At 42.7% G+C, this 140614-nt stretch overlaps 13 protein-coding genes across 17 annotated transcripts in view; 8 read left to right on the forward strand and 5 right to left on the reverse strand.

Moving 5' to 3' along the window:
• Positions 1 to 1295: 1295 nt before the first annotated feature.
• On the forward strand, positions 1296 to 7321 carry chadla (chondroadherin-like a; the record flags this gene model as incomplete). Its single annotated transcript, XM_083931213.1, has 10 exons — positions 1296 to 1454; positions 1838 to 2032; positions 2689 to 2844; positions 2997 to 3142; positions 3987 to 4225; positions 4326 to 4597; positions 5419 to 5755; positions 5858 to 6210; positions 6573 to 6739; positions 7024 to 7321. 10 exons carry the CDS (start codon positions 1296 to 1298, stop codon positions 7319 to 7321), a joined length of 2322 nt encoding a protein of 773 aa, XP_083787339.1.
• A 677-nt stretch (positions 7322 to 7998) lies between these two features.
• Positions 7999 to 10278, forward strand: rbx1 (ring-box 1, E3 ubiquitin protein ligase; the record flags this gene model as incomplete). Of its 2 annotated transcripts, XM_083930930.1 has the most annotated exons (5): positions 7999 to 8118; positions 8950 to 9028; positions 9200 to 9270; positions 9843 to 9928; positions 10117 to 10278. In XM_083930930.1, exons 1-5 carry the CDS (start codon positions 8041 to 8043, stop codon positions 10127 to 10129), a joined length of 327 nt encoding a protein of 108 aa, XP_083787056.1. In that variant the 5' UTR covers positions 7999 to 8040. The 2 variants fall into 2 exon arrangements, with proteins under 2 accessions (XP_083787056.1, XP_083787057.1); XM_083930931.1 differs by lacking the exon at positions 10117 to 10278 and having other exon boundaries at positions 9843 to 9932.
• Positions 10279 to 12130: 1852 nt separating this feature from the next.
• Positions 12131 to 20959, reverse strand: st13 (ST13 Hsp70 interacting protein). The gene is made up of 13 exons (XM_083931496.1): positions 20817 to 20959; positions 20264 to 20403; positions 19692 to 19740; positions 19498 to 19585; positions 18331 to 18404; positions 18095 to 18161; positions 17911 to 17995; positions 16214 to 16324; positions 15496 to 15598; positions 15158 to 15274; positions 14577 to 14616; positions 14111 to 14199; positions 12131 to 12824 (listed from the first exon to the last, which is right to left on the reverse strand). The coding sequence occupies exons 2-13, from the start codon at positions 20371 to 20373 to the stop codon at positions 12690 to 12692; spliced, it is 1068 nt and encodes a 355-aa protein (XP_083787622.1). The 5' UTR covers positions 20374 to 20403; positions 20817 to 20959; the 3' UTR covers positions 12131 to 12689.
• Positions 20960 to 22784: 1825 nt separating this feature from the next.
• On the forward strand, positions 22785 to 34863 carry xpnpep3 (X-prolyl aminopeptidase 3, mitochondrial). The gene is made up of 12 exons (XM_083931058.1): positions 22785 to 22921; positions 23023 to 23142; positions 24266 to 24388; positions 24695 to 24882; positions 25121 to 25340; positions 27051 to 27235; positions 27946 to 28008; positions 29358 to 29471; positions 30263 to 30348; positions 30659 to 30842; positions 32002 to 32122; positions 32320 to 34863. The coding sequence occupies exons 2-12, from the start codon at positions 23073 to 23075 to the stop codon at positions 32484 to 32486; spliced, it is 1521 nt and encodes a 506-aa protein (XP_083787184.1). The 5' UTR covers positions 22785 to 22921; positions 23023 to 23072; the 3' UTR covers positions 32487 to 34863.
• Positions 34864 to 36117: 1254 nt separating this feature from the next.
• Positions 36118 to 71822, forward strand: ep300b (EP300 lysine acetyltransferase b). Of its 2 annotated transcripts, none has more exons than XM_083931131.1 (30): positions 36118 to 38158; positions 40323 to 40933; positions 42872 to 43048; positions 45141 to 45444; positions 45938 to 46051; positions 46282 to 46515; positions 47091 to 47196; positions 47318 to 47446; positions 48530 to 48647; positions 48781 to 48964; positions 49248 to 49325; positions 49682 to 49761; positions 50064 to 50216; positions 50722 to 51588; positions 52058 to 52300; positions 52467 to 52671; positions 53511 to 53662; positions 56034 to 56273; positions 57204 to 57292; positions 58318 to 58398; positions 59465 to 59521; positions 59903 to 59980; positions 60481 to 60548; positions 62013 to 62163; positions 64648 to 64908; positions 65069 to 65234; positions 65817 to 65984; positions 66082 to 66243; positions 66455 to 66736; positions 67946 to 71822. In XM_083931131.1, exons 1-30 carry the CDS (start codon positions 38065 to 38067, stop codon positions 71366 to 71368), a joined length of 9075 nt encoding a protein of 3024 aa, XP_083787257.1. In that variant the 5' UTR covers positions 36118 to 38064; the 3' UTR covers positions 71369 to 71822. The 2 variants fall into 2 exon arrangements, with proteins under 2 accessions (XP_083787257.1, XP_083787258.1); XM_083931132.1 differs by having other exon boundaries at positions 53511 to 53629.
• Positions 71823 to 73920: 2098 nt separating this feature from the next.
• Positions 73921 to 80559, reverse strand: cbx7a (chromobox homolog 7a). Of its 2 annotated transcripts, none has more exons than XM_083930858.1 (6): positions 80285 to 80559; positions 79064 to 79107; positions 78840 to 78899; positions 78635 to 78701; positions 77742 to 78057; positions 73921 to 77652 (listed from the first exon to the last, which is right to left on the reverse strand). In XM_083930858.1, the coding sequence occupies exons 1-6, from the start codon at positions 80354 to 80356 to the stop codon at positions 77090 to 77092; spliced, it is 1122 nt and encodes a 373-aa protein (XP_083786984.1). In that variant the 5' UTR covers positions 80357 to 80559; the 3' UTR covers positions 73921 to 77089. The 2 variants fall into 2 exon arrangements, with proteins under 2 accessions (XP_083786984.1, XP_083786983.1); XM_083930857.1 differs by having other exon boundaries at positions 78840 to 78905.
• An 8668-nt stretch (positions 80560 to 89227) lies between these two features.
• On the reverse strand, positions 89228 to 103021 carry top3a (DNA topoisomerase III alpha). Its single transcript, XM_083930840.1, has 19 exons — positions 102699 to 103021; positions 101758 to 101817; positions 101578 to 101651; positions 101409 to 101484; positions 101118 to 101226; positions 100640 to 100783; positions 99960 to 100130; positions 99758 to 99858; positions 98428 to 98502; positions 98150 to 98232; positions 97793 to 98003; positions 97393 to 97578; positions 97007 to 97136; positions 95315 to 95428; positions 94539 to 94704; positions 94300 to 94446; positions 94027 to 94149; positions 90633 to 91360; positions 89228 to 89410 (listed from the first exon to the last, which is right to left on the reverse strand). The coding sequence occupies exons 1-19, from the start codon at positions 102927 to 102929 to the stop codon at positions 89247 to 89249; spliced, it is 3093 nt and encodes a 1030-aa protein (XP_083786966.1). The 5' UTR covers positions 102930 to 103021; the 3' UTR covers positions 89228 to 89246.
• A 1813-nt stretch (positions 103022 to 104834) lies between these two features.
• Positions 104835 to 111033, forward strand: smcr8a (Smith-Magenis syndrome chromosome region, candidate 8a). The gene is made up of 3 exons (XM_083930907.1): positions 104835 to 105820; positions 106806 to 108560; positions 109918 to 111033. Exons 1-3 carry the CDS (start codon positions 105219 to 105221, stop codon positions 110375 to 110377), a joined length of 2817 nt encoding a protein of 938 aa, XP_083787033.1. The 5' UTR covers positions 104835 to 105218; the 3' UTR covers positions 110378 to 111033.
• A 2587-nt stretch (positions 111034 to 113620) lies between these two features.
• Positions 113621 to 116988, reverse strand: bud31 (BUD31 homolog). The gene is made up of 4 exons (XM_083931683.1): positions 116824 to 116988; positions 115663 to 115785; positions 115149 to 115315; positions 113621 to 114187 (listed from the first exon to the last, which is right to left on the reverse strand). The coding sequence occupies exons 1-4, from the start codon at positions 116915 to 116917 to the stop codon at positions 114137 to 114139; spliced, it is 435 nt and encodes a 144-aa protein (XP_083787809.1). The 5' UTR covers positions 116918 to 116988; the 3' UTR covers positions 113621 to 114136.
• Positions 116989 to 118594: 1606 nt separating this feature from the next.
• On the forward strand, positions 118595 to 122773 carry pdap1b (pdgfa associated protein 1b; the record flags this gene model as incomplete). Of its 2 annotated transcripts, XM_083931992.1 has the most annotated exons (6): positions 118595 to 118710; positions 119603 to 119694; positions 120100 to 120204; positions 120412 to 120533; positions 121259 to 121410; positions 122314 to 122773. In XM_083931992.1, 6 exons carry the CDS (start codon positions 118698 to 118700, stop codon positions 122364 to 122366), a joined length of 537 nt encoding a protein of 178 aa, XP_083788118.1. In that variant the 3' UTR covers positions 122367 to 122773. The 2 variants fall into 2 exon arrangements, with proteins under 2 accessions (XP_083788118.1, XP_083788117.1); XM_083931991.1 differs by lacking the exon at positions 118595 to 118710 and having other exon boundaries at positions 119578 to 119694.
• A 3163-nt stretch (positions 122774 to 125936) lies between these two features.
• On the forward strand, positions 125937 to 132465 carry shmt1 (serine hydroxymethyltransferase 1 (soluble)). Its single transcript, XM_083931990.1, has 12 exons — positions 125937 to 126039; positions 127523 to 127640; positions 127830 to 127975; positions 128099 to 128214; positions 128620 to 128780; positions 129708 to 129789; positions 129969 to 130181; positions 130305 to 130418; positions 130523 to 130645; positions 130838 to 130954; positions 131069 to 131179; positions 131791 to 132465. The coding sequence occupies exons 2-12, from the start codon at positions 127548 to 127550 to the stop codon at positions 131961 to 131963; spliced, it is 1449 nt and encodes a 482-aa protein (XP_083788116.1). The 5' UTR covers positions 125937 to 126039; positions 127523 to 127547; the 3' UTR covers positions 131964 to 132465.
• A 2543-nt stretch (positions 132466 to 135008) lies between these two features.
• cpsf4 (cleavage and polyadenylation specific factor 4) lies at positions 135009 to 140170 on the forward strand. Its single transcript, XM_083931135.1, has 8 exons — positions 135009 to 135359; positions 135485 to 135535; positions 137076 to 137228; positions 137341 to 137436; positions 137587 to 137680; positions 137937 to 138009; positions 138579 to 138740; positions 139628 to 140170. The coding sequence occupies exons 1-8, from the start codon at positions 135257 to 135259 to the stop codon at positions 139694 to 139696; spliced, it is 801 nt and encodes a 266-aa protein (XP_083787261.1). The 5' UTR covers positions 135009 to 135256; the 3' UTR covers positions 139697 to 140170.
• A 427-nt stretch (positions 140171 to 140597) lies between these two features.
• The window catches only part of atp5mf (ATP synthase membrane subunit f), a 3323-nt gene continuing 3306 nt past the window's right edge, over positions 140598 to 140614 (reverse strand). Inside the window, exon 4 of the mRNA XM_083930559.1 lies at positions 140598 to 140614. This exon is cut by the window's right edge and continues 138 nt beyond it. The gene's annotated coding sequence lies outside the window, so the exon portion shown is untranslated.

A 140614-nucleotide genomic window follows, 5' to 3' on the forward strand; every position in this document is an offset into this window, starting at 1 on the left:
TCCAGATATTCTCTATGGGGTTTAGATCTGGACTCTGGGCTGAACATTTCACCGTTTCAGTATTCTTAGCTTCAAGGAACTGCTTAACCCGTTTTGCAGTGTGACAGGGGGCATTGTCTTGTATGAAAATTTCAGCTGATGGGAGACAATTTCAGTGGATGGATTGCATGTTGCTGAAGGAGGTTCACATAATAATTAGCATTCCCCCTGCCATGTAGCTGTACAAGAGGCCCAACTCCTGCTGCAGAAAACATCCCCCAAACCATGACACGTCCTCCTCCAATTTAACTGACTTCTTTACACTCTTTAAGGTTCAGTCTTTCCCCAGTCCTACGCCGAACATAATGTTTCCCATCAGACACAAATAAACTGAGCGTCCTCTTATCACTGAAGTCACTCTGGACCAGTTCTCCTCTGTCCACACAACATGCTCCTCAGCAAAGGCAAGTCTCGCCTTTTTATTCTTTCTGCTGATGAGAGGTTTGGTCACTGCAGAGTGGATTTTCAGTCCAGATTGTTTTAAATGATGAGACACTGTGCAGAGACAGATCCTTGCCCTGTTCAGCACTGAAACAACTCCAGCTGCAGTGTTGAACTGATTCGCCATTGAGAGTCTTCACATAATCCTGTCCTCTCGTGCACTTGTTTTACGTGGATGACCGACTTTTTTGAGGGACTTAAGTGAATCTGTGTCTGTGTAAAGTTTCAATATTCTTGAAATCACAGATGCCCAACCTCTCTCTGATGGCTGAGAGGGTCATCCCTTTGGCTTTCATCTGGACAACCTGTTGTCTCAGGGTTTCAGTCACCTTAGAGCAGCTCCCCATCTTGCAAAGGAACCAGGAGAGCCGCCAGATGTGTCCAATTAAGTAAATTGCTTTTATTGAAGTGCCGTGGTTATTAAAAAAAAGAAAACATGGTAGCACAGCAGTGATATAGCCACAGCTGATATTCTATCAAATTCTGAACAATAGAAAATAACAATATTTCAAAATAAATCATTATTTATAAAAGTATTAATCAGTTGTTCTCTCCACTGTATTTGACAAACAACAAAGTATTCTGAATCCCAAAATAGTTTAGAAATAAGAAAACTACATGAGCAGTGTTCAGATATATTCAATGTGTTGCAATGGAGAAAAAAACGTAAAATAACATCATCATCCCAAGTAGCGGTCTGAACAGTTAAGCCTGTGTTATATACAGTATTTTGTTTATCACACACAGAATAGTGAAGAGTTTTGACAGCAGTTTTGACTTCTTTATCGTATCACTAACACCTTTTTCTTGCACAGATGCTTTCCTTCTCTGCTGCGGCCTTCATGGTGGTTTTAGCGCTGAGTTCACACGTTGAAGCAGGCAAATGTCCCAGAGCGTGCAGCTGTAACAGCACCAAACTCACGGTCACCTGCGTGGGCAAGAACTTAACGGAGATTCCCCCGACTATTAATGAGGTGAGGCATTCAAATGTAAAGTGTAATGCCTCCACTTTCACACATGGCGGCTGGGGACTGTTTGATGTATTTCGGGTGTTTCCTACATTTGAATGAGCCTTTGAATCCATAAAAGTTACAGGCCAAATGAAAAGCACAAACTAAATGAATGATTGGACTTCAAATCAGTAGGGAGGTGATAACAAAAGTGAGGTAGCAATGAGTTATTTCTGGGTGGTAACTTTAATTTTATCACTGAAATGTATTAGTAATAGTCATTTCTGGTGACAGTAATATTATTGCTGTTATGCGTTACTGGTCACTAGAAAAATTCCAGTCCTTTCCTTTAGTTGTGTCACCTCTGCCTCAGATGCATCCTCTGTTCTGGTTTATCGCTCTCACAGATTACACTGAAGCTGGACCTGAGGAACAACAACCTGCAGGAGCTGACCAGGGGGGCGTTCATCCTCACCCCCTACCTCACCCACCTCAACCTGCAGCGCTGCAACATTATCAAGGTGATGGAGGGCGCTTTCCGGACCATGGGCCGCCTGGTCTCCTTAAACCTGGCCTACAACAAAATTGACATCCTTTATCAGGTAAGAGGAGAGGGCAGAACTACAACACCGTAGAGACAGAGTTGATATTTTGCACAGTTCAGTTGAAACATTTTGGAGAAATGACATTAGTGATAGACCTATATTCCATTTTAAGATAATCAGCATCGACCGGTGTCTGCACATCTGCAGGCAGGCATGTCAATGTGGCTGCTGTGGAATAAAGTCAGCGCTCCCCCTTGGGTTAATTTCGACACAGATCTCAGGGGGTCATCCCTATGTACCCATCCCTGGGCCCTATGTTCCCTGCTCGGGGAACATAGTTACGGTCCTGATGTCAGCATCACTGTAGCTACCAGCTAAACTAGCTCACAGGGCTAGAGAAACTATAATATAGGTGTCGCAGGGCCCCCACTCCAACTGCCAATGACTGAAACATTCATCACATTTGTTAGTTCAGACGGTTGTTGGACCGTAAGCAAGTTTAACTGTGAAGAACGGAATTTTTTAAGCCTGATCCCCGCTACACATGTAACATTTCAGTATTGCATCTTGCACGGATGCTACACTATCACAGTGAAGAAATCTCATATAAACACCTATACTACAATCCGCCTCTGTTAGTTCCATGTTCTCCAGGACTCATTTTCTCTTTCCCTCCCTCCTTCTCTCTCCCTCCTACCTCTGTCCCGCTGTAGGAGTCCTTTGACGGCCTCTCCTCCCTGAAGGAGCTGCACCTGGACCATAACCGTGTGGAGGAGATCCAGCCCGGAGCCTTCACGCAGCTCGGTTTCCTCAACATGTTGGCCCTGACGCACAACCAGCTGGTTTACATCCCCAACATGGCCTTCCAGGTACTCAGACTTACAGCATTATAGATTTTTTTCTATCATCACAAACTGATACAAATGCATAAAAGCTGCTGCACACACATGATGTTCACACACCCCACAATGAATGACTGTTTTGTGATTTTGAACACCCAGAAATCTCACTCCTCTTCCAGGGCCTGCACAACATCAAGTGGCTCCGTCTGAGCCATAACTCCCTGAACAACTTGGCCCCTGAGGCCTTCGCTGGACTGTTCGCCCTGAGCCGCCTCAGCCTGGACCACAATGAGCTGCAGTTCTTCCCCACTCAGACCATGACCAGGTGGGACCATCTGAATGGCATTATACAAGTGTTATTTTAATGTCCTAATGGAAAACAATGCTTATGACTTCTGTTCACTATGGCAACAAATGCAGTTTTGCTAATTAGGGGCAAAATATTATTGTGAAAGAAACGTGACTGTCTTATCACTGACCAGTACAAGACCTAGAGTATCTATATACAGTATATACACAGGTATGTATATATATAAATAAGAATGAGGGATCCCTCCTTTGTTGCTCGTTTTGACTTTTCTCCATTTTTCCCGATAAAAATCTTTAAGTTGTGTTTTCCTCAAACAAAGGAAAACCCAACATACCACTCTGTTAAATTAAATTGATTTTATTTTGCCTAAATCAGTGCAATATAATTTTTAGCTACTCTAGCGTCATACCTGTAGGGATGTCAATGGTCCAACACTTTAGTCCAGACTGAAACTTTGTCCAGGCATTCGTCCCCAGAGGATTAAGACTACTGATTCCCATAGACGTTTCTTTCACTGCCAGCATGGGGTTGACACTTTTGGTTTTCAGCCACAACTATTGGATGGATTTCCTTGAAATATGGCAGAAGACATTTCAGTTTATAATGTGATTTAGGGCTGAATACAGTATAAATTACCACAAACGAATTGCCTTGATACAGTATATGCCAGTCTTTGAAAACACACAATTTTATATTTGTTTTTGTTTCTTTTGCTGTTTTCAGTTTTTCTTATCAGCTATACAGTAAAAAAAAACAAACATACATTCTTGGGAGGCAACATAAGGGAGAAATTGCAATGAAATATCAAACCACAGTAAATTTGTCTAAGGTTGTTTGTCTCATTCGTCTCCTTGTAAAGATTGCCTGAGGTCACGCGCCTGGATATGAGCCACAACCCCATGACCTACCTCGGGGAAGAATCCGTCTCCATGGCGAAGCTCACACACCTCTACCTCGGCCACATGTCCCTTCAAGACCTGTCGGATCAGGCTTTGTCCAGCGCCCCCCTCCTCTCCCATTTGGACCTCAGCCACAATCAGCTTCGTTACCTGGAGCCCCTCTCAGGCCCCAGGGAGCTGGCCAGCCTCAACCTGACCGGTACAGCTGATATTTTGATGGACACAGATTTAGAAATGGAGGATCATACCATATTATGTCCTCTTTTATACATCCTGATCGTTATACATTTTTCTTAAAGGCAACCCAGTGTACTGTAACTGCTACATGCGGCCCCTGAGGGAGTGGGCAGGTGTTGGTGGCGTGAAGCTGCTGGGAGCCTGCGCCGGACCACCTCACCTATCAGATGAGCCGCTGCAGGCGGTGGCTCCTCTGGCTCTGCGCTGCCGCAGCAGGGGGGAGATGCTAAAACACGAGTTTGAGGAGAGTGATGAGAGCACAGGGAGCACCCCGCCCACAGCCAAGCCCATGCAGAAAGTCAAGTGTCCTGTTAACTGTGACTGTGATGTGAGTATTTTACACTTCACATCCATCATTAGCAGCTTTGCCCCCACCACAGTGACATCCTGGTTGATCCAATACGGAAGGATTAGTTTGCACAACCAAGCTGTTTTTCACAGCATCATTAAACCTGTTTAAGGCCTGTTTCAAAACACATTCTAGTCTGTATGTTTAGATGGTATGTTTAACACTTTGGAGGGTGAATTTTTCTTGTACCAGGCTAGTTTTTATTTTATCTGAGGTTAAAGTTTATGAATAATTAGGGGCGTGGTCTCTTCAGTGACAGTTAGCTTCTGGCCCTCACTTCTCCTCGGAGGCTAGTTGTCAGGATTATCACGCTAAGTCCGTCATCTCGACCTGGACTGCAGTCATTCGTTTGGTGTGGTTCCTATGAGTGACAAGATGGTTTTCCCTTCGATCAACTGTACAAACAGATGGTTTAGGAACACCCCGTGTTAGCATTATCTCTGTTATTCTAATTAAATAGCCGCACACACACAGAGGCAAGTATGATTGGATCAAGTTGAGAGAACGGGCCCCAGCGGAGAGGCTGAGTCCATTTTTTATACAGTCTATGATGTCTGGATGACTTATTTGATGTATGTAAGTGCCGAAAAAGACCATGGGGTGATTTTGCGTCGGAATAACCCTTTAAGTGTGTTAATGGCAAAGAGAGTAGACGTGGGGGTAGGGGTAGACGCGTTTGTTCAAGACATGTAATTGTATTTCTTTGTGTTCCTCTGTTGTGTTGTAGAACAATAATAAGAACGTTGGTTAAAGAAATCCCAATAAGATGTGTTGTTTATAATATTCTGATTTTCAACCCTCCCCAGATTGAAGCCCAGCACGCCACATGTGAGGGTCGGGGACACAGCAAAGTCCCGCGAGGCTTCCCCACCAAGACGCAGCTGCTCGACCTCCGCGGCAACCACTTCCACTACCTTTCCGCCAACAGCTTCCCGGGCACCAGCCAAGTTGTTTCTCTTCACCTGGAGCTCTGCAAAATCCGTGAAATAGAAGCCGGGGCCTTTCGGGGAATGAAAAATCTGTTTTATTTGTATCTTTCTGACAATGATCTCACATCCTTGGATCCCGGAGCCTTCGCGGGAGCCCCCGATCTCACCTACCTTCACCTGGAAGGGAACCGGCTGGTACAGTTCCCAGGATCAGGTGAGTGGTTAGTCAAGTCAGTTACAAGAATTTACATGGCATACATATGTGTAATATGACACAAAAAAAACTATTTTCCATCTTTTTGTGTCTCTCCTGTAGCTCTGGCAGTCTTATCAAGTCTGTTTGTGTTGCACCTGGAACGAAATGCCATCTCCAAACTGGAGCCCACTGGTTTGCTGTCCTCAGTAACCCCTAAACTCAGGGAACTTTACTTGACCAATAACACCATAACTGCTATTGCCAGCGGTGCTCTGAACTCCGCTTACCTAGGGACACTTCACCTGGATTCAAATCACCTGACAGAGATGCCTACTCATGCTCTGTCTGCGGCCTCTAACCTGGAGGAGCTCAACCTGTCTCAGAACTCAATTCCCTGGGTGGGACCAAAGGCTTTCCAGCCCATATCCCAAAGTCTGAAGAGGCTTTACATGGATCAGATGGGTGTGAAGAAGGTATGAGAGACTGTCACGTATCTTCAGTGTCCTGTGCATCACAAACTATCTGTTTTTTGGGGGTTTTTTTTAAACCTTATTATTACTTGTAGAAATATGTGGAGGTTGTGACTGTGGTCTCACCAACAAGTTGCTGAAAGGAGTCTTTGATGTAAGGAGTGTATGCTTATTGCCTTTATACCAGGATAGGAAGTGGGACTCCAAGTCTGAGCCTCATACTCATGTGCCTCAAACGTAACAGATTTAAAGGCCTTAACTAGCTTTTTATGGAACAAGAGTCACCACTAAGACATTGTTTTGAAGTAAAGTTAGTTACTGAGACCTGAACATCTTTTGTAGACTAAACTTGTATCACCGTTCAGATGTCCAGGGACGCTCTGGCAGGGCTGGGCCCAAGCCTGAAGGCTCTGACTGTGAGAGGAAACCAGCTGGAGGATCTTCCCGACCTGAGCCCACTCACTGGCCTGGAGGTGGTCGACCTGCAGGACAACCCCCTGCTGTGTGACTGTACTTTAATGCCCCTACGCAGGTCAGTGCACAGTTTCCCTGGATATAGAAATGTGCAAATAATATCACGTTTTCCAGACATTTCCCCTTTAAGAATAACTTTAGCTGCTGTAAGCAAATTACTTTAAGTATGAATGAGCGTTTATAATTGTTATTATGGCAGCAGGACGGCACAGTGAAAAGAGGAAAATGTGAGCGAGGCTACAAGGATGAAGGAAGCAAAGTAATCAATCCAATAAACTGTTATTAAAAGTGACACTATTGACAATAATTATTTGACCTTCTCTGTCTCCCTCTGTCTCTCAGATGGATAGAAAATGTAAGTTTGGAGGTGATCGCCACCTGTGGTCACCCACCTGAGCTCAAAGGTCAGAAGGTCAGGGACGTACATGTGTTCGCGTCCTGCCCAGAAAGCAGCTCTCCTCCAGATGTGAAGGTTGCTGTGGCCCCCAGACCTGCAAAAGTGAAGAAACCCAAAGCCAGCCTCTCTAAGGCCCCTGGAGTCAAAGCCAGGCCTGTGAAGCCCAAAGCTAAACTAACCAAGAATAAGCCTCAGAGGAAACCTATGGCGCCAAAAGTGCCAAAGAACAAGAAGACACTGTAATAAGTGAATAAGTGTGAAGATGTTATTTTTTAAATTATTATTAAAGCGCTTAAGATTACAACTCTGTGTGGAATTTACGTGCACTATTTGTTATCCGTGCATAATTAACACAGCAAACACAAAACAGGATAATTAAAATAAATGTAAAGACAGAAGCAACCTCGTACCCAGCCTAATGGCTTCCACACCCTGAAGAAGACAGTGATGTGGTTGGTTTGATAGATGCAGCACATAACCACTTCAACACAGTCAAGACTGTCCCATCTAATTCAGACTTACATTTCAAAAACACTACAGTGACAACAATTTTATGTAAAACTAAGTGATGATGTTGCTCTATAATGACATCTGCATTAGACGCACCATTCAGCTCTGACATAAGTAAGTCATACGATGTATAAATGCCTATATAAACCTCACGATATACATCATTACGTAAGGGTTCCATGGTGTAATGGTTAGCACTCTGGACTCTGAATCCAGCGATCCGAGTTCAAATCTCGGTGGAACCTGTCTTTTCAGTTATTAATGGAAATAGGAACGAAATATTTATTTTAAGCCACATATTATAGTCAGCTCCTCTCTAGAATCACTACACCACGACACAAACGAGCACAATCCCGAATTAAGACACCAGTAATACACTGACGGAAATGGCTGTGTTTCTTCCGGGTAATCTCTGCTGGTGACACCGGCACGCTCTTACTTCTCCTTTCAAGATGGCAGCAGCTATGGATGTAGATACGCCCAGCGGCACAAACAGTGGAGCCAGCAAGAAGCGATTTGAAGTAAAGAAGGTATGAGTGCATAAAATAACTCAGTGTTGCGGTGTAAACAAAGTGTACAATCTGCCAGCCACCACGAATGACCTTCAGCTCCGCTCACTTCCACCATCGAGCGAGTTTATCTGCCGTTAGCATTCTAGCGCTAACTCACTCGAGCCTACCGTTAACTGTAGCTAGTTAGCTTATAGCCGTTGGCCTGCCTCAAACAGCATGAATGTGCACTTCGCTTTTCGGGAATAGCTATAAATTAAATCAAGAGCCTATTAAAGTGATGTGCTGAAGATCACCGACCCTCATTACGCTGTAATCATTAACAGAAAAGAAGGCTTTTCTGTTCAACCTTAACATGAAACCGTCGTAACATTAATAAACAAAGCTAATAACTCTGCGAGCTAAGTTAGCTTCACGTTGCTAAGCGGAATTAACGGAGATTCATAGCCCCCGCAAAGAGTCAAAACATGAAGTTACCACACGTTTATGATCCACTTCAAATGTAACATCCACTATATGGTCAACCTAAAACAGTGTATGGTTTATTAAACCTACAAGGACAACCTTTTATTAAGATTAAGTAAGTAAAAGACCCAAACTGTGTTTTTTTTAAACTCCCAAGTAAAACCTTTACATTATGGTACAAGAGCCTGCGCGCTGCTGCTCACTTCCTGTTTCTATATTGTATGCTGTGTTGCCAAAATAAGTAAAGAACATTTTCAAATGTTTTTAATCTAAAGTATTAAACAACAAAGTGTTCCGTGAAGCTGTTATCAAATCTCTGTGTCAACAAGACGAGCTGCAGTGAACCTGTCGGTCACATGTTTGTGTGTTATTCTGATTTCCCTCCAGTGGAATGCTGTGGCACTGTGGGCCTGGGACATTGTGGTGGACAACTGTGCTATCTGTCGGAACCACATCATGGATCTCTGTGAGTTCACCTTTGATACGGACTATGAATAATAAATAACCGGGTCAGGAGCAGCTGGGAAAGTGAACATCCACAACAAGTTTTTAGGCTCTAAAATGACATACATCAGACATGTCAGCCTGTTTTGTGAAATTGTTTTGTTGACACATTTCTCCCTCCCTCCCTCATCAGGTATAGAGTGTCAGGCCAACCAAGCTTCTGCAACCTCTGAGGAGTGCACGGTAGCCTGGGGTGTCTGCAACGTGAGTTTCCATACTCGCATTCAGCATATGTCACTGATCACGTCGATAACTGCTTTTCTTCAAGTGCTAAATGTTTCCCAGTGACGGCTTTTTCGCAAGGTCTCTGTTGTATCCCAGGTTACATGGTCATCAGGGCTAAAGTCCTGTAGTGGGAACTAGTCCTAAGATGAGCAGCCAATCGGAATAATTTCAATGTGCTAAGCTGCCAATTCAACATGCTCAAACAGCCCAAAAGCAATTGACCGCCACTTGGTCCTAACAGTGCTGGACACACCGGATGAAACGGTGGTAGATGCTCATTGCATAAACTTATTCAGGCTGATTCTCATCTGGCTAATTTTGTTTTAAAAATATAGTTTAAACAGTTAGCTGATTGATTGATCTCCTATGGTTACTAACATTACTGATTCTGAAAATAATTACCAAATGATGTAAGCTTGCATGACTTGTCGGTTATTTTTACAGAATTTTAACATTTATTTTGACCCTTTGCCCTATCGTGTTTCTTTGAAGCTGTACAGTGCACATATATTCATGTGTATTTCTGCTCTGTTGGCTTTTCTCTTCCCCAGCATGCCTTCCATTTTCACTGTATTTCCCGCTGGCTGAAAACCAGACAGGTGTGCCCTCTGGACAACAGGGAGTGGGAGTTTCAGAAGTGAGTATTCAGTACTTTCAAGTAGATTCAAGTGTAACACAGATGTTGGGCTTCGGGGAGGTGTCTGTGGATTATTGTAACAGTGCATTGAATCTTACTTTGGCTGCTCATTCATTGAACGCAGAATATTTCTTGAATTGAATATCTGTATTGACAGTACATCCTTTTCTTCTGTCATGTTTTTACAGATACGGACACTAGCTGTAGAAATCCTCACCTTTTTCTTGGTTACTACAAGCATCATCCTTTTTGCTTCTCTGTTCCCTCCCGCCTGTATGCCTAGTTGTTATTTTACACCCATGTTTTTGTTTTGGTGTGTTGCAAGTACATAAATAAACGGAAATGTCACAAAAAAAATCTTGTTTTACTGGGTTAGGATTATTCGGTGTGCTGGTTTGTGAAGCAGGAAAGTCATCTGATAAAAATAACATGGTTCAACATTCGCTTTGGTAGTTAAACTACATTTTAGTGGACAAAAAGCTGTCCTCAGTGACAGGAATTTGCTCCGTCAGTCAGCTTTGATGCAGTGATCGAGGGCTCCACGAGAGCCAGGACGGACCACATGTTATCAGGAGTAATCCTCTGGCTGAATGACAGATGCCCTGTGGGGATTAAGTGGCCTGGTGACCCACTCTTCCCTCTGGGCCTGAATTATACTGCAGCTCCTGTAGGGACTCGCTTGTTTTCAGACATTTTATTGAGCCAATGATTGGGAGAAAGTTTAAGTTGCATTAGAGCCAAGCAGAAATTCACACATTTGAGAACATTTGGCAGCTTTGCTTCATAAATGAAAAGCACAATCAGCTTTCCAAAACTGTATTTTACTCTCTACGTATACTCTCAATAGGTGCAACCTTCTGCCAACAAGAATTTAAGAGTCGTATCAGTGGAAGTATTTCAAATTCAGCCATTGTGCCTGCAGACCACCTTTACACTGCGCCCCAGAACATGCAACCACCTGGTTCAATTCCACCCGTTCTATCAGTACGAGAAAGTTTCTTTACATGAGAATATGTGAGAGGTTGAAACATAGAAAATAGAATGAGAATAGAACAGACATTAAACAGTTTGTCCTGGTCATTTGAGTCTTTTTTCGTCACTTACATACATCAAATAAGCCATTGACACAGTTTTTTCCGTGTTGCAACTAATGACGGAGAAATCCCGGAGAGTCGCTAACAGCCAGACGTGGCTAACACTGATTAGCTCAGGGCAGCACAGTAAAGGCATTAAAACGTCTTTTTTAACCACTAATACAGCTCAAAATAACACCAAACCTCTGCAGTAGCATGGTAAGAGTCCCTACACATAAAACAAAGCACCAATGGGCTCCTTCCTTTTCGACTGCATTTGGTAATCAACTTTAATGGACTTAACTATTAGAGGAGCTGGTACAGGGGCCATTAGGGTAAGCCTTTAAAAACACTTTTAATAAACTGGGTTCTCTATCTTGTTTTATGTGTAAGGACTCTTCTTATGGTACTGCAGAGGTTATTGTTATCATGATCAGTATTAGTGGTTAAAAAATACTTTTTAATGCCTTTACCGTACTGCCCTGAGCTAATCACTGTTAGCCACGGCCGACTGTTTATGCATGCAAAAAACTGTCTGGATGGCTTATTTGATTTATACAAGTGCCAAAAAAGACCATGGGATGATTTAACAACGGAATTACATTTTAAGAGAAAATGGCGATTGTTGAAGAACTTGGTTTTGGCCTCTCATTTAATGAATAGAATTTGATGACTTACCAATAGAAATATAAAGCAATCAACTCATTTGTCCAAAACCTCATCTCAGTGAATCTACAACTTGCTCGAGTCAGTTTATACGGACGTTAGCCCACTAGAGGTCAGTTCTGTGAAATGGAACATAAAAATGGCATCTGCTCTGACGTCTTACAATGGTTATTTGAATGGAAACGTCCGTTCTACAGGTCGAAACGCAATGATGCATCAATTTATACTAAATACACCAACTTAACTATGAATCAGCATACAAGATGCTGCTTGTAAAAATGTTTAACATGTTGAAAAGGAACTCATTGAATTTTCTGAATCACTTTTCTCAGTTTAACAATGAGAAACGGCAGTAAATATTTAGTGTTTGTGTACGTCCGTGTGAAATCAAAGTCTGGTTTGTACAAGATGCAATGAAGAACGAAACCAAGAACAACTGAACTAGAAAAGAATGTCAAACCTGTTTTGCAGTAACAGAGGTTTTATTATTGTGAATCATTATTTTTCCAACAGGGTCAGACATCAAGATCAGTGATTTTTTTTTTTTGCATTTATAATAAACAGACCTGATAACAAAAAGTGCCAACAGTTGAGTGTGAGAGTTCGGCTCTGTTTGGAGAAAGGAAAGACCGGTAGCTAAACCTTTAGCACGTATTAAATGGCTGTAAAAATATTTGAGAGCTGTTTTCTTAATGCACAAGCTCCCGGTTAATCTTTTCCAGATACAGGTTAAGAAATGTCAACCTGTGGTTAAGTAAAGCCCCTGCTGAGACGAGTCAGGAGAGGTTGTCAGACCTGACTCCTAACCATCCAGTTGCTTAGATGGGACGTTGCTAAATGCTAACAGGCCGATTAAGAACATTTAAAAAGTTGCCCCACCTTCTCTACATGATACCAATTAACCCATCACCCGCTCCCCTGCTTGATCTGCACACAGTGGAATAAATGTTGAAAAGCGTTGTGGCTCTCCAGATTGTTTCACCACGTACCCTCTCCACCTCTCATCTCTGGTCCTTTTCCATCTATGGCTGTGGTGACGCTCCGAATTTGGAGCTCAGCTTGGTGACAAGGGCCATGATTTTGGGGTTGTTCTGGTACTTGGAGATGTTGGCCGGGTTCTGTGCCACATCCTGGAAGGCAGTCATCACCTCGGGGTCCTGGAATGCAAACAGAGTCACTTTTATTCACAAAGTGCATTTTAAAATTAGTTTTAAAGGCCACTTTTCCAAGTTATTTTCCTGGGATGTACGGCTGAAGGTTACATTTCTTTTTTTTTTTTTTAATTGAAAATCTTTTACATGCCACGAAGGGCGCACTTACACTGTCCATTAGTACTGTGAAAAGCACGCTTCACGGCTAAAGTCTAGTTGGTTTGACCAGTGGGAGTACAAGTGTTCCACATTGAAAGAGATGGGCTTTTGTAAAGCACAGGTGCACATGTACGACCATCGACGGTGGTCCGGAAGTCTATTTATATGCGACTGTTCCCCGTGACGGACATTTAAAAAGATGCCGCCAAACGATTCGTGGTGGTCTGAGGTGGAGCGTTTACTGCAGATTTGGTCGGATGAGAATATTCAAAAACAGATCAGCGGATCACCTGGGCAAAGCGTGAGTCTTAAGCTACGCTTTCAATAACTGCTGCTGCAACACAGCAAACTCTTCAGAGCACTCTTCTGTCTGTCTCTCGTTACTCAACAAATCATCTTGCAAGATTTCAGACAAGACTTTTCCGGCTGTAGAACAAAAAAAGTGACTATTTCAAAAGAGTATCATGACTTTCTATAGGCACTGTATATTGGCGGTACTCAACTGCCCTTATATTGGGCTTTCACTCAATACTGGACCAGTGTCACCTGACTTTGAGGACATGAACAGCAGCCACGTCTTGTTAGTCGGGTTGAGTCGCAGTAACAGAAAAGAGTTTGCCTCCAATGGTGCCGTTCTGTGTGGACAGGAGCTTCCCTCTGTAGCTTTTTAATCTCTTTGAGTGAACAACAGGATAATGCTTTTGAGCCCATCTCTATGTGGCACTGCCAACAGCTCAAATGCATATTTTCGGGTGTGTGGAGTTAAAACAAGTCCCTCCCCTGGACATCCTCCTACTCTTGTGTAAGCGGGGATGATTATTTCTGATTTGTTGTCGTGCCTGCTTCTGAGCTCTCGGAAAAACCCACCGTAGCGACCTGTTACATGTGGAAATAAGTGAGCGGATATATGAGAATGAGTTTCCATTCTTTATGCTAAGGCAAACTAACAGGCGATAGCTTCATATCTACCATACAGACTCCAGAGCGGCATCCATCTTCTCATCTAACTCTTGGCAAGAAAACAAATGGGCGTATTCCCCAAAATGTCGACCTGTTCCTTTAATATCCGTGTAACCTGAGTCATGGGACATATCGCTGGAAGTGGAGGATTAATGTTGAGCGGTTAAAGGCACCTTCATGGCATTGAGCAGCTCAGGATCCTTCAGGAGTTCACCGAGACCAGGCATGCCAGCCGGTGCTCCGCCTGGGAATCCAGCAGGACCTGCAGAAAAACAAGATTCATTATCAGCAGCAAGACTCGCATCTGTTGGATAAATCCACAATGAACCCCCAACGGCACAGAGAAATGCTTTGGAATATTGCCGGGATGAGCTGTTAATATGATACTCAGGTGAAACTAAGGAAGGCTACAAACAAATTACTCAAAACAGATATCAATCTGTAATTCTCGACTCTCGAAAAATCACCCCTTGTTCTGATCTTACAGCATACAATACTGTGTAGCGGATAAATAAAACAATCAAAGTGTGTATTATGAATTATTAACCACATGGGTATTATCTTCTTATTCTCTGCTCCTACAATGACAGTTGTGGAATTCATCTCATGCACTGAACGGGCTTGTGTCCACTCTCCTACCTGGGAAGAATCCTCCTTCGGACTGTCGTGCTTCCTCCTCCTGTTGAAAGACAAACGAATGGGATGAGTTTATCAGTGTCGCACGCAATCGAGACTTGTAGGTGGTTGGAAGCGTCCGGTCGTAGCTAAGCGACCGTAAATAGACACGTGTTGAACCGGTGTGCAGACTTGTGAGAGAGATGCAGCGTATTTGAAGTGTTTGGAGGGTGGTGTCTTTTACAACCAAAAACACAGAGGAGCAAAAGTGTGAGAAATGGATTCAACGGTGTCATTTTCTGCTCTAATGTAAGCTGCAAACGTTAGTATGTCTGTAACCAACCGTTACTTCAAAGGAGCATTTCATACTACATTATTTTGTGGGGTTACAGGTTTTGTATAAGCTCAACAGGCACAGCACCAGTTACTAAGAGGGGCTTAGCGAACGTCGGCTGTGCCTTTGAGCTATAGAAGTGCACCAGCAGTGAAGTGTGCGACTGCTCTGGAACAACTTCAGTATGTTACAGTTGACTGTGTAGGGAGACTAGTTCAACTTAACAACTTACTATACAAGTCTAAAATTGGAAATCCCCAGAGCATCTCACCTTCTGAGCCCGTGCATGCTCCTCCCTGGCTTTCTTCACCCGCTCTTGTTTCTCCATGACGTCCTTCTCTTCCTTCTTGCGCTGGTATTTGCGTCTGTGCTCCACGATTTTCTTAGCCTGAAGAACAAAAAAGGGAAACATGACAAGAGTGACGAACCACAATCCCACAGCTTGGAGCAGCAGCTTTGTCCAATGTCTGGAGCCCTACTCTGATCAAAACACAAATAATGTGTGCAAGCCCCTGTTCCATGGCACATTAACGTACATATGTGCATTAAAGTTACTAAAAACAAGTTTAAAACAGTGGCTTCTATTCCCTCTTTTCACCAGCATTTTACCTTAGGCTGGACGTCCTTCAGCATTGCACTGGCGTCCTCGTCATAGTCCAGTTTACAGGCTGTGGCCAGGTCCCTGGCTGCCTCCTCCCAGTGGCCCAGCAGCCTTCACACACACAAACACACACACACACACACACACACACACAATAGTACCATCAGATCACTAACCTGAGGGCCAAAAAAACGTCATGAATTGACTAACAATCAAGGGCTTTATTAGTTTACCCACCCACCCTCAAACATTCAGACTGTCAGACTGGCTGGGTTGTAGATATGTGTTGGGGCGGTCACTGTCTGAGAATCTGATCTTACAGCTTTGACACATTTAGGATCTCGCTCTAAAAACAGCCTTTGGTGGACGTGTCTCATGGTACAAGCTAGGCCAACCATTTTAATTTGACTATCAAAGATTATCAAATCATCGCAACTGTCGAATTTCATCTGGGAAAACTCAAAACAGCACAGTGAATAGGGGCCTTAACCCTCTGTTTAAGATATTCCAACATTACACATATTCGTGTCATAGTACCCCAGTAAAGATCTGGTGTAGGGTGTTGACACTGAGATAAATATCAAGTTTCTATGAACAGGGCATTAACTACACACTAAATGTTTCTGACTTTATTGAGAGCTGACATAATAACAAATACCAGTTACCAAACAAGATGAAGTGTGTCATATTGTTGAGTGTTTGGTCATGCTGGGCATCCAAACGTACCTGTGAGCTTTTCCCCTCCACTTGTAAGGCTGTGCAGAGTCTGGGTTGATGCTGATGGCTCTGTCACAGTCTCTTATGGCTGCGTTGGGTTTCTGCATCTGGATGAAGACACTGACACAAAGAGGACAACTGATTACGCTCAGTCGTTCATGACAGACACTAACCCCTTTCATGCAGAGATTCTGCAACAGCGCCGCAATGAAGGAATTCTTGCAATGCCGGCTTTTTGTTCATTGACACAGAAGTAAAGGCGTTGTAATGACGCCCCAGTTGGGATTCTGCAGAGAACATCTGTATTCTGTAAGTAAAAGAGGCCTTGGCGTTTATTGTGTGCGTGCAAATCGCAAACCACCAAGTTTATACCTTATGGTAGCACAGCTGTCAGTAGAGAGAAGGCCAGAGATGGACTGCAGCGCTGCAAAAAGACTCCCTTTCTTAAAGTGAAAATTGTAAGTAAAATCACCCCAGGCTCTTTTCAGGCAAATACACATATCAAATAAGGCATCGAGACAATTTTTTTTCGTGCAAGAACAACTAATGGATGAATTCGGGACAGTCCCAAAAGGAAGGAGCCCATTGATGATTTATTCCAGCGAAACACGTAAACCATGTGATTTTATAGTTAAGTGAAATGTAAGTTAATAATAGATGGTAAAAGGTTTACACACATTTTTCCCTGCAGCATCGAAACGTTACGCGAGTGGTCAGGGTCGTGTGTTGCCGGAAGACGCACAGTGAGTGCAGGCACGGGTAAAGATGACTCACCTGCAACTTGAAGTGAAGAGAGACAGAATGGTTCGTGTTTGTATCTTTCCTGGCTGCGGAACAAAAATGAAAGCTAACAACCAGAAACTTTTCATAGGCTGCCACTGCGGTACGATGACCGTGCTCTGATAAACCAGTGGCTTATTGTTTTGAATCTGGACATTGAGACGCGCATCGAGACGGTTATGCAGAGGGATCACCGCGTCTGCAGCAAACATTTGGAAAAGGACGACTTTATAATTTCTAGGAGAGCTTCTGACCCAAAGAAGCCGTGCTTGAAGAAGAATGCAGGAGTGCAGCAACTGACTACAGATAGACTGGAGGATATTTCACCAAACTGCCACAAACCACAAAGTTTACGTGTTTTGCTGGAATAAATCATCAATGGGCATTGCATTTGTAATCGACTTGAATGGACTTTACTCTGAGAGGAGCTGGTACTGGTCAAGTAGGTAAGTCTTTCATAACACTATCCCCAAAGCAATTTTAGTCAAAAGCAACTGTCAGCAGCATAAACTCAGTCAGTTACAACATTGCCAAGCACGTTGCCAATATCCTCGCACCACTGGTGGGCAACACCCCACACCACATACAAAACTCCATAGACTTTGTGAACAAAGTCCGAGACTTATAAATGGATCCAGATGAAACCATGGTATCCTACGATGTGACTTCCTTGTTCACCTGTATTCCAACCGTGGAGGCTCTGGCCACAGTAAGAGAGCGGCTCACGCAGGACAACTCCTTACACAACCGAACAAATTTCAAACCAGACCTCATTTGCCAACTTCTGGATTTGTGCCTGAACACCACATATTTACGGTTTAATGGCATTTTTTTACAGACAGAAAAGCAGCTGTGCAATGGGTTCACCAGTGTCCCCTATTGTGGTAAATCTTTACACGGAGGAGGTAGAGGGAGAGGATTCTCACCTTGCCCTCTTGGCGTACATGATGGCTACGCAGGGGTTCAGCTTGATGGCTTCAGTAAAAAGATCCAAAGCTTTCTGCAGATTGCCTATAAGAAAAACAAATTAAACAGGTATTCATCTTTCCATTAACCTAATTAATAGAGAAGCTGTGTCTGCATTCACTTTCCCAGTAGAATTCAACCTACCTTCTCCAAGAGCATCAATGGCCGCTATCTTCTTCTCATTGGCCTGGTCCATCATCTCCTCTGTAACCTGAGGACACGTGGAGACACAGAGGTTCAATCTAATCCAGTCTAGAGTGGTCAAAGCTTAGTTCATATTTTCCAGGCCTTGAATCTCCTTTAATATCTGGGAGAATGGGGTTTGAATGTGAGTAGATGTATGCATGATTAAAGGGGTTTAGAAAAACTTAACATTTTACCTCAGTGTTTTCAAAATCTCCCATCTCCTGTGGTTCATCGGTGTCTGGATCAATCACTCCCTCGTTGTCCATTTCTGAAAAAGATCCAACATTTGGGACTCTCAAAAAATATGAATTACTTTGAAGGCCTGAGTTACTGTACTCTTCGCAGCAATAAGGATGTATCATGAACAATGTCTCCCATCCCCTCCCTGAAACCCTGGACAAGCTTCAGAGCAGCTTCAGCAGCAGACTCATTCAACCCCGCTGCTTAAAGAACGGCACAGGAAATCATTCCTACTTGCTGCCATCAGACTTTACAACGCTGCACAACAACACTGAGCGACGCTCAGGGAATAAACTCACACTACTCAAAGTGACCTATCACTGAAATGCACCTTTCTCTCTCTTGCACATTAAAATCCACATAGCATATTGTAATATAGTGTTTATCTGCGATACTGTACTTTTATTTTATTGTTGTTCATATTTTGTATTTTATATTTTATCTTATTGTTGGTACTCCTGATTGCTCTGTGCCGCTGCTACGATGACCTAATTTCCCCTCGGGGATGAATAAAGTTATCTATCTATCTATCTATCTATAGGTTATAAGGAAGGTACATAATGGCAACAAATTCGCTAAGATTTTGTGAAATTCTCATGAAGTAAAACAATTACTCTGAGAGAAAAAATCTGGTGTCTATCTGTCCAAGACGTCGCATACACGTACATCAAAGAATGCCCTTCTTTTTCCTATCCAGTTACAATAGTAAATGAACTAAAGGGATGTAGAAAAACGGGGACATATTTGTAAGCTGCGCTAACACACATTTATAGAAAAAATGAAAGACTGAAAGCTTGGCTTCTTTAATAAAAGCCTGCATGGACCTCCTTCACCAAAGGTTGCATCATCCACAAAAAGACAGCCACCTGCATCTATAATTATACTTTAAAGGGAGGGTTTGATACTTTGGGAAATCTGCTTTTTTTGCTTTCTTGCCAAGAGTTATATGCGAAGATGATACCACTCTCATATCTGTCAGCAGATGTTAGCGTGCAGCTGGAAACTGTGAGCCTGGCTCTGTCAAAAAGGTGACAAAAACCTTTTTAGTGTAAAAAAACGATGACCAACAATGACCCTTGTCCTCTGAAGCCAAAGCTGTGATTTAAGAGAGTATTGTGTACCTATGTCACTCTCCTCACTCTCATTCAGTGGAGGTTCTGGCTGAGGAGGTGGAGCTGATGTAGGTGGAGGACCACAAGGACAGCCACCCTACAAATCAGAGAGCACTCTGTTACAAAATGTGTGAAAAAAACACAATATTAAATTATCAAAACATGTACAATAAATGGAATAATGTATGACATGTATGTGTCACCTGGCATGACCCCTGTGTCTTGGGTGGGGGAGGGATTATTGCACCCATGCTGCAATATAAAATTAGGGAGAACATTTCAGCGAGCAATACAAACAACCTGACCTTTTATTTGCAGATATTATATGAACATTTTCCTAGATCTTAACATATCAACCGAGACACTTGTACAATCTTTTTACTGGTTGGAGCAACAGTAAGAGTTGCTGCTTGCCAGCAGGCAAAGCAGTTAGCTGCTTGGGGCCCTGGGCCAATAGGAGGAAGTTTAAAACTACAGCAGTGACAATGCACAAAGTTTGCAATGATGTTGTCCCGGTTTTAATTGTTCTTTATATTAATATATATGAATTACAAGTTTTTAAAATGTTTATATGCATATTTTAAAAATAACTTACTTTGAAAATAACCAAAATGTGCAATTTTAAAATAACATATGTTTAAATTTCACATTTTTGTTGTCGTGTCAGATTATTTATAACATAATGGTGATCGATGCTGGTTCCAGGGGCCCCCTGTGAACCTTTGCCTCTAGGCCCCTACAGACTAGAATCGCCTCTGGGTCCAGGTGTACTGACCCCAGCAGCCAGGTCCGGAAGAAGCTCATCTCTGGAAGGTGCAGGGTCTCGGGATTGGACTCGCACATCTGCACGAAGCCCTTTAACTCTGCCACTTTTCGTGGGTCCATCCTGCTCTGTCACGTCCAGCACACTCCGCGCTGCATGTGTGGGGAAACCAGAGAACAACAATGACCACCTCAGCCAAGACTGGCTTTGTTTACGTGCTCGGCTGCGAACGTTAGTGCGCGCGGTGTTAATGCTAGGTATGCTAACGCGCAGGGGTTGAATGAGCGTGCGCTACAACCTCACTTTGTTCACCCCGCGCTTCACATAAACACAACAATACAGTGTGCAGTTCAGGAGCGAGCAACTCTGCATGCACAGCTAGCACGAAAAGGCTATTTCAAAGGTCGCAAACCAGACGTTTCTGGAAATGTGAATCCGCCCGTGACGCGATAATGACTGTTTGACGCATGATACCATCGTTAGCCAAGTTAGCTGCAACACGGGCCGTGATTAATGAGAAACAACAGCTGCAGCCGTGAATGTGAGCCGTCGAGGGCAAACGCACCTGATCAAAGTTGTTCACCGTGAACACCCGACGAGAACCCCGAGGAGGAAAGTCGCAGATGGTCTGGTCTCAACTCTGCTGCTTCACTGGCAGTGGCGTCGCTGCTGTGTTTTCATTCAGGCGAGTTGTCGGACAGACTGACAGAGGACCCGTGGATTTGTTGCCCTGAGTTACGCCTGCCAGGCAGCTCTTAAAGGGAGAGTTGGGACTTGTTTTTTAGGCCAAGGACGCCTCTGCTAAAAGAGGGATGAAGCAGGGACCTGCTGCTACAGATATTGCATTAGATTAAGGTAGTAGCTCAGTCCATAGGTGACTTGGCTGGGAACCGTAGGGTCGCTGGTTCAAGTCCCTGTATGGAGCATGGACTGGTGGCTGGAGAGGTGACAGTTCATCTCCTGGGCACTGCCGAGGTGCTGTTGAGCAAGGCACCGAACCCCCAACTGCTCGGGGCAGCCCCATCGCTCTAACATCTCTCCTTAATTGCATGTATAGGTCCTGTCTGTGCGTGTGTGTGTATTTCAGGCCTGTGTGTGTAACATGATTAATAATAAGAGTGAAAAAATTCAATTTCCCCGTTGCGGGATAAATAAAGTACTTCTTCTTCTTCTTCTTCTTCTTCTTCTTCTTAAAGGTTGAATAATAGAATGAGCAGAACACCACCATCTAGTGTCTCAAGGTCGGAGTCGCAACAACAAAAAATTATTCCAGCAGTCGGGTTGCAAGGTTTGTTTCCGAGTGTGTCAAGCGATCAGCCTGCACCATGTCAAGTGATGAATCATACAGGGTAACGACCTTGATGACTTTATGGGTTTGACTGACTGTTAGCGTTAGCCGTTAAAGCTAAGTAAATATGAAAGTTAGCTTATGATCAAGGAGAAACGTAGACATTTGGACGGGCGTTTCAATGCCGTTAAACTCCTTTATCTCAGTTCATTGAGTGAGTGCTTGGCCTATACTGACTCTCTTTTTGCCCATTTTGGGACAAATAAGCAGCAGCAGGATTGGCATTTTACCCAGTGCCAGTCTACAGTAGCTGCACCCAACAACAGACAACCCCGGCAACCCTGCAATGTCCACCGCTATTGGCTGTTACAATGTAAACAGAACGGGACAGAAAATCATTATCAAACCCGTCAAAACTTTTTAAAGATATTAATTCAGACTGAATATATTTTTTATGGAAAAGCAATACTTTCATTCGGTACCCCTCAAAACGCCGTGTGGATTTTTGTTTGTTTTTTTAACAACTTTTAATAAAGATTATACATATTTAACCTTTAAGTTGCATATGAAATTGGGCATAACAGCTAGGGTGGTCTAAAGTCTATACACACAGCTTTTTTATGGTGCATACAACACTAAGATATTACAATGCTCCTTATTAACATATTCATATATTTATACATTATATGTTAATGTTAAACATACATTTGGAAGGCACATTGAATCCTTCAGCTCAAATGTATCTGTGCATGGCTACAAATACGGTGTCAATGATATTTAGGTTTTTGAAAGGAAATGGACAAATTACAAAAAAGTCTGTAATGGAGTAGAATAATACTTGAAGGTTATAGAGACTATGGTTAAATCCAGTAGAAGGCAGTAAAGTAACGGACTACCAACTAAAGGAGAGAGGCAGAAGAGGCGGGACTCATCTGTGCATGGGACAATACTATCCAGCTGCAGACCCGGCGCACAAGCCCCTCACTTGACACAAGCCCCTCACTTGTCACAAGCCCCTTGCTTGACGGAGGTGACGCAAACGTTGTTTTTTTAACTTTATTGAAAGTGACGCAATAGGTTTTTTTAATAGGTTTTTTTAAACTTTATTGAAAAAGTACAAAACATAGCAACAGTTAAAGTAAATCATTTTTATAAAACTTTATCATGCTCAAATTCCCGCCTACTTTCTGATCTCATACGTCACTTCCGTCAAGCCGGGGGCTTGTGTCAAGTGAGGGGCTTGTGCTCCGGGTCTGCAGCTGGATGCTACTCGCCTGGGAAGCAAAACTCAGGGCAGCAAAGTCTCCGTTAGCAAACATGGGGACATCAAGCTAACGAGGCTAACTGTCGCCCGACAGTTGTGTGAGCAGGTTTTAGCGTAGGTAAGTAACTTAAACACACCACTATGTGTCTCCGTAGATATCCAGCGGTAGTTGGCTAACGTACTTTGACTTTATTGACGGCCATTAACTCGTGTGTGCAGCGGGGACAGATGCTGTGACTGGTCGGTGTCCTCCAGTTGAAGCAACAAACATGTTGCCCTCAACCAGCGCCTGGGTCAGGTCTGCTGTCAGGCTGCTGCCGCGGGGAAACTGGAGCCGAGGTCAGCCCAGGGTGGTGGTGTTACGGTTTTCCTGTGCTTCAGTACAACCTCAAGGTTTATTATGTATCTGCTCCACTTGTCTCATGTGCCAGACACAACTCCACAGCGCTTTACTGCTTCATTATCTAATTTCTGAGGGAAATATTAGGTCGCTGCTAAGTGCAATGTTTACTTGACAGTTAACTTACTAGTTTTAGATTAAGATCTTACATTAACACATAGTTATATTAGTTTGTAATGCACTGCAATGTTCAGCAAAAGGCTAGCTGATAATACTTGTGTACTTTTACTTTATGAAGATTTAAATGCAGGACCTTCTGCTCCTAATGTCATCTGCTAGATCCCACTGTGCCCGACCTACAACAACCAACCAGCAGTGTCAACGTCTGCTCTGAACTCCCATCAAACTGTGAAACTAGGCAGCGGTGATCAAATATGAATCCAGATACTGTTTTATTGTCTATTTCTCACATAAAGTGTTTTCAGAAACTTATTTTAGCCAAGATTCAAGAAGCTTTATTTATCCCGAGGGAAATTATTGTGCAACGGTTTCAATACAAAGATGGGAAAGGATCAGAGTGACAATAAGCATAAAAACAAATCAAATCAAAATAAAGCTAATGTAAAATAAATCAAACAATAACTAAGTGTGACAGAGTGCAACAGACATTGTGGTTAAGCGTAGGTTTAAACAATATACAACAATACGCACTGTGCAGTTTAGCAGCAGATTGAAATAAAATAAGTACAAACTAAATAAGTGAGAAGGAGCGATTAGTGAAAACAGTGTTAACAATGTAGCAGCATTTCCTACAGAACTAAGTGACAGTAAAGCACAGTAAAGTGTAGCAGCAGTAAGTTACAGTACCACTAAATAAAGTGATGTAGTGGTGATATAAAGCGACAGTGGAGTGTAGCAGCCTTTCTTACACATACATCATGTGCTATTACTAATATATCTGTGAAAAACTAAAACCGTAGTTGTGAAGCTCTCTTCTGTAAAACAACCTCTGACTGCAGATGAAGCCGCATGATAACTAGTTAAAGCAGGTGCATGTGCATGCAGCATTGAAGGTGCCCACTTCCAAAGTCTTTGCTGTCTGTGTTGTGTTGCTGTCTGTAGGATGTGTCCGGTGCCCGTGCAGAAACATTTCTGTGAAACCAGGAGGTTTGAAACCAAAGACGGTTCCACCTCGTTACCTGGGCCAGCCCAGCCCCTTCACTCATCCACACCTCATCAAACATGGTGAGTATTTTTTACAACTGGATGCTGGATTGGGACATTTCCACTTTTTAAGGAAAACCTTCATCAGACTCAACACATGTTTATTTATTTAGGCTGTGAAGGGGTCATGTTCCCTTGTGGCACAGGAGCTATTTTAGATCACAGACAACTCAAAGCTGTAGCGGTTTACACATTTCTGTTCAATCATCACTGTATGTGAATGAAGAAATCAGAATACATTCAGGAGACACATTGTGTGAGTGTAGATGTTAAAGCTGTTCTTAAACACTTAAACACCTCATAGTGTATGTCATTTCTGCTCCTCAGGTGAGGTGACCCCAGGCTTGAGCCAGACAGAATACGAGCTCCGCAGACACAGGCTGGCCTCACTTATCGAGGCCCAGTCAGAGAGGCTGGGACCCTCTGCCTCCTCTAGCAACCATGTGGTCATTGTTTTGTCCCATCCAACCCGCTACATGACCAATGACATCCCTTATCCCTTCCACCAGAACCAGGTACGTGTTTATCTCAAGTTGCATTTCTTAATATTCAGTTAAACAGAAACACCATATATATTGATTAGTTAGTAACTGTAACACCTTATTTCACCTTACAGCACTGATGTACAGCATTTTTGTTGACTCTGTTCTTACTTTGCAGTCTCATGTTCTACTTTTTTTGTCAACTGGAATAGTGATTGTTTGCAATTTAAGAAAAGCTTTGCCAATTAACCTGCAGCTAAATGTTCCCCAGGATTTCCTCTACCTCAGTGGCATCCTAGAGCCTGACAGTGCCTTGGTTCTTTATGGAAAAGGACGACCAGACCAGGCCATCTTGTTCGTCCCCCGCAGAGACCCGGGGAGAGAGCTGTGGGACGGGCCTCGGTCAGGGAGGGATGGGGCAGCTGCTTTGACTGGCATAGAGAGAGTTCATAGCATAGAAGAACTGGGTGTTGTGCTCAAAAGCCTTAAAGGTGGGTGGGTGTGTGAAGAATGCATGATTTTTTTCACTGAACAAGATGTTTTGTTTTCTCCTCCCTTTCCCTCTTTAGATCCCTCCACCTCTCCTCCAGTGAACTGGGGTTTCTTTTTCTATGTCTTGTTGAAACCCGTTGTGTGATGTGACCTGGTATAGTTCCAATGTGCCTATATCTTGAAACTGCTGTTTGTTGAATTTGGTTCTCCCCTCTGGGATACATGCGTCTTAGCTTCAGCTGCGTCCTTGCTATGAGTAGGTAACGGTCATACCTAACATCAACTCCTCACCTTTCTCTGACATCCATTAGTGTGTGCCCAAACATCTGGTTGATACAGATGTGGTCGATCTGACTTTCTGTTGTGCGGTTGGTGGAAACCCATGTTGCTTTACAGATGTTCATGTGTGGGAAATCTGAGCCTCCTAAAACCATGATAATCATGTTACCTATTCCATAAACATTGTTGATTGACATGTCGAGTCTCCCATTAGAATTCCTTTTTTTGGTCTTGAGTATGTGAGGTAGTTGATTATAGAAGTGGTCCTTGGTTTCATCGTCTGCGTCGTTGATTGGGGAGTAGCAACCGTCTATCTGTCAGAATATTCAGACGCACCAGAGTATTCATAAGAGTTGGGTTTTTTTGTTCTTCAATGATGTTCCTATGACATATATGTTTTTTGGGGGGGTTGCCAACCCTAAGCCCTACATTCCACCATTTCTGCTTTCTGGCATGTTAACAGTTAATCTATTAGTCTATCTATTATTATATTGTAGGCTCAGGCACACCAACCCAATATCAAAGAACTAGCAGCACCAAGGGCCGACTGTTTTGTCGCCTCACGTCTCCTGTATCTTTCCCAAAACGTTTCCCTCAAACATGCATGGAAAGCATATACGTTTTGCAGCTGCGTGAGGGGAAAGAACTCTCCATACTGGCAGGTGGTGTTAATCTGTATTGGTCATTCAAAAAAGGACACCAGAAGACCGAACGCACGGATTCAAAACTCTAGTTAGCCAGTTAGCTCATTAACATAACAACCCGATTTTGAAAGAACACATGATATTTACCATTATGTCCGTTTCTGCTCAAGAAACTGCAATGATCGCTATTGGCCCAACTTTGACCAAGAGTCAGCCGTTGTGTAGTGTGTCCCTGCATTTTTGGTTGTGTAGAAGCGGCCCCGGCACATCAAGCGAAACCAGTTCCTTCTGCTGTGTAGTGAAAGCTGCAACCAGTACAACCGTGTACCTATTACAGTCTTTCATACCAACAGCGTGTGACAGCCATTTCCAGTTGAACTTTTAATGTTTCCACTGTTTGTTTAAAAATGAGAACCCTGTAAAAGGGATTTAGATATGCACGTTGTGGTTGCATACAATATATAACTAATGCTAAGAGCCTAAAGCTACACCCCAGCCAATGAGCTGGAAATCCCAATCAGAGGCAGCATTGCTTTTGTATTGCTGTGTAGAGTCTAGTAACTTTTATAAACTTTTTAACTTGCTTTTTTTTCTTGTGTTTTTGTTTTTGAAAGGCTTACAAAATATCCCTCCAATAGTTAATGCATTACATTTTTAATGGCAAATAACCTTTCATTAGGAGGTTAAACTATTCTTTAAAAATAACAAAACAGGAGCTTACATTTGACCAGTAACTAATGAGGAATTCACAGTTACCATTTTCTCTCTTCTTTGATGTTCTTTCAGGCAATGTGCTATGGTACGACAGTTCTCAGCCCGCCCACCCTCGGCTCCACCAGGCTCATGTGGGTCCCATGCTGGAGGCGGGGCCGATGGCACACTCTATAAGGCCCCTCATACACTCTCTCAGGGCTGTTAAGAGCTCCGCAGAGGTGGCGCTCATGCAAGAAGCAGGTCACATCACAGCACAAGTTGGTGTTTAAATTACTCGTTATAGTGTACAATTACCGATAAAGGCCTGCAAATTTTCATGTATTGTGCAGCAATGTGGACTTATATGCTCATTTTTAGGTCCATACTTTTATTTTTTTTATTTCTACTAGAACATGTTTATCATAGCTGTTAAATAACACAATAATTTAATATATATGACGTTTACAATGCTTTATTGTTACAAAAACACAACTTTTCTTATACGGCCCATGGCTGCTGCACCTGCATTCACTCTCCGACTTAGACACCATGTTGTAGCACTCGTCTCTTTAAGTCCCTTCCGAAAAAGCCCAGTCTGCTCTGATTGTTCAGCGTTTTTTGGTCTCTTCATCTATGCCCTTGCTGTCTCTGTTACCTATCTGTCACTGTAGCTGGGAAAAAGACTGTAATGGAGTATATTTGCACTTTCTACTGTGAAAATGGCCAATAAAGGCTTCTAAAGCAAAAATTACAGAAGTGATCCAAAATTGATTTGAAATTATCACATTCGGCAACTAAGATTACATCCTTCCTTGGCGTTAGCATGTAGCAAAAGTTGCCCACAGGGATTACTTTTACATATGTTAACCTCATTATTTGAAGTGTTGGTCAAGTCATATATGTATATGTGACAGGAAATAAGGAAAAGCACAATAGATGTAATAGATAATATAATAGGTGTCACTCTAACTCAAGCCTTGTATTTCAGGCTTTCAGGAGGACAATGGCTCTGTCTCAAGGAGACGTGGATGAAGCTGTGGTCTTTGCTAAGGTAACTAAAGATATCTGTTGAATAGCTAAAGCTAATAAGCTTTAGCAGGTGTTTAGTTGATCATGATGAAATAAACAATATAGGGGTGACCCCGAATAGTCGACTATTCGACGATTTGCTCTGAGGAGCCTGATGAGACTGCCAATCTCACAGTCGAATCGTCGCACAATGTGGTTATGAAACAATTGATTATTACATTCTGGCTCTGGGGGTGCTGAATGTCTGATTTTACATATAGATGCTTGGTTTCTCCCAATAAACCATGATAAATAGGCCATTTGCGTATAAATCTAAGTCTATTAATAAATACTGTTGCTAAAATCGTGAAAATAACTCATGTACTTTTAATCTGTCTCCTTAGTGTGCAGGATTAACCCCCTCCCCCTCTTAGACTAAGTTGTACTATCCAGGATCCGGCACCGTCAGAGCGCATCTTGGCTGGGCTTTAAATCTATCTGGGCGTCAGAAATACAACAGTCTGCTACCGTTTAATCATCAGCATCATTTCATTTGAATATTTGCCCATTTGTTGTTTTTCATTATAGAAGTTCAGTCTGACACAGTCGGACACAGCGCTGTTAAAGTGAAACTACACTTCTAAATATACCGTCAGCTATTGTCAAAGAAAGATGCAAACAAAACACATTTATGTTATGAGAACAAATACTTTTAATAAGATGCTCTATTATAAATCAGAAATCACATCTCCCAGTAACCCCTCAGCGTGCACCACTGGACTCACATGCACCCGCCACTGTCTGCGTCATGTCCATGGCTCGCCACCCTGGATCAGAGGGTTTTTCATGAGCCACAAAAAAAAAGATTCTACGATTAGTCGACTATTGGTTTAGACGCGGCAAATCAGATTTGACTCTGAGAGTTTTTAGTCGGGGACACCCCTAGAACAATAGCTACTGATGTGGAATAAAGATGTTGGTTTATCAAAATTATATATTTTATTTACAGATAACCAGGGGCAAATCGATAGTTTAGTTTTAGCTTTAGATGGCTGACGTTAGCTTAACAGTTATCTCACTAACTAGCTTGTTGTTTTAGCTGTCTTATTTGGCTGTTTCTCCATGGCGGATATTAAGCTGACAACAGCTGTTACAGCTCAAAGAATACAAAGACAGAGCGCAGTTATGTTTGATTGCTCCGTTTTGTAGTTTGTGTAAATTGCTGTTTTCACAGAAATTACACATTATTATTCCATAATGAATTTTTATATTGTTAACCTTTTTTCATATGTATTTACTGTGTTTTGCTTTTGTAGAACAGTATAAATGACAACAAACACGAAGCCCCAACTAAACTAACTTATCCCATAAAATCTTTTGTTAATCTTACAGTTTGATTTTGAGAATCGGCTCCATGGTGCCAACTTCCTGGCCTATCCCCCTGTTGTCGCTGGAGGGAATCGAGCTAATACTCTGCACTACATAAACAACAACCAGATTATCAAGGTAAAGCAAGGTGTTGTATGTGCTAACGGATCCGTCCTGTCTCATAAGGTGCGATGAACATCCACATTAAGCTTTCTGAAGAGCGGTTATGTATATAAAGTAATGACTGAATACCTTAAAGGCGGACTCCATCTGCAGTCTCAATGGAAAAGCCCAAAGCAGTGACATGGGTTACCACAGTAAGCTAATAACTAAGCTTATGAATAATGTGAAGCTAGCATTAGCTGAGTCAACGTTAGCTGTGCTGAGTTTGGAAATAACGCACAGAAGCCAAGCAATGTAACATTACTGCTGTGAGCGCTAGAGGTGGGGGAGAAAAAACGATTCTTGAATGCATCGCCATTCTCTCTTGAAATATTATAACGTCAACAGGGCTGCATCATGTTTTACATTTTCATGGTAGAACAAGCTGTCATTGACTACACCGCATCAATCATGAGGATTGAAGCCAATAATTTTCCCTTTCTCACGGTGTATTGCATAAGAAGTAACGTTGAATCGGAGCCAGGCAATCCTGGCATTCAACCCGTACTCGTTCCGAACTCCTCACATATGGATTTTGGTTAGGACTTGTTGCCATCACAGTCCGATAACCGTCAAAGATCTAGTCATGATATTTTACAGGTGTGTAGCTAAGATCAATATAAAGGCTGAGTTCAAAGATGGACGTGGTCCTAGCAAGGGAGGCGGAAGTAGGGGGTTTGGAATTAGGAAAGGTACATAATGATATAAAAATAATAATAATAACCAACCTGCCCTTTAACTGATTACACCCTTCTTTCCTCCACAAGGATGGTGAAATGGTGCTTCTTGATGGTGGTTGTGAATACTTTGGTTACGTCAGTGATATCACTCGAACATGGCCAGTGAATGGAAAGTAAGTTTTGAGAAAATAATTCAAAGCAGAAAGCTGTGCTTTCTTCACTGGTTGATTTCTAAATGCACACTCTTTAGTCCTAAACATTTGTTGCTTGATCATGCACATTACTTCCAGATTGTTCCCTCGTTGGATATTTTTAGGAAGTATTATGTCCTGTTGTTGTAGATGATTTGTATTAAAATCAATCGTCCACATCTTTTAGATTCTAGGGCCTTTTAAAGTAGTGTAACAGTGTTTTTGAGATTGTTCCTATGACAGACAACAGACACATCTTAACTGTCTGGTGCCCCCATCTCCTTCCTACCAGATTCAGCCTTGCCCAGGCTGAGCTGTACGAGGCCGTCTTGGAGGTCCAGCACTCTTGTTTGTCTCTTTGCTCCCCGGGCGTCAGTCTGGATCACATCTACAGTACCATGCTGGCTCTGCTGGGACGACAGCTCAGGCGGCTAGGCATCGTCAGAGCCTCCACCAGTGATGCTGATGTCCTAAAGGTAATAATGAGTGAAATGTAATTGAAATCTTGCCCTGCTGTTGAATATCAATCAACCACACCAGAGAGTACATGAAACTATCTGATTATTGCTGTTATCATGTCAGCTGGGAATTAGATTTAAACATCTTTGGTTGACTTTATTTATGTCCTCACCAGTGGTTTACGGTCAAGAAAAAGCTATAAGCTCCTTTGGCCAATGTAAATGATGAGGTGGCCTAATTACAGCCTCCATGAAACACAATATGCTTGTTGAACTTTGTATAAAAGCGGAACTTTCCCGTAGTGGTTCTTTTCAGGGAAATAAAACATGCAAGCCAAACCAAATCTGAATTCACTGATTTCTCTAATAATACATTAAATAGGCCTGGAAAGCTTTAGGCCTCTTCCTCCGCTTTGTTGTCTTCTGGATTGGGTGACTGGTTGATGATGGGGTTTCCCTGTGAGAGACCTTCATTCAAAGCTGGGCTCACAGTCCTCATAAATTTTGGCCATGCTCGCTGCATGGTTTTAGTAACAAAGATGTCAGTGTGTCATGTGGTCGGTCAGTTGGACCGCTTTGGTCCAGTATTGAATGTGTTTGATGAATTGCATGGATATTCATGGTCCCTAGAGGATGGATCCTACAGATTGTGGGGATCCCCTGCTGCCACTAGCAGGTCCAAGTTTCCCATTATGAACCCATGAGGCATCCAAATGTTTTGAGCATGGTTGCATTGGTAGCATTGCTTCTTAATAAGGCTTACGAAATAAAGGGCAAATCCTACTTCCTGCATTTTTATCTTACACAAAAAAATGTGGTACGCTGTGGTTTTAACATTACATGGGGATACAAAATGTTTTTATTTTGAAATTCTAAAACAGATTTTTGATTATAACATCACATTTATACAAAGTGCAAATGATCTCATATATGGAAGATTCCTGAGAATTGCATGTTGGAATTAGTGTTCACCTTTAGTTTTGTTGTTTAGATGCCGCTGGATTGAGTTGTGCTCTGTGAGTGCAGGTAGAAAGTGATCAGATGAAGCCAGAGTGGCACCTGAATGTCATGTCATTTATGTTTAGCAACAGGCTTTGGCTGCTCTGGGACTTCTGGTTGACAATAGCAAAGTTCTGTAAGACTGCTTAAAGCTTTAATTATGTTACACTCATCCCAGGCTGCACGACGGTACTGCCCCCACCACGTCGGGCATTACCTGGGCATGGACGTACACGACACTCCAGAGCTGTCTCGCTCACAACCTTTACAGCCAGGGATGGTCATCACCATCGAACCAGGTAAAGATAAACAAGCCTTTTGAATACCTTTTTACTCCTCCTTAAACAAGAATCCAAACCATTCACACCATCCATCCCAGTACCTTTGGTGGACAGGAACAGTCCCTCTTTACACACGATCTATTCTACATTCTCTATCATGTTTCACGTTGGTCCTCTTTCAAACATTTTCCCATTTCCTCCTTCTATTGTCACAGGGTTGTACATCAGCGAGGACAATGACCAGGTACCAAAGCGTTTCCGTGGCTTGGGCGTCAGGATTGAGGATGACGTGGCGATCCGAGACAAGGGAGGCCCTCTCATTCTGTCCTCTGACGCACCGAAGACCATCGCCGATGTAGAGAAGGCCTGTGCCCAGAGATAGAGCAGAGAAAAACTGACAAGTTAACAAGAGAGCCACAGCATCGATGGCAGGCAGTGTGCTGGGCTTTTCCATCCATATCCATGGTGATGACATCATCAGGCTCAGGGCCCAGGTACATGAAAGGTGGGAACACACTGCAAGACTGTTTTTAGTCTCAGCAAGGCCTCAAAAAGAAATCTGGTGCGGACGGTCATAGATTTTGTTGTCTATCTAAATGTTTAAAGGAAGCTGAGCTGTGAATAAAAACCTAGGTACAACAGTAAAACCTTGTGCATAAAGTGTATATTCAGCTGAAGACCCAGTGATTAGATGCAAAACCCTATTTTTAACCTATATGTTTTTCAGAATTACCATCATCATGTAATTGTTTGTTGTCTGCATACACAGACTTAATGTGTCTCTTACACACACAGAAAGCATGATTCTTCGTCAGCTCATGCTTCAGTACAAAAGATAAAAACATCAACTGTTGAACATTCACTCACTGAGCTTCAGGAAGAGCATGTTGAATAAACAGAGCACCATGGTAATGCACAGAAGTGATGAATAAAGATGATCCTGTCTTAAACAGCTGCTCCTGACAAACTTGGAATAATGGTAATGAATGCACAAATACACTGAAATGGCTTAAAAAGTGTACACTGAAAAGTGTGTGTGTGTTGTGTCTTTTCAGGAGAGAGAAAAATGTGTTCATATGTATTTGAAAGATCTCATCTAATTTTTAATGCTAATACATGCCTTTTATTTACTTTCTGCAGACAAAACAAGGGGAATTGAATCAAGTTTAAGAATGTAGGCTAGTAATTTGAGTCTGATTTAAAGGCAACTATACCTCAGTCCAAAGAAGTAATGAGTGAGGGGACTACAGAGGCTTTGGACTACACTCTGTAACTAAGGGCGTACTCACACTGTCCTTCCGGACCGCGACCCGGGCTTTAGGGTACTTGTCCCCCCTCCCTCTCCCCCCCGCGCCCCAGCCCTGTTTGTACTCACACTGCCAGGGCCGGCCAATGCTTCTTGCTGTCCATACGCCATCACGCCGTAACACGTCACACGCATTGATCGCGTGTGTGTGGCTTTGTTTACAAATCTTTCCACAGACCTCAGAGTTTTTGTGCGTCTTGTCGACTGTTTTTGAATATTTTCATCCGACCAAATCTGCAGTAAACACTCCACCTCCGCATCACACCAACGTGAACCTTTCACCGCCATTGTTGTTGTTGTTAAATGTCCGCGCATGGTCCGTCCTTCTATTTACATGTCCGAACAGGCGGACATAACGCTACTGCCGTAGGGCTCGTGCTCGTACACGTGCGCACGCTCGTGCTCGTACATGTGCAAACGGCTCCGCTAAAGCCCAGCTCTTTCAAGCGGGCCGTGGACGGTCCGCTGGCCGCAGTTATGCGCGGAGCGGGTGCACTCACACTGCTTAAAGGTACTAGGCTTTAGCTGAAAAAACGGTTTTGGCCCCGGCCAGAAGGACAGTGTGAGTACGCCCTTAGATTTAGAATGGGGGTAGTACGTTTAGGGTGAATGCGGTGAAAAGTTTAGACAGATTCAACTTTTGGAGGAACGCAACCCGACGTCACAATGCATTGACCAATGCGATCAGACTTGTTACAGTCCCCTTGAGTTGTGAGAGTCCTGTACAGTTAACATCACGGCCACAAGTCAGTTTTAAGAAACTAGGACAGTAAAAAATGAAACACAGGCACTTACCTGCCCAGGAGTCTGTGTAACAACTGATTGTTTCCTGCAATAAGCTCCAGTGCAAAGCTCAGTCCCTCCGTCTCCTTTCTTCCTCTCTTTCTTTGTAAAATAAAGCTGTCTTATAAATGCGGACGGAAATGTCGAGCTCATAACAACGATCTGACGGATTATAAGTGGAATGTAAAGTTTACTTGTGCTACATTAAGGGGGTTCAAGAACACAACAGGACGTCACACAAACAGGCCATAAGTGACACTCGCACCGGAGCTGTGTGAACGCAGCCTTACACCAGTGGTTCTTGTGCTCAACTTACAGACACCTTTAAATAGATTTAATTTTTTGTATGTCACATGATTTGCCATATAAGGTGCACCCCATGATGTTGAAGTGTCTGTCACACTTGCACTGTTGTTTCAGACAGTTGAAGTTACAGTTCAAAAACCTAATTTTGTAATTTCTTGTTGCTTTCACATATAATACAGATATTTAAGTAAGTTCAATCTGCAGTTTACCTAGTGATGCACTGAGTTAGTCTTGGTGACCAAAACGGATTACACCGATGCCAATGGTTTGCCTTTTTATCAAGAGGTGGGCACACCTGATTTGACACTAGAAGACTGCCTTCACACTAATTTACTGAAGGAGGGTAGTCTCTCTGAGTTCACCTTAAACCCCGGTTTTAGACGTGTACATACAAACTTGACATCACAACCAGTTTGGAGACCAATTCTGGTTCATTATTAAACTTTCAAAACTGTAACTGTTGACTCATTTATTCACTTTTTACACAAGTTAAATGTTTTCAGTGTTGTGCGGCTTTGTATAAACTTTAATTATGTAGAGTTGCTCCTTTAACAGTGTTACAGTATTGGATTATTTAAATCAGGGGTTTCCAATCCTGCTCCCGGAGAGCTACCGCCCTGCATGTTTTAGGTTTCTCCCTGCTCTTACACACATGATTCCTCGTTATCAAGCAGCTGAAGTCTGTGACAGCTTCGGTCATTGTGAGACCCGGGTGTGTTGGAGCAGAGAGAAACCTCAAACATGCAGAGCAGTGGCCCTCCAGGAGCAGGATTGGAAACCACTGATTTAAATGGACACTTCTTTTGCGTAGCCACAGAGATTTCTTCAGATTCCCTGAATCTTGGTATCATGGACTGTAGATGATGAAATACACATATAATGTCTTTTAATTTCCCACCAGGTGTTTTCTTTTAGCATTTCACAAATTCTCCAGTCTTTTGTTACCACTATCACAACTTTTTTTTTTAAATATGTTGCTGGCATCAAATTCAAAATGGGCATATCCTTTTTTTTTTTAAGAATAGAATAGCCTTTATTGTCATTGCATTTGCATACAACGAAATTGGAGTGCTACTCCCCCTTGGTACATTTTTAGAAAAGAATATATAATAAAACAATAAGCAAAGTATAATATAAGCAATAAAAACACAATATAGTATAAACAATATAATAATGTGAACGGTATAGACAGATGGGGAACAGTATAAACAGATGGGTGGAGAACAGAAACTATACTAAAATATGTATATTTAGAGTATATTTTAAATGACATTTGATGTGTTTTGTTTGTGCTATTTTCAATTAAACATTTCAATCACATTCTGTTTGTATTTACACATTTTAAACGGGGTAATTACAGCCCTACAACCTCACTTTAGTGCTGTAACCAGTGCATGGAGCGCCACTGTCACCTACAGATTGAAATCGGCGGCTGCCGTCGGAACCCGGTTTCCGGAAAATCCCGAACACCTACGAAGACAACCTCCCCTCTTCTTCCCTTCCTCCCTCCCTCCTCCGCTGCTTCACGCCTAATGTCGCTGTACCTCCAACCCTCCCCCCGTATCAGAGGAGTAGAAACAACAAGCCGCCATTTTGTTTGTGCGGACGGACCGTCAGAAACAGGAGGAGATAACCGAGAGAGGGAGCGACTCCGGCGACCGACGGCAGCCACTACGGGAACCACCGGGGGAAGAAAGAGTGGCGTAATCCTGTCCGTGTTACCGAGAGAGAGAGAGAGAGAAAGCACCGCCGAAGAAGATAAGACGCCAGTGGAGGGAAAACCGAGTCGGTGATATATATATATATATAAATATATATATATATACACATATATATATGTTTGCATGAGGAGGAAATACTCAAATCCAAGGAAGGGGGTGTTTTGCGGACCGAGGCAGAGAGGAGAGGCGGAAGAGGGCAATATTTTTTATCATAACGAGGAAAAACCTGCGAAAAAAGGGAAAACATCAACATGAAAAATCAGTATGTGTCCGTCGCGGAGGAAGGAAAGAGTCCGCATAGACAATTATATAAATAAATTGCTGCCGGGCAGAAGGGAGAGGTGGAAAGAAAGACGGGTTTAAAGAGAAGGGAAATTGCCAGGAGAAACACGAAGGGGGGCATTCTCCATCACAAAGAGTCAATGAGAGGATTTTGTCAGCCCGAAATATTTTAGGGGGGTGTCAACATTAGTGTGCAGATCTCAAGCTTTCCGCTTCCGAAAGAGCCATAATTTCCAAGCGACCCACCGTCGTTTTAAAACCACATTTCGCTTGTCGCCCTCGCTGCGCTCCGGGCTTTTTTTTTTTTTTGGTCCCTTGCACGGCCAAGACATCTTTATAAGCCGCGTGTGACAGGTATATCTGTTTGGATACTCATCATCCCTTTCATTACCTGAGATTTCAAGTGCTGAAAAACCCCGGAGGAGGAAGCTCTTGTGGAGCGCCAGATGAGTAAACCCCACAGATCGTCCTCTGCAAAAATAAAACTAATTGGATCAATCTCGACCGCCCCGCTGATTGGCAATTACGCGCCGTGATCTGTGCACTGTCAGAGCAATGGTTTGCAGGGTCGATTGCACAAGAGCGGTGATTTTTTGACAAGATTTTCTATTTTCAACCTTTTCCGACCCCGCTGATTGCGATAGGCACAATCGAAAAGCGAAAAGAGGGGGGTTGCAACAACAACAACCAAATATGCAATACGAGCCTGCTCTTTCTGATCCAGTGCCTTGCGTGGCCAAACACTAAGTGCACATTGTAATCAGCATGCACATGCAAAAGAAAAGTCATGCGTGGATGTATTTCCCTTTTATCCGGGTAACTGCGAGTGTGGGACTCCTCTTTCTGCAGAAGTGTTAGACTATTTAGTTACTGATAAGCCGATGCAAGTTGTTTTTACTCCTCAGTATTGCACTCGAGAGTACCGCGCACGCTTCACACGAGTTGACCGCCTCTCTGGTCTGGAAACGTAAAGGAAATCAGTGGCATTGACTGAGATGTCTGGTCAGGAGAGAGAAAAGCAACCGAGGATCTCCTAACTGTTGCATGAGAGGACTGCATCCAGAAGTTAACGCAGGGGACACTCCTGGTTTGTGTTTTTTTGTCTTGTTTGTTTCACAACCATCATCTCATCCGAGACTCCACTGGATCGCTTCAGACCTGAAATACAGGATTTCTCCGCCGACTATGGCGCACAGGACTGATAGCAGCACGGAGGACGGATCTCGGGACAGTTTTTGTGTCGCAGAAGTAGCTACATGAGGTTGTCAGAGGGCCGCACGCTTGCCTTTCTCGCCGACTCCACCTTCCCACCTCCTCCTGTTCAAATCTGTGAAGAAACACAATCTCCGACAGGGGAGGGGGACTTGTATCTGCAGAGAGGAATAAACCGAGAGGGAGAACTGTAAGGGAAGGAGTTCAACATTGCTCTCTTCTCCCCTACCGTCCCCCAAGCGGTGGGGGACCGATCACAGGCTTTTCTTTAAGGGACAAGGAGACGCAAATAAAGGAAATACGCTTTGCCCTCCGTGGGTCTACGGCATTTTTTTTAATTCGTCAAAAATATGGCCGATAATGTCCTGGAGTCCGGCCCGCCTTCAGCCAAGAGGCCCAAGCTGTCCTCTCCAGCCCTCTCGGTGTCTGCCAGTGATGGAAATGGTAAATATTTTGCATGCATTATTAAAAACAAAGTATCTTCGACCGTTTGGTGAAACGTGTGGTCAAGTCTGAACTCCCTGTAGAGCTGCACAGCAAACTCCCAGCTGCTTCATAACTCATGCTTCTGAACATTAACTTAATCAACTTGTAACGTGATTAAAAAGACCAGTGTGAGACTTTGCATTGCTAAAAAGGAACTAGCGATGTAGTAGCTGGCTGCAGGAGCAACTTTTCCTGCAGGGATGTTTTGATGCGTTAGCCTCAACAGGCTAACTTAGCTCCCAACTAAAACATCCACCTCCAAACAATGGAAGAGTCGAGTCACCGCTGTTTGCTTCAAGTTGTCTCGCTCCTTTTTAAAGTGAATTAAGTGGAAGCCCGAGAGCGTGTGCACATTAAACACCAGGCTTCCTAAATACTCCGGAAATATAGGGACAAAGTATTGTTTTTAAAGCTGCTTTAGGGGAAAGTAACGGGAACCGAGCGAGCGAGCTAACGCGACTTAGCTCTGCGGATAGATAACCACCGGCTCAGCTGAGCAAAGTAGCTGGTTAGCAAAGAAAATACGTGATTAACAAGCGATGGGCACGAGATCGACGCTCAGTCTTACAATGTGCTTACTAACTTTTTTCTGTAGTTGCGGTAAAAACGTGCAGGAGCGTGAATTTAGTCTGCTTCACGTGTTTTTTAAGGGTATTGTCGCACACCAGCGACCTATTGTTCACTTCATTAAAGTTGCACAAAGCATTGTTGCCCAGCCGAAGATGCAACTGTGTCCATTTTGAGTGTGTTGGAGGGCCACACTCGGCCCCGTCTCTGAAACCTCTTCTTTGGGGACTTTGTGCAGAGGCTTTTCGCTGTAGCTGCTCTCTTTAACTCTTCACCGTGGAGCCCATTCTTGTTCACCGTCCATTGTTTGAGTCCTCACGGTGACACCGCGCTGCACTTTTTTTTTTTTTTTGCAGTTCACTTTTCAAAGACGATTCAACACTTTCCCCGATCAGATCACTCGATTCTTTTAAACCTGGCATGTGTGTATATTCAACTATTATTGCTGCAAAATAATTAATTCACACATATCGAGCAATGGGCTATAACTCTTTGCTTCGCCTCTTGTTGTACCCTGTGTAGATAGGTGCTTTATTTGTCACTGCACACAAGTACAACACACTTGAGATGCCATATTAAAAAACGGAGGCACACAAAACATCTACAGTTAATATAAAAATATATAAAAGTGCATGAAATCGAGCTCAGCAATTGATGTGTGGTAATACTGCAGTCAGGAATTCAACAGTAAACAAAAATATAAAGCGGCCTAACGAGAAACATGATGATTTTCAGGTATTATTGCGAGTTTAAACTGTTTTCTACTTGAAATTCAACTATGTATTGAATAAAAAAGTATTTCCCATAACACAAAACACTTTAGTATACAGTATGTGTCGACTGTGCAAAGATAGTTGGTCACACCACAGCTGCCCAACTGTGTCAGAAAATAAGTTAATGTGAATTTCAAACCTGATGCATGTTTAATTTCCCAAAGTATCTGAGCTCCTAATGCAGCGAGTAGTCTTACACTGGCACATCATATCTACACAGTAGCATCATTTTTTTAGGTTAGATGCTGACATGTCAGAAGCCATCATAAATAAGATAACATGAAGGTTGTGTTTATGTGGGGCCAAAGGTCTGCTTGAGGAAAATGATTGCAATTTTAATGCCAGTTTACGTTCAGAAAACTTCTCCTTTCTAATTTGCTTCTGTTGGCAGTCGATGACTTCTAATAGCCTACTTTTTCTATTTGAATGCTCTTGCATCACTGTATATCCAATGCACACACCTACCAAGGTCCTGTAGTGTTTACCCCTCTGCGGCTTCTCACCCTGACCCTACCGCATTTGCGCTCCCTGTTTGGCACCCCATCAAACCACAAACTGATGCCCAGGAGAGAAATCCAGGCTCTGAGAGAACTCCTGCTGCACTGGCTGTCCAGCCATGGGCTCCAGAGTATTGGTTGATAGTTTTCATACTAATGAAAGCGCTGTACCGCACTTAAATTGAATTATGCTTGGGAAAAAAATTCTGTCAGTAGTGCAACCCCAAAATTAAACTTTGAACCTGCTCTCTATTTTTCGAGTTGGTAATTATTTTTGTTTCCTAGATTTTGGTTCACTCTTTGACCTGGAGCACGACCTCCCAGATGAGCTCATCAATTCCTCGGACCTGGGCCTGACCAACGGAGGGGATGTCGGTCAACTCCATACCAGTCTTGGCATACTCGGAGGAGGGCTAGGTTTGGGAGGCCAGGATGCAGCTTCCAAACACAAACAGCTATCTGAGCTCTTGCGCGCTGGAGCACCAGCACAGCAAGGCGGCCCTACTTCCAACAACACAGCGCCCGGGGCTTCCATGGGGATGATGGGGGGTGTCAGTGTCTCCCCTGGCGGACCTCAAGGCTTGCCCCCCCAGGGACAGCAGCAGCAACCTGGATTAATGCAGCAGGTCGGGATGGTTGGAGGGGTGTCAGCACTCAGCCGGGCAGCTGCCATGATGGGTGCCCAGAAGGGTAACACTGGACAGCAGCAGCAAGGCCTGATGGGGGGGCAGGTGATGAATGGCACGCCAAGAATGGGTTACCCTGGCAGTGCAGGCATGGGTAACAATAGTAATCTGTTGGCGGAAACCCTACAGCAGCAGCAACAGGGCGGTCAGCAAATGGGACCCGGGGGTCAGGCAGGAATGAGACCGCAGCAACCCGGAGCACTGAACAAGGTAAGCACACTCAACCCAGCAGCACCAGGCATTAGAGATACTCTGTTTATCGACCAGAAAATGGCATCTCAGTGGGGGGCTAAGTTGTCCCAATCCCACATCTGCAAGTTCTCTTCAATTATAACACCTTTGTCATATTCTTTTACATTCAAAATGTTGTGGCATTGTTAAAAGTGAATTTTGTATTATATTGAAGACACCATTTTCACAAAATTGGAATTAGAGCTCTGCCATTGCCATCCGGGTCTAGTGGGATATCATTGAGGTTTGCAGTTACTGCCCACTGCCTCATATATGTTATAATTGCTGCAAAAACAGGTAGAAATGTGATTGGTCTGGATTGAATTTCTTGAGTTAAAATCCTTTTTAAAAAGTAAGATTCATGGTCATTACACTTGAGCTTGATACAGTTAAACAGCGTCCTCAGGTTCACAGCACAAAAGGCAGGGATAGACACATCTCTTCAGACCTGAGTAACGCTGTAGACTGAAGTAGGCCTGTCTGTTGTAGTGAGTCATGTGAGATTTCTGAAGACGCTCTTCAGAGCCGGTGCATGCGTGAGTGTTCATGTGTTGGACTGCGTCCCTGTTCACTCTGTGGTATCGATGGTTAAGCTCCTCGCTAGCTAATAGTCCACAAGAGAGTTTTCATTGACAGTGTAAAGGCACATCTGCAAACATCTGTGTTGAATTGTTTAGTATAAAAAGTAGCATAACTAAGACATAGTAATGCCCTTTAGTTGAAATATGCATCAGTAGAGTGTATGTGTTATCTGTTCAATGCAGGGGAAATTGTGCAGTTTAATTGGAGTTATTTTCTCAGATTAACAGTTTCATTAGACTTTATTAGTCATATAGCAACAATTGACAAATCACTTCACATTTGTGCTGCTTAAGCAAACAGTCAGATACTGAGGGAGCTGAAAATAACCTGGCCTGCATCCTAGGTTACTGTAAAAATAAAAGAATACATTTTTCTGGGGCCTGTCCGTGTGTCCTGGAAGATTTCAATGTTCCAGACAACAACGGGGGGAAAATTCCAGTCAAATATTCTTCGGCTTTGTTCCATTTTTCTGTGAGCAGTGGTGATTTGATATTACGCTGCACACGGCATGAGTCTGTGAGCAGTGGTGATTTGATATTACGCTGCACACGGCATGAGTACCTCACCAAGACGTCGTTGTCCGCCTGTCGCCTGCAGCTCTTCATCGAACGGCTCGCTCTGACTGCTCCTTCTGGTTCAATCATTGCAATATTTCAAACTTATCCACTGTCAAAAAAAAAAGAGCAGAAAATGACAATTGTGGTTGCATTTTGATGAAAGATAGCAGCCAGTGTCACGCTCATTTAGTCACAAACACATTGCATTCCTGTGACTACGCCATCATCAAAGTCGGCTTGAGTTTAGACAGTTAAATGTTCTTAATGTGAAGCTGCAGCAGTGGCATGGGATTTTCACTGGCAGCTTGTACCTGATAATGGAAACCCGGGCCTCATCTGAGACCATAGTTGGTGGTGTCTTTAAAACCTAAAGAGTGACATTTGGATCACGTGTTGATATTGTTTTATTGTGGAGGGAGTAAAGTAAGGTCAAGAGAAAGAGGAACTAATATTGTAACGGAAACACAAACACACAATGAAAGCTCATGAAGGGATAATTTCCCCAGCTCTGTTTTCTCACTGGTCGTTTGAGCAATTTCAAAACCGACCAATGGAGTTTGGTATGTAGTCGTTTTGTAGTTTTTAAACTCGTGTAAGAATACATTTTAATACTTCCCATATTTCTTCCTTAAATGTTGGAATATAACTTGACTTGTGGTTTAAATCATGTTTTCATAGGTCGTGAGGTGTGATTGCTTTGATCTCTTAACTATTTAATAATTTCTCTCTCTCTCTCCTCCTCCCCATTTCCTTTGCCTCCCTTCAACGTGCTCTCCAGATGAATATGATGGCCAATGCGGGCCCCTATGGCGGTCCGTACAGTCAGGCTGGCCAGGGGCTGCCTGGAGCAGGGCTGGGCCCACAGCTCCAGAATAAGGCGGCCCTTCCCAACAATATGGCCTCACAGTTTAACATTGACAAGAAGACAGCACCAGGTCAAGGCATGCCCGGGATGGTAAGATTTGTCTGTTGTTGTTGTGTAGCAATCACACAAAGCCAATCTAATTAATGTAGATCAGGGTTGAATTTTTCTGAGCTCTCTCGAATGGTCTCAAGTAGAGAACCGTTCCCTTTTACGTTCTCACTGGAACCAGAACACAGTTTAGCCTTTTGTGTAGCATATCCATCCATATCATTGTAGTTTTCAATTGCCACTCAAGTCTTATTTTAATGAGATTCCAGTTCATTCCAGATGCTGGGGATGTACTGTCAAAAGTCAAAAACCAACAATAAATTGAGCCCAACAGTTTTCGTAACTTCCCATGTGTTGAAAGTGTTTACAGTCCCGCATACGTCACACAGGGATTGACCAGGTGTGTGAAGGTTAAAAAACAGGATATGAACTTATCTCTCAAACTCCCACCCGGCTCTTATATGTCTACACTTTTGCCTTCAGACATGACCTGATGTCGAGCATGACCTCGCCTTGAGAGCCACTTATCACAAGAAGTAAACAAAGTGCAGAAAAACTTTGAAAGATTTCATTTATTGGCATGGCACCAGGGCCATAATCCAAATCAGTGACACCATTGAAAACTGTAGCCATTTGGGGGGCCATCTCCTTTAATGCCATCACTGACACTGATAAATGTATTTTTTTTCCTCTTTCGTAAAGAATAAACTTACCCATTGTGTCAAACAGAATAGAACATGTAGCTTATATAGCAACTTTGAGACGTTGTTAATGCTGATGATAAAATCTTGAACACTTGGCATTTGAAACAAGCGATTCATGAAAACGTTGATGACTTAAAAGTTTGGGGAATCTGACTCTGATACACCTGCTTCTTAGGAGAAGAACTGAAAAATGTTTTGCAGGAGCCTGGGGTTGTTTTCCCATGACTGCAGTTAGATAACCTCACAGTTTCATAACTGTAAGTACCGTAGAAGCTAAGATATCTATGGTGTCCTGATTCCTGCGTTGTTGCCCTGTGAAAACGTGCCGTGCGATGTGTGAAATCTCTCCTCGCGAGTCACGTGGCGTATTAACTGATTGATTTTGTGTGTGAGAGTCGTCGTGCCGCTCACCTAAAGCTGTAAAAACGAAACTGATATTCCAGCATTATATCCCCCTTAAATCGGCAGCATGGGAGCATTTTGGATATCTAAAAATTGGCTATATTATCTGAAAATGATTTTAAATGTGTTTTAGACGAACTCAGTTGTCTTGAAACAGCCCAGGCTGAGTCCTCTGGTGAATAGGAGAGCAATCACAGACATGGCTGTCTTGCTTGGGATTTTAGTGAAGAGATAGTTCAAATCACCATAACAATTACCCACCTCAGAAAAATGAACCCCTTTGAAGTAAGATTAACCATATGCCCCAGAACTTCGCTGTCAGATTGCAGTGAGTCACCGTAGGTTATTAACTTTCCTGTGCTATCAGCTGTATGGGAATGTACAAAGTGTCTCTAAAAATGTTGACCCGTATCTCAAATGGCAGGGATTTTTAAATGAAAACTGTACATGTCAGCGGACGAATAACAAGATATTGCAGGACCAACATTTGTCTAAAACTAATATAGAGCTGTAATTCAAGTGAAAGTTGGATTTTGTGAAGTATTGATCAACTTGGGAATCATCATATTCAGTCTACAGAAGTGATCAGTAGTCTGCAGATCAACTGCACCTTTGCATTACAGGTGTGTGTTCTTTTTTGCTTGTGCTTATTGTCACTTGCCTATAATAAAATAGGCTTTTTTTTCTTCAACAAAGAACGGTTTCATTCACTCTTCCTGTGTTTTTTTTCATTCATTTAGCTACTTTTAACTCAACTGTTACACGTATTAAACAGCCTTTGCTGCATTGATGAAAGCTTTGTACATGTTCTTTAGACAGTTAACACCTCTATATCTTGATCTACACATGGTCAGACTAGTAAGTAAAACTGTGAGAGATTTCTTTTCCCGTGTTGTGAGAAGTCTAGGAAAAATCCTTTAATTGATTTGTTTGCAGCCGAGCTGTTAGCGACTTGGTCCAATAACACCCGATCAATGCATTCTTGCAAATACTCTTAACACTCGTCTGTGCTTCCGCTCTCGCCAAAGGCCTCTCAGCAGCAGCATCCCGGGGCAGTTGGTGGTGTATCCGTCGGTGGCGCAGCAGCAGTGGGAGGCGCCCAGGTTGGGCTCAGTGCCGTAGGGGCGGGCCCCGGCGCAGCGCCCCCTACTGCAGACCCCGAGAAACGGAAGCTGATTCAACAGCAGCTGGTCCTCTTGCTCCACGCGCACAAGTGCCAGCGGAGGGAGCAGGCCAACGGAGAAGTGCGGCAGTGCAACCTGCCCCACTGCCGCACCATGAAGAATGTGCTCAACCACATGACTCACTGCCAGGCTGGCAAGTCCTGCCAGGGTGAGTCTGTTGAATTATGCTGATTGCTGGTTTTATGGTGTGTGGCTTGTATCATAAACACTGGGCAGTGTTTAAAGTTGTCATGTATCTGCAATTCATTTTTTCCTCTGTCTTTTTTATTTGCTTGTTCTTGTATGTTGTTTATACCCCTCTTGGTTTGCCCCCCAGTTTTTCACTGTATCAGAATTAGTTATTTTCTCTATCTATTCTACTATACCTTTCCTCTGTCCTTCTCTCATCTGGATGTCGTTTTATTGTACTGAACGACTCATGCAATAACTTTCATCGTCTCCGACTTCTCTCTCTTCCGTTTGACTCTTCTGACTGTTTCCCCCTTTTTCTTTCATCCTTTACATGTCTCATTATTCATCTCCCTCCTTCACTCTGTCACAATTTCTCATTTCACTTGTTCTCCCTCTCTGTACCTCTCCTCGTTTTCCATGTCTCTTCCCTTTTTTTCTTAAACGTCTCTCCATTTCTGTCTCTCCCCCAGTGGCACACTGTGCCTCATCCAGACAGATCATCTCTCATTGGAAGAATTGCACACGACATGACTGTCCTGTATGCCTGCCACTGAAAAACGCTGGAGACAAGAGGAATCAGCAGTGTGAGTGTTTCTCACTATGCGTGTGTGTGTGTGTGTGTGTGTGTGTGTGTGTGTGTGCGTGTGTGTGTGTTTAAACGGTGTACATACTCATGACTCTTATTGAATTATTACACATTATCTACCATGAAACAGTTATATTTAAACAGTAAGGTGCTTGACAGAGGAGGGACATCTGTGGATTCAAGCTGATTGTTACCTCCCCTCCCCCCCTTCTCTCAATCTCTTCACAGCCCTTGTTAACAGTGCAGGGATGGGGTTGGTGAACTCTTTAGGTTCAGGGGTGCCTGGTGGACAGTCCAACGCTCCGAGCCTGAACCCTCCCAACCAGATCGACCCCAGCTCCATAGAGAGGGCCTACGCTGCACTAGGCCTCACTTACCAAGGCAACCAGATCCCGCAGCAACCATCACAGGCCAACATGTCAAACCAGGGGCAGCCTGGGATGAGGATTCCAAACACTATGGGTAAGTTTCTAATGCCATTGCACATAACACTAATTTCATGGTAACCTACTAGAGCTATGCTGAGCACGGATGTAAATTCTTGCTTTTGCTGACACATGTCTGAGAAAAAAATCTCAAAGCCAGATTTTTCTGAGATTGCATCTCAGAAGTGCATCTCACGGCTTTAATCAGCGAATAATCAGCTGGGTCGTCATCCCAGGACCTATGTGTGGAATTTAAGTAATGTGATAACTTTGTGTAGGCTGGATGGTCTTTGATGTCGGATATGAATGGCCTCCTTCGTCTCCTCTAGCTGTCCCCTGACTCCCTGTCGATGAATTTGCCACAAAAGTTTGATTTGTATTTCACTGAATACATTCACGGTCATGCTACGGAAGAATATCTCCAGCTGATGTTAAATCACTGTAGTTCTTTGGCATGAAAATGTTCTTGCATGAAGATGCATCTTGTATTAGCTCAAGATATCGGTTCCAACAATCTCATCGCACGAATGTTATTGCTATAATGTTATGCTATTTCCCAATTAAAACCAGATCCTTCAAACTATATAATTACAACTCTGTAACTCTTTTCAGGTGGAAACTCTATGGGGGTGAATGGTGGAGTAGGGGTGCAATCCCCCAACCAGCAGTCTAGTCTACTGCCAAACGCCCTGTTGCATGGCAACATGAATGCACAGAGGTAGGACTACTTTCCATTGGTCAGGCTGCTGCGTATAACAGTCTTTAAGAAAGTGAGAATAAGTTATGTGCTGGCTGAAGTCTCACTCCTTCCCTCTCTTTTTGCCTGTCATTTTTCCCAGTTTGATGAATGATAGTTTGGCGAACCTGGGCTCCATGCCCATGGCAACGCCTCCTTCTGCTCCAGGCATGAGGAAGTCTTGGCATGAAGACATTACGCAGGACCTCCGCAACCACCTTGTCCACAAGCTGTGAGTCTGCTGTGTCTTGCAAGTGCCCAAAGATTCCTACGACCGGAAGTTAAAGAAATAATTTGAATATTAGATCAGATTTCATCCCATTGTCGGATCTCCCAAATTCTATCTCAGCAAGGGCGTTGCATATACAGATGCTGAGAGTCCTCGCCGCAGCAGCCCCGGGTTCAAGACCGACCTGCTGCAAGTCGTCCCCTCTCTCTTCTTCTTCCTATCTCCTGCTGTCCTATCTCAATAAAGGCCAAGGCATGAATGCCACAAAGAACTTAAAAAACATAAAGTCTGGCTCCGCAACTTAAGAGTTTGGGATAGGGGGGAAATAATGTTCCCTTCTTTAAACAAACCTCAGTCGCCCTGGATGCCCTTGCAAAATATTTAATAAAATTAAAGAATAAACAAATACAAAATATAAAATAACAGATAAAAGGTTCCAATGAAAAGTAGAAAGATAAAAGGGGCTATAGAGGATTGTTGCTCAGACAAAAAGATGAAAGGTGCCAATAAGTACAGTCCAGTGGTCAAAGTAAGGATAGTAGGAATGAATAGAGAGAGCCCCCTCCTTTGGCTGAAGTGTTGTAAATCCTGATGGCTGTGAGGAAGAAGGATCTCCTGAGCCGTTCAGTCCTTCAGCTCAGCATGATGAACTGCCCGCTGCAGCTGCTTCTGGCACGCCAGGACGTTGTTGAGTGACATGGTTCATGAGTTATTAGAAACTAAAACCTATTAGAACTAGAGACCATCTTGCGATGGGATCACACCAGCTGCAGCGCCAAATCAGGCCAGAGGCATAAAGTGCAGAGGCCACTATTTTCTACTTTCTACCCCCAAATTCGGATGCCCTTTCTCAGACCACATTCATCTTCGAACTCCAATTTGATCTCAGCTATACACCTGTAAAGTAATAGTTGCTAATTGACCGCTGGAGGTATAACATGAATACAGTGTATACACTATGAATCCGGTATGTACAGTAGACTGTGGTATCAGTCTATTTTCAGTGCTATTTGTCATTTGGGTGCCTTTTTTCCTCAAGTTAATTGTATCTGTGTGTCCTTCTTGTTTGTGCATGTGTGAGAGTAGTGTGCAGGCAATCTTCCCCACTCCTGATCCGGCGGCCCTGAAGGATAGGCGGATGGAGAATCTGGTGGCGTACGCTCGAAAAGTAGAGGGGGACATGTACGAGTCCGCCAACAGTAGGGTAAGAAACGAACGCATGCAGTATGTTAAGTATTGTCGTATGAGTTTTCGGTTAAGGCATGAGGAAATAAGTGTTCTTGTTATGCACTGTTGATAATGTATCCTGCAACATCCTTGTGACGCTTCCCTTCTAGGCGGAGTACTACCATCTGCTGGCAGAGAAGATCTATAAGATCCAAAAGGAGCTGGAGGAAAAGAGGAGGACACGACTCCAGAAGCAGGGCATGATGCCCGGCCAGCCTGGCATAGCCTCCCCAGGCCTCCCACAGGTGCCTCCCAGCATGGGACAGCCGCCTATGGCCCCTGGACAACCCCCAAGTAAGTACACGTACTGTTTTACCTACCTCCCTCACTACTACGTGTACATAGACACAGACTGACAAGGTGAAAACAATACCAGCATATATATATTTATATATATAATACATAACATAGATCATGGGAAATGTAGTTGTTTTGTAGTTTCTCGTGTGCTTAAGTATGATGCCGTTTGTTTGCTGCACTCTACTGTTTTTCTTACCTTTGAAAACGTATATCAGTCATCTGTGGTTTTACTGGTATTCAGTGATCCTGAAGACAAGATCTGTTATTACCTTGTCAGATGGTCCTCATGCTGATCCGTCCATGGTCCGACCAGCTGGACCCAATCAGATGGTTAACAGGATGCAGAACCCAGCAGGTACGTCTTTAATTAGTGTAAATGGCATTATTACAAAGGCAGACTTGTATTTTACATTCTAATGCCTTGAACGGAGTGTATCGGACGGTCTATGTGTCGCAGAACAGTAGGCTTAAAGTGACATTGCACAAGCATTTTACCTTTTGAAATAACAGCTTCAAATCATTTTGATGCTTTACTGACTTGTAACAGGGAACTGGTGCCTTTGTCATTCCTGCTCTGTGCCCTGAACACATCTCCCGGGCGATCGTACCTGCCCCATCGAATATTTCATTTTATTCCCATGTTCAAACAGTATTATGACTTTTGAAAAAACGTTTGTGTTCTCTGGGCCTCTCATTTCTGTTCACCTCTAGGAATGAACCAGTTTGGTCAGATGAGTATGCAATCCATGGGTCAGAGGTCGCCTCTTCCCCTGAATCCTTCGATGAACCAGGTTGGCATAACTGTTCCAGATTTCTTTGGGCTTATATGAATTTCATGCTTGAAAGTCAATGATTTTCCAAAATGGATACTCGGGTGTCTAAAGGTTAAGACGATATTGTTCTCTTAACCTTAGCACTGTGAGTGATGTCAGCTGTGACTCGAGTGGAGGAGGGTGCACAAAAGGCAAATAACCAGAAAAAGAACAACCACATTTAGTGTATTCAAGTTCACATTTGCATTTTTTTGACTGTTGGCTGAAATCATGCCTTATTTCTCAAATACTTAACATACCCTTTATTGTCTCATTTTCAGATGGGTATGGGAGCAACAAGGATGGGTCAGCCCAATGCCACCCAGTTACAGAGCCAGTACCTCCCTCAAGGCCAGTATCCTGGGTCCAGTCCTGGACTTGGTTCTGGTCCTGTTGGCATGAACCAGACAGGATCACAGACTTCTGTGCCACCAGTAAGTGAAAGTTACAGGACCGTGTAACATACAGATGACTTTGTGATGTAGTGAAACTCAAACATATCTTCAGTTGGATGTGGGAAACCTCCTGAATGAATGCACATGATGACCAATATAGGCATCAACTCTCAGAGCAGCTTTACAGGAACTGATGGATAGTGATGAATACTGTATAATTAAGGGAACTGTCTTCAGGATAATATCATAATTCATGACCACTGTGAGATGGATCACAGTTCTGTATTGCGTCTATCTAGAACTTTTAAGACTGATTGTTTCCCTATCTAAGTAAATCACTTTTATAGGTTTTGTATGTTTGTAAGAGATGGATTTGAAATAAAGTGTTGTGACTCAGAAGTTCCAGAGTTGTGTACCTGGTAGAATCTTCTGCTATGATATGTCAGATTCATGTTGCTCTTCATTTTTCTTCCTCCCTTACTCTGGAGATACATCCAAAGTTTCTATAAGATTTCTAACCTCTGTGTCCTCTCCTATTTATCAGAACCAGATGTCAACGCCACCTTCCCTCACAGCCAGCAGCCCTGCTGCACAGTCTGCCTCTGTAGGCTCCATGGGGCCTGGTTGTGCCAGTGGTGCTGTGCCTCTACCCAACCTGCCTCCGTCATCCACCCCCACTCAACCTAACTCCTATCCTCACTGCCCACCCATGCGAACAAACTCCCCCTCACCGGCACGCAGCTTAACACCTCAACCGCATCAAACACCCCCCACGTTACCTCGTTCTCAGACCCCACAGCCACAGACTCCCAGCACACCCCAGCTGCCACCTCCACAGCACCCCCAACAGCAACAGCAGCAGCAGCAACAACAGCAGCAGCAACAACAGCAGCAGCAACAACAACAGCAGCAGCAACAACAGCAGCAGCAACAACAGCAGCAGCAACAACAGCAGCAGCAGCAACAACAGCAGCAGCAACAACAACAACAACAACAACAGCAAAAACAACAGCAACAACAACAGCAGCTACAGCAGCAGCAGCAACAGCAGCTACAGCAGCAGCAGCAACAACAGCTACAGCAGCAGCAGCAACAACAGCTACAGCAGCAGCAGCAACAACAGCTACAGCAGCAGCAACAACAGCTGCAGCAGCAGCAGCAGCAGCAACATCAACAACAGCTACAACAACAACAGAAGCAGCAGCTACAACAACAACAACAACAACAACAGCAGCTACAACAACAACAAGCTTCGCAGCAGCCATCAGTGCAGGCGGTGAAGTCTGAGAAGGAAAATCAGGTTCCACAGCAGACACTTGGAGGTGTGGCTTCCTCTGGCCAAAAAGCAGGTCAAGCTTCTTCGGTGCCTACCCAGAATGCTCATGTGCCATTGCAGCGGCCGCGAACCCCAGTGAGTAAATCAACCGGCTTTCACTACTTTGCCAACTCCTTTCCCAACCAAGCCTTGTTATTCTTAAACCACCTTTAAGGCTTATTCAGGGGTGCTCTTGGCTTCCTGCTTTTCTGCTCCATTGAGCCTTCGATAATGATGAGCATGGGGATCATTGATCCCGCTGTTATCCTTGCATGCAAGTCTAGTTGCTCGCTAATTCCCTCTAACTCATAAGAATAATGCATACAAATTGAAATGGGAATGTTAAGTCTGGGAAAGATTGTTGATTTAAAAAAAACAATGACAGAGCACTTTACAAATGGATGGATAGGCTTCACATAACTTAACTTTATTTTGAAAAATTAAATCAATTTAAAAAATAAATGGTTAATCCTTGAATTTGATTACAAAACTGTGGTGAGTGGGTGTGTGCATGCCTGTGTGCTTTTTTCCAAAACTCACTGTATCTCTTGTCTTTTTGCTGCAGCTATCTCCGAAGCCTTCTCTGACAGCAGACGGTCAGGTGTCCTCTCCAGGTTCGGTCAGCAGCAGTGCCGATCCCATTTCCCAGACCACCCTGGTGGACAGCTCTGCTCCAAGCCAGGAAGATGTCAAAATGGAGGTGAAGAAGCAGGAGGACGACGACGACGAAGGGGCTGACACCGAAGAGGAGGGCAAGGGGAAGATTGGCAAGGGTCAGCATGATGTGAAGAAGGAGGAGAAACCAGAGGTAAGATTGTCCACGTCGGCTTCCTCACACTCTTTTCTGTGTGTTTGAAAACCCTGGAACAGTCTTCAAATGTCGGAAGGGTTCGGATGTTTGGTTTTCTATTCAGATTAAAAAGAATCGCATTGATAAGAAAATCATTATACTGACCCTTGAATCTTCCCCTCAGATAAAGAAAGAGAAGCCGTCTGGAGACGGATGTAAAGGGGAGCCCATGGACACATCTTCATTCTCATCTTCAACGTCGTCTTCGTCGGTAGCAACAGGTGAAGACAAGAAGCCGGAGATAAAGAAAGAGCCCAAAGAGGAAGAGGAGGGGTCAGGGTCAACAGCCAACAGCAGCTCCCCAGCCAGTGCTCAGAGCAAGAAGAAAAGTAAGTTTGGAACTTAACAGCTACCATTACCTGAGCGTTAATGGGTGTGAGGAAGCTATCATAGATCAACTTTTATTAAAACTCCTCCCTAAAAGAGTAAGACGGCTATGAGACAGGAGTCAAAGGTACAAATACACCCTTTGTAAAAACTGTGTGAACTTATTGTCCCGTCAGCGATCGAGCCAAACTTGTTAGCGGTCAGTTAGGAAATGTATTATCTCAGAGAGCTTAATTTTCCCTTTTTAATAACAATTTATTGAATGAAATGATGTACAATTGTACACAAAATGCCATCGTGAAGTAAACACAACAGCAGAAAGAAAATGGAGAAAAGCTTCACAAGCTATTGTGAAAACGTATGGATCACCCCCTGGTGGCTGGCTGCAATTAGGTTATAAACCTTGCCAAGCCTAAAAATTCAAAGTACACATCAAATACATTTGAGGTCGTTTTGATCATGCTGATGTATTTTCAAGTGATATATTTTTATAAGTCAGTTGATGCTATAAAAATGGGGCCAGAAGTACAAGATGGCATATTTTGGCCTCACTTTTGTATAGTGAGAGGAAGTGGATACGCGTCGTCCATCTTTTTATACAGTCAATGGGACAGACAAGGTCCCAGCGTGTGTAGTCACTACATCACCAAGCGTTCGGCCCTGTTTTGCACGGAAGAGCGTCGACACTTAAATGCGCTACATGATGTGTTTAGTGGAGTTTTTCTGCCAGAGAGAAGAAGCCTCTGTAATTTGCTCCTGTCTTTTCTTCTGTTCTCTCTTTACCTCCCATCTATAAGTCTGTTTCATTCCTCATTAGTTTTTCTTTCTTCATCTTTTCCAGTCTTTAAGCCGGAGGAGCTGCGTCAGGCTCTGATGCCCACCCTGGAAGCTTTGTATCGGCAGGACCCTGAGTCCCTTCCCTTCCGTCAGCCGGTGGACCCCCAGTTACTGGGAATACCCGTACGTATTCGAACTAGTAACAAAACTAACCTGGTAAGGGACTGCACTGGCTGCCATTTTGCTTCAACTCCTCTGAAAACTTAGATTTTTTTTGTTTTCCTTTTTCATCTTTAATATTATTTTCTCCTTTGTCATAGTTGTCATATTTTCTGAATTTATTTAAGATATTTGCTTCCAGTTTCTTTAAGTTGATTTTTCCTCCATTGCATGTCAGAAGTTAAGAAAAGTGTGTGTGTGTGTGTGTGTGTGTGTGTGTGTGTGTGTGTGTGTGTGTGTGTGTGTGTGTGTGTGTGTGTGTGTGTGTGTGTGTGTGTGTGTGTGTGTGTGTGTGTGTGTGTGTGTGTGTGTGTGTGTGTGTGTGTGTGTGTGTGTGTGTGTGTGTGTGTGTGTGTGTGTGTGTGTGTGTGTGTGTGTGTGTGTGTGTGTGTGTGTGTGTGTGTGTGTGTGTGTGTGTGTGTGTGTGTGTGTGTGTGTGTGTGTGTGTGTGTGTGTGTGTGTGTGTGTGTGTGTGTGTTCTTTTTTGAAACTTCTTGTCATTTGTAAATCAAAGCAATGACTCTTATGAACATTTACCTTTACTTTGATGGGACAATCCAATATGAAACCAAAGTTTATTACTGATTTTGACATTTTTAAAATTTGGGCTTCTGTGCCCCCACCACCTTTTAAAATAATGTAACATACCTTTACAATATAACATGACTCAAGCCTCCGTCAGAGTATTATGCTTAATTAAATTAAGCATAATTTGTCTTGCATAGCGCTCCAAATACAATAAGGAGACAGCAATGGAGACATGTCATCACTATCTGAGTCCTTCGCTTTAAGCTCTATCAACAGTTCATGAGCCAATTGCTTTCATTTATCATGTTAATTTGTTTGACTTTTGCCTTTTTGACATCAAATTTTAGGTTTTAATTTGAATCATGATTTTTGTAGTTTCCATCCCAGTAATCCATTGCTAGCTTTCTAGTTCAGTTCCTCACCAGTAGTAGTGTGTCGTTGTTCAGGTGGGCAGTATGTAGAGGTGGGACAATACCTTTACGCGCATCCAAATTCAGGGGCAAAGAGTATCTGACTCAGTATTAGACTCAGTATGTACTTGCGTACAGTTAAAAACAATTCTTAAATTGAAAACAGTGTGACAATGTCTGTCCCGCTGTCTCAAGCAATATGAAGTTTAACAAATGCCACTTTTAGAGCAGTGATGAGCGAGCACCAAACTATTGCCTCACCTCTCTACAAGAACCTCCTCAGTCAATTGATGCAACTTTCCTCTGTTGTTGTATAATTCTGTAGAACAAGTTACAAACTGCGGGGATTTCTGTACACTGCAGTGTTGTGATATACATCTGGCTTTGTAGCTTTGACATGGTAATACGCATCACTTGTGTGTTTACGTGAGTGGTTCCATTCAGAGACCGAGGGTCTGTTTCCTAACTGTTGTTGTCATGGTGACACTGAGATGGACCCTGCTCTTTGAAACTCACCCCTCCTTAGTTTTTTTTAGATTTTTGGTTGAATCTCCAAAAAGCTGCTCTTTTCCTCGCCCTCTTCTCCGTTTCTCAAACGGTGTTTTAGTTTAAGAAGAAGTGGAGGGCGGAGGACAAGAAAAGAAAAACTTGGGGACTCATCCGCCCCTCTTACGTTTGCTTCCCCTCAGCACTGTTGGCTTTAACTCTGCCATCATAATGCCACTCATGCTGCTGGCAATGTTAATGCCAACCACTATGTTGCTAAAAACAGTGAATCTCTGCCTGTTGCTGTTGCCACTGCTCTGTCTTCTTGGTTTTGCACCCTAATTTTTCAACTGAAAAGCTTTTTTTTTTTTGCTTTCAGACATTTTAGCAAAGAAGCACTCCCCCAGCTGCTGCACAGTGTTTTAGCACTGTGTGGCAAAATAAGATATTTTCTAAAACAAATTGATATATAATGATTTCCACAAGGCTTGGCTTCAGTTGCAATATCATATGTAAAATGCAATTCAATCTGTAGCTAGTTTTTTTAAACATTAGAGCATCAGGGGATCAGACAGACTTCAGTCCTTGTTCGCAGCACAAATAGGGACTTGACCTGAAATGTAGGGTGCAAAGTAGAGAGCTGGAGGGCAGAAGTTGTCATGTCTCTCTGTTTGCACGCGAACCTTCTTCTCTGCAGCGCTCAACAACATTGTCCCCCTGCACCCTCTTCTCTCCCTACTCTGGTCCCGCCTGGTCGACTTCACCTGATGACCACAACGCTGATGATGATGATGATCACACTTTTCTTTCCCATCTCTCTCACCTTGGTCCCTCGGACGACTAAACCTTCCCTCCGTCTCCCTGCTCTCTCTTCTGACCCCTTGTCAACTTTACCTCGACCTGCCACTCAAATCCGGACGGCGCCCCCCCCTCCCACTAAACAGGACTACTTTGACATCGTGAAGAACCCCATGGACCTGTCGACCATCAAGAGGAAGCTGGATACAGGACAGTACCAAGAGCCTTGGCAGTATGTCGACGATATCTGGCTGATGTTCAACAATGCCTGGCTGTACAACCGCAAGACGTCACGCGTCTACAAATACTGCTCCAAGCTGGCTGAGGTGTTTGAGTTGGAGATCGATCCCGTCATGCAGGGCCTGGGATACTGTTGTGGACGGAAGGTGAGGCAGGCGCATGTATTTTTGTTTTTCTAAATTCATGTGGTCCCAAGCTAGGAATATTTCCCTTAGTGAAGACACTTTGCTTGTCTTTATTTGGATCAGTTATACTCCGGATTAGATATATTGTTTTGAAGTGACATTTGGGGAAACAAGGTTAGGTGAGAATGTCGATACCACTCTTGTGTACCCAAGGTAAACATGAAGCTGCAGCAATCCCATAACTATTGTTGTCATCGGTTTAGAAAGTTTGCACCAATTACAACACGCTTATTTTCACAATACAGTGACTTCGCTCAGACTTAACAAAATCTGCCCACCAGCACCTCTAAAGCTCACCAATTAACACAGGGCTTGTTTGTTTAATCTGTACAATACAGATACATGGCATTTTAGGGCGGCTATGTGCCTGACTTTCTTGAGTCTGCAGTAGTTGCCTGGCAACGGTTCCTAGCCAAGAATAAGACAAACAAAATATAACATGTTTATTTTGTTGTTTTAAGGTGCTCATAGGTATATTTTGTCACCTTTGGACAGATCCAGACTCACTGCTTCACTTTGTTTTCTGTATTTATGTACGAGGTGTCTATTATCAGGAATTAATGGGTGACGGGAATGTGAGAACCGTCTGCATGTAGCCTTGTACGTAACAGTAACTTATGAGAGTGGTATCAATCTTCTCTTCTACAGTGCTTCCCAAAATTTAAACTATTCCCGTAAGAAGTAAGATAAGCATTAAGGTTTAGTCTAGTTGTGGGCACATAAATGGAACCAAAGTCAGACAAACACGCAGGTGTGTTTTGAGCCCTGAGTGTGTCTGTATGGATTCTGGTAACTGTTTGTGAGTATGTATGTATGTATGTATGAGACGTGTTTCCCTCAGATAACAGGTCTACAGACAACCTTTTTCTTTCTGTCTCTTTATTGTTGCAGTATGAGTTTTCCCCCCAAACTCTTTGCTGCTACGGAAAACAATTATGCACCATCCAACGTGACGCTGCTTATTTTAGCTACCAGAACAGGTAAGGGCTTTCGACACATTGGAGCACACGCAGGCCACAGTCAAATAGCCTTCAGAAAGTATCAGCGACTGTTGTATTTTGCACATTGACTATATTTTCTACATGCAATCAGTGCAATCACAGATGAGTTTTGATTTGGCTTCAAATGGTTAACATGGCACCATCTTCCATCTTCGTAGTTCTGTTTTATTTTCCATTATGTGGTCATTCATGAAGTGGGCTCCTGTCTTCTTGAGCAGTTATTCTTTGATTTGTTGCACCATTGTTTCCCACTGAGTAAATTTACATGCACAACACATGACGACTTGCATTTTGTGATAATACATAGATGGAGCGGGGTATCCATTCTCACCACTAGAGGAACGGTTCCCACTTTATAAATGAACTAAAAGGATGATGGGTCTCTGTTGCATTCATTTTTTTTCCTCATCCACCCTTTCATGTTCAGAGACTCATGCCCTCACCCCCTCCTCCTCCACAGCTCCTAGTGGTCTCTCATGTTGCTGTAATGTTGTTGTTGTTGTTGTTGTTTACCACTGGACGTCTGACGCTAATCTTTGCTTTGCCTTGGCTCTCTGTCTTCTGTTGGTTGTTGTTTACATCCTGTCCATCCCTCCCTCTCTGTCCCCTCCATTGTCTCCGTCTGACCTGTAACGATTTATTTCACGCTTTTTTAATATCCATTTTGACCTCCCCTCCCCATCTCCGCCCCCTCCCCCCCTTCCCTTCTCCCCTTCTCTCCCTCCTTTTTTAACGCTTGTGATGTCTGCATTGGCCTGTTTTGGTGTGACCAATCATCCACTCCAAAATTTACGCGCAAAATCAAAACACCCGCCCACACAAAAACCCTGCATCACGATTGGCTGCTTCCTCCTGGCGACGACCTACCTTGCCCTCTGCCTCCTCCTGTGTGTCCGCCCCCTGGCCTGTCCTGCACTGCGGCTGCTTCTTCGTGCCCTCTCTGTGATTGGCTGTGCTGATGACGAACGGTGTAGTTCACCAAAATATGGGCTTCTTGCTGACAGGTACCACTTCTGTGAGAAGTGTTTCAACGAAATCCAGGGCGAGAGTATTTCCTTGGGGGACGACCCCTCCCAGCCTCAGACGTGAGTACCATCACACTTCCTCTCACACCCAGCAGACAAAGGCGCTACCTTTTCAGATCAATAAGATAATTTTATAGAAGCATCAGATATTTAATGTACCAAATATTCACAACTGTCCATTTTTTGGATACCTTGAAAAAGCTTTGAACCCAATTTGAGTTTAGGATTAAGATATGATGGACCTTTATTAATCACCAGAGGTGAAATTCAGGGTTAGCACAGCAACATTACATAGAAAATAAGAGGGAATAATAAGAGCTATAAACTGAACTAGAATAAAACAAAGAAACATATTGCAAGGTAAAGTGAGTGGTAATTATCCTTTAACATCCAGTTAAGTAACTTAAGGGTTAGAAAAATCATCTCATTCCACAGTGTTTGACAGTATCACATACAGAATACATTGACACCAGCTTATTCCAGTTGGTCATTGAAGCTATATTGTGTTACACCGAACCCAAGACTCTGTTTTTTATGGCTGCGCCACACTATCAAATGGAAATATTAAGCTTTAGACATCTGGTGCATCGTTTCCCCAAACTTCCGCTGCACATATTTGGTGTGTTTGAAATAGTTCTGTTGCGCTGCAGTGATTTAAATCTGTTAGTCAAATTAATTGACAACTATTTTGATAACAGGTCAAGTAAAAATGCCACCTTACCCTAGAAACCAGCTATGTGAAGATGTGCTGCTATTCATTGTTGTCCCTGCAAATGAAATTTCTGTGTGTGGCAGGCCTTTTTTTTTACTCTTTTGTAACGTTTCAAAGACCAAATTGATGAATTGAAAATTAATAATTCCATCGATGTCGGGGTTTGTGCGACTGATCCAAGGCAGCTCAGCAGGGTTTAACAGGTTAAAGGTCATGTAGTTTTAGCTCCGTTTAAGATTTAACATGGGATCGCCATTTGGTTGAAATGTATGTAATGTAATGTAAGATAAATCAGTATGAATTTCTAAACACATTTTCTGAAATGAGGATATCGGAATCTGCACACAGCCTGCAGTCGTTAAGTGACGACCTCGATGTGTCTGTTAAAAGTTTTTTTTCTAATATTTCCCACAGGTCCATCAACAAAGAGCAGTTCCAACGAAAGAAGAACGACACACTCGACCCTGAGTTGTATGTCCCCTTCTTTACTCATGAACTCTCATTTTTCATTATTTCGCACTGTCCCTGTGATGCTGAAAGATCAATGTTTTTATGTTATTAGTTTAAATTAGATTTTAAATTTAAAAACAAATATTTGAGCCAATTGAATTAGGTGCTTTATACACACACACACACAAACACATATATATATACACACACACACAAACACATATATATATACACACAAGATAACTTTGGATGTCCTTACTTTACTTTTTTACTTTAATATTATTTAGCAATTAAGTAGCTCTTGCAGAGGAACAAACAGGGTATTTCCATAGTGTGTGTGACATGCTGCCTTATTAACTTATATTCTGTCTGTCTTTTGTCTCCTGTTCTCTCTCGGCTCAGACTTGTGGAATGTATTGACTGCGGTCGTAAAATGCACCAGATCTGTGTCCTGCATCATGACACCATATGGCCGTCGGGGTGAGCCAGCTATCATACGCACACTCTGTACATTCTGTCGCGTGACTGGGTCTGGAAAGTAAACGTGGCCTTTTGTAAAGCATTCATTGAAAGGCTTTAGAATCATCCAAAACATCAGTAAACATGCTCGTGTTTGCATAAAGCTGTAGACATGCTGTTTGAACCACATTTTTCAAGATCACACACTTCCAACACACTGAAATGCAGTTTGGAAAAGTGTTAAGACAGAGATTATGTGAGTCTACATCATTACATCAGGGTAGAAATGTAGACCGATGTAGAGTGAGTCTCTCATCGAGTTTGAATTCCTTTCGTGTGTGGTCTTTTTGTAGTTAAAGGACACTTTCAGAGTCATTATATCTGTTTAAAGAAAGGAAGACTGACATGAAGTCATCTCTTGATTAAAGCCACTTAGTCACTGTCATCTGTGCTGAATGTGACAGGGCTGATGGTAACCTGCAAATTTAACCATTTACTTTTTACTTCCTCCCTCACCACAGTTTTGTATGTGACAACTGCCTAAAAAAGGCCAATAAGACGCGGAAAGAGAACAAATACGCATCCAAAAGTAAGTGAAATAATGCTGAGCGACTGGCTCATTTTATGTCTGTACGTCACGGCCCAACCTCCCTCGTTTCCTTCATCGAGACGTTATCGTTTTAGTTTCCTTTTGCTTTGATTCCAAGATTAAAACCATGGACTCTGCTGCTGCTACAGAACAGTGTTTTCACCGTATCGATCATTCCTCTCTAATACTTTTAAGAAATCCGTCACCGTGATTTATGCTTTTGACTGACACCAACTTATGAGAATAAAAATAAATGGAATATTTGGATGAGATGATTGAAACCACTCACATGTATCTGTGCAATAAATACATCAAGATACAAATACAGTAACTGGTGAGCTTTTTTGGTGCTGGTAGGTGATGCATGTTAAAAATCTGAATCAAATAAAACAATTGCGGCCTCTATTGACGGTAGTTTGACTATTTAAAACACGGGTTTGTGCAGGATGTTTCGTATCATGTCTGTGATAATTCTTTTTGACCGAATCAGTGGTCTGGAGTGTTTTAACTCCTTTAGTATTGGCTCAGCTCGTTTGGAGCCTCCACTTGTATGGTAGCAAAGGAAGTACCAGGTATTATCCATAACCTGCTTATGAAAAACCGTTGAGTCGTACCATGCAGTGGAAAAAGGCAGATGGTAATTAGGAAAATGGCGGCCTGCATTAGAAACAGGTAGGGACGGGAATGGATAAGACTTTATTGGTGCTAATGGAATTATCAATTCTGCTAATCGGTCCAAATACCTTATTGACTCCTGATCAATTTTCTGTGTGGTAAATAAGTCAGCCTACGCAGCTTTTCAGTGTCAGTGCGGCTGTTTTATCATCTTTGAGTCTGAGCACGGTGTAAATGAAATAAGAGAATATTTAAACTGCATTGTTTTCATTCAGGTTTTCTTCGTCAAAGAAAAAAATCAGCAAAGCCTGAGTGGCTGCAATATTATAACAGGAGAGAGGGAGAGATAGAGACTTTATTTGATTATAAAGCCGATTGTTACTGTATAAATGTCTCGTTTAGTAGTGAAGTCTATAAACTATGCAGACTGAAGTCTCTACTAGTGACACTGACGTCTGACCCCCGTGGCGGGTTGAATGCGCACCGGCAGGTCCGCGTTACATCTCCTGTATGAGACGACTGTATCCTCACTGCTCTGCATTTTGATAAACGCATTTGTCACCTGCATCAAGGCGCCGTCTAACCGTCACTCGACAGACTACAACTACAATGTAGAGCAGTGATGCACCATCGGTTCACGTCGCACACACAAACCCTCACCTCACCTGTGCCACATTTATCAGCACTGTTGTTATCTTTCTTTGTGAAATGAAGCCACACTTACCCTCTCTTCCTCTCCGCCATGACTCCCCCTCGTTGCAGGTTTTCTGCTGCAGAGGAGGAATAATGCTGGCATTTTCTTTACTGAGTTCCACCTCTTTTTCTTCATCCTTTTTTCGTCTTTTCCAGGGCTTCCTCATACCAAGTTGGGGTGCTATTTGGAGACACGAGTAAACGATTACATCAAGCGGCATGACCTCCCTGATTCTGGCGAGGTCACCATCCGTGTGGTCCATGTCTCAGACAAGGTGGTTGAGGTCAAGCCGGGCATGAAGTCCAGGTAGGATGTCAAATTTCACTACTGCTCCTTCACTTTTTTTGTGACTTACTACCTTGGCAAAACAATTTCTTGGGGAAAAGCATGAGGGGACCTGCTTTTGGCTCAGTCTTAATTGTGAAATGCTGAACTCTGGAACAATTTAACAAGTCACTAGTTTATTCTGTTTCCAAACAGACTAAATGTTACAGCCTTCAACCACAGCCTGCTTTGATCTACATGCTTAATATCATATAAATTACTGAAAATCCTCCTGTCCTAGTGTGTTGTATCACATAGTGATATTGTAAACAGAACTCAGAGAAGCCTAACATTGTTCTATCTGACAGGTGTGTGTGTATATAGTGAAATAATATGGTTGATCAGTTATTTAAAATTAAACAATTACTGGTCCATAGTCATCGAAAATTAAAAAGCAGGCATTTGAGTAAAAAGCTACAGTGACGGAGCAAAAACTCTCCTCTCTTCCTTCAACACTGCTCTGTTGTCCTCGGTCCAGACCTTTGAATCCACCAGCTGATGACTGTTTCATCTGGCATTGGGACATGAAATTGCGGTTTCTCGACTGAACACACATTTAAGCCAATGAGCGCAGCAGGTGGAGAAACAATTAGCCAGTGTCTGACTCCCAGCTAATCCAAAAATGGGCAAAGAGGTGCAACGTGGATGGAGCTGAGGCAGGCTCGATGAAGCCTGCAGTCTCCACTGACTGTACCCCGCCTGTCAGTTAAAGCAGCCACTCCCTTAAAGGTTGATTATGGAGAATGAGCAGAACTACGTCATCTATAGTGTCTTACAATCGTAGTCGCAACAACAAAAAATAATTCCAGCAGTCGGGTTGCCAGGTTCATTGAAGAGTGTTTTGTAGATTCACAAGAACTTGTAGAAAATTGAAATAGACCCAGCTTCTAACGTTGAGACCGTTTTCAAACCTGGAGACAGACCCGACCCGGTAGCCTACAGGAGACCGGAGTCTGTTTGAGCCTGTTTGAACCCATCCCCTCTGGAAAATCACACCATTAAAAACAAGTATTGCAGAGGAGTTTGACTGACAGTTATCGTTAGCCGTTACAGCTAAGTAAACATGAAAGTTAGCGATCAAGGAGAGACATTTTAGCGTGCGTTTTAATGCCGTTGAACTCCTTTATCTCAGTCCATGGAGTGAATGCTCGGCCTATATTGACTCGTTTTTGCCCGTCTCCGGTCACTCAGCTGCTGGGACAAAAAGCAGCTGCAGGATTGGCAAACTCCATTTCACCAGTGCCAGCCTACAGTAGCTGCACCCAACAACAGGCAACCCTGGCAACACCCAATGTCCAACGCTATTGGCTGCTACAATGTAAACAGAACGTGACAGAAAATCATTGTGAAACTCAAATTAATTCAGACTAAATATATTTGTAGGTTTTGGGGTGTATTATTATTAAAAAAAAATTAAATATAGCTTTTACTAAGGTTCTACATATTGAACCTTTAATTATGCAGAATATTAAGCCTTAATGTAATTAAAATTAAATTTAAAAAAAATATTCACCCTTCATACAGTTGTCAAGAACAGGTAGATAAATGCCACCCGGTCTGCTTTCCATGCAGTGTGTAAAAAAATCTAATTATTAATAATAATCATAATAATAATGAAATAAAAAATATTTAAAACAATGTCCGTCGTTTCTTCAGTACTATAAAGGGCTGTGGGGTGACTCCATATGATCATAATTGTAACGTGATGAAATCATACATTGAAATTAAATCATACCCACTCAAATTTTTAGCAAATGTGATGTAATATTTTGAGTTTATATTTCATAAAGTTGACGTACAGCCCTCCTGTTAATTTGAAATAACAAATGCACCAGGTTGTTGCCAAGCAACAGCAGGTAGGCCATCATTCACATTAGAACAGGCAATAGCCAAACTTGTAACAAGTAACTGCATGCAGAGTATCAGGGTTCCCACGCGTCCTGGAAATCTAGAGACCCAGAATTGTTGACTCATTCGTTTGCCAATGGATCCAAATGTACCACTCCCACAAACATTTAACACTCAAAAACATTGTCTTCAAGGTTGTGAACTTTAATCAAACGAGGCAGCGCTGATCAAATATGAATCAAGATTCTGTAACTCAGATATTTCCAGAAACAAATGTTAGTGTGCTCTAAGCACTAGGTGGAGGCAAAGCAACGTGATTGTTGCACAGATCATCTCATATGCAGTGCTGTCAGGATGGTAACAGTTAAGCAAACATGACAGACGTATTTCATGACAGTAACAACTTAAGCTTTAATTGGAACCAGCTCGTTATGACTCGTGCATCAAAAGCATCACACTGCTACGAGTGTTGGTCCATGTTTGGACGTTGTCATGTAACTTTGTCTGACAGTTAAGAAGATAAAACATGATGGTAAAGACACAGCAGGAAGGAGCTGATGACATTTCTTGGATTTTATAGCGGTTATCATCACCATGGCTGATTTCTTTCCCCTCCAGGTTTGTTGACAGTGGAGAGATGTGCGAGTCCTTCCCCTACAGGATGAAAGCCCTGTTTGCATTTGAGGATATCGACGGAGCGGATGTCTGTTTCTTCGGCATGCACGTTCAAGAATACGGCTCGGACTGCCCGCCCCCCAATCAGAGACGAGTGTACATCTCTTACTTGGACAGCGTGCACTTCTTCCAACCTCGACTCCTCAGAACTGCTGTCTACCACGAGATCCTGATAGGCTACCTGGAGTACGTCAGGAGGCAGGGGTAAGAGAAAAGTTTGGACCGTCTCAAACATAATACCTGCAAGAGTTCCAGGTGCTTCTAGAGAACGCTTTTAGTGCATGGAAATGAACAGGCTAATGAAAGTAAAAGAAATCAATGCATTCTGTTCTAATGAATACAACAACATGTCTCTGTGTGTCAGGTATACAACGGGTCATATCTGGGCCTGTCCACCCAGTGAAGGGGATGATTACATCTTCCATTGTCATCCAATGGATCAGAAGATCCCGAAGCCAAAACGGCTGCAGGAGTGGTACAGGAAGATGCTGGACAAGGCTGTTGCCGAGCGCATCGTCCACGATTACAAGGTGAGACATGTTTTCAGTTTAGTTGATGTACCAACAATATGATTAAATGCATTTATCACAGCGCACAGTGATTACATACCAAGTTTGTATGGACTTGACATCGACATTGAGATCCTCCTGTATAGCATAGCCCTGATTGATCTGAAGTGGCGCCGGGTAGAGCATGCAGGAGGCAGGAAAGGACAACGATTACACCACTGAGACGGAGCCTGGTTCAAAATTTGGTCATGAACAACCGAGTGTCTTTCTGTTACTTGAATTAGTCTGATGATTTCAGTGTCGGTACTTAGCGACAGGATTTGTCACCATTTTATACCAAATTTGGAAGGTTAAAAAGTTTTGCACCAAATCTGTGTAACAAATGGTATCAACATAAGAATTAAAGCAACTGGTCATCATATACTTCCACCATAATGTTCTAAGCCCTTATACACTTTCTAAATGTATTTTAATTAATTGATTAATCATTGTTTTTATGAGAGATTCATGACTAGAACCTCATCCCTCTGAAGTAGGGGGGCGGGATGCTAAGAGGATAAAGGAATTACAGTCACTTTAACACCTATCCTTTTTGTCCCTCAGGATGTCTTCAAGCAGGCAACCGAGGACCGGCTGACCAGTGCCAAGGAGCTGCCATACTTCGAGGGCGACTTCTGGCCCAACGTACTGGAGGAGAGTATCAAGGAGCTGGAGCAGGAGGAGGAGGAGAGGAAGAGGGAGGAGAACAGTACCTCCAATGAGTGCACAGATGTGAGTCCACGTGTTATCATCACTGTCAGGCTCACAAAATATTGATATTTGCCATGGCAGTGCTATGTACTGAAACTGACTTTAAAATCATTTACAGGTCACAAAAGGAGACAGCAAAAATGCCAAAAAGAAGAACAATAAAAAGACAAGCAAGAACAAGAGTAGCATGAGCCGAGCCAATAAGAAGAAACCAGGGATGCCTAATGTTTCCAATGACCTTTCCCAGAAACTCTACGCCACAATGGAGAAACATAAGGAGGTATGCAAATAACACTGAATCTAATCAGAACTTGTTTGTTTGCAAGAACACTCCACATAGCACCTTTAACCTACAACCAAGCGTCTTTAAGTACTAAGATGGGCGCTTTATAACATTGAATTATTATTATTATTACTACAAACAACCGTCCATCCTTGTTTTACATTTGAGAACTGGCCTTACAGCTGATACTGTTCCCTCTGATTCCCAGGTCTTCTTTGTCATCCGTCTCATTGCTGGCCCCACCGCAAACTCGCTGCCCCCCATCACCGACCCTGACCCCCTCATGGCTTGCGACCTGATGGACGGCCGTGATGCATTCCTGACTCTGGCCAGAGACAAGCACCTGGAGTTCAGCTCCCTCAGGAGGTCCATGTGGAGCACCATGTGCATGTTGGTGGAGCTGCACAACCAGAGCCAGGACCGCTTCGTCTACACCTGCAATGAGTGTAAACATCACGTGGAGACCCGCTTCCACTGCACCGTGTGCGAGGTGAGAATCGAGACTCATTTGAATGTTGCTTTTTTTCCTCTTTTTGTATTTGACTGAAGATCAAAAAAAAAAAAAACATTGAGCCTGTGGATGTTTTAAACAATAAAACTCTTGTCTTTTGATTTAGTGCTGACAGGATAAACAATGTTCTTCTTTTTGAATGTTAATATAGCCACACCATGCAGCGGATGTCTTTGATCTGCATTTATGGTTATCAGACAACTTTGTGGCAATGAAACAGTGATTTGATCAACGTTAAGACTTCAGTTTTCTTTGGTTGACGGATTGCATTAACGAGATGTGATCAAATCAGAACAATCTGTCAGTGTCTCATTTAATGAGAAAAATCTGTCAGTGACACCTCACATATTGTGTTCAGCTAGATTTACAACAGTGATCATGGAGAGCAAGAGGTGACATGACAGAAGTTTAACCTGCTTAGACCAAGACTAATAAGTCACTGCCTCTCTGTCCCTCTCCCTCTCACCAGATCTAGTTTTGTTGTTCCACTAACTGGAAGAGGATATTGAAAAACATATATATTTTTTAAATGCATTTCAGAGTGAATGAGCTAAATGTTAACATCTTTTTTCAGATGTAGCCACCATGCTGTCGACATGGCCCTAAAGAGGCACAAGAATATCTTTGCTGTTCTGATTTTTTTTTTGTCTTGCACAAGACCAAAATATTGCAAACAGGCTGGGTTGCTGTAGGGTACTAGGACATCACAGTATTTATTTATTTTTTATCGTCATCGCGATATTAACTTTGCAAAGGAGCTCAGTGATTTTTTGGGGGGTTAGTTGAAAGAAAGGATTAGTAGAAATCTGCTCTTTAAAATGTGACAAGCATTCTCAACTTTAACTTTTAATAGTGCCTGAGTTCAATTTGTTCAAAAGAATAATGTGGAAATACGTTAATTTTGTTAATTCAACAAGCACTTTTCAATATGCTTTGTATTTAAGCAGTATAATACAAGTAGCAGAACTGAATATCCTTTAAAAGAGCTTCACTCCAAATACTGAAGAAGGAAAAGTGAGCAGGGATTGTCACAGACTGTTGCCCCATTCGCAAAATAGCAACATTTTTCTGTGGCCACATGCGCTAACATGTACACAATTGTACCATTTTATTCCTCAGGAAAGTTTTGAAATGACAGTACCTGGATTCATATTTATTTTCCATTTGTGTATTCTCTTCTTTCTCCAGGACTATGACTTGTGCATCACCTGCTACAACACTAAAGGTCATGAGCACAAGATGGATAAGCTGGGGCTTGGACTGGACGACGACAGCAACAACCAGACGGCAGCAGCTACCCAGAGCCCTGGAGACTCTCGCCGTCTTAGCATCCAGCGATGCATCCAGTCACTGGTCCACGCATGCCAGTGCCGCAACGCTAACTGCTCCCTGCCATCTTGCCAGAAGATGAAACGTGTCGTTCAGCACACAAAGGGCTGCAAGCGCAAGACGAATGGCGGCTGTCCCATCTGCAAGCAGCTCATTGCTCTGTGCTGCTACCATGCCAAACACTGTCAGGAGAACAAATGTCCCGTCCCGTTCTGTCTGAACATCAAGCAAAAGCTCCGGCAGCAGCAGCTGCAGCACAGGCTCCAGCAGGCTCAGATGTTGAGGAGGAGGATGGCCAGCATGCAGAGGGTGGGGCAGGCGGCCGGAGGGCCACCGGGAGGACCTGTCATAGGAATGCCATCACCAGGGAACAATGGTATAACAGCACCCAGTACCCCAACATCTGGTGGAACCCAACCCCCAACACCCCAGACCCCAACTCAGACCATGCCTCCAGTCACACAGCAGGGAATGGGCCCTGGACCTGGAATTCAGCAGCAACAACAACAAAGTGGAATGCCCCCACAAAGTGCCATGCCTCCTCAACACCCCCTTCACCACCAGTTCCAGCAGATGGCAGGTGGAGGAGGCGGGGCTGGGGGGATAATGAGCTCTCCCCAACATCAGCAGCAGATGCTTCCTCAGGTCCAGCAGCAGCAAAGTGGAGCAGGGACCAACCATCAACAGCTCCAACAGCACCCCAACAATTTGCCTCCATATGCCAGCAGACCTCCGGGCTCCTCCCCAATCCATCACTCCCAAGGCAAACCGATCCTTGGCTCTGCAACACCTCCGCAGCAGCAGCTTGGTGGCGCTGTCATGGCTGGAAGTGTTGGGGGCCAACAACCTGCCAGCCAGCCCCAGGGCCAGCCTTCCCTTCCACAGCAGTCTCCTTCTGGCCCTCCACCGGCAGCAGTTGAAATTGCCATGAAGATCCAACAAGTAGCTGATGCTCAGAGAAAGATGGCTCTGCAGAGACAAGCAGCCCAGGCAGCTGCAGGCTTGATGCCTCCTCACCCTCACCATCAACAGGGCCAGGGTCAGCAGATGAGCATGGGACACCCAGGGGCAGTAGGGATGGTTGGAACCCAGGGTATGCCACCACAAACCCAAGCAGCAGTAACAGCTGCTCGGGCCCACATGGATCAACAACAAGGTGCTCCGCCAGGGATGATGGTTGGTGCTGGTGGGCCTATGCAGCAACCTCCTCAGCAGGGTAACCTGCCCCAGGGCCAGCTGCCCCCTCAGGTACAGATTCAACAGCAGAGGATAGGTGCCCCACATCAAAACCCTCAACAGCAGCAACAGCAGTGGGCAGGCCAGGGGATGCCACCTCAACAGAGGCAAGCTATGATGAACCAAATGAACCATCCAGCCATGATGGCAGCTCAACAACAGCAACAACAACAACAACAACAACAACAACAGCAACAGCAGCAGCAGCAACTGCAGCAGCAGCAACAACAGCAGCAGCAGCAGCACCACCACCAACAACAAGCTCAGGGCCATGCTGCCTTGATGAATATGGCACAGCAGCAGCAGCAGCAAGGTGCTGGTGGGGGGATCCCAGGGGGAGTTGCTGGTGTCCCAGGGGCTGGTATTGCTGGTGGTAACATCCCTCAGGCAGCTCTTCAGGAGTTGTTACGGACTCTTCGCTCGCCTAGCTCACCACTCCAGCAACAGCAAGTCCTCAACATCCTGCGGTCTAACCCACAGCTCATGGCTGCTTTTATCAAGCAAAGGGCCTCAAAATACAAGGGAGTTCCGGGTGGCCCAGGTGGTGTCCCTGGAGGTGTCCCTGGAGGTCCTGGTCCCACAGGGGGCCCTGTTGGTAATGTCATGGCAGGAGGGGGCCCACAGGTGAACATGAATGCTGCAGGTGGCGGCCAGCCCGGGATGCACATGGGGGGACAGGGAGTGACGAATGTCAACATGGCCACTATGGCCCAGCTGCAGCAAGTACAGCAGCAACAACAGCTGCAACATCAGCAACAACAGCTGCAGTTGCAGCAGCAGCAGCAGCACCAACAGCAGCAGCAACAACAACAACAGCAACAGCAGAGGCCGATGCTCAGCAGTTTACAACAACAGCAAGTGGCAGCTCTCCAGCAGCAGCAGCAGCAGCAGCAGCAGCAGCAGCAACAACAACAACAACAGCAGCAGCAGCAGCAGCAAGGGGGAGGAAGAGGTATGCAGGGCCAGGGGCCACAGATGGGAAATATCAACAGTCCCCAGTTTAGAGAGCTGCTCATGAGACGGCAACTGCAGCAGCAACAACTGCAGCAGCAACAACAGCAGCAGCAGCAACAACAACAACAACAGCATCAACAACAACTGCATCAGCAACATCAGCAGCATCAACAACAACAACAACACCAGCAAATGGGTGTAAATCATGGTCAGTTCCAGCAGCCACAGCCACCACAGGGGCAGAGCTACATGGGACAGCCTGGGATGCAGCCTCCTACAGTGGGACAGGGAACCCCTGGTCCGCCTCTTGGCCCTCAGCAGCCTGGTGGTCCCCCAGGCCAGCAGGGGCAAGGTTACCCAGGGTCAGTGGCCCAGCAGCAGGCCACAGCTGCACTACAGCAGAGGCTCCAGCATCACCTCCAGATGCAGCAGCAGCAGAATGCAATGGCGGGTCTGCAAGGTGGTGATACAGGGCCAGGTGGAGGGGGGGTAGGAGGTCCTCAGCAGCCACCTCAGGGCCCTCAGCCCAATCAAAGTGCCCCCCCACCTCAATCTTCTCAGGCTCTGCTCCAACAGGCCATTCACCAGAGGCTGCTCCAGCAGCAGCAGCAGCATCTCGGCCCCGGGGGGTCACCGGCCCAGCACAGCAATCCCATGAGCCCTCAGCAGCCGCAGCAGATGGCCCAGTCCCCACACCCACACCTGCAGAGCCAGGCGATGTCCACAGCGCTAGCTAACCAGGTGCGATCCCCTCAGCCTTCCCCCAGACCCCAGTCCCAGCCGCCACACTCCAGCCCGTCGCCGCGCATGCAGCCCCAGCCATCCCCACATCACATCTCCCCCCAGATGCAGACGGGTTCCCCACACCCAGGCCACCTAAACCAGCACCACCCGGGCATGGTGGTCCCTCCACAACAACAGCAACAGCCAACGACCCAGCAGCAGCAACAGAACTCTATGGAGCAATTTGGGTCGGACCAGAGCGCCATGCTGTCTCAGCTGAGTGGCATGGCTGGTCTACACGGGCCAGGGGGAAACGGTCAGGACCCGCTGGGTCAGAATATGAATCACAACCCTTTAGACATTATGTAGGAATTCTACTTAACGTGTCAAGTTGAGCTGAAACGCCTCTGTGATTCTTCGCACAAACTGCACTCACCCAGGACAGTGTTATTGTTATTACTTAGCCTTTCTTTTTATACTATTATTAAATGTTATTTAAAATGTTTTCAATAAAGATGCATTGAACTGAACTTCCTATGGGAGATGAACAATAAATCAAGCAGTCGTTAAATAAATTAGAATAAATGAATTGTAAGTTATTGCTGTTAATATATTTTTTTTGCCAATTGTGGACAAAGAGGGGGATGGTTTCTCTAGCAGCCCCCCTCACCTCCACCTCTTGCTGAATACAAGAAAGGTGATATTTTTGGGGGGGGTAAATGGAGTACTTGCCTTTTTTAAGAAATGTTTTTAAGATTTTAAAAAGTGGTCAAGAATTAAAGAGGAAATGATTTAATGCAAAGAACTTTTTTTATCGGTTTTGTTTCCCCATCAGTCTGTCTATTTCTGTTTTAGCAGAGTGAGGTGGAATATTATTATTATTATTATTATTATTAATGTAAATCCAAACATGATGCATATCTTAATTTTTTTTTTAATGTTTGGGTTTGCTTTATTTATTGTTTTTCTTTTTGGGTGGGTCGGGGTGGGGGTGTTATGTACCCTGAGACTGCTACAATTCGTATAGAAATATATATTTTTGTTATGGACTGTTATGACGGGGGTAGTGGATATTTCATTTCACCTTAGATGTCTTTAGTTGGGTCTGTCCCGGTGGGAATAATTAAATGTCAGTGTTTTATTGCAGTGGTTGAGGGTCTGCTGTGAATTTGAGATGTCGAACGGACGTATTGTGATGTCCCGGCCAGCTTCTGTATTGGACATCGGTCATGCTGGATGGGACTCTTCCCTCGCAAACATGCAAGCCCTCTCCCTCGAATGTGTGTGCACTCCTTCCTTTAAAGACACTTAATATGGAGCAGTGGAGGCTTGGGGAGGGGGGGTGCATACCTGTGTGCCTGAAACATTTTGAGTACATGGGCTGGGATGTGAAAAAAATGGGTGGGGTGGGCTCCTTTTAGTGTTTTTAGGATTCTGCTGTTTGGAGTAAACAGAGGATTTTTGATCCAAATGAACTGTGTTGCACAGAAATGAGGAGAAAAGGAGATGTGAGCAGTCGGTCTCCGTCTCTTTCGGCCTCGTCCCCTTTGCTGCTCCCCTTGGACTTTAAATCCCCTCCCCCTCCTCTTCCTCTGGGAGAATTTGCTCTCTCTCCCCTCAAACTCCATCCTCTTTATCTTTCTGCTAAGAACTTTGGGAGTTTAATTTAATATTTTTTACTGTACAAAGGAAACACAAACTGTGGACTCAAATACTGTTTTTTATAATAAAATGAAAATTACCAACAGTGAAGTATCCTGCATGTGGCTGTTTGTTAGAAGTTAGAATGTGCATTTGGTGAATATTAGGATATCTACCTTTTTTTTTTTAACAAAAAAAAGACCTTGGGCCGGAATAATTAAGTGAGGTTAGGACGTTATTCAGCATTATTTGGCCTGAGCTCTGCTTTTTCAGTATCATGAGGCTGCCTCACTTTTAATTACGGTAGATCACCATGGTAACCTACGCTGCACAGCTGCTAATCTGCCACCAGCCCCGTCATTGAACAATTGGATCCTGCAAAACTTGAGTCATCATCCCTAAAGTGCTGTTTCCTTGTATGTGGATGGGTTGTGAGGCTACAGTTGAACATAAGTCACTACAGTGAGTAAAACACCGCCACCCACTGGTCATCTGTGGTAAGTGCAGCACAAAACTGTCACAACCAAGATGGCTGATTTAAGAGCCCCTTGCAGGTAAACAAGAATCCGGTTACATTTACTACAGTTCATTCTGTTAGTCCTACTGCCCTTTTTTGTTCTTGAAAATACTTAATCTGCAGTTAGTTTGACTGTAAATCAATTGATTTATGGTATTAGGGTGTAAAGTGCATTCTTTGTAATTCAAATTATAGAAAAATAGTTCTAATGTGTGAATCTATTTTGTGCAATGTGTGATAGAAAGGCCCACAGGATAGTCCAGTGAGGATGATGCTGGTGGCTGTGGTGATGATGAACTGCCAGAAAACGCATTAACAAATGGTAGCAGTGGTGACAATGGAGCTGAGGATGCTGCAAAAAATATAGAGAATTTTATAGTTTTCTCAAAATGTGTCATTTCTTAAAAGTACATATTTGTTCAGTTGAAAATTCAAATGCATGCTGTTCACCTTAGTGGACATGTGATAAACAACTTGAAAATACATGGTTAAAACTAACATAAGCGTAAGGAAGAATAAAAACATTAAAAGTAAAGTAAGGCTAAGATCAGTGCCAGGTTTAGAAACTTTTAAAGATGAGAGGCACAGATGCTTCCTTATACTTGGAAGGAGCGTGTCTTGAAATTGTCCTGTGATTCAAGGTTGCTGTGGGTTTTTTTTAGTTTTCCTCAACCTGCTATCTGAAAATGTACATATAAAGTACTTGCAGTAATCCCACGTGATAAATATGCTCCAGGAGGCAGTTATTTTAGTACATATTTATTGGAAATGCAGTCAAAATAAATTTTTAGAAGACATGTTTGACAGTTAATCTTTGTCAGAGAAAGACACATATAAGTGACATAAGTTAGTTTAGCATATACATGTGACATGCAATAAATAGTAACTCACTACAGTCTGACCTAACATACATTTGCTTCCATTTGTACACGGCGGAACAGCAGCGATGTAAACTGATATCTCCTCTTTTGAAATGCACAAAGGCTAGTGAAAAGAGCGCACTATCAATTGGTAATACAAAAATAGAACCAGGTAGCATTTTATACTTGAAAAGAACAAGACGGACAGCAAACACAACTGTGTACTTCTTTTTGTGCATCCAGCCTCCTTGAAATGCAGAACTTCATCTAAGCGGCAGGCATTAATTCTTTCTTTGTTTTATTTTTTTTGTGACAGAAATAAACCTCTTCAACAAACCACAGAACAGGGCTTTGTGCATGTGTGGCACAGACTGACAGGGCATGCAATAATCTCTGTGCAAATACTGAAAAAAAGAGCAATATTTTTTACAAAACATTCGTAAGAAAGAGGAGCGACCGAAACAGGCCCCGAGAACAGATTTCAGTATGTGATCGATGTCTGGCTTAGGATTGAAGACAACTGGATAAAGAAGCTGCATGAAGTAGTAATGTGGACTGTTAAGTGTGCGTTCTCAGCATCTGTCTTCTGCTATCAGTAAACCCAATGACCCCAGGAATGAAACTTGCCACTGACGTACATTTAGTCCTCTAAATTGCAAGGGATAATTCAAGGACATTTTTGGGTTACATCCTGTCTAATAAATGAGCCACAATAATAAAATTACCACTCATTTTTTTTTTTCATTCAAAGGCAACCATGTCTTCATTGTACTCAGCAGGAAATGAGTGTCGCTTTGTAAACATATAGAGTAACCTACACCAGGGCGCCATTTGGACCCAGACCTGGGTGGGGAGCAGGCCTGTTGAGCATCTCGTGGCCGGACCGTGACCCATGGAACTTGGCTGGGCACAGCCTGAGAGAACAACATGGAGCTAATACCCTGTGAGCCCACCACATGAGGGATGATCATAGGGGTCACATCCCTTTGTGAGGCGGGAAGAGGACCAAAGGTAGGGACCTAAGCCCCTGGCATCGCAGACTAGCCCTGGGGATGTGAAACGTCTCCCCTCTGGTGACGAAGGAATCAGAGCTGGTGAAGGAGGTGGAGCAGCACTAACTAGATAAACTTGCCGCACCTCCACACATAGCACTGGTTCAAGAATCAAACTCCTGGAGAAAGGCAGGAATCTCCTTTTCCAAGCCCTTTATTGAGTGTTGCTGTATTGCCTCTACACGACTGCGAGCTGCTGAGAGGAAGTGTTTGATAGTTGTTTGTGCTTAATGCACTGAACAAAAGTTCAGAGGAGCCTACTTGGAGTAGGCATCCTGGGAAGGATATTTGAAGAGATAATGGATATAGACTCTATAGTTCTACTGGGGGGACTTTAATGGCCTGGCTGATCTGAACGCGATCATGGATTGGCCCTACAAAAAGCACTGCATTCGGGAGAAGGGCGGTTCATAAATGTACTTGGTACCAGAACACCCTAGGCTAAAGATTGATGATCAATTTAGTGGTCATATCATCAGCTCTGCGGCCGAATGTCTTCAATTTCCACCTCCAGAATTTTTTGTGGAAACCCTCGGGCGATGAAATCTGATTGGGTCATATTCAAAACCTCCATTGTGGAGGCGGCTGTTAGGAGCTGTGGTCGGAAGGTCTCCGTTGTGACGGCAACCTAAGAGCCCAAAGAGGCCATCAAGCTGAGGAAGGAGGCTTTTTAGACTTGGTTGGCGCAGGGGTATCCTGCAGCTGTGGTAGTCGCCAAAACAAGGAGGAGTTCGGGAAGGCTATTGAGAAAGATTTTTGGTTGGCCTCAAGAAAGTTCTGGCAATCTATTAGACAACTCAAGAGGGGAAAGCAGGGCTTGGCTCAGGCTGTGTTCAGCAGGAGAGAAGAACTGCAGACCATGAGCGGGTATAATGTTGAGCAGTGACAAGAGGACCTGACCAACACATCCTCTATGGAGGAGGCACAGTTTGAAGACTCCAAGGGGAAAACTTATACCATATCCCTGGCAGAAGTTGCTGAGGTAGTTAAAAATCTCCTCAGCGGCAAGGTGCCAGAGATGAGATCCACCCTGAGATGCTGATAGCTCTGGACATTGTTGGGCTGTCTTGGCTGACATGCCTCTTTAGTGTCACATGGACTGGGACAGTGCCTTTAGAGAGGCAGACTGAGGTGGTGATTCACTTTTTTTTTAAAGCGAAGCGGAGGCTGTGATCAAATTATCAATATGAAACGCTGCTCAGCCTCCTGGAAAAGTAAATTTCAGGGTGCTGGAAAGCAACGGGTCAGTTTTCCCATCCAGTCTACATGTGTTCTGTGGACTTGGAGAAGGCTTACACCTGTGTCATCCCCAAGGGAGTTCTCGGGGGTACTGCAGGAATTTGCAGTACCAGGGTTAATTGCTATGAGCCATCCAGTCCTTATATAACCAAAGTAAGAGCCATGTCTGTATACTCAGGACAACGTCAAGCACTTTTTCAGTAGGTGTCGGCCTCTGCCAGGGTCCCTTGTCGATTTTGTTTGTCATTTTCATGGACAGGATATTTAGGCACAGCCGGGGGGGGGGGCAATTTCGTTGTGTAGACCATAGGGTTAAATATATGCTCTTTTGCAGATGATGTGGTTCTGTTTACTTCATCAGACCGTGACCTCCAGTTGGATTGCTCCCTCTGAGTTGGGAGTGAGTTACAGCCCAAGTGAAGGAGTTCAAGTTTCCTGGCATCCCGACCACAAGTGACGGTAAAACGGAGCGTGCAATGGACAGGCAGCTTGGTGCAGTGTTGGCTATGATGCGGGCACTGTACCGGACCGTTGTGGAGAAGTCCGTCTATGTTCCGACCCTCACCTATGGTCATGAGCCCTGGGTAGTGACCAAAAAAATGTGTTTGCGGTAACAAGCAGCCAAAATGAGTTTACTGTGTAGCGTGGCTGGGCTCAGCCTTAGAGGGAGATCGAAGTAGAGTTGCTGCTACCTAACACACAAAACTACTTACTTGTACAAAATGAGTGGCAAGTCTTATTGTGGTTAGTTTGATCCCTCTCCATCTTCCTTTCTCATCATTCAGTAGCCCTTAAAGAAGCCTTCAGCCACCGTGGCTTCTTTAAAAGTCACCGTGAGAGAATTGATAGTCACATCTGTAGAGATCACCCTCCCGGGGGGTTCTGCTGCAGCGGGAGCAGCCTGACTGTCTGGTGTTGTCGTGGTAATACTCTGATTGTTGCTACTCACTTCCTCCTCAGTAGATGAGTAGTCACCTGCCGTCTCGCTGATCCCCTGAACGCTCACTATCACAGACGTCGTGTTGTCGCTCTGACAAGTGCCTAATTTGGAAAACTCAGATCCTGACTCCACGCCCTCCTTACCTCTGTCCCAATCTGACCTGTCGCCCACGGAAACCACATCTTCTGGTATGGTCTCAGTGACAGAGGCACTGTCTTGCGAATGGTCACACGCAAACATTTGGTTCTGTGTCATTTCAGATCTCCCTCTCTCTAGTCTATCAGTCCATGTTTCTGTCCCTACCGCTTTCAGGTCGGCATCTACCTTCTCCTCCTCCTCCACCTCCACCTCCATGTCTAAGTGCTGTCGCTCCAGCAAGGGTGGGGAGCTGCATTCTGACTGACCTTAAAGAAAGAAAAAGAGAAAGTTGGTTATTTTTTTAAGGTTATGACCAAGCTACTTCATTTGTAAATGATTAACTTGACAAACCAACCATATAAACTGTCTTCACATGTCTCCTCTGCGATGCTTTCAGACTGCCGCTTCTCTTCTTCGCTGATGACACCCCAGTCTACCTCAGCAGGAGCCTCCAACTTCCTCAGTGGAAGGATGGTTTTGTTTGAGGTTCCCTCTGACATCAGTTTGGACATCCTCTGCTTGCCCTTCCTTCTGGCTAGGCGACGGTACAAGCTACTCCGCTCGCCTGGGTCCACGTCTGTACTCATGGAGCGGGTGAGGGAGAGGCGCAATCGAGGGGTTGGCTTCTCCGAGATCTTGTTGGCACTCCGGAGGTCCATGGCAAAGATGTTCTGGGACAGAGCAAAAATGATAGAGGTTAACATGTGAATCATCACTGTGAATCATTAATGCTAATGATAGTTTAAAAAAAGGAAAACAAAGTTCTGACTGTGTATCAAAAGCATGATTATACCCATGTCCTCTACGTCATAGAGCTCAGCTGTTGTCCAAAAAAGAAGACACCCATGCTACAGGCTCAGTGTGCTATGCTAACATCAGCATGCTAACATGCTTACAGTAATGATGCTAACATGCTGATATTTATCAGGTGGGGTTTGAAAGAAAATGGGAAAATATCTATTAGCTATTAGAGCTATAGTAACATTATGAGAAATGAGCTTAGCCCATACTAGTAGGGACTACAAGAGGATGTCTCGACCTCCGTTGCATCAGTTGGGACTCAAAGGGCACCTATCCTAGGGTTTACCCTGAGATGTTGCTAATAGGCAACATTTTCAATCAATAGTCCTCTCCTGGGTTAGGGTGAAAACAGTCTTCAAATTAACAAATTCTTCACTGAGCTGTCAGCGTTTGCGGAGAAAGGTATAACAAAGGCTTGTGAGACAAAAGAAAGGTGAGTGTCGATACCCGCAGGACGAGCCTCCTGGGTCTGAGACCTTTCCTGCGATATGCCAGAGCTCTGATCTTCTCCTGACTGGAAGAGAGAGAGAGGTAGAAACACAGGGGCAGGGGAAGGACAAAGAGAACCAGATTGTGAGTGAGAGAACAAAGGAAAACATACCAAAAAGTGCTTTGCAAGCATTAAAAAAAAAAGCTCTAAAAGATTACTCACTTCTCTTCGTAGGCCAGGACCAGGCGCGGGTCCAAAATATTGTCCTCTGGTTCCCAAGTACTGTACCTGCCAAAACACAGACACACATTAACATAAGTTTATCTGTCTATCTATCCATCTTCCCGGGACATGGTGCTCAGGTATCAATAAGCACATTTTGAAAAGGCTTCTGAGTTTATACTGAGGGGATGAGGTCACGGGACGATGACTCAAGGCTTACTCACTTTGTGGACCATCCCTGCCATTTCAGTAGATACTCCACATTACCCTGGGGAGAGACAGAGAAAGGGGGTTATGCTTAGAGGAGATGAGAGATGAGAGTAGGACACATTCACTTTAAAATCTAAGCGTGCGAGAGAGAGAGAGAGAGAGAGAGAGAGAGAGAGAGAGAGAGAGAGAGAGAGAGAGAGAGAGAGAAAAGGATGACTGTCACTTTAAAGTGTGGAGTGGAGGAGGGTGGGAGGGTCATGGACATTTTTCTTCCTTTCAAATTGTGTTTTTCTGAGGAATGACGTCAATGACAGCGGGGCTGGGTGGCCTCCAAACAGCAGCTTTCGCATCGTGGTGACGTGACCGCGCATGGCATTACCAGCCGTTTTTTTTTTTTAACAATACACGAGCCCTATCTAAAACATTACACCGTTGGCTCTGATAGGTGGGGCCACGGTACATGTAAACAACGAGGTGTTGCGCAACGTTCAACCAGCGAGCCTGTGAGAATGATCGCAGTCATCCAGAGTGAGAAATAACTGTATCTCTCCCCGGATACCCAGTGCGTATGTGGACTGACACTGTTTAGGCTCTATAATATATCATTATAAACTTTATAACGAACTATCACTGGCCGAATAGGCTGCATTAAGGTGATGTCGCACTGCACTTTGGATGTATTTTTACAATACAGAGTGCACATGCTGCGTCAAATACGACAGCTCTGCTCAATTATGTGCTGTGGTGATAATCTGTTAAGAATCAATATCATCCACTGTGAATCCCGTCACCGTTACGCAGCATTCAGTGACATTACGCAGCAGTTTCACGCCGATACCCAGTCGCTGGCTGGCTGGCGTAACTTAAAAATCAACTGCGCAGCTCCCCAGCACACTGCCCGTATATCCGTTTGCAGGATGCACACCCCCTTTTCCATTTTACTACAGCTGCGTAGGTTCCTTCAAAACACGTCCACGCCACAGCCTCTCCGCTGCTGCTGCACAGGGAGGCTGCTGGACGCGACTCAGTCTGTGAAACAATGTTAAAGTTCGGCGCAGGTTATTTAAAGAATAGATTAGTCTGATTATCTTCTTTTGCGTAAACTATAGGGAAAGCCTAGTTTTGTTGCGCATGAGGACAGCGGATGGTCCGCGGAACACGGTGTTCATTAGAATGAAAAAATAAGTTATATAGGCTGAGTTATATAAGGTGCAGTTACTGGTCATTCTTCTTACCTTCCTCACTCTCTTCTTTGTTATTGACTCAACAGCAAACACTTGGTCTCCTATTGATGACAGCTCCATCATCGCGCGCTGCTCCACGCGCTCCAAACAAAACGCAAACTGCTGAATATTGCCGAAGTGCAGAAATAAAAATAGTTCTGGAGGACGGGAAAGAAAAAGTCGGAGCGTCAGTGCGTCCGCTCGCTCCTGGCGTGTGGACACTTGCTTTGAGCGCTGAGTCTCCGCGCTCCCCTCACTCCAAACTCCGGCTGCCCCTCACTTTTTAAAATCTGCGACACATCAACACAGCGCAGGACGACGCGCCGCTTTAAGTCGAGCGCGCCGCCTTTCCATTGCGTAGGGACAAGCCCCCAGTGTGCGTGCCCGTGCCCACGAGGCCGCGCACGCAAAGTGGAGCAGAGTGCAGGAGAGGGACACAGGGGGAGGAGGAGGAGGAGGAGGGGGGGAGCAGAGGGAGAGTCAAAGCGACAAGGTTATGTGAAACTTAAGTTTGGGGAGGGAGTGGATCACACATAATGAGGTACTAACATATCTTCATTTAAAATATCACTAATAATCCAGCTATGAGGCAACTTAAACTCAGTCCACTCTTTTATTATTATGGGCCTATAATAACCATAGCCTACTTTTTTTGTAAGATCCAATGTGACATGATGTTTTATTTCATTCCTTGTAAAAAAATAAAAAATAAAAAACAGTCTTGCTATTTTGGGAAATTCACTAAACCATATCTGAAATAATGTGAAGAGCTCAACACCATATTCACATCTGTATGGTCAATAACAAGTTGTGGCGTTATCTTCTGCATAAGAAAACATCCTGGCTTCATCCAAAGGTAACAGCACATCTGATGTTCACTAATGAACATGTGGGTTGCTGCCGAGCAGGAAGTTACAAAGAAATATACATAGAAAATGACAGAAATATAATTTTTACACTTTTAATACAGAATAAACAATGATTAGTGAACTTTAGAGGTGCCGGTAGATGGATTTTGTTACCTGTGGCCAAAGCTAGGCTAGCTGTTTCTGTTGTTTCCACTCTTAATGCTAAGATTAGCAGCTGTTGGCCGTAGCTTTAACCACCATAAAGCATAAACTGTACTGTCCTCTTTTCCCACGTTTCCCTCAAAAAGTGCTTGAGCATGCAGTTTAGTTGCACAGGAATGTCTCTTTTAATTCCTCAAATGTCAAACTTCCTTATATTAACCAATAGAACAATCCAAAATAGGACTATGTCTAAAGGCTTTCTGCTCTTTCACAGGTGAAATACGGTCAAATTAGGTTTATGTAGTTAAAGCACTGAACTCCAGCCTGAGCATGTAACAGAGTGTTAGCTAATGTACTTTTATGTAACAGTAGTAAAGGCGGGAAAGATCAGAATCTGCAATGAAAATAAAAGCCTTTGCTTCACTCTGGTGGAGATGTTCACCCCTCCAGCCACGGTTGATCCAAATATGGAACGAAAGTGCTAAACGCTGACTGAAAATATTAATTTTACATCCTGAATGCTAAGCAACATCTCTGCAGCTGTGAGGATAATGATGTTGCAGCCAACATTTACTATCATTTCAGGGGACTGACTATTAAAATCTATGTTCAGTGATGTGGTCACAGCCACTGATCACACACACACACACACACACACACACACACACACACACACACACACACACACACACACACACACACACACACACACACACACACACACACACACACACACACACACACACACACACACACACACACACACACAAACACAACTTTATACCTGAAGAAAGAAATTAAGGAGCGCACACACACACGCACGCAAAGTTTGCTCAAAGGCTGTGGGCAGGGCTAATATTACACAACACTGACTCATCATATATATCAGATACTTTACATTATATATACTGGCATCATGGAAAATTGGAAAACAGCAAACCCCCCCCCCCCCCCACACACACACACACACACACACACACACACACACACACACACACACACACACACACACACACACACACACACACACAAACACAACTTTATACCTGAAGCTGTACTCGCCCAGCCCCCAGGTGGGGACAGCTCATAAAGGTAAAGTAACTGCTGTGGAAGAAAGGCCCAGGGCCAATTACTTATTATCTTTCATTGAGGCTGCATATCAGTTTACGGTAAAACTCTCTCCACACACACACACACGCACGCGCACACACACACACACACACACACACACACACACACACACACACACACACACACACACACACACACACACACACACACACACACACACACACACACACACACACACACACACAGTCCACAGTCTCTCTGCACCTGAAACACTTGCATCACTTACGGGCATAGGGTGTCATGGCAACTGTCTCTATGGTGACCATGGAAAAGCTGGATGATGATGATAATGAGACAGCAGGAAGACTTGATGATCAGCTCAGGGCTGAAGAGTGATCCGATCCTCCTCTACCGACCTACTGTGACCTTTGACCTCCTAGTCCTGAGATTATGTAAACAACCCAACCAGAAAATTCCTATAATAATCCAATGATAGTCTAATAGTGACAGCATCTGTGGCATTGAGCAGAGAAAAATTAAAGCTTTAAAATCTTCCAAATATTTTCTCAGTTATTTGACAATCATCTGATTTATAAAATGCCTGAAAATATCAGTAAAAAACACCCCCCACATGCTCCAAAAGCCCAAGTTACCTATTGAAATGATCCTTGAAACAGTCTCAGACTCAAAGGTAATCGAAGAAATGATTTAGCGATTATCAAAACAGCTGCGATAAATTTTCTGACAGTTGTCTGTTCTGCTTTTATTTAAATCATTATGCTTAATCTCTTATAATGTTGTATTATCTCTTAAATAAAGTCATGACTATGTGTTTAAAACTGCAACCGTGGGCCAGCCGCTGGTATACGAGGATGTGTAATCTGGGAGAAAACATGTTTCTGTCAAAACGTACTTGAGAATGCAGTTTAGTTGCATTGTGACATATTTTCTTAAGAGGCAGAGTTGCCTCCTGAAAGTAGTTGAACTTGTAAAGAAAAAATAAAATGAATTGATGCAACAGAGGTCAAGATGTCCTGACTTTTAGTCCCTAGAATGGGTCAACCTCCACAAAAAAAACCCTACAAATCAAACACTTCCCATATTGCAGCTGGACAGTGTCTTTCATTAGAGCCTGCAAACACTCACATCTTTCAAACAGTCTCCTTTACAAGCCAAGGCAGAGGTAACCCTGATGACATCACTATGAGATCATCAGGGGCATTTTGTGCGACATGCTGCTTACATTTATCTCAGGAGTCGGGGGTCGAAAGCGGGAATCCTGTCACACCTGAGTTGACTGCGTTCCAGTTACAAGTTTGAAAACCATCATTATTATTATAAAATCACCAGTATTAGCCAGGTTAGTCATTATTAGCAGTGCCAGCTGATAGATAAGGCCTTGTGTGGTATTTGGCACGTACAAACACCGTAGCAACATGTTCACAGATAGAAGATCGATGGCACTGTGTGTACGACCGATTCATTGAGACACAAATAGGACAGAAATGTGAATAAACAGTGTTCTCTGCTTTGTTGATGCTGGGCGCAGCCATGTTGGATTGTGAGGACGGGAACTGGGAACTCGTAAATTCCAACTTCAGGGGGCGTTACAGTGGAAACTTCAGACTGGGAACTCGGAAAATTCCTAGTTCAACTAGAACACAAACTCCCTTCAGAGGCGCAGAAAACATAATGCACTTTTTATCAATAGGCTGAGCAGAAGCCTACTACTCTTCATGACAAGTAAAGTGAACTTGTAGCATGTAAAATTGGTGGACTGCCCCTTTAAGTTGGTGTTACAGAGCCTATAGAAAGTCATCATATTCTTTTAAAATAGTCACTTTTTTATATAGATTTACACATTTTGTCTTACAACATCCCAGTGAATTTAAAAAAACAAACTAGAATAGCAGTATTGTAAAAGTGCCTTTAGAATAAACATTTTAAACATTCTCATATTTTGGGCTGAATTCCAGGCGCCATGTTTGGCAGAAATCAAACACACCATCCCTACAGTGAAGCCTGGTGGCGGCAGCATTACGTTGTGGTCTTGTCTCCTTCAGCAGGGACTGGGCAGTTGGTCAGGGTTGAAGGGAAATGGATGCTGCCAAGTCCTCCCAAATTATTCAGGAAAACCTGCAGCCCTCTGTTGGACACTTGAAAATGGAGAGGTGGTTCACAACAACCCATAACACACCTCCATAAAAACAACACAGTGGCTAAAGGACAGGAAGGTGAATGTCCCGGAGTGGCCCAGTCAGAGCCCTGACCTGAATCCTACAGAACATCTGTGGATGGACTTGAACAGTGCAGTCCATCGCCGCTCACCACAGAATCTGACTGAACTCCAACAGTTCTGCAGGAAGAACGGGGAAATATTTCCCAATCTAGGTGCACAAAGCTGGTAGAGACAGATCCAAACAGACTGATGACTGTAATTAAAGCTAAAGGTGCTTCCACAAAGTATTAATTACGGGGACTCATGACTATTCCAGCCCTGCTATTCTAGTTTATTTGTTGTAAGGCAAAATGTGTAAATCACCCTGTATATATATATATATATATATATATATAATTATTATTTCAGTCTGTAAAACAAAAAAGTGACTATTTCTAAAAGGTATCATAACTTTCTATAGTATAACACTGTATAACACCCCTTTAATATTCTTACAGGAGTTTAAGGACTCTTTCACTGGAGCTGAGATCTTGTGCACGGTGGTGTTTTGACATCCTTACACATGTTGACAGAGGTTGCACGGTGATCCTGCATGCTCTTATTGTTCCCATCTCGCGGTGATCTCATTGTGCTTTATGGTGCTTTGTCTCCCCGTAGTATTCCTGTGAACTCGGGGAGCAGCGTTATAAAAACAGCCCTTTTCCCGTAAAGAGGTGGTTATTGCATTTATTGAGAAAAGAGAGGAGAATCACATGACTCGTGATCTGCCCGGATACTCGGCTCCTGTAGTGGAGTTGGGAGCTGAGGATGGAGGCAAAAAAACACACACACACACACACACACACACAACCCGGCAGCACGGATCCCAGCTCTCACTCCCACCCACGTTATGACTCACGCATGACTCACCAAACGTGACGGTAAGAAGATCAGCGCCACTTCTCTGAAATAATAACAGAGGGGAAAAAAACAGCAGGGTAACTTAGAGCCTCATACCGGGAATACACGCGTTTCTGATTTACTTCCCTTCGCCCTGACCCGTTTACCCCCGGGGGACTGTCACAGAGGCAGCACTTCTGGAAAAAGACTCAACACTTTAAACCCAATCCTGCAGTGAAACGAGCAGCCGCACGGCACAAACTTTGTCCCACAGGCTTCTTTGTCTTTTGGAGAACATGTACGACCGCTGCACATTATACTCATCCAACATTAGTATCAGTTAGACCCACGCAGTGCATGTCCACAGGAGAAACAGGCAGGTGGTGGAAAGTTCTCATGCATTTATGTCAAATACATTAACAGCAACTTGACCAGCTCGTTTATAGTAGTAATAATAATAATAATACTAATAATAATAATCATAGTGTCATAATAAACTACGGACCATCTTCACACCAGCTGACACCAAATCGGGCCAGGGGCTAAAATGTGTGTGTGTGTGTGTGTGTGTGTGGGGGGGGGGGTGTTACCTACTTCCTACCCATCTACTCCCAGCACCCTTGCTCGTGACACACCCGTCCTTGAAGTCTGCTGTTATTTTGATTTTAACCACACACCTATAAAGTTTTGCAACTGTATCTTGCACCGGTATGATGCTATCGGAAAATCGGGCCAGGGGTATATATATAGTGGGGCACCCCTACTTCCTCCCCCCCTATTTCTGCCGCTCTTGATCGGATCACACCCATCTTTATGAAAAAAAAATGAAGTACAAACACCACAGTCACATACAATGGCGATACAAAAATGCATACTGTACACTACAGACAATTTAAAAGTAAAAGACTCCACAATAAGACAGGACGCAACCACGACAAAAAGAAAAGAAAGAGAAAGAAATACTTCAGTTACAACCAAAGCAGTCGTGTAATGGTCTTTTATAAAACTAGTGTGGTGAATATAGAGGCCGATCAGACAGTCAGTCCATCATATGACGGGAGATTCTTAATGTAATTGATAAAGGGTTGCCAAACTCTATAGAACAAACGTATCTTAGTGAGCATGTTATCTTCTCCAGAGGCATGCGGCTGCTCACTCCTGAGAGCCACAGTCATAATGGAAGATTTGACTACCATTCCATAGCAATGCACTTTTTTTTGCAGCGGACAGTAGGATTTCTGTACGTTTACCGGAGAGATTCGACTTTGAGAGGTTTCCCAAAAAGGCACACCCCGGGGTCTAATGGGAAAGGGACTCTGTGTATTGTGGATAAAGCATCACAGATCCCCTGCCAACAACTTTGCACTTTACTGCACCGCCAGGTGGAGTGGAGGAAAGAGCCCTTAGCTAGGCCGCATCTAAAGCACAGGGAGGAGAGACTGGGATTGAAACCGTACAGCTTGGAGGGGGTGAGATAAATGTGATGTAATAAATTAAACTGAATTAACCTCTATCTTGAGTTTAGTGTACACATAACACCGTTGCTACATAGGTCCCTCCACCGTCCTGAGTCGATCCCCATGCCTATATCCTTCTCCCAACTAAGTCTCGATCTGTCTGGTTCAGGGATTATTAAAAAAGCTAACAAGGTTTCATATTTCTTCGAGGTGGTTTTAACCATTGGTTGACCGTCGTGGAAAAGTACTTCAATAAGTGACATTTTAGGAAGTTCCCACCCCCACCCTCAACCAAGAGGGTGGGGGTTGTGTGATCGTGATCAATAATAAAGTATAAAATTAGGAAGTTTCAAACCTCCCTTTGCGTAGTCCTGGTCAGGTTTATTTAAAGTGACCCTTGGGGATTTACCACGCCAGATAAACCGCATCATCAGTTTGTCCAGAGAGGTGAAAAATGCAGAGGGGACATGAATTGGGAGGGAATGAATTGAGTATGTATATTTGGGCAAAGCATTCATCTTAATAACACAACTTCTGCCTAATAAAGTAAGAGTCATCCTGAACAGTGGCAGTGTCAGAAATTAAGGAATACGCACGCGCACACACACACACACACACACACACACACACACACACACACACACACACACACACACACACACACACACACACACACACACACACACACACACACACACACACACACACACACACACACACACACACACACACACACACACACACACACACACACACACACACACACACACACACACACACACACACACACACACACACACACACACACACACACACACACACACACACACACACACACACACACACACACACACACACACACACACACACACACACACACTCTAATAAAAGTCTCACAGGTGCCATTTTTACTGAATAACAATCAATTCTACTAATCCTTTTGTACTTTTCTCAAGTACAATTTTGGATTCTGGACATTTTACCTGTAATGTAGTATTTCTACTGTGTGGGTTTGCTACTTTTGCTTAAAGTAAAGGATGAAAGTACTTCCCTCACCACTGGTCAGAAGAGGAAATATATTGTATAAGCACTTCTTGCTCCATTTTGCACAAACTAAAGTCTTTAACCAGTGATAAGTTATTTGAATCTGAATAGATTTAGCAAAATACAGTAGGGATACAAGTTGTATGTTATATACTCATTATGTTTAATATGTACAGTAGCAGGAAAGATGTTTTGAGTTTGGTTTCTTTCCAAAGTTTCGCTGGTTGAAAGTTTAAGGCTTCAGATGAAACCAAAACCAGTGGAAACGAGAAGAATACAAGAGACTGGAACCAAAACTTCCACCTCTGTCATGACTGTAAAGATATAAATAACCATAAAAGGTTACTGTACATTTCTGTTTATTAGCATCAACATTAAGATAGAAATCTTTGGTACTGACAGTTCCTCAGACTACAGAGATCACATGTTGTTTTGCACTTATATTTACAATGTAAAAACATACTCTAAGGTTTCTTCCAACAGCAACAACCACCTTGAAGAATCAACAAATGTAAAATACCTGGCTACTGTTTAGACTTAATGATGGTAACAAATGACGAAAACGTAAACATATTAACACATACTAATAATTAGAGAATTAATTATTAAGAAACTGTGTGCAAATATGTTTTCTTAAAAATAAACATTTATTAATTAAAGTCTTAAAATCTGCTTGAGTCCAAGTCACACTCAAACACGCTTAAACTTATCTCAGTCAAGCTGTCAGTGAATACAGCAAAACAAAACAATTAGACAGACGGGATTCGCTTGATGCAAGACCAGCTGAGCAAATTTCCAGTTAACAGTTCAACATTTTGGGAAATACACTTCGAAATGTAATCTGCCATAACCCCCCCCTGTAAAATGTCAGTCTTTCTGTTAAGTCTTTGGGCAGAGCCAAGTGAACGGCTGGCTGTTGTTTTCATATTTACTGTACGAGATTGGTAACAATCTTCTCTTTAACTCTTGGCAAGTTAACTTGACCCCAAAATGACCCCTCACTTTCCTCCCACGGGCCAGAAAAGAGCCATTCATCTTGAACGAGCACACAGCAGATCTGAGGAGACCTGAGAAAATAGCGCTGGATGAAAACAGAAAGAAAAGGTCTAGTTTGATGACATAGTTGCCATGGTGATGCACAACTGTGGCAAATTAGGCATTGTGGTTGTACCATTTATTTGAATATGGGTACAGTGGAAAAAAAACTGAAGAGGTCCACCCCCTGTGAAGTGGTACTTACAATCTGAGTTGCTGTATATTTGAAAACTAAAACCCGACTCCACACTTAGAAGTCACAGACTTCAGTATCTCCACCTAGTGTCTTTAAGCAGCCGTCACCGCTGAGGACAGGTGACTCGAGTGTGTCCGGGCATGTGGCAGATGCCGCAGGTACGAGGTTTCCTAGTAGCTGGAGGTTTGTTGACGGTGGCCTCACCCATGATCTTCCTTCCCTTTCTCCCACCGTCTCCGCCACCGTTAAATCCACCGGCAGCCCCACCTGACATGGGGAACAGAGGTCAAACACAACGTGAGGCGGTTAGAGGTCGCTGCATAAAAAGCAAAAGCTTTTTTTCTGTGTACACTGGTGCTGACAGCAGCGTGTCAGCCTGGTCAGTGGATACCTCAAGGTCTCAGTTGGAGTGTTTGTGAGTCGTGACAGCTTTTCTTTATCATTAAGTAAAGATGCTGTTGGTGAGGAGAAGCTCTGTCTCTCTGTCTCTCTCCCTCTCTCTATCTCTCTCTCTCTCTCCCCCTCTGGTGTTTGATCTGAGCGTACATCTTTTCTGCCTTGCTCCTATTAAGATGTTTTAAGTACACGTGGTGTGTTACACAAAGCACACAGACAACATCAGCTGACTCCAGGCTCACGGTGTAAATGAGTTGATAGCCAGAATAATGCTGTCAGACATTTAACTGTGAAGAATCAAATGGAATGCACTGCATCTGTAATGTATCGCACATGTGAGTGTATTATTGGGTGTTCTTCCCTTTAGTACAAAACAGAGTTTGCTTGTGATGCAAGAGAAAGAGAAAGTGAAACAGTGATGTGTACTGATTTCAGTATCACAGACGAAGAAAAAAACATTTTAAGATAGCATCATGATGATAGTAACAGAAATTAGAATTGTGTGCTTTGAAAGGCGACAGAATCCTTTATGGAAGAAAGGCACGCTTCAGTGATCTATTTTTAATACAGTCAGAATGAAACTCAATATAGCCGCTACCTTAAAAAAAAAAATCAAGAACAAGAAAGTTTGTAAGAGTCTACAGCAACGCTGGAGGATCTGTGAGGCTGTACCTAAATGCTCAGGTCAGCCCGCCAACATGCTCACAATGACAGTGCTAAGATGCAGATGTTTAGCGGGTGTTCAGTGTTTGTGCTGAGCACAAAGTACAGCTGGGGCTGATTTAAACTTTATTAGGTGTTAAGTGTTGGGAAAAAATGAGCTTTCGACCTGACGATAGCGAAAGGCAAATGAAAGTCTGTACCAAGTGTCATGGAAATACATCACATAGATATTTCATTATTCAAGTAGGGGAGTGATCAACAGCCATTCTAAGGCTCCACGGCTAGATTAGTCAAAAAAGATGTCTTATTCAGTATATATAATTATTTCAGGCCTCAGGGTAATAATAACAAGTAGAACATTTGAAAAGCAGTATTAACTTTTGATGTGTATGTGTGCGGGAGTCTGTGTGTGTGTGTGTGTGAGCCTTGCCTTGTGGAGGTTCGTTCTCATCAGCCCACTGGAAGAAGCCACACTGCTGGTCTCTCGGTTTCCCGCAGGTGTGGAACATCCGGCCCTTGTTGGGTCCGTCCTTTTGCACCGTGAGCTTCACTGCGGTCTCATTGCAGTTACACATCGTCTGTCCCGCGTGATCTCCTGCACCCCGTTCCTGCCTTCTGCCTCCTTCAGGGCTGTTCCTGTACCCCAGAGAGGGCCTCGGTGGGGCTTGCAGCGGAGGCCCTCGACTCTGTGGCTCCCCCGGCTGACTCGGCTGGTCTGCCCAAAGAAAGAAGTTGCAGCTCCCAGCGTTGCACTTGTAGAACTGACGACCTTGGTTGGGACCGTCTTTGCGCACGGTCAGGAGAACTGCGTCCTGACCACAGTTGCACACGATGGCGTCGCTATTGGTGCCTACATCTCCACCTGCTGGGAGTCTTTGCTGCAGGGTCCAGGAGGGGACGGGAGGAAGGGAAGGTCGAGGATTCGAATGTTGGGCTCTGGGTGGCTCTGGTCTTGGGGGCCTTGGAGCTGGTGGACGAGGATCCTCTCCTCTTCCTCCCCCACCTCCACCGCTCCCACCAGCGCCCCCTCCTCCTCCTGCTCTAAGGTACTTCAGGTCCAGCACCTCTCTGAGCGTCTCGTCACAACCACCGATGCAGCCAACAAATTCCAAAGGCATCATGGGAGGGAGGGTGCCCCTGCGGAACTTCAACTTCAACCTGAAGGATGTCGGACACACAGGAGACATTGAAATTTTAAAGAAGTCAACCAAAGTGTGATGGAGCTTATCAGCAAAAAATAAACTGGGTGTGTGCTGGGTCAAAGTCCACCGGTTATTATTACAGGTAACTGTGATCAACAAAGATAGAGGAGAAAGATTCAGTGGCCCTGAAGATTTACCTCAAACTATTATATAAGACACATTACAAGATGGAAATATGCTGAATTAGGCACAGAGGGATGGCACGTCCGGAGTTTGATTGTCAATCGGGATATGTTCAAGAAGAGTTCTGAAATGCTTGACTCAATCACGGGATTCACTTTGGAAACCTGGCATATAAAGTAGGGATGCAGATATTGCTACGACACAAATAGCTGGATCGGGTATCTGTGACAATAGGGCCAATCGTTTCAATTACATTCTTTTAATTGAGCTTACTTGTTACAATTTGTTTTCAGAAGTCAGAAAAGCAATGCTTAAGTGAAGCGTGATGTTGCTGTACACATAAAAGAATGTCACTTCCACACAGTGAGACATGCAGGATCTTTTTGGGAGGGGTTCTTATGCCTTTAATTTTTTTGAACAGCTGAAGATCGACAGGAAATGGGGGAGAAAGAGGGGGTGACATGCAGCAAAGGGTCACAGGTCAGAGAACATCTTTGGACCGAACCAGAAAACCTGGTGTTCTCAGATTTTTGATGGTCCGTACAGTCTTGCTATAGCTGGTCCTCAAGGTTTGCTCAAAGGCTGTGGGCAGGGCTATTACACAACACTGACTCATCATAAATATCAGATACTTTACATTATATATACTGGCATCATGGACAATTGGAAAACAGCAAAACCACCACACACACACACACACACACACACACACACACACACACACACACACACACACACACACACACACACACACACACACACACACACACACACACACACACACACACACACACACACACACACACACACACACACACACACACACACACACACACACACACACACACACACACACACACACACACACACACACACACACACACACACACACACACACACACACACACCAAAAGTTTGAACAGTTGCTGTGGCGACCAGTGGGGCGGCCACAGTAAGAAAAAGTTCATTACTGCACACATGCACTGAAGTAATCCAACATGCTGGGAGAAATATGATTTCTTTTTAAATTATATTGTTTAACAGTAAGTGCTATAGTTCAAATTTGAGCTCTGTACCAGATTGGTTGCTATGGAAACAGATGCTGGTGTGGAGCTCTTGATGCTAGTTAGCGTGCCCTATATTTGGACTGAGCTGATGCACGTGCTCAAGGGGTTAACGCCCACTTGTGTAAACAAGTTTATTGCCCTGCTGAAGCCACTGAGAGCTTCATCTGTGTTTGTTGTTCTGTTTGTACACCAAGGATCGCCTACATACACTTCTCATTAGACTAGGAAATGGAAGCTGCGTGTTTAGGATAAAAGAAGGTACTTGGTGTTGACGTGTGTGTGGTTGCTGTGGGTTTTAATTGTGCAGAGAAATTTAACACAAGGTAACAGTGCACTGTAAACAGTCAATATGACAACCAGGAGGTGAAACTGGAGCCTTTGTTGGGTAAATTAGTGAGGGTGAACTATTTGTTGCAATTACAATAATATTGAAATGTCCTGGTTGTATAGGTATAATTACATTTCTTGATAACAAACAGATTACAATGCAACAGATGTATTGTTTTGCTTCTAGGTGAGGCTAATATGCAGTCTGTGCATTTAAATCAGAGTTGACACTGCCAAACAAATAAGACCGTAAAGTTGGGAGGCTCAGAGTTCTAAGCATGGAGCAGCTTTGTGAGGATGCACTCAGCCATTGTACTGCTTGCTGCTGATATATTATCTATTATATTCAACATCTTAGTTTAGCATGCTAACATTTGCCAGTTAGCACTAAATACAGAGTATAGCTGAAGCTAATTGACATCATCAGGGTTATTTTTTTATATATATAAATATATATATACCAGAACCACAAAAAACATTATCCAGAGTTCTACGCCTGATGAAGAGTAGATTGAACTTCATCTTTAAAATCTGTGGAGTATAGGGCTGCAAAGGTATGGACAATTTCCGGTAAATTTCCGGCAACTTTCCATGGGAAATTAAGCTGGGGAATTTTTGGAATACTCGGAAATTGTATGTAGTCCACAGGCTCAAATGTGTGACAAAGGAATGCACAGTGCATGCAGGGGACGGGCCTAAATACACCTGCATTAAACAGTGTAAGCAGTGATTAAATCTGGTTTAGTCATGATTATGCTAAAATATATTTTCCCCAACTATGTTCAATTTTGTAAATTCTCGGTTTATTCACGTTCTTTCCCATAAATTCCTGTTAATTCCCATGGAAAGATTCCAACTTGCAACCCTAGTGGAGTATTCAAATTACCATGGGATCAAAATCTTACATATTATAGCTGTATGTATGTAGAACTAAATAATCTTGGAGCACTTAATAATATGCAAAGCAGCAGGTAGGATGAAACTTTTTCATGAAATCTGTCATGTGAACCATCAGCAGGCTAAACGTATCTTGATCATAAGCAATTCAAACGGTTTCCTGTGAAATGAAATGAAACACAGTCAAGTACAAAAATGAATGACTCACATGTGAACAGGGCGCGGCTGACAGGTGGGGCAAATGCTGTCATCTCTGTTTACCTCCAGCACCATGTCGGGGAACCACACTGCTGTCTTACAGGCTGGGAAACCTGTGCAGGACAGGTACTTACTGCAGGGGGACAGGAAGAGTTAGAGAGTATAATGACAGCTCTTTTTTTCCCAACCATACTTTACTATTGTTAGATTGCTTTACTTTTTACGCATCTTGCAAAGACTTGAAACGTTTTCTTGTGGTAATATACTTTTTGTCCCGTCTCACCTGTTTCCCTCTCTCTTCTTCTTCAGCACCATGTCCCGCCCACAGTGAGGGCACTTCCTGACTGTCAGGGGGATCTCCATGGCCTGCTGCTCTGCCTCAGGGAGCTCCTGAGCTGCACCCAGATAAGGTGACAAGGCTTCATCTAACCTGAGGCGACAGAAGAAAATGACTTCTTTCCCGGGTCACAACAACCACAAATCACAATACACAAATCTACTCCAAGGCAAATTGTAACTAACTTCTTCGCCTTCCTGACAGACTCAATGAATACAGTCTTGTATTTCTGGATGTGGTACTGCAGCACGCTCCGTTTGTCCTTCCTGCCCTCTGACACAAACTTGAGGTCCGCCTCCAACTCAGCACGCAGGTTTGGTTTTGACATCTCGTAGCCCATGGAGTTGTAACCTAAAACACACACAAACACATTTGATACAGTAACATGTTCTAGCGACAGGGGCAACAGTGTAAGGGAGCCTATCTACATCTCCATGTGTAGTGGCATTTTGTTGGTAAAATCGAACATTAAAGGAGTGGTCACTGATGTACCATGGGTATGTGTTTTATGCAGGAAAATGATTCCATTGTCTGTGCCAAGGTTCGGAGTTTCTTATGATTAATTGCCCCAAAAAACAATAAAGCAAACAAAGGAACAAACAAATCATGGCTCTATTAAAAACTACCACCACAGGTGCATGCTGGTCCCCTACCTGCCTACCTACCTATATAATCTCAGGTGCCCACATTGTTACCCAATTCCCAAAACAAACTACTAAAAATGCTACACAAGAAACTTAAGAAATAACTATCAAAATAAAATACTATCAAAGCCTAATCTAGATAAAGCAAACATCTAGAATATTCCATAAAACAATATTACTTATTATTAGAACAACTAAATACAACAACTAATCAGCTCCAGCACTATGTATTAGAGACTATTGTATATTGTGGTATGAAGTGTGTGTGTGTGTGTGTGTGTGTGTGTGTGTGTGTGTGTGTGTGTGTGTATACATACCTTCCACCAGTCCCATGCCGAGCTCTCCAGGCAGAAACCTCTGGTCAGCGGTCAAGCCCACATACATGCGGCTCTTAATGGTCTCGATGTGATCTGCATGGGTTGCATCGGTGCCTGTAATATACAGAGTTCATATTACAGTTCGTGTCAGACACAAAACACTAAATCCTGAACAATCAACTATATGTTGACTGGACACAAGGGTCACTAAGTTGGTGCCAGTTTTGCTTTAGGTAAGTGTTTATCTGCTCTAACTGAAAAAATGATCTGTAAAATCAGATGTGGTGTGAACAGTAGGGGTGTAATGATACACACATTCGTACCGAACCGTCACACTACAGGCACTTCTGGGCGAGTACAGAGGTGGACCACGGTCCGTAAATATGGCATACATAGCGTTAATATGGCTAATGTACAGTCTTGTTTTGCTGTGCAGAACTTAAAACTTGAAGTAGGAGTTCCCCCGGGACCTTTAAGCCTCCAGCTCGGCTCGCATGTGCGCAGTACAGTGTGTGGGAAACACAAAGGTTAATTATGAACATGCATTTCAAAAGGCACCATCAAGGTGTTGCTGTGAAAAACACAAGCTGTGCAAACCCAGCTCCCGACACTATTTCAACAGCCCCTGCCTAGAAATTCAGAACGGGCAAATGCCATAACCTAAGTTAAAGCTGCAGTTGCAATTATTTAGGAAGTATTTTTTTTTATTGGAGAATTGCAGCAGGTTTTTTTAAATATTTGTTATACATTTAATTTGTATGTTTCATACTGACAGCTTAAACAGTTTAACTGTTGTGTTTAATTGTTAACTAATGAAACTTATGTTTGTTCTGACAAACAAGCCGTTTTTTTTTATTTTCCCCCTTAACTGTGAAGTGTACCGTCCTGTGATTTCAGAACCGCGGTACGTACCGAACCCTGACTTTAGTGTTCCTTTATACCCGTAGTAAACAGGTCACCAGATACACAAAAATAATACTGTGTGTATATGGATTGAATGATGACTGCATGTACTGAAAGTTTTCTTTAAAGAAGCCCTGTTTTAGGTTTCAGGGTCATATTTTTATTTTTCTGGTCAGCTACAATAGGTTTACATGCTTTTATCTTCAACACACATTATATTTCTCATCTTGCTCATTGCCTCAGCACTTCTGTGTGCAACGCTCTGTCTGAGATGACTTCAAACACCTTTTACATGCACAAACAAACTATCTAACACTAAAGGAAAGGAAAATCCCAAAGAGCATAATAGGGCCGCTTCAATACTTTGGGTTGTATGGCTCTAAAATTGCCCGTAGGTGTGAATGGTTGTCTGTCTTTGTTTGTCTCTATGTGCAAGCGGTTGAATGAAAGTTTTAAGTAACATTTACGATATCACAATATATATTGATATTGTATAACTATATACTGCGACTGACTTGTTGCTGCTAATGGGGGAATTGTTGGGTCTCTGTAAATCATGAATAGTTCTTAGTGTGGTCTTGACCTTCTCTGTATGTAAAGTTTCTTGAGATCATTTCTGTTATTATTTAGCTCTATAAATAACATTGAATTGACAGAAAAGGTGTTAAATCTAATTCTAACATTCGGTCAGATCACCACACACAACAAAAACAACCCGTCTCATCTGTGTGTGTGTGTGTGTGCGTGTGTGTGTGCATGCGCGCATATTAATGTCTGCTTGCGCTGTACCGATGCCGTGCTTCTCCATTAGTGATATGAGGTCGGCTTCAGTGAGCAGCTGCGGAGGACTCGTCTGTCCGTCCACCATCTCGATGGCAGACGGCTGGAACTGGGAGTTTAGCTCATACACTGGAATCACCTAGAACACATATGAAGCAGGTTTACTGGATACACCCCACACGTGCAGCAAGAGTCAGCAGGCGACTGGAGCTACACACAACATAATTCAAACAAGGTTGGTAACGTAGCTTAGACAGACTTATTTTAACTTTTTTACAGTACAATAGTTAATTTACATTGTGCTCAGATAAACAACATTGGTGTAGTGATTTGAGTGAGTTCACAATCTGTTGTCAATTTCCACACACATGCGCACACGTACACACGCATCATACCTTGGCGCTCCACCTGTCATACGGGTAGATATCCAAGTAATTCCTTGCAATGATCATGAGTCCTGAGGTGGAGAAGTTCTCCTGGGCAATATCTATATCTACCACAGTCTCCTGCCCCAAAGCATCCTGGGATACACAAGCCAGGAAGTGCCGGACAATGAACTCATACACACGTCCTTCATTGCCCTGGACGCAGAAGAAACAGAAGCATTCCATGAAACCTTTGAGCCAATTTTTCTCCATTATATATATTTTTTAAAAACAGTTGAGGGGTATGACAAGGACTGGGTGGACACAGAAGGGCCTTTATTATCAACACTGGGTGTATTTTAATTAAGAGATCATGATTCAAAATGTAGTAACAAGAACATTTTGATCGCGGAAAATTAGTAAATTTTACCTGAAGTGTATTTGAGTGCTTGATGGGGTGTATGGGGGGGTGGGCTTGGTCAGATTTCTTGCCCTGTCGTGGATTGGGACCCCCAGGCTGGTCGAGCACCCTCTGGGCGAACGTCCCCCAGACCGGGCTTTGTGTCTGCAGGTCCACCAGGGGGGCGAGAGCCAGGTTTTCGGGAAAAATGTTTGTCTCTGTACGAGGGTAGCTGATATACCTGAACAGAACAGACAGACAGTCAAAAGTCATCTTCGCACAGACAAACTGACAGGGACGTGGTAATGTGACACTGCTGATACGCTCATCTATTAAAACTTGAAAGACACCACCCGACCAGAAAAATGGATTTGACTGTGCACTCACCCTTGGGTATAGAGTTTTTCTGCAATTTTCATGGTCTCTTTGGCGCTTATTTTTAGCTTCCGGGATGCAAGTTTCTCCAGTTCCTGTTGGTCAGATAAAGATAGATGATTGTTCAGAGTGGAACAGAGCAGCACATGGGCTTCTCACTTCTCAAGGACACTAACAGACAGAATACTACTCTTTCTGATGTACTGAGAAAACAACTAAATACACTTTATTTTATATGATTTGAGATGAAGCCTATGTATGTGTGAGGCAGTTTGACTTTATACTCTTACCACAGTGTCCAAAGGCAGCGGTCTCCACTTGCTCTTGGGTTTGCTGGTTACTGAGGTGACTGTTGCTATGGGATCCTGGAAATAAGTGAAAGGATGTTCTTGTGTGTACCTTTCTACAGTACATGCGGCTTTTAGCATATTTTATACAGGCAGATCGACTCACCAACACATTGAGATGTTGTGTCTGAGGTAACACGCACATACACACACACACACACATGCAAGCGCACACACACACACAGAGTTGCTGTTACATATAAATGGGGCAACATCGGATATCAGTGTATTTTTGCATTTATATTAATCAATTATTCATATTTTTAGGAGTCTGCATGTTCTCCCCGTGTCTGTGTGGGTTTTCTCCGGCTTCCTCCCACGATCCAAAGACGTGCACGTGTTAGGTTCATTGATGACTCTAAATTGCCCGTAGGTGTGAATGGTTGTCTGTCTCTGTTTGTCTCTATGTGCCCTGTGATAGACTGGCGTCCTGTCCAGGGTGTACCCCGCCTCACGCCCGATGACAGCTGGGATCGACTTCAGCCCCTCCGTGACCCCGATAGGGACAAGCGGTTGAAGATGGATGGATGGAATTATTTATATTCTCAATATGTGTGTTGCGTTGCTGCGGTTTTTGTTTTTGAAAAATCGTTTTTGGGGGCATTCTGCCTTTGTTTAAACTATGCAACAGTTGGGATATGAAACATAGGTGGAAACTATTTGGTGAACATGCGTGCCAACGACAACATCAACAAGCATGACTACAAGGCAGGTTTTGCGGATTGCTTGAACAAAAAAATCCTGTCTCACAACGCATGGTATCACTTCTTGTGAGTGTTTTCTGTTATAAAACGTAGTTTGAGACAAGACGTACTCATCGGGGGGGTTCCTCCCCTTGAAAGATCTTGTTGTGTGTGACCTCGCTGGTCAGTGTGAAAACTATAACAGCTTCAAGGCTCCAGATTACAAGACAGCAAGTTGTGTATTGTGAACAGCACAGCGACCCGATGACTTTGAAAGTCGTGGAGTGTGAACTTCACCCACTAGGCCACCGGATGCCCCCGGCCTTACACCCATTTTTTGGGATGCAGGAACATGACTGCCCTGCTAAAAGCAGTTTAAGAAAAGCTACAGACTGAGCTGGCCAGATTTTAAAAAAAAAACTATTTCTACCAGTCACATCCCTAGAAGGGCAAAAAAGGCCAATACAAAGACTAAAAGCATATCCTAAGAATGTCAATGTAACATTCTCAAAAATAAACTAAGAACAAAGCACGTAACATTACAAAATTAATAAAAATGATAAAACATACACACACAAACGGGCATATACCTCCATGCAGATCTGGTAGAGCACCAGGCAAGCTGTGTGGTTGAAGAGACGGTTTCTTTTCCAACTGAACTCTACAGTGTCCTCCTCCACCTCGTGCAGCACTGAGACAAAGACAGACACAACAAAAGGAATGAAGAGGACTGAGTATCAGTTTAAAACTTGAATACTTCTGATCTCTGTCTGTGCACGGACCCGTCTGTACCTTTGATCTTGTAGAAAGTCTCAGGTATGAAAGCCTGGATAGCTTTGAAGCGCTCCACCACAAAGCCCAGAGTGGGAAACTGACAGCTGCCGTATGAGATCAGATGATTGGCCAGAGCCTCTGGAAAGATCCTCTGCAGGCGAAGTGTCTGGAATCGAGTGAAGGACGCACCTGAAGATGAGCACAGGGAAGAGGATGGGATCATATTATTATATGACATTTTTTTCAGATTATCAGAGCCACTAATGTTGTATCATGAGTGAAGTGACATTTAACCAAGGTCACCAACTTGTGACTATGCTGTATTAACCGTTATCTGTCGACTCATTGGCAACAGTTTGATATGATTGTTTATCGTCTTTCAATGGAGTTGTATCGTGATGAAGTCATATATAGAGATATAGTGATAAACAATTACAATAACGAGCACATACTTACTTAAAACCTTCAGAAAACCTAATGTGAAATAATTTGAGTTTATATTTTTGCACTAAAATTCTTAGTAAAAAGAGGAAATACTCCGTATTTTTTATTTGTCATGCATTTAATTCACACAAAAATAGGCTTTACCATGTGGTTATTTCATATAGAATATTTATTTATTGAATTACCAGAGAACTATATCGGGATATATATTGTTATCGAGATATGAAATGACCATACAGTTTAAGGAACCTTACCTATTCGCAGGTCCAGCTCCTGTCGGACATCAACTGCATCACTGATGTTCGCATCTGGCTCCACGAGTGTCTCACAGGCTCTCCGAATGGAGTTGGGGGTGATCTCAGAAAACTTTGCCCGGAAGACTTGTAAATTGGGCTTCACTGACAAATATAAACAAAACACAATGTGTCATTTTTAATCCTCAGTTTTTGAATGAATTAAAAAGTGAAATATAATGTGTTTAGAGGCACTGGTGGGCAGATATTTGTTTGTTGTTTTTGGAGCCAGGCTAGCGGTTTCCGGTCTTTGTGCTAACAAAGCTAAACGTATTCTGGCTCAAGCTTCATATTTACCGTATAGGCATAGGAGTGGTATTAATCTTCTCATCTGACTCTCACCAATGAGCACGGAATGGCAAACTATTCCTTTAAAACGAGTTCATGCTCACTTGCAGCCACACAATGACACAAAGCAAAACACATATTAATGTCCTACCTGCTTTGCAGACATCTATGATTTCAAAGCCAATGTTTTCTCCCTCTCTGTCACAATCAGTCCAGATGACTAGAGCCTGGCATTGTCGCGCCTCTTTCTCTAGTGTCCGCTAGAGAAACAGAGATTCATATTCACTATTATTTTGAAAACTTTGGCCTCCTACTGCACACACATAGAGTAGTTATGTGGCTACAGAAAGAGTGATAGATCCCATAGGTTAATATAAACACAAAGTAACAAAATAAGCATTTGTTTTGTGACTCCTGGGCGGACAGTGTATAAGTAACATACCTTGATTTGTTTCATGTTATCTGGACAGTATTTTTCTACCTCAGCATCAAATAACATTACAGGACTGCAACTGTGCCTTTGGAGAGAAAGGGTACAAATACAATCAGTTTGTTATGATACTGCGGAGGTGCTGAATATACAAAAGAAAAACTATTCAGTTTGCACTTACCATTTCTGGAACTGTGCTTTAAACTCCAAACCCAGTAAATGGCCTGATACTGACGTCATTGTTACGGTCACATTCTGGATGGAGATATAATGAAACAAAACGAATCAGAGACAGTAAACACAAAACAACAGACACACAGGTGCATGTGTGCTGTCTAATCATATCACTGTATTCACTTACCTGGCCAAAGAGATGATATTCATACTCATAGATTTTATTAAACTTTGACATCCCCTCCCTCTGAAATGGAGAAGAAGACAATCAGTACTGTAGCAAGATAAATATAAACATATGAGGAACATTCATTATTTGTATTATCCATAGTATCAACACAAATGGGAGATACGAGCACAATGCCAGGTAATAGATGAGGCTTGATCATAATATGAATCAATAATTGCATACAGAAAATTGACATATGGATTGAAGCGGTTCATAAAATGATTGTTTATTCATTCTCTTTCGACCGACTACTCGTTTCAGCGCTACAAATAATAATATCTTTATTTATTAAATGTTTACAAAGTGCTTTGACAGCAAGCGCAATGGCAAAAGCACATAGAAATCCATACACATACACATATACATGTAAATTAGGTATGGACCAATGCGATACCGATACCGCCTCGAGGACCATCAGCCTCTTCACATGGGGCGACTGACCCTCCATTCTACTTTTGCATCATAAAAATTACACGATGATGATAAAAAATGCTACCGGTCTCAATTGTATTTTTTTTTTTTTTTAAAAGGAACATTTATTCAACTTAAAAAATGTGTCTCCAGCAACACAGAGCTGCCGGGGGACGCCTGTCTGTAAATAACGCTGGAAAAAAAACAGGTGTGTTTAGGTGTATCAGCTGATACCGATACACCTAAAAAACGCAAATATCGGCCAATGTATCGGTTTATCAGTCATTTAAATACACATCAACAAGGCAAGATAGACCATAGGACACTTTTAACAAACAGTAAACATAACAAATAATTAATAAAAAATGAATGAACAGACAATAAGGTTAAAAGACTGTGAAGGTGATAAAAAAAAGTCCCAAAAAATAAAATAAAAAGACGAACTATGCTGGCTAAGAAGAGTGTTTAACACTGTAGACATGACTTACCCTCCTGGACATGCCTGTGGACATGATCTCTGCAATGCCCTTGGCCGCATCGTTCTTCTCGGCCACACAGAGGACCCGCTTGATCTGAGCCCGGCTCCGGTTCATGTCTGCCTGCTGTGGTGTTGTGTCCGGATACAGGTCACTCTGCGCCGCACAGAGACACCTCCGTTGGACCCCTATCCGCTGTAGTCCCGATCTGAGCAAAGATCTCCCGAGGAGGTGCACTAGCATGCTTGGCAGCTGTCACATGAGGCAGCCTCAGTGCAGACAGTCCCCCTCACAGACATATATTTATATATATGTATTTATATATCTGTATATATCTGTGTATCTGTATATTGTGTCTATGATCCCGCTGCTGCCGTCTCTCCACCCGGTTAGCATGTTAGCTCACGGAGCTAGCCATGATAACCGCTACACAAAACTTTTATGAAGAGCTGAAAAGTGGTCACCGGTTGACAAACTTCACTCCGGATATTCAAAATATAGGAAAAAGTAATCCAGACCATCAAAAAATATACAAATTTAAAACTTTATGAGGAGCAACACCGGCCTATTAGCTCTGTTTACAAATTCCGCGCTCGCCTGTCACACACTGCCGTAAACAAGGTCGTACAACTGTCGTAACACCCAGCGACAACCAAAACGTCTGAATTAAACAGGTTTGTGTTTATAATTATAGCACCATAAATAAATAAAAATGACTGTCTATATATATGTTATAAATGCGTCTTCTGTATACCAATCATAGTGTAAATATTAATGTTGTAGTATATCAACGTTAAGCAGAAAATCCACCCTAAATTAGAATTTGCATTTTATAAACCAACACTGGCGGAGTTTCATTTTTATTTTAAATATATAAAGATTCAGTATGCTACACAAAAATATATTATATTCCTGATAACACCGAGATGGCTCTGAAATGCCCTCACGTTAGGAAATAATGCTACATGTGTATATAACACTTATAAGTGAAATATAAATCATTTCTGTATTCTGTGCACTTAACACTGCATGCACATATCTCTACAATACAGGTGAAGGGATTATATAGCTTTTTATTCCATTTTATTTGCATGTATATAGCTTTAATTCTACTCTATTTCAATATATACAACTGTATTCTATTTTATTCTAAATAATATAGCTTTAATTCTACTATATTTTAATGTGTACTGCTGTATTGTATTTTATTTCATCTCATTTGTATTTCCATTAAGTTTATCTTACCTTGTCAAAAGAATTAAATCAACATGTAGTGAAATACTTAAATAAAGTGAAATACAAATAGAAGAAAAAATCGAATTGAATAAAATCCAATAGATTACAGTATGGTACTTTTTTCCTACAAACACACAAAAAAAACAATATCACAGTATGTTTCATGGAAATAAACAGTAACAATCAGTATGACAATGAGTGGGTTTCAGAGAGAAACTGTAGGATTTCATTTTACAGGTCTTTAATTTCCTAATATTAATAATATAATTAATAATAATGAATTATATTTTGTAGAAAATAAATACAGCATATCATCAACGTTTGTAAATAATTACGAGACAGGTCTTTTAGCTAGATTGTTGAGTTTATTCGCTGTTTTTGAGTATTTACACATGTTATTTGTAACTAAAAATGCAGTTACCCCAATAATATGAAAAACCCAAATAATACAAAATGTTGAGATGTTTGGCAGACTGACTCAGGACCTCAGTATTTCTAAGCATCTGAAGCGGAAACAAATGTCCTCCTCAACTGGGGAAGTGACAATGAGTGTCTTTAAAGACCCATTTGTCTATTTATGATAACCAATGTTAGAGACTGAATATGTTACATTTCTGTTTTAGGGTGGAATTTCTCCAGATGGGGAGGTGGATTGGTCACCTGACAGGGCTACAATCAGCTGGGTAAACATGGCGCCTGTCTCTGGAAGTGAAGACTACATGTAGCGCTTCTGTCTGTTGATGGTGTCTCAGGCGCACCGTCGTCCTGCCGGTAACCCGAACACAGCAACGTGCTGGAGACGACGCATGGAGACGCAGAGGGGAGAAGGAGACGACCCCTTCACCGAGCCTGCTCTATATTTTTCTCTCTGCACAGCATGAATGGTCTGATGCCTGTCCGGACCCTGTGGTTGGCGCAAGATAATTGCTATTGTTCACAGAGACACTGATTTGTATTTCAGTCGAGGTGTCTGCTTTGGTTTGATGTGACAGATATCAAAGCTCTTCTTCTGTGGACTCCCATCTGCAGGGACGCAGCTGAATTTTGGGCCCCCTCTGCTCTGGGACCCCCCTTATTAAATTATATAATCATCTTGATTTTTGTGTGGACCCTCTCCATTTTTTGGGGCCCGTAGGAGCTCCTGATCTTTAAACCTCAATAACAAATGCAGAATGGTCAGTCTGACTGCACTTTATGTGGCTGCCCTCCACCGTTGTGCTCTGACAGCTGGCTTATGACTGTTAATTCTGCTGCACCGTGCGTTGTGTTTCTCATGCCTTGCTCAACAACACCACTATGATAGGCTCACCTGACGTGGTGGCTTTCACTAAAGAGGACGAGTATGGGCAGACGACTCCTGACCCCTGGGCTCTCCCTGAGGAGTTCTCTGTTCCTCTCCACCCGCTGGCGGACTCCAACCCCTGGGCTAAAACCTCCTACGCCAAGTTCACAAAAGACTTCATCCTCATCTCTGAGTTCTCTGAGCAGGTGGGCCCTCAGCCTCTCCTCACCATCCCCGATGACCCCAAAGTCTGCGGCACCTTCGATCTCAACTACTTCTCCCTGCGCATCATGTCGGTGGACTACCAGGCCTCTTTTGTGGGACATCCGCCTGGCAGCGGCTACCCGAGACTCAGCTTTGTGGAGGACTCCAGGGTGGTGCTGGGCGACTCGAAGGAGGGGGCGTTTGCCTACGTCCATCACCTTACGCTCTACGACCTGGAGGCGAGGGGCTTTGTGCGACCGTTCTGTATGGCGTACGTCTCAGCAGATGAGAGGAAAATCATGCTGCAGTTTCAGGAGCTGTCCCTCCGCTTCTCACAGGCCTCTGAGTGTCTGAAGGCTGGGAACAGGAGAGCGTTTGCCAAAGAACTCCAGAGGAAGCTCCGAGACCTGGAGTAAGAACTTCAATACAACCTTTTAACTGCTAACATGTTTCTGATATTTTAATATAAATTCCCTCATTTGATGTTGACTCTAATAGACCCCTCACCAAACCCTTACCTCACGCTGACTGCCCTCTGTGCATTGTCCATGAATTTAGTTAAGTAAAATGAGACTCTACATTGCAGCTTGATTGTCTGCCCAGGCACATACAGAACCAACCAGGGCTTCTGTGTTAGCGGTACTTTGATTAAACACAGCTTTGTCTAGGAATGCCCACATTGTGAGCACATTATAAACAAAAATAATAAAGCTTTATAAAAATTTGATTCTGACCAGCGTCCCTCTACCAGACAGGTTTCCAACATTGGCTAATAATGGTGCAGTTTCAGGAGCTCTCCCTCCTGCTCAGAACGATGATGCTAAATGCTGATGAATAGCAGGTATAATGTTTATAATGTTTGTTAACACAGCTTAGGCTAATGACAATGCCGTTAGTGTTGCCCGTTTGTGATCATAAACCAAAATATTGGAATTTTAATCTGATGATGGAGCAAAATCAAAAGTCAGGGGATCACAAAATATATTAGAATTCATCCTACAAGACATTTAACTCAAAACTATAAATGGGATCGTAATGCTGGCACTAAAGGAAAAGTCCGTAGGAACTGTCCCCAGGAGATGCATATAGGGATGCATGATATGGACAATAATTACCTGCTTCTCATGGCTGATACCGATTTCACTTTTTTGTATTTTAAAAAAGAAGTTCATAACTTGTAGTTTGTGCACATCTGAGGGGTAAGAAGGCAAAGACAGATGATTTAATATTCCATAGCTCTGCGCTTGTCTCCGTAAGTATTAATAGACGATAATTCACTGCCATCACTTGAGATGTGTCAGTTTGCACTGCTGGTCCAACCAACCAACAGATCAACACTGCCATCCCTAGCGTCTGTATTCCCGTGTGTAAGCCACTGACTCTCTTCTTCCCTACAGGTACACTCACTCTGTGCTGCAGCGGGAGGAGGGCCTGCAGAGAGAGGCGAGGCCTCAGTCCATGTACTCTGCTCACGCTGTGGAGAAGGCCAACGAGCTTGCAAATGTTGAAAAGAGCATCTACGAACACAGGGACCTGCTGAGACAGATCAGCTCCTACCATCACCGTCCGCGGCGGGACCCCCATGCTGTCACCTGCCAGAAGTGCATCACCGACTGCTTAAATGAGTGTGAGCAGCTGTTAGAGAAATATGCCAAGCTCGCCAACCCCTTCAGTTACACTGACAGAGGTGAGAAGGGGCAGGAGGGTCGGGGTCAGGTTGATGACGAAGGAGGTGAAGAGGGAGTGAACAAGGAGGAAGATGATGGCGTTAAACGCAGGTCGTCCTACACGCCACAGCTGATCAAAGCGAAGTCTGCAAAGTGTTTCGACAAGCGCCTGAAAACCCTGCAAGAGCTGTGCGACATTACTTTCTACGAGGCCACGGTGGAGCTCCTGAAGGAGACGGAGAGGGGTTTCCGGGGGGACCTGTGTTACCTGCACACACGCCGCCTGGACAGGGCACTACGCAGGAAACAGAGAGTTACCAACTTCCTGTTTGAGGAGGACCTCGGTGATAATGAGGAGGATGAAGAAGGGGGAACCCTAAGGCCGTTGTGTGCCGTGAACCATGCGGTAGATAACTATTCACTCTTAAATCCACCTCATATTGTGCTGGGACCAGAGCCTCCAGATCCTCTAGACCCTGCCTCTGAGACCAGCCATATTCAAGAGAACGAGCTTGGGCCTGTGGAGAGCCATCTGGAGTCCTCCCCCTCAGACCAGACTCTGGAGACCCTGGAGAGCTCGGAGGAGACCAAAGGAAGCTTTGGCAGCGATAAGAGCGGGATGGGTCTAGCAGAGAGGCAACAGAATCTAACTAGTTTGAAGTCAGAAGCTCCTGATCCTGATACTGACTTGACCCCTGAACCTGACCAAAACACTGACCTGGAGAGGGAGAGCAGCAGTGAAGAGATGGAGACCCCTGCTGGGGATGAGGGAGACGGGACACCTGTGTCTTTGCTGGAGGTGATATCTGAGCTGGAGGCCAGCAGGGAGGAGGAGTGTGAGGGAGTAACCGATGGGGCTTTTGAGATTGAGTCTGACTTGTTGGTTCCTTTAGACACAGCCTGCTGTATGTCCCAAGATGGTTTCCTTTATGAGGCTTCTGCCCCAGAGGCGGCGTCTCGTGTTGGCCAAATCTCCCGCTCATCGCCCTGTCAAACATCCGTGGTCAACCAGGAGCCCCAGGCCCTACTTCCACTCCAGGATGACTACGCAGTGGGCTCTCCATCCTCAGAAAGCCCTGCAGCTGGGCTGGAGCTGCCTGTGGAGCTCCTTGGAGATGCAGTCTCTCGTACCTCAGCAGAAGACGGGTCAGATTATACAATGAGCGCTTCTACTGGGTCCGATCAAGCTGCCTCACCTCTCGGCTACGGGGGGGTGGTGACCCTGCGCCAGAGGAAGAAGGCTGGACAAGGAGCCTTGAGGTTTGTGCGACAGTACCCCTTTGCCATTCAAGCTCTGTGGTGTCTGCTGAGCGGCAGAACCTTGGTGGTGCTCGGGGCAGATGAGGGGAGAGTCCGCCGACTGGTTGCTGCTCTGGCCCTCTTTGTGCCCGCCCCTGGGAAGTGTGGAGAGAGGGTTCAGGCCTGGCTGTCGTGTCCCTTCACCCTTACTGACCTGCAGAGGTGGAAACTCATCGGATTGCAAAGGTATTTCCAATTCACATTTCTATTAATTAATTTATTTAATTATTTAATTCATTATTACATTTAACTGACTCTTATACAAGTGATGATGGCAGATTATGTTTCTAACACACATTTGAGCTTGATAAGAACTTTAGAGAGGCTCCATTAATGTGAAGTTTGACAATGACGGTGTGTTCCTTTGTATCACACCTTACCATACTATTACTCATCTGGTCTGACTCAGTCCTCGATGACTCACACATCCAACTATTGTACTATTAAACCTCCAGCCTCGGGTCTGTCCTTCAACTTCTTTTCAATTTCTACTCATCATTTTTTAATGACAACAAGCCCCAAAGTATTCCACAATCTCACATTTAGAAAGGAGGCCATAGTGTCATGATTTAATTCTTTGTTGAGACAGTTGTAGGCGCTGAGAGATCAAGGAGAAGGTGGTCTGGAGGAATCGTGACGTGGATTTGACATCTGATCAGAGCACCTCTGGGTGTATTTATGCACAGGTGTATTAATAATTTACTGAATCGTGACACCATTGAAAGGTATCAAACTGCAGATTTTCTCCATTTTTACACCCCTACCTTATTAGTGTAGAGCAGAGATCTTCAACTGGGGGTCCTCAGAGTTACTGCAGGGGGTCCGCCAATTTTTTGATAATCTTTTCAACGTTTTTTGGTCTTATTTCAAAAATATGTCTGAAAATATACATTTACATGAATGCAACATACTATTAGCAAAGATACATTTGTGAATAAATACATAAATACATTTACACAATCTTGATGATTGGCTCACTGGCTTATAGGCACTTAGGAAGCCATGCACAGATTCTGAGCTGAAGGATTCAATGTGTCTTCCAAATGTATGTGTAACATTAACATATGATGTATAAATATATGAATATATTATTAATGTTCATTGTAATATCTTAGTATTGTATGCACCATAAGACGCTGTAAAGGCTTTAGGCTGCCCTAGCTGTTAGGCCCAATTTAATATGGAACTCAATTTAATATAATATTTGTATTAGGGGGTCCCTGCTTCGTCTCTTTGGGGTCCTTAGTCTAAAAAATGTTGAAGACCCCTGCTGTAGAGCATTCTTTGCAGACAAATCTGTGCATGTAGCTATTTAGTTCTTGTACAATGACTTCAGAAAGTCCAAGCATTATAATTTAAATTGCTATTCAGAACTCTAGATACAAAAGTACTAATTAAACAGGGACAATTGGACATGCAGACTCATATAGGTGACTTCCACAAACATTGAGCATAACCTTCATGTTGTCTTTATATAAGCTGCCTTTACAATGAAAATAAATTAAAAATACCACTACATTATGTGTCTGTCTGTCTCCCACAGAGTAGCGTCCCCTGTGGGCTCTAGCATGCTATACTCGCTGTCCCGCTACAGTCGTTACATCTCCATCCTGGATGCCGACCAGAAGACATTGCGCTGTCCGCCGTATCGTGGCCACCTCCTTGCCAACATAGCCGACCACCGAACCTACATCCGCCGTGGTTCCACCTACTTCCTTCACTTACAGAGCACACTTTGTCAACTGGCAGCCAGGGCCTTCCTGTTAACGTTCACTCACCACTTCCACCTGCCGGTCAGCTCCACGGAGGGACCCGAGGTTGTGGAGGGCCGGCGCCTCTGCTTCCTGCAGGAGCAGCTTGGGCTGGGGGACGAGGACAGCCTGATACTGCTCTACCTCAGCCAGCTCATCACTGAGCAGTACCTGCAGCCCGCCACCAGGAGCAGCGCAGCAACAACTTGTTTTAGTTTTAATTACACCACCAGCGTTTTATACAAAATCTAACATTATACTGGGATGAGGATTCCCACATATGGTTTTCAATGGACCAAAGGTGATCTTAACAAGGCCTAAGGTCATTTTAATTTCAGGACAGACTCTGCACTGCTTATTTTTCTCTATGTAATATCTCTCTGCCTTGATGTCCTTTTTCTCTGGTCTTTTTCTTTGCTTTGTGTGCAGGAAAAAAAGGACACGGAGTCCGTTGTGAATGTCAGTGAATGGTTCAGTTTGCCTGTATTTGGTCCAGAACACGTTGACACTCACAAACACACGAACAGAGCAGACGAATGTCGGTTCTACTTATTGTCCTTTAATTCATCTGTGTGTTTTTCACCTCCATGGAAAAAATGTTACCTGGGCTGTTTAAGATCAGTCCCCCCCTTCCCAACACACACACACACACACACACACACACACACACACACACACACACACACACACACACACACACACACACACACACACACACACACACACACACACACACACACACACACACACACACACACACACAAAAAAACTCAATCCTCAATCCAACATGGCTGTGTCAAACGTGCTGGTGTGACCCCATGGTCTTACCTCAGCCAGCTTTCGAACAGGTTCAGTCACAGCTCTGTGTTAAAACCCACCAATGAGTGAGCAGTTTGTCAGCTATGCTATTGTCTCAGCTATATAGAAACATATTTTTAACATACTCTCATTCAGACATTTTCTGCCTGTGGAGACCAGAGGTCTCTCCGTGAAACCTCATTGGCACCATGCAGGCGTGTGACAGCTGGTTTTGTGACATGCCGCTCTCTTTGAACAACCTTTGTGAAGCCTATTGTTCTTATCATTCTTTTGCACACCAATTTTACACACATTCCTGCAGCGATCTCAGTTTTGTTCCAAATAGAGATGACTCTTTGAGAGCATGGAGTAAACATTCCCAGCTTTCAGGTTGCGATGCATGAGGAACTGTATTTGCTGTGTGAATTAGATCCAGTCGGCCCCCACATGATATTTGCATGTCCAGTAATAACGTCATCCCGTCACTATTTAGCTGCTGGCTAGCATTTTCATGGATAATACTCACACGGTCATGGACATTTAAAAGCTCCTTGACCTAAATGTAATGAATTTCACTGTTGTCTTAAAGTTGTGTGAGAGTGTTGTGGTGTCAGCATGAGACTGTCTTGTGCCAGGGTGAATCACCATTGATAATATTTCTGTTTTGTTGTATTTGAATGAACTGATTCGGAGATAACAGCTTGAGGAGATGTTTCTGCGACAGTGATGTTGTGTTTGTAAAGATTTAATTATGGGAAAATCTTCCCTGTGCCATCACAAGCTAAACTAAGCTTGACACTTGAATTAGGACAGTTGCCTATTATTTATTTTCTTCTGAACAAATCAGCCCTCGCTGGATGTGTTACAGTATATGAACAAAACTCAACTGTCCTGTATTTATTGCTTTATGACAAAATTTGACCATCACGCTGAGGATGCACCGGGTTTCTCTGTGGAGAAGGTTGCTGGAGAATTTCACAAGCAGGAAATCTTTTAGGTCCTGTCACATCAGCCAGTGAAACGACACTGAAGTGTATTTGTTAGGTTTTTTTTCGACTTTACTGTTCCTAATTCTGTGACGTCAGTGATGGAGCTGTAATCCTATATCTAGAATGGTAACTGTACTTGTGACTGCATGGTCAGAGTTTTAATGTGAAAGGTCAAACAACGTGGCTGCTGTCCTTCCTGCTAGAAGACACATTTTAATTTAGAGGCATAGGCTTTTAACTAACAGCATTATCACTAGTTCTGCCTTATGTATTATTTTGGTTTAGCGCTTAATATTTTTAATTTTTTTGCCACGTGATGTCTTTATTTTATAAGTGCTTTAACACATTTTACTGCTAAGATGTTACTCTTCTTTTTTAGGTTTGGTCCCTCTGATGCAAACAGGTGAATGTAATCTGAATAAGCCATACCACAGTGTGCTTAACATGTCGTCACTCAGTGTCCTTATATGTTGCCATATCATGTCCACCTTTAGATCTCACCATGAAGGGGTGTCATGCTCACTTCCACCCTGTGAGACAGCGTTGTTGCCAGTGATTTTAATAAAGCACGTTGTGAATGTCTTTACGCTTTCATGTAAATGTTGATATTCATTTATGCCATTAAATTATTTGAATCCATTTTATGTGTGTGTGGATGCCTAGGTAACACAGGAGTTACGTTGGATTTCACTGTGAGATACTGGAGGAACAGACCGATGCAACCTGCAGATAATCATTAAAAGTCAAACAACTCGCTTAGCCATGATGGATGTGTGAGCACTTGAGGTGTCATGAATAATAAATGTTCATCTGTGAAAACTGCTAATTGCTCTGCATGCTGGAGACGCAGCAGGCAAGGTGGTGGACTGAAAAAGAAAGTAGCAGTAAATGAATACTTATATTATATACTAATATTGTTCTGCTTTTCCACTTTAGCCGTTGATAAAAACAAACAGTCATGGGGGATACGTCTCAGATGAGATGACAAAATACTACAAATTGAATATCTGCATACTGGGAGGACTCACTCTATACTACAACCCAAATTCACATGAAGTTGGGATGTGTAAAACTTAAATAAAAACACTATATGCAGCGGTCGATGGCTAGATGTGGTTAGAGCGGTCACCCCATGGTAGGAGGCTAAGGGTCCTCGAGGCAGTGGCCGCGGTTTTGACTCCAACCTGTGGCCCTTTGCTGCGTGTCTCCCCCCCCCCCTCTCTCTCTCTCTCACCCCATTTCCTGTCTGTTCTGTATAATAAAAGGCTTGAAAAAACAAAAACAAACACTATACAGTGATTTGCAAATTTCTTTCAACCCATATTAGATTGAATACACGACAAAGACAGGATCAACAACAGCGACTGTTTCTTATACTTCAGCAGTAAATGTTATTTGATAAAAGGGAACATGAATTATATAAGGGCTTGAACTCGCGAGAATATTGTATTTGCTATTTAAAGACTAATGACGTCCGAAGACATGCACGTGTTATGGTTCATTGATGACTCTAAATTGCCCGTAGGTGTGAATGGTTGTCTGTCTCTGTTTGTCTCTATGTGTCCTGTGATAAGACTGGGGTCCTGTCCAGGGTGTACCCCGCCTCACGCCTGATGTCAGCTGTGATCGGCTCCTGAATTATGCATCAAGATGAACAATAAAACTTTTTGGATTCTCACACTTTAAAATACAAAACGTAAGAGCAGGTAAATCAGAATTGTTTTATTTAAAATAACACTTCAAGAACAAGGATGAAGTACATGTCTTAAAAGGTTAAAACAATGACATTTCAAGACAAAACTCACTTTCTTCCCAGCCCTCTTAAAATGAAATGAAACACATTAAAACGTATTGAATGACCTTCACAGTGGGTATGACTAGATGGAATGACAGGCCAGATCCACAAACAGCAACCTCAACTTCCTACTTTGAGCTTTTGGAGCTGAGGGATGGGGATGGGGAAAAAAACAAAAAACAACACACACAAAGAAAAAGAAAAGTAAGTAAAACAATATGGCCCCTCAGTGTATTCTCCTTTGCTCCCCTGTGTTTCAAAACAAATACTGACCCTCATAAGGGCAACTAAGGATGATGGTTAAGATATCAGTGATTTATTTCTGATGAAGGTGACTGAAATAAAGATGTTGTTTTGAGGGTGCACAGATGGAGGCTGGGTGAGCCCTGATGCCCAACAGAAAATAGACCATTTGTCCAGAAACTGCACTTAGCCAGAACATCCTCTGCATCCACAGTGGGTGCATTCAATGATCCTTCCCTGCAGAGAGAAAAAACATACAGATTTAGACCACATGCTAGCATGCTATACATGCTATAGCCCATGCTAGTGTCTAATGACATTCCCATCAACCTCAGCTGTAATTTGTGTTTAGTGCAAATTAACAAATATTAGCATGCTAAATGTGTTAATATACACATCAGCATGTTAGCATTATCCTTATGAATGATGCCTGCTGAAGGTAGCATTTAGCTCACTGCTCCACAGTGCTGCTAGCATGGCTGTAAGCTCAGGGTTTCCCTCGGTGAATTGCGTGCCCGGCGGGCTAACGTTTACGTAAATATAAAGGGATGAACATGAGGGATTTTTTTCAATGTATCTGTAAGACAAACTGCAAGTACAGTGGGGCAGCTTGGTTGGAAATCTTCAGTCAGCCCTATCCAATCGGTGTTGAGGCTTTATTTTTAAATTCTCAATTTTGCGATTCTTTCCATGACTCTGTTGTCCTAGAAACTATAGGGCCCTATCTTTTCTGGGGGGAAACACTGAGACTAGTTTTGCTAATATATGTATTTTACTTTTATTGAAATTAAACAGAAGATACAGTATGTAATGTAGTTTTCTTTCTTTGGCAGAGACTTGTCGTCAATTATGAGTGAATGTTGACACGGTGGCTGAATCAAAATGTCCACCCACTGGCCTTGCTGAGGGAGCCCCTGTGGACTTCAGTTGTACATACTGCGACGTATTTACCGTATTACATAGTCTATGAGGGTGCGAGACTGCAAAGCTATCAAAGCCACTGACAGACAGGCCTCAAGTCTGTTTAATGCAATAATATCATGCAATGATAAAATGCTGCATACTCTTGATTACCTCTACAGCCTATTCTTTTTCATATTTCTGTACCATGCTGTGGTTGGATATTATTTCTGACCTTCATGATTCAGATAAGTCAAGATGACTTGAGCAAGAATTACCAAAATTCTGTCAGACTTACAACTTCCAGTTTGCTCTTAGGGACTCTGCAGATGCAGTTGGTTCCAAAGTTGGTGTCTCGGGTTTGGATGCAACGTAGGCAGCACAGGTTCTCGTAGCCCTGCTTCTTCCACTTGGCAATCAGGTTCTTGTCTGCGTAGCCTTCCTTTATACAGTACTCATACAGCTCTGCGAGGACACATACAGAAAGACAACACTGGTTTTGCATCTAGTACACAAAGTTAAATTATGATTGCGTTTTAAATGTTTGGTCATGTGAAAAAACAAAAATAATACAAAGAGAAAAAAAGAAGAACAAACATCTTTAGTGTTAGTCATTTGCAGAAAATCTTGGCATGCCATCAGAAATTTAGGTTGTACAGATGAAATGTTTCCACAGATACCAAATATGCTGAATTATAAGGAGGGATTATATCAAACGCTGAAGAAGACAGAAGAGGAAGGAGAAAAACCAAAGAGGAAATGGAAAAAAATTGAAATGAAGTAGTTTGACGGGTACAAGGGAAACTCTGTACCTCTGCTGATGGCTTTCCTTTTGTAGAAAAGGTCGTAGATGTATCGACTCCGCTGATGATGCAGCCTGAAAATTGGCCACAGGGACTCCACCTTTCGCTTTCCCTCATGAGGCTCCGTTTCAGCTGGGACACAGATGGAAAACCAGAAATGTTAGCTTTGGTGACCAGAAATTTTTTAAAAATAAAAAAAAAAATGTAACACAAACAAAAAAAATTTTAAGCCAAAAAATTATAACACAATTCACATAATCCAAAAGGAGTGAGAAGACGTATAACTTATTTTATCCTACCCCCAGGGGCGGATTATGGTGGTCAGGGGACCCAAGGCTACTGTTTGTTTGGGTCCCCCACATTATCAATCATGCTTTATCAGAACAGCTGCTAGATCAGTCAATTTAACATTTTTTTTTAGTAGATCTTGGTCCCGCTGTTCCTTTAGTCGTTGTGTTTTGTTTTTTATTGCTCCACTCTCACATTTCCTTTCTGACATTTTGCTGCTGTACTGTCTAGTAACAGTGAGTGACGTATCATAGGACAACAAAACTGACCTTATGAACCCGGCCACATGATGGCAGCTGATTGGTGTAAATGTGTCCCATATCTATCGGTGACATAATTGTTTTAATGTTTCTAAGGGCCCCAATAGGAGGCAAGTTTTTTTTTTCCCCAGTGTAGTAAATTAAAACAAATTAAAATAGTCTGGCCAATCCGGGGCCCCTAGGCAATAATCCGCCCCTGCCTACCCCATCTCCATAATTAGTAGTATTTATAAATAGAATATATAATTATTATAATTTATAATATATTAATCACCACTTATCTTTACTTTTTAAGATATAAATTAACAGCAGCACACATGCAATAAGCATGTATGTATCGGCCGCGACCCGATCCCGGATAAGCGGTTGAAAATGAGATGAGATGAGATACAATAAGCAATGTGCAATAAAACCGTGTTAAATTATAGAAATAAAGAGCGACATCTGACTTAACTACAAACAGTTAACTAGCAGTTAGCATTGGTCTTTTGACTAGTCAATGATTAGTTTGCTACACTCGTGTTAAACTAGTGTATCACTCAGCACAATCAGCGTGCTGTAGTGCGGACGGACGGCCAAGTGCTGTGAGGAGCGTCGGGGTAATTATCTTCTCCCGGCTCACCTTCTCTCATCTTCTGATCCAGCTCGTCCAAAGTGGGCTCGATGAGCTCCCAGCCGTCCGGTGGCGGCTTCCGACTTCTCTTTACTTTGGGCATTTTGCTCTGTTTTTCTGCAAATACAGAACAAAAGCGCTCCCGTGTTTTCGTTTTGTTTTCGCGAACCCGTTTCAGGCGCTGCAATGTGACGTCAGCGGGGGTCCATTTACCCTCCTCGTCTCTCGAATGACGTCACCGGGCCAAACAAACTTCTCCCTTTATCGGCGTCTTTGAATATAGTTGTAGATTTATTTTAAATTATATTTGCTGTGATTTTGGGCCGCTCTTGCAACATTTTGGCTTTGTAAAGAGTGAAGAGTGAAACATAATATTTCTTAATTAATCTCATTATAATTCTTGTTAATACTTATTTTAATTCTTGCAAAGTTTTACATCCACAAGTGTGAATTTGCCAAAGTGAAACCCATTTTTGTGTTTTCATGAAAGAACTGAAGGTGTATTTCAAGTCAATATCCTCTGCTAATACCAAGAAAGATATCAAAACTATAAATCTGTGCTCCAACTTTAATATCTTTAATTACATTTCATTGTCATTGCTCATGTCCCCTGGTGTATCCCCCCCCCCCTTTTTAAATGATTAATATTATATGTTGTTACATCTATTTGTTATCCAATTGTTATTAATGTGATGCTCATCATATGGTCTGATGCAGTTAGTGGTTAGTTTATCTTGCAAATCAATAATAAAGTTGATGGAGAAACAAATGATCGGCGTTTTTTTAAAGAAATTATGAAATAAATTAAACAAAAACAGCCATCAAAATGTAAGATTATGCTCCCTATTTAATATTATTATTAATCTATTTATTCTCAGTTATCTACTGAACATTATCACATTTTATTCTGTTTCGTTTTTTGCTTTTCTACTTATTTGTTTTGTGTATTATATATATATTATTTATATATATATATATATATATATATATATATATATATATATATATATATATATATATATATATATATATATATATTATATTTTATTTTTAATTAGTACAAATCTTACATAAAACTGTTTAAAATAATTATTGGCGTTTAAGACATATTTTGATCAATTGTTTTCTGAGGCCCCTGTTTGACCTATTGACGGAATTCCGTTGCTAGGCAACAGCAGTGTTCCTTGGTAACTTCCTGTCAGCTGATGTCATTCACATTCATTGCAACAGGAAATAAACTAGGACTGTTTGGGAATGTTTATGTTTACATCTTTGAGAAGGTCTGTTGTTGTCATTGTTTACATTTTTGGTCTTGTTTGTATGAATATCTATTTTGACTATTCTCTGCCTGTTCTTAATCTAAATATAATAAAGATTTCTAAATTTAAAAAAAGAGAAAAATGTTTTTTTTAATCGGTAACTTCTTAAATCTTCTCCACAGTATAGAGCAACACACTATTTACGTTCATGTAAACGCGCGTTTAGGGCTCGTTTCCATTTGTTAGTTGACATCAAAGCCCAGTCTTTCTGTCGTTCCTGGCCTATTGCATCACTTTAGCGCACTAACAAATTGCCATAAGATAAACAGCCCGAGTTATTTTATTCCCTTTCATAATTCATAACTAAGATAATTTAGTCACATACCTGCGCATTATATGTAACTAAATACATATAGTTTAAAACAAGCAAATGTGTTTTCTAAATGCTTGCTAAAAATGATGGAAGATTTGTTAAAAGGCAAATACTTGAACTACCCAGAGTATTTCAATCCTCATTCCTACTGGGAGTTCAGGCAGCTGTCAGTTCACACTGCTGTTTTGACACTTGTGTTTTCTGTCAGTGTCAGTTTTTAGGAAGTTTTAATAAAGGATTCGTTCATCAAAATGCCCAAAGGAGGTAAGGACGTTCTCAAAACCCGCGTCACTGTGTTGATATCAGTTTTGTAAACATGTTTTCCTGCTGTTAGCCACTAAAAAACAACAACAGGCAGCGACCCAGGCGACATGCTTCTTTAACTTAAAGTCTGTGCTGTGGACGGTGTCAGACAATAACCGAGCACTGACAGCACGGCCACCGTCTGTTGGCACCTGTCTGGTCTCTTCTTCACTGCTATGGGTCTGCAAATGGTTTGTTATTGTAATCTTATATTGTTATAACTTATATTGTTATCTTAAAATGTTATTGTTATATTGTATTTTATATTGTTATCCTGTTTATCTAATATTTTATATGTTATCTTGTGTTGTTATCCTATTCTCTTATTGTTATCTTTTGTTATTGTTAGATTTTTGTTATTGTCTTATTTTGTTATTGTTATCTTTACTGTTATTGTTATCTTATTTTGTTATTGTCTTATTTTGTTATTATCTTTACTGTTATTGTTATCTTATTTTGTTATTGTCTTATTTTGTTATTGTTATCTTTACTGTTATTGTTATCTTTACTGTTATTGTCTTATTTTGTTATTGTTATCTTTACTGTTATTGTCTTATTTTGTTATTGTTATCTTTACTGTTATTGTTATCTTATTTTGTTATTGTTATCTTTTCTGTTATTGTCTTATTTTGTTATTGTTATCTTTACTGTTATTGTTATCTTTTTTGTTATTGTAATCTTATATTCTCTTTTTTGTTATTGTTATCTTAATTTGTTATTGTTATCTTATTTTGATATTGTTTTTTCATGATGGTTGCAATTTTGGAGCCACCTGGAACAAATTTCCTTCTGGATTAATAAAGTTCTATCTTATCTTATCTGTGTGTGATGTCATGTTTCATCGTGGTTGCAGGTAGGAAGGGTGGGCACAAGGGTCGTGCGCGGACGTACACCAGCCCCGAGGAGATAGACGCCCAGATGAAGGCAGAGAAGGAGAGGAAAAAGGTTGGTGGAGTGCATCCAAAGACTGCTGAATCATGTCCCACACAGAGACACGTGTGTTCAGCGTTTCACCAAAGTGTTAGTCAAGCTCCAAGAATGCTGAATCCTACACTTCCCAAAATGCACCTCAACGGCATCTTTCCACTGGAAAGAGTAAACCATGCAGCTAAGTAGACTGATCTTAAGTTGTGCCACTGCATGAGTGCCCATCTAATACCCTCTTTAGTGCTCCACCAGCCAGAAGAGAGGAACTAACAGGTGAAAGCAGCTGTTGTGGTGTTTGAATGGAGTAAAAACCTGCATACATAGGTATTGTATGTATTCCCTGTTGTACTCCCACTGCTTGTGTTTGACCTGATGCCTTGGTTTGATACCATTCTCCTGTGTGTGTGGTGTTATGTGTTATAGCTAGAACAGGAAGCAGAAGCAGCGGGGGGTGCAGCTCCAAATGAAGTGGCAGAGGAGAAGCTACCAGCATCAGGGTCCGAAGACAGCGATGATGAAAACTCAGATGTAACGCCAGACTGTTTCTGTCATTCCCTTGCTCTGTTACCCGACACACATTAATTTAGTGTATATAGTGTAATTTATGTGCGCCTGAGGTGCCTTGTAGCTTTTTGCATGTCAGTTAGTTAGAACTATGTTCATGTGGTATTTCATTGTTTGCTATATTCAAAGCCTTCACGTCGTACTGAATGAGCTTTTGTGATGTGTTTGCAGAGGAGGAGAGCGGGTGTGGAGGGCTTGATAGAAATCGAGAACCCCAACAGAGTGGCTCAGAAGTCCAAGAAGGTGACGCAGATTGAGCTGGACGAGCCCAAGCAGTTATCAAGGAGAGAGAGGTGTGTGTTTGGTGTCACGTTGTACCCGGGCTAAATGGGAACTCTAACTATTTTTAGTTAAATAGCCTACTATTACAAAATTGCGGGATGACTGCCTGTTCATAATCTGTGTGAAAACAAGGCCATAAGCTAAGCTAATTAAATACAAAACAGGACTTACTGGTGCACTGAAAACAACTTGACTGAAACACACCATACCTTAGTTAGAAAGTTCAGTCAGTGTCTATGTCTGCTGCATCCTCCGCGGTGTGCCAGATGCTGATCAGGCAGAGATTTGATGCTGTCAAGGAGTGCAGCAGAGTGCTTGATGGCTTAAATGTGATACATCCACCGTTCTTCACACACTCTGACGTGTGCATGAGCCCATTAAGCAGACTAAACCTCAATACTTATAGCCAAAAAATGGTCAAATTATCATAAATCACGGCATTTTTGGCATTATTTATCGTACAGGGGGCAAAATTAGATCACAAATATGAAAATGATGCTACATTTACAGAAAAAGGCTGATGGATAGGTGCCCCTTTTCTTTTTATGTCTAGACATTTTCAGTCTCTGTTTGATAATGACTTTTATTTTGTCACTTTCCACACCTTGACACACACACACACACACACACACACACTCTCTCTCTCTCTCTCTCTCTCTCTCTCTCTCTCTCTCTCTCTCTCTCTCTCTCTCTCTCTCTCTCTCTCTCTCTCTCTCTCTCTCTCTCTCTGGCACAGAGAGGAGATTGAGAAGCAGAAAGCGAAGGAGCGCTACATGAAGATGCACTTGGCAGGAAAGACAGACCAGGCCAAAGCCGACCTTGCTCGCCTCGCCATTATCAAGAAACAGAGAGAAGATGCGGCAAAAAAGAAAGAAGAAGAGAAAAAGGGTAAGCAAAACATACGACATACATACAACACTATGATATTATATAGTGATGGTTGTATACAGCATGTAAATATTGAGGGCCCTACTTGTATCATGTATTACGTGATGTGGCCATAAAAGCTAATTGTTATTATCTTGAAAAAAATTTTTTTCACAAAATGGGGCAGGACAGCATGGGCCTTTGACGCGTTTTAGGGGTTCAGCACTCTCTTGTCTCCAAACTGACATTCATGTTTGATTTATTTATCATTTTTATGGACTGGACTCTAGTTGTGTGTCTGTCTACAAATGCAATCTCAATCTGCTACAACAATATTTAAATGTTTTAATGTGTTCCCGGCCTTTGCCTTTAATGGAGCATTAGTTTTGCATCTTTTTGACTGTTTGCTAAACCCTCAACTGAGCAGCGATTGTCCAGTTAGAGCTGTAGAGTAGTTTTAATGGCTCTGGACTGCTCTATTGGATTTGGGGAAGTTTACGCTCCTGAAACCTCAGCCAAACTTGCTATCCAAGGTGTGTTTCAGCACAGTTTGACAAATGCATAAAATACAAACAACTTGAAACCATCTTGCAATGGGATCACACCAGCCACATGCTTAATCACTGCCAGGGGCATAAAGAGGTGGGGGCCTGCTTTTTTCTGCCTCTGGCTGAAATCAAAAGCCCCACCGTTTTGAAAAATGTCACCTGGTCATCAATGCAAACTGCATGTGTGCCATGCGAGAATGGAAAACTGGACAGGGACGGCAACATTGACTAAGGGGGGCGAGGTTAAGCAAACAGTCAGCTGGGGAGTGAGACCAGTATCGTGGAATATGCTTTGCCTTTCTACACGGAGAGCTTGCTCCTGTGTCCACGCGGTGTGTCAAGCTGATTGTACCTGTCTTTTATGTTCCACTTACAGCAAAAGACGCAGCAGCAGCAGCGAAAGGAATACACTCCCTCTCAATGAAATGATGCAGAGTATTTATCAAAGACGTTTTTACATGTTCACGGACTGGCAAAATATATATTTAACTATTTTTAAAGGAAGAGCTATGATGTTGACGCTACTGTAACTTTGACCATTTGTAAAATGGCTGCAGAGACACCAGGGAGAAGAGGTTTTGTATATTGTGGCATGGCCTCATCGATCCCTCCAGGAAGTAAAGCTGCAGTTGAGAATACAGCGGTCTTCACGTACACTCGGAATGAACCCCCTCTAACCTATGATCTTGTACATGATATTAATAATGGATGTACTTGTCATTGTACTATTCTGACTTTGCTAACTGAGCTTTGCCACTATGTTTTTGGGGAATGTTACATTGTATATAACTGACTCATGAAAATATTTGAGATTAATATAATGGAACCAGTAAAATGTGTACATACATTTCTCTGTTTGCTTTATTTCCCTGTGAGAAAACTCTGGTGACTGGTTTAGAGAAGGATTTACCGGTCTCATGGGCAAGAGTCCATGCTGGCAGTGCAGAGAAGGCTTTGCGGCAACATTTAGGGGGAGAGATCTATATTAAACAGTTTAATTATTCCATTTAAAAAACGAGTAATGACCCCCTCTAGGGTGAATCTGGCCCTGATATCAGTACTGGATGTTTTGAAAAACTAAACTAAACTGGAGTTAAAGATGTTAATGTGAAGATAATGATCAAGTGGTAATTGAAGCAGAATTTTTTTATTTTAATTAGCCAGACATGAATAAAGGGTAAGATTTAATACAAGAATGCAGGTGAGTTTGAACGACAATGAATAATAGAACACAACTGACAAATTAAAATAAGTCTAGATATATAAACTTGCCTATATACACTGGAGATCAAAATTAGAGAACGCATTATTAATAATTGTTTTTTTCACATATAAACTTAAAACTTAATAAGATCACAGATTTTCTGATTTATAACTTTCATTGAAATATGCTGCTTAAGATTTCCACTTGAAGAAATACGGTATATACTGACGCATGCCATCATAGGATACACTGAGTAACGAATAGTCTGCAAAGCCTGCTGTTACTAAGAGTTATTAGGCTAATAAGTCACATTTAAGGACCATCTCCAAACTTTAGAAGTTTTATACATACCAGTGTTACACCAAATTCTAGGCTATAACCCCTCATATCATGTGACTTGATCCTGAATTGCATCTATATTACTGTAAATGACGTTATCATACTTGATGATATACTGGTGGGGTGGCAGTAGCTCAGTCCATAGGTGACTTGGATGGGAATCGGAGGGTCACTGGTTCGAGTCCCTTTGTGGACCATGAATGGAGTGTGGACTGGTGGCTGGAGAGGTGCCAGCTCATCTCCTGGGCACTGCCGAGGTGCTGTTGAGCAAGGCACCGAACCCCCAACTGCTCGGGGCAACGAAATCCCTTGATAAAATGACAAGGAAGCACAGTTTAAAAAACCCAACACTCAAATATAGTTTATCTAACGTGTTTTCTGAGGGGGAAAAATCCCTGTTTATCCAGTTATCTGTGGTATTTCAATGCAATGTTACAAAGAAACACTTCGAATATAGTAATTTGTGATTTCCCTTTGTTTTTTAATTGTTTTATGTTTGTTTGTTGCTTTACCTTCTATGTAAATCGTACGTCTGTCTTATGCATCCACATGCAGGCATGTAATAAGAATGGACTCACTTGTTTAACTGTAGTGCATGCAATGAACTGGATTTTGAACTGTTGAATAATAAAAAAAAAAGATATATATTTTCAAATAGCAACAACAGAGAGCTGCTGTGCACAGGTCAAGCAGAGGGTGGCTGTACGCCCCGCACACGCTGGATAAAAGACAAACAGAAGAAGAAGAAGTGCGCGTCTTTGTTTATTCTAGGGAAACACCAGAGTGGCTTGTGTTCCTTGAGCTTATGGTGCATACAATACTAAGATATTACAATGATCATTATTAACATATTCATATATTTATACATCATATGTTAATGTTGAACATACATTTGGATACACACGTAACATACACATTGAATCCTCAGTGTCTACCTTGCATAGGCCTATCATCATCAAGGTTGTGTAAATGTATTTATTTTTTCTTTTCAGAAATTTGCCGTGGCTAATATTATGTTACATTCATGTAAATGTATATTTTCATTAAAAAAAAAACAAACGATAAAAGATTATCAAACAATTTGGCAGACCCCTGCAGTAACCCTTAGGACCCCCTGCTGAAAATCTCTGCTCTTAATTTACATAATTAAAACACTATATCCATAAAATGTTTTTTTTAAAACTACCCTCCTTTTATATTTGTTGAAATTCAGTTATTCATTATTAAATCATATTTGACCACTATGGAAAACTTAAAACTCAAAAAGAAACACTAGAGTGGCTTGTGTTCCTGTCTGGAACCTGAGACTCTACAGCATGTTTTGATGTCTTGCAGAAAAACATGGTCGCAAAAGACAAGACCTTCTAAGACAGGGATGTCAAAGTCATGTACATCAGAGGGCCAAAAAAACAAATTTGCTCCAAGCCGAGGGCCGGACTGGTTCAATGTTTATTAAAACAAATTAAAATGATTGCATATAACCTATTGAACCAAGACCTAACACATTGTACTGTATTTTATTTCATAATTAAATGAATAATCCAATATTTTCTTATGGCTCTGTCAGTAATTTCAAGTGAAAACATTTATCAACAGGCAAACAGCAAAAAAGAAAATGTCCTTCAAAAATAAAACATGTTCCTAATCAAATATCATCATCAAGATAATTCATTCGAGGGCCAGATCCGGCCCCCGGGCCTGGACTTTGACACCCATATTCTAAGAGAATTGCAAGAAATTGGATTAAATGAAGTTTCTCTTAAAAGTATTTTGGAAGTGGGCTCAAGAAGGAGGGGAAAAAGCTGTTTTTTCAGATTCTTAAAAGACACTGGGCTCATCTCATCTCATCTCATCTTCAGCCTCTTATCCGGGGTCGGGTCGCGGGGGCAGCAGCTTTAGCAGGGGACCCCAAACTTCCCTTTCCCGGGCCACACTAACCAGCTCTAACTGGGGGATCCAGAGGCGTTCCCAGGCCAGTGTGGAGATCTAATCTCTCCACCTGGTCCTGGGTCTTCCCCGAGGCCTCCTCCCAGCTGGACGTGCCTGGAACACCTCCCTAGGGAGGCGCCCAGGGTTCATCCTTACCAGATGATCCTGAACCACCTCAACTGGCTCCTTTCAACGCAAAGGAGCAGCGGCTCTACTCCGAGTTCCTCACTGATGCTGAACTTCTCCCCCTATCTCTAAGGGAGACTCGAGCCCCCCTCCTGAGAAAACCCATTTCGGCCGCTTGTACCCACGACCTCGTTCTTTCGGTCCTGACCCAGCTTTCATGACCATAGGTGAGGGTAGGAACGAAGATTGACCGGTAGATCGAGAGCTTTGACTTCCGGCTCAGCTCTGGGCTGTATAGAAGAGTATAGAGCACTAAGGTGTTAGTCCCATAGGGGGCAGCAATGCAACTTTTGGATGCCGGCTGCCGTAAAACCGCAAAGAAGAAGAAGAAGAAGTGCGCGTGTTGGTCCAAAGTTTGGCGGACTTTATCCTCGCGGAAGCTTTTTTTGGGGTTTGGGTTCAGTCCAGTGTCGTAAGCGACAGCGGCGCGTCTCCACTCAACAGGTGAGTTAAAGCGTTAGCTGTTAACTAAGCGAGCTGTGGAAAAGTTTGTGCTGGCGGATAAAAACAATAACACTAACATTTAAACAATTTAACATTTTGGGGCGGAAGTAGCTCAGTCCATAGGTGTCTTGGCTGGGAACCGTAGGGTCGCTGGTTCAAGTCCCCGTGTGGACCATGTATGGAGCATGGACTGGTGGCTGGAGAGGTGCCAGTTCATCTCCTGGGCACTTCCGAGGTGCTGTTGAGCAAGGCACCGAACCCCCAACTGCTCGGGGCGCTGGTCACTGGCAGCCCCCTCGCTCTAACATCTCTCCATTAATTGCATGTATAGGCCCTGTTTGTGCATGTGTGTATTTCGGGTCTGTGTGTGTAACACGTATGATAATAAGAGTGAAAAAATCCAATTTCCCCGTGTGGGATTAATAAAGTAATTCTTCTTCTTCTTCTTAAACGGCAGCTTTCGTGTTGTTGTTTGTTCTCCCGCGGTGTTGTAACGTTACAGTTGGGTGACGTCACCACAGCTTAGGGTGTTGTCAACGGTAACAACAAAGTCAAAGTTAGCTAGGAGAGTTAAAGCTAACTACTTGCTTTCTTTTTATATCTGTATTGAATTAGTTTGATACAAAACAATAACAACAAACACGCAGCAACTGAAACATACACGTATAATATTCAAGAGCAGAGCCAGGGAGAGTTTCAGATAAATACATGAAACGCACAATGTCTATTGCACTCTGTCACACTTAGTTAATAGTTTGATTTATTCTACGTTAGCTTTATTTTGGTTTGATTATGTAAGCTTATTGTTACTCTGATCCTTTCCCACCTTTGTATTGAAACTGTTGCACAATAATTTCACTCGGGATAAATAAAGCTTCTTGAATCTTGAATCTATATCTGAATGGTTTTAGCAGCTTTCTTTTTTTGTGTCATGAATGGTTTTGATGTTTTGTTCAGTTCCCTTAGCAAAACCAGTAAAGGAGGGTTTAGATTTAAGTATTTGCTTGTGTATACTTTCAATGCTAGAGATAAATCACGCCACTTCTAAATGCTTATCACACGTTTTTCTCGGTTTGTGGGTCACCAGGGCAGCGACGGTAATAAAAGTCATGCATTTAACAGATGCATGACTGATCTGCAGTGACTTTATAAACAGCCTTATTCAGATAAAGATTTGGCAACTGTAAACACAACTGTAAGCTCCATATATCACTGAACGCGTTATCTGAGTTACCCAATAACATGTGTTGTGACATTTATTTACCCATCAGTCTGTGGTAAAGGTTCAAAGTTTAACTGGTGGTGAGGCCATATCACTGCTGCATGTGTCCTCTAGGACTGTAATAATGTATCTTTATGCTTTCACAAGACATCCACAATAGTGTCTTAATTCAGATTTTGACTCACTTGGATGTTGTTTTATGTCTTGTCTTTTTAGGTTTCATATGTAGTCTCTGAATTATTTAATTATCTTCCTCTTTAGATCCATCTCACGGCACCAGAGAACAATGTCTTCAACAAACGGCCACAGTGTTGGGAAAGAAACATGGGATTCACACAACAAGATGATGGTGGATCCTCTGTCTGTCAGCGACTCTGAGGTTTGTGTTTGGACTTTATGAATACACTATAGACTGGAGGAGTGATTCGGTGGGATCAAGAAAAGTTTAAATCAGTTATTTTTGGTTATCTTTTGCATAGGGTTGGTTGAATATTGTATTTCTTTCACTGAAGAGCTTCTGAGACAAATTGTCATTGTTCCCTGATCAATACAGTGTTTGTGCTTTTAGGTGTTCTCCATCATAAAAAAAGAGAAGCACAGACAGACGTACGGTCTGGAGCTTATAGCATCTGAGAACTTTGCCAGCAGAGCCGTTTTAGAGGCTCTGGGTTCCTGCATGAACAACAAATACTCAGAGGGATATCCCGGTCAGAGGTACAAGAATTTATCACAATTTTTATGAAATCCCAATGTTTGATTGCATCGTCTAACTCCACCACTTTTCTGCCTATCTCTTTTATAACAAATAAATATAGCAGTAATGATCCATGTGTTCAGGTACTATGGTGGTACGGAGCATGTTGATGAGCTGGAGAGACTTTGCCAGAAGAGGGCATTGGAGACCTATGGTCTGGACTCAGAGAAATGGGGTGTCAATGTGCAGCCATACTCAGGTATCAGATAGTGATTAAACACATCATGGTTTTCTGTTTTTTGTGAATGCTGCAGCTCCTCAAAACAAAGTTCCTACGTCTTGCTTGCCACCTGTTGATGAAGTGAAGGTGTTTGACCCCAAAGTTAGGGACAACTTCGTCACAGTAATCTCAAAAATATGCGTGATGTGGACATTCGGATAGTTTTGAAATTCCAGTAGAAAACAATGTAATCAAACTGATCGTGACTCATGTTGCATGCGGACATGATGTAGGCGATCTAAAAAGCTAGGGGAAACCCTGTTAATGTTTAATGTAGAGCCTGATTGATGTGATGAGTATTTAGACTTTCTCAATCGTCAAAGTCTTCTTCTGTACTCCTTGCTTTTCCCATTTGTAATACTTTTGTTTATGCTTCCCTGTTAGGTTCACCTGCTAACTTTGCCGTCTACACTGCCGTTGTGGAGCCCCATGGCAGGATCATGGGGCTGGACCTTCCTGATGGAGGTCACCTGACGCACGGTTTCATGACCGAGAAGAAGAAAATCTCAGCGACGTCCATCTTCTTTGAGTCCATGCCATATAAGGTACCAAACAATCATTTGTCAACACACTTATACAGGAAGTCCCAAAGAGTTTGCTACAAATCTCTCAAAGATTGGAACAATAACTGAACACTGTAATAAAATAATAGGGTATTTTAATCAAATATACTGAAATAATTGTAAATAAGCATTGAGGTACACTGCTTTTAGTGTGGAGGTAGCAGTGATGCCATAGATTGACAATATGTACAGCTAAAACTGGAGTATTAGAGCATTAAAAATACTTTTCATGACTGTGAGCCTCATCAAATTCTTTATCTATGATAAGTGCATAAATGAAATCAGGAGCTTGTCTTGATTCTCTCATTCTAGCTTAAATCGGTTTGGAGTAATTCTCGGTTATGGGGTCCTGTGCCAAGTTAACAAGATTAGTCCTCGTTAGTGCAGGTATGTGCACATGGCATTGGCCTTCGGCTCCTTGTGAGAGCTGGAAATGATAACGGTCGGCTTATAACTTGTTGACGGAATCGGGGAGTTAAAAACAGACAAAACGGTGGAAGCTTGAAACCAAAAACATTGTAGTTATCCAATCAACGTTGCCTAAAGGCACCCAGTACTTTTACTGCTTTCCAGGGAGTCCTGGGGACGTTCAACAATATACCAACAACAATTAAAAATAAAAGTGTTCAGGGACTTTGGAACCATACGCTGGGAAAGGGTGCTGAAAATATTTGGAGTAGGAGTAGGAAAGTTTCATTACATTATAATTTAATTTTTAAATATGATTTTGGGGCATCTGACATTAGTCTGCATAATTGTTCAATGACAGCACTGCCTGTTTTAGTGTGTGTTTGTAATTCACAGATGCTGCCCGTCTAACCGAGCTGTCCCATCTGTGTTGTTCCTATGTTCTGTATATCGGATGCAGCCGTTCTGTGTATCTGATATGGCATGGTCCTCTGTTTTCAGGTGAATGCAGAAACTGGCTACATTGACTATGACAGACTGCAAGAAAACGCTCGGCTGTTCCACCCCAGACTCATTATCGCAGGTCCTTTAGTGCGCACACAAACACAATGCATGCTGACCTCTGATACATTGTTGTATTACTTGTTTTCTTGTACAAATTAAAACAAATTAGTTAAGAGGCAACTTCATTTATATTATGTATATTAAAAAAACAAACTGCAAACACTCACATTCTCACCTCTGTGTCTCTTTCTTCTCCAGGAACAAGCTGTTATTCCCGCAACCTTGACTACGGCCGCCTGAAGCAGGTTGCTAATGAGAATGGTGCATATCTGATGGGAGACATGGCTCACATCAGTGGATTGGTGGCTGCTGGAGTGGTGCCCACACCCTTTGAGTACTGTGACATTGTTTCCACGACAACACACAAGACGCTGCGTGGCTGCCGTGCTGGACTCATCTTCTACAGGAAAGGTAGAAATTGAATACGATGCTTCTGTTTATTTTTAAGTCATCTATGTTTTTATTCCTATATTGGCAGTCATGTCTTTAGCTTTCCATTTCACTTCCCTCCGTCAATCTATTTCCCTCCTCCAGGCGTGCGGAGTGTGGATGCCAAAGGGAAGGAGACTCTATACAACTTGGAGTCTTTGATCAATCAGGCTGTGTTTCCTGGGCTGCAGGGAGGCCCACACAACCACGCTATTGCAGGTACACTTTTTCTCCCTTTTTGATTTTGTCCTCTCAGTTTCATCTTAAATGTCATTCAAGTATGTTGGCGTCTATCTCATTTAAGTCATATTTTTCACTGGCAGGTGTTGCAGTGGCTCTCAAACAAGCCATGACACCAGAGTTCAAGGCCTACCAGTTGCAGGTTCTTGCTAACTGCAAATCTCTATCCAGTTGCCTTATTGACCATGGCTACAAGATCGTTACTGGTAATTACCACTCTACAAATACAGTTGGATTTGAAACGCATCAAATTCAGTCAATAGGGGACAAAACTTGCCTTTATTTCCTCCAAAGACTCACGGTTGCTAATTGAAGTTCATGTTTATGTGGTGAGCTCCTCTAGAGCTTCCAGGTTGTCCTCTCAAAGGGCTTTACATACTCTTTCTCTTCCTGTGTAGGCGGTTCTGACAACCATCTGATTCTACTGGACCTGCGCAGCAAAGGAACTGATGGAGGAAGAGCAGAGAAGGTTTTGGAAGCCTGTGCCATTGCTTGTAACAAGAACACCTGTCCAGGTAGATTGTGTGTCGATGTGTATTAGATGTAGCCATTGTTAAGGATTCTTGTAAATGGTCTTTTCCCAACAGAGTGCTGCTTCTAAATGTTTCCACATACATGTCTTTGCATAGGGGATAAGAGTGCTCTGCGTCCTAGTGGTCTGAGGTTTGGCTCTCCAGCTCTGACCTCCAGAGGCTTGATGGAGGATGACTTCAGGAAGGTGGCTGAGTTCATTCACAGAGGTAATCTTAACCCTTAGAGACCCTTTAAAGCTTCCAGCTGACATAAATGTCTTTAAGAGGCTATTGCGGACTGTTTTATAGCTAAAGTGGAGATATCAGAATCAGAATCCATTGGTACCAACCATATCATGCTAGCTTGTCTGGAAGGGTAGGGAAGCTAAATAGTGCTCCAAAGTTAGGTTACACTTTGGTGAAGGAAAAACTGGCGTGGCCATTTTCAAACTGGTCCCATAACCTCTCACCACCTCTTTTATGAATCCAATCTTAAAGTTCCAAATTACATAAAAAGGCAACTGCAACTGTGGTTAAATAAAATAATCTGTAGATTTTACTGCTAATCGTGAACAGAAGCTAACAATTCCACCTTCACTAGATTGTGTTATACAGTTCTAATTAGTTCACCTAGAGATTTTGGGTGATTCCTGCAGTGTTTTGTTCTCAGTTGCAACAATGAAACGATGGGAATTTACTACAGTTCTAATTCATGCCTCTGATTAGCTGTTTCCCCATAGCTCAGGAAGCTGAGGCTTATGAGTGTCGTAGTATTTAGAGCCATCCACCAAAACAAAAACAAATCATGAAAACCCTCCCTGCTCTCCTTCCTTTTGCAGGTATTGAGCTGACCTTGGAGGTGCAGAGAAGTCTGGATCCCAAAGCCACACTGAAGGAGTTCATTCAGGCACTGGCCAAGGGAGAGAAGTTCCAGCAAAGGGTTTCAGAAATCCGGGTCGAGGTGGAAAATTTCGCTGGTCAGTTCCCCATGCCTGGCCTACCTGAGCTCTAGAGGGCTGCGGTTCAGACACTGACGGACGCTGCACTGATGATTATGACAAACATTATAATGCCAAATTTGGGTGGTGTGTTTCGTGTGTATATTTGTTTTGAGTATACAGCTTTTAAAACTGTCACTGCAAATCCAAACACTTCCTCGTCATCACAGCAGTTCAATTTCAGCCGGGAACAGATTTGTCTTATTGGAAAGAGCTGCAGAGTTCATTGTCCTCCAATTATCCAGTGATGCCACAGTGTCTGCTGTTTTGGATGGGGGTTTGCTTTCTGCTGTAGCTTTGTTCTCAGATCTTACGATCACATTTAAGCTTTAATCCTATCAGATATCTCTTTTGTATTACTCGTACAATTCCAAAGTTTTCCTACAGACAGCACTGCAGATTGAATCACAGTGTGATGGTTACTTCCATACAGGACTGTTCTATATCATATATATACTGTAAACAATTTGATACATAAAAAAATCGCAATTGCTGCATTCAATAAAAGAATCCATAATGAATGAAACAACACCTGTGTATGATCTGTTAATTGAACTGCAAACTGGTGCGGACTCCTTTAAACCAAAACCTGTGCAAAAACGACAATCTTAGGGGAAGATATTTATAAACATCTTGCTTCATCAGGCTGCACTTGCACTGCATGTGCTTTGAGATAAATGCTAACAATGAAAATGTTACTTATGTTTACCAGAGAGTAATGATGTTATCATTATCAAGTCCATTACAACTCTCATTACGACTCAACAGTGAAGTTAAAATCAAATAAACAGTCCACGCAGCAACAGAAGTGATGAGGGGTAATGCTTTACAAACAGACTAGCTTCCATCAGGTAGATGCCATAGAGTTCAAATTCAGTACGGGAGAAGATGCGTGAATAGGTATCAAAATGAAAAACAACAACACAGTTGAACACCACATAAAGGTAACAAATGTAATAAAACACAGCATTTATCGATCTTGGAGTATTAGATAAGGAACATTTGTGTGTGTGTGTGTGTATTGATAAAACCTTTTTTTTCTGGAACTGTATTTCGTATGTTATTTGCTAAATTTATATAAATGTATAAACAGGAAATAACATTCACACTATCTAAAAACGACACCCTTGCTGCCTTAAATGTGGGACACGGTTTTGATTTGTAGTGACTTTAATGGAGGAGACCTTTCTCGTTCTGGGTAGTTTGTGTATTTGTTTGTTGTTTCTGACGTTGTTCCACCTTTCAAGTCTCTAAGGAGACTGGGTACCATCCAGTCAGTTTGTATTTTAAACCTTCTTCCCTGAAATATCACACTCTCTTGTCTGGTCTTTAATAAAAAAGGACCATCAGATTACTTCAGCTCATTGAGAACAAGAACCAAGAGAACTGAGCACATTACTGAGGACTTTCCATTACTTATAGAATCTATTTTAAGTGCTGCTGTTGGTTATAATTCACTCAATAACAGATAAATACTGTTAATTTATGATCTGTGAAAAGAATATAAAGCTGGTAGAACCTGAGTTCACTGCTTTTAGCTGTGATGCTGCAAAACTTACTTTATTTATTATTTCTAAGACTCATTGCTGCATTGTAAATGTATTTTTGGTCTATGCCATTTGTGTTTTGGGGCGGTAGCAGCTCAGTCCATAGGTGACTGGGCTGGGAACTGGAGGGTTGCTGGTTCGAGTCCCTGTGTGGACTGGTGGCTGGAGAGGTGCCAGTTCATCTCCTGGGCACTGCCTTGGTGCTGTTGAGCAAGGCACCGAACCCCCAACTGCTTGGGGCGCTGGTCACTGGCAGCCCCCTCGCTCTAACATCTCTCCATAATTGCATGTATATGTCCTGTCTGTGCATGTGTGTGTATTTCGGGCCTGTGTGTGTAACATGAAAAATAATAAAGTGAAAATTGAATTTCCCCATTCGTGGGACTAATAAAGGTATTCTTCTTCTTCTTCTATTTTATTTCATTCTACGTGTTTCATTTTATCAGACGTATGAAGCCGCCTTGCCTGGTTCTTTCAATCAATCAATCTTTGACTTTCAATTTATTTTTGTTCTATGTGAATTAAATAAATGATGCCTTTTATGTGTTCTCTCCTAATTTTTTATGATAAATGAATAGAAATCAGTGGAAACCCCAACATAATTTGGTATGCATCACAAACAAACAAAAAAAATCGAGACATTAGTACAGTAACACAAAACACAACCATGAACACACACACAAGGATTTTCCTTAGTTTATTATTATAAAATTCTAGGATTTACATAAATTAATCGTTTTGGTTATTTTTTTTATTAAGTAGTTTTAAATATGATATCGTTTCAAAATGTGTATTTAGATCAGATTTTTAAAAAAGTTATATGAGGGCAATTTCTTTAGATACATCATTTTATGAATATGAAAATTAGCTAAGATAATGAGCAAATGCGGATGTTTGAATATTAGTAACAGGTCAGTTTCTTTAAATGTAATATTTTTACAATTTGAATGTATTTGACACGTGAATTATACATCTAAAGAAACGTTAATAAAAAAGTATATCTATGTCTATATCTATATATATATATCTATATCTATATATATATGTATATATCTATCTATATCTATATATAGATATATGTCTATATCTATATATATCTATATATATATATATCTATATATATATGTCTATATATATATATAGACACACACACATATATATATATATAAAGAAATAGACATATATATCTAAATATATATATATATACATATATATATATATAGATATAGACATATATATCTATATATATATATTTATATATATATATATATATATATATATATATATATATATATAGATATAGACATATATCTATATATATGTCTATATATATATTTATATATATGTATAAATATATATATCTATGTCTCTATATAGATAGATATGCGTTTTCCGCAGGTTTTCCAAAGCACTCTGGGATCGTTTAGTCTTGCCTTGTTCCGCGGGGTCAGAGGTCAGTGTGCCCGCCTTCCGTACATCCATTCGCTGTTGAGAACACAAGGAGCCGTTCGTCAAAAACAAACAGTCATAGTCCGAATAATGTTCGGCGGTTTTCTTTAAACAGACCCGTAAAGCTTCAAAAAACCGCCGCTGTGGTGGTTTCTCATCAGGGAGCTCGCTGATTGTTGTTTAACGTTATCGGTTAGCCTCGTTAGCCACTTTAGCTGGCAGTTGAAGAAAGTACAAGCTAGCGCTACCTCAAGCTAGCTCAACCGAAACGGGTTTTTCTGTGAGTGGAGCACGACAAAACTACCGCAGACATGCAGGACATGCTGGCTAACGTGGACCACCTCAAGTTTGACCTGGAGCTGGCGGTGCAGCAGCAGCTCGGAGCTCAGCCGCTGCCCTTCCCCGGCATGGACAGTAAGTGAAGTGCCGCCGGAGTTAACGGCGAAAGTGATGGTAGATAGCAGCAGGTGGTGACTGTTAGCTCTGTGTTTCCTAACCCCGTGTATTTATTAAGGTTGTCACAATGTGTGTCCCTGCAGAGTCTGGGTCTGCGGTGTGCGAGTACTTCATGAGAGCAGCGTGTGTGAAAGGTAAACACACAACATGACAACAAGCACTGCACTTTAGTGTGTCACTGCCATTACTTTGTTGGAAACTCATAAGACACGGATGAAAAAATACAACAGTGGTCAAAACTGAAGCAGCAGGGGCAGAGCTGTCCTCACTTTTAGTCTCTAGGACGAGTCAAGCTTCTAAAACACTGGATCCTACATTTCCCATGATGCAACCCGATATCGTCCTTAAATGAGTATCCAACCAACAATAACTACTCTTGTTAAATGGCATCTACCGTTCACAAATACATTTAGCTTATTTACTTTTCGTTATTATTCCAACTATAATGACTAAAAGCCTACTGTTTGGCTGGGTGATGATTCGACTTTACAATTTAGTGGTTAATGACCATATATATTTGTTAGTTATTAATGAAAAATAATAACAATAGGTAAACAAATGATTGACTGCAAATACAATAATATATTAAAAAACAACTCCAATAAGACACACCAGAAAAAACATTTGTATGACTAGCAAGGTAAAAAAAAATGAGAAAAAAGGTAAAGAGCAGACAAAGTTGGATTACATTATAAAAATAACAATAAAAAAAAATTATTAGAAAGTACGAGTCATGCATCTTACAGTTAAGGACCCTAAAAAACCCACCATCACCAACTTAACATCCATCCTGCTCAATTTCGTCTTTTAACATAACTTCCTCCAATTGGCTATTTAAAATCAGAATCACAGAAAAAAACCTGCGGAAAATCTCATCTCATCTCATCTCATCTCATCTTCAGCCTCTTATCCGGGGTCGGGTCGCGGGGGCAGCAGCTTTAGCAGGGGACCCCAAACTTCCCTTTCCCGGGCCACATTAACCAGCTCTAACTGGGGGATCCTGAGGCGTTCCCAGGCCAGTGTGGAGATATAATCTCTCCACCTGGTCCTGGGTCTTCCCTGAGGCCTCCTCCCAGCTGGACGTGCCTGGAACACCTCCCTAGGGAGGCGCCCAGGGTTCATCCTTACTAGATGATCCTGAACCACCTCAACTGGCTCCTTTCAACGCAAAGGAGCAGCGGCTCTACTCCGAGTTCCTCACGGATGGCTGAACTTCTCCCCCTCTCTCTAAGGGAGACTCCAGCCACCCTCCTGAGAAAACCCATTTCGGCCGCTTGTACCCGCGACCTCGTTCTTTCGGTCATGACCCAGCTTTCATGACCATAGGTGAGGGTAGGAACGAAGATTGACCGGTAGATCGAGAGCTTTGCCTTCAGGCTCAGCTCTCTTTTCGTCACAACGGTGCGGTAGAGCGACTGCAACACCGCCCCCGCTGCGGAAAATGTCTTGTATAAACCAAGGTACAGTGAACAGTGGCTGTTTGTGCAAACCACGGTCACATCCTGTAGCTGCTTCACCATAATGTCCTCTATGTCATTTGTTAGTGCCCCCCTGCCCAGGGGGTATGAATCGAAAGAATCGGAATCAGGAATATTTAAATAATCCCAGGGGGAAATTGTTTCAATGATGAATGAAAGTTTTATCATAGTCTGTCTTATTTGCTTCCACTCCCAGGTGGGATGTGTCCTTTTCGTCACATCAGTGGAGAGAAGACAGTGGTGTGTAAGCACTGGCTCAGAGGACTGTGTAAGAAGGGAGACCAGTGCGAGTTTCTCCATGAATACGACATGACCAAGATGCCCGAATGCTACTTCTACTCCAAGTTTGGTTTGTGGACTTCATGTTTTGACATAATCACACAGATGAGCTTAATGACTGTATTTGCGTTGTGACTGTTGATCAGCACCCAGTTCTCAAATGAGTGTGTCAACTCTCCCAGGTGAGTGCAGCAACAAGGAATGTCCTTTCCTGCACATTGATCCAGAGTCCAAGATCAAAGACTGTCCCTGGTATGACCGGGGCTTCTGCAAACACGGTACGTCCTGCTCACATAAACATTCTGGCAGTACTGACATGAATACCCCCTAAACATACAGTTTACACATAAGTCTCCAGTTTTCTTCATCAGCAGTAAAACAGCCTCTTCACCTTCTATTGTGGATATTTATCTGTCTTCCGGTCTCAGGTCCTGACTGCAGACACAGACACACGAGAAGAGTGATCTGTATGAATTACCTGGTGGGCTTCTGTCCAGAGGGAAAATCCTGTAAATTTATGCAGTATGTAATCCTTTTTGAATTGATTCCTACATAATAAATGTGCTTGAATGGCAAGTAAAATGAACACCACATGACTTGTTTTAGCATTTGTATTTTTTAATGTCGGATAGTTCTCTCTTTGCCTTATTTTGTGTACAAATTGTGCCGTCTAGCGAAATATTCTTTAGACAAAAGATGAAGAAGCAATGAAATAAAAATAATGTGAGACGTCCTCACAGTTACGTAGATTTAACAGTGAGATGTTCTTCTTCTACAGCCCTCGTTTTGAATTGCCCATGGGTGCTTCTGAACAGCCTCCTCTACCACAGCAACTTCAGAACCTGGCAAAGGTAAGGGGATACGTGCACAATCATCCAAAATGCACACATCTGTTCAACCTGTACCTCAGTGCTTCATGTTATTTACCTTCTACTTTGTTGCTGAACAGCAGACAGGGTTCATACAGGTGCTTGAAATCCTTTTTTAATTTTAATGTTGTGTTGTCGAGCTTTGAAAAGTGCTTGAATTTAGTAAGTACTTTAAAAGGCTGAACTTGTATCCACATTCAAATTCAATTTTATTTATAGTGCCAAATCATAACAGAAGTTATCTCAGGACACTTTACAGACTAGGTATCGACCACACGCATTTCTTTCATAACAAATGGCTATATAATGTAAATTTATACATTTTAAATTTCTTATCCTTCTGGTAATACAAAACAAAATTGTATAGCATAATACAATCTCTTTTAACATAAAAAAAAAAATAATAAGAAAAATATGGAATTTACCACAGCTGTGATGTGCTGGAAAATCTTAAAAATGGACCTCAAAAGTGCTTAAATTTGACCTCGGAAAAGGTGTTTGAACCCTGAGCAGAGCTAAAGTGATTCATCTTCCCATGTTTCCTGCTGCAGCCTGTGCCTACCATCGGCCGCTCGTCGCTCTCTCTAATCCAGCTGACCAACTCCAGTCCAGGCCTGCGGCCGCAGAACCACATGCCCATGGCACCTCCTCAGCAAAATCACATGACTGGTAACAGAGGGCCTCGGCCTCTGGACCAGGTCACCTGCTACAAGGTGAGTCATTTGAACATGTGTCTGCGAATGTGCTGCAAAATTCGACACCCGTCTCTCACTGTCGTCCTAAATATAGGCCCATACCTTAAAGCAACAGTTTTACATTTTGGGAAAAATGTTTTGTGCTTACTTGACGAGAGTTTGATTTGAAGATCAATACCACCCTGTTTATACAAAGCTGCCGCCAGCAGCTGTTTTCAATACTTAAGTTATTTTCACACATGCAGAATTTTCGGTTTCCAACTTGACATAAGCGTCTTTGAGTACTGAGAAAAGCGCCATAGAAAATGGATCTATCATTATTAACTTTAACATCTCATGATATAGGTTTGTAATCCCCACAGAAGGACGATTCAAACAAGAACAAGAAAAACATGAAGACCATAATAATAATATACATTAAGGAAGATTTATATACCATTTTTTAATTCTCATTTACTGTATATCCAACCCCCATACATCTATGCTTCATTTATACACTTATACTGGTACGTTGTACCGACCAACTTATGGGGGTTACATGGCTGACCTTTAGTGCTGAACACATAAAACAAAATGATTTTAGTTTTTGTACTGAGAAAGTGAGATAAAACATAAATTATAGAGATTTAGAGGTTCTGGTAGGTACTGTAGATTCTGTTACCTTTGGTACAGAGCCAGGCTAGCTGTTTCCAGCCTTTGTGCTAAGCTAAACAGCTCCAGCTACATATTTACTGTACAGACATAAGAATGGCAGATGCTCTCATCTAACCCTTGGCAAGAAAGCAAATACGAACATTTCCTCATATCCTTAGAGAGTTAAAAATAGATTAAATTGCCATTTCCAGCTTTCCTTTTAATACGGATCCATCAATATTGTCCTCCTTTTGTCTTCCCTGTGCGCGTAGTGTGGTGAGAAGGGCCACTATGCCAACAAATGCACGAAAGGCCACCTTGCCTTCCTGAGTGGACAGTAATCTTCAACCTCCAGGTCACCGAGGCGCCGTAGCTCAGCCGCACTGCTGTGAGTGGAAGAGACAAGAGGAAGAGCAGAAGAGAGGAAGCCCCTTTGCTCCTCAGGATGAAAAGACTTTTGACTGCCACTGTTGTGTCACTTCAGGGTGGATTCACACACACACACACACACAGGCAGTAGGGAAGATGAACAAAGCTACTATTTCTATTTTTCTGGGTACATCAAAATAACAAAAGGTCACACTCTGCGTGGCTGTAGTTGAATGACTTGACTTGTGTTAGTCTAAAGTTTTCTACGATGTTTGTACAGTAAAACACACTGAATAGTTAAGACATCACACCCGGCGTCCAGCAGGGGTGCAGCACTGTAGTGATGCCGTTTCTTACAGGATACACGCGTTTCCTGGGTCATGTGACTGCATCAGTGACACCAGACCAGTTTTTCCTACTCTGCTACTTTTAGTAAATGTCTGACTGTAAATGCAATAAAAAAAAAAGTGATTCATACCAATAGGATTGTAAATTAATGCTGCTTGTTCTCACAATACCGTAATTATTCAGAGCTCACATCCACCTGAACTCTTCTGGCTCAACACTTTTCTAATCAAACCTGTTTTTTTTTGTTGCACACATCTTAAATCCTGATAATTACCAGGTGTGTGACATAAATGCCATCTCAGGATGAGTTTTGTTGTGCTAACAGTCTGAACATATTCTCACAATCTGTACAAATAAATGTTATTACAGATTCACCTAGGACCTTCACCTTCACGAAACTACACCAGTGTTACTTACAGTCCTGATGGGGGAGAATTGTAACTTTTACCATAGCTGAAATTTAGTTGCAACTAAATAAATGGAAACTCTCTCACACACACACACACACTGAAACACAATATCCAATAAATCTTAGTATTGTT

This window comes from Echiichthys vipera, assembly GCF_963691815.1.
Source record: "Echiichthys vipera genome assembly, chromosome: 17".
Taxonomy (NCBI): domain Eukaryota; kingdom Metazoa; phylum Chordata; class Actinopteri; order Perciformes; family Trachinidae; genus Echiichthys; species Echiichthys vipera.

Bases quoted from the DNA above. Each gene is read 5' to 3' on its own strand.
- st13 (XM_083931496.1), bottom strand. From the start codon at position 20,373: ATGGACCCACGAAAAGTGGCAGAGTTAAAGGGCTTCGTGCAGATGTGC. The intron at 19,586-19,691 runs GTGACACATACA...TCTGATTTGTAG, and splicing joins AGACACAGGGGTCATGCCAG to GGTGGCTGTCCTTGTGGTCC. The intron at 18,405-19,497 runs GTACACAATACT...GATCTTTTTCAG, and splicing joins GAGTGAGGAGAGTGACATAG to AAATGGACAACGAGGGAGTG.
- xpnpep3 (XM_083931058.1), top strand. From the start codon at position 23,073: ATGTTGCCCTCAACCAGCGCCTGGGTCAGGTCTGCTGTCAGGCTGCTG. The intron at 24,389-24,694 runs GTGAGTATTTTT...TCTGCTCCTCAG, and splicing joins TCCACACCTCATCAAACATG to GTGAGGTGACCCCAGGCTTG. The intron at 32,123-32,319 runs GTAAAGATAAAC...CTATTGTCACAG, and splicing joins GGTCATCACCATCGAACCAG to GGTTGTACATCAGCGAGGAC.
- ep300b (XM_083931131.1), top strand. From the start codon at position 38,065: ATGGCCGATAATGTCCTGGAGTCCGGCCCGCCTTCAGCCAAGAGGCCC. The intron at 59,981-60,480 runs GTGAGCCAGCTA...CCCTCACCACAG, and splicing joins GACACCATATGGCCGTCGGG to TTTTGTATGTGACAACTGCC. The intron at 65,235-65,816 runs GTGAGACATGTT...TTTGTCCCTCAG, and splicing joins GCATCGTCCACGATTACAAG to GATGTCTTCAAGCAGGCAAC.
- cbx7a (XM_083930857.1), bottom strand. From the start codon at position 80,356: ATGATGGAGCTGTCATCAATAGGAGACCAAGTGTTTGCTGTTGAGTCA. The intron at 79,108-80,284 runs GTAAGAAGAATG...GTCTCTCCCCAG, and splicing joins CAAAGAAGAGAGTGAGGAAG to GGTAATGTGGAGTATCTACT. The intron at 77,653-77,741 runs GTTGGTTTGTCA...TCTTTCTTTAAG, and splicing joins ATGTGAAGACAGTTTATATG to GTCAGTCAGAATGCAGCTCC.
- top3a (XM_083930840.1), bottom strand. From the start codon at position 102,929: ATGCTAGTGCACCTCCTCGGGAGATCTTTGCTCAGATCGGGACTACAG. The intron at 100,131-100,639 runs GTAAGGTTCCTT...GCTCATCTTCAG, and splicing joins GGAGCTGGACCTGCGAATAG to GTGCGTCCTTCACTCGATTC. The intron at 94,705-95,314 runs GTATGTATACAC...TGTGTGTTTTAG, and splicing joins CGGCATGGGACTGGTGGAAG to GTTACAACTCCATGGGCTAC.
- smcr8a (XM_083930907.1), top strand. From the start codon at position 105,219: ATGATAGGCTCACCTGACGTGGTGGCTTTCACTAAAGAGGACGAGTAT. The intron at 105,821-106,805 runs GTAAGAACTTCA...TCTTCCCTACAG, and splicing joins AGGAAGCTCCGAGACCTGGA to GTACACTCACTCTGTGCTGC. The intron at 108,561-109,917 runs GTATTTCCAATT...TGTCTCCCACAG, and splicing joins AAACTCATCGGATTGCAAAG to AGTAGCGTCCCCTGTGGGCT.
- bud31 (XM_083931683.1), bottom strand. From the start codon at position 116,917: ATGCCCAAAGTAAAGAGAAGTCGGAAGCCGCCACCGGACGGCTGGGAG. The intron at 115,786-116,823 runs GTGAGCCGGGAG...TCTGTGTCCCAG, and splicing joins GGATCAGAAGATGAGAGAAG to CTGAAACGGAGCCTCATGAG. The intron at 115,316-115,662 runs GTACAGAGTTTC...GTGTCCTCGCAG, and splicing joins AAGGAAAGCCATCAGCAGAG to AGCTGTATGAGTACTGTATA.
- shmt1 (XM_083931990.1), top strand. From the start codon at position 127,548: ATGTCTTCAACAAACGGCCACAGTGTTGGGAAAGAAACATGGGATTCA. The intron at 128,215-128,619 runs GTATCAGATAGT...CTTCCCTGTTAG, and splicing joins CAATGTGCAGCCATACTCAG to GTTCACCTGCTAACTTTGCC. The intron at 130,955-131,068 runs GTAGATTGTGTG...GTCTTTGCATAG, and splicing joins TAACAAGAACACCTGTCCAG to GGGATAAGAGTGCTCTGCGT.
- cpsf4 (XM_083931135.1), top strand. From the start codon at position 135,257: ATGCAGGACATGCTGGCTAACGTGGACCACCTCAAGTTTGACCTGGAG. The intron at 135,360-135,484 runs GTAAGTGAAGTG...GTGTCCCTGCAG, and splicing joins GCCCTTCCCCGGCATGGACA to AGTCTGGGTCTGCGGTGTGC. The intron at 138,741-139,627 runs GTGAGTCATTTG...CTGTGCGCGTAG, and splicing joins ACCAGGTCACCTGCTACAAG to TGTGGTGAGAAGGGCCACTA.